Source organism: Zalophus californianus, chromosome 9, assembly GCF_009762305.2.
Source record: "Zalophus californianus isolate mZalCal1 chromosome 9, mZalCal1.pri.v2, whole genome shotgun sequence".
In the NCBI taxonomy this organism is placed as follows: Eukaryota; Metazoa; Chordata; class Mammalia; order Carnivora; family Otariidae; genus Zalophus; species Zalophus californianus.
Genome location: NC_045603.1, coordinates 132,310,004 through 132,454,182, shown reverse-complemented (window position 1 = coordinate 132,454,182; position 144,179 = coordinate 132,310,004). Strand labels below are relative to the sequence as shown.

Below are 144,179 nucleotides of genomic sequence, written 5' to 3'. Positions count from 1 at the left end.
AAACCACAAAAAAGTTTGGTGATCATTTCTCAATTCTTTTCTATGTTAAGAGCTATGCCTGGCTGAACGTTCATAATTTTGGATTCTACAGCTTAGACTGTTACTGGAGAAGAATCTGGCTTGTCCCTGACTGCATTCCTTCCCAAGCGTCCTTTCTCTTTTAAGTTCTACTCTACTAGATTTAAAACACTTCACAGAAGGCAACGCAAAGCAACAAAACTGATTACAATATTACTTTGCTTCCAAGCTGCTGTACCAGCTCATCACTGATGCTGAAATTCCTGCTGTGCTGTCTTCATGATTTTGTTTGTATTGAGGCATGGCTTTTGTGTTTTTTTGTTCTGTTCTGTTTTTGTTTTGTTTTTTTTTACCCTAACCTGAACACAGGATCGGGTAATATTGGCAGTTGGCATAATAGCTAATTACACCCCTATTTGGCCGAGGATGTGGGTTGAGGAATAAATCGAGGTGTTGATGGTTCAGTTCATGCCACTCCTGGTTATTAGATGTGTGTCGCTGAGCAAAGTTGTGATCAAAGCTGGTGGCAAGGCAGCGAGGGGTCACGGAACGTGCCCATGTCTAATTGCTGGGCTGCGTACTAAAGGAAGTTTGTAATAAAAGGCTATTAACGACCAGCCTTTCCGATCAGTGAAGCAAAAATACAGAGAAATTATATTTATCAGCTGACAATTCGAAGGAAAAGCCTCATTGTAAATGTTTTTCCCCCCTTTTTCCATTCCTTGCCTCAAGAAGAAAAAGAAAACCACAGGATATACAATCAGTCTAAGAGTAGATAGTAGAGAATCCTCAAAATGTACTTTTTAGACAGTAAAGGGAAAGGGTATTGTTTTCTCTGAATCATTATAGTTTTCTTCCCTGAAGTAGCATATACAATTCATCGAATTCTTTAAGACTATGAATTTGTTAAGGAAAGATTGTTGCTGTAGAAAATGCACTTATTATTGCAGATTTTTCTATAAATCAACTCTCACCCAGAGTTTTGTAACATGTAAAATAACCCCACAAAAGCTATTTCCTCCTCTTTCTCATCAACAGTCTTTCCTCCACCGATACCCTTTCCATTCTGGGATGCCCCTCAAGCTGTTGGGAGAAAAAGCAGATTTTTCCTTTTTCAGAAAACCCTAGGTCTATTTTCACAGTTATGAAATGTGAGGTCATTTGATATCGTAGCTATGAACTCAACGCCTCATGTAGGCAGCTGAGCTGTGGATGCCGAGCTGCAGGTGGAAACTTGCCACTCTTGTAGCAGCCCGATTAAATGTTGGCTGTCATTTGGCCCTTTGACATAAGTGAATAATGATCCAAGTTATAACTGACTCGTTGGTTAACCTTATTAAATAAATGAGCCAAATTATAGTTGTTATATTCCTCTCAGTGTTTATGAGTAAATTATAATAAGGTTTGTGCAATGGATTAAAATTATAGGTCCTCTTCCTAAAAACAAAAAAAATCAAAACCGAATACATACCATGTTTTGTTTTCAATTTTTGGGCTTCATGGTCTGACCTCCTAAAGCTCTCCTGTGAATGTCTAAGGGTCCATGAACCACAGGTAAACAACCACTCAATTAAAGTCCAGGGGAACTTGGACTCGGGACCCTGGGACAAGTACCTGCAGATAGATTTTCCTATCCATATAGCTCCATTTTTATAACTTAGTTTTTGACAGTTATTCTCACTTAAACATAAGTAATCAATTTATATTGATTTTTATCTACCTTAACACGTAGTCTCTTTCTCCAGAGCATAATAGGGTTTTGACATGGGTACAATTACCATCATCTAACAAACTGGAAAATTTTGCTTTTAACTGCAATCCTACTTTGATTTCACAGAGATGATTTATTACGGCACATTTAACCAAAGGCACCTGTTTCCTAAAAGTTAAAAGCACTGTTAAATAGTGAAAGCAGTTTGACACAGGTACACAACAATCTTCCGTGCAACCCAAAACACTTCTCTATCCCTTTCTGCATTAATTTTCTTGTTAGTTTTGAGCATTTATATGGCAATACATCGTGGTAGATGCACTGAGAGATTATTTTCTAATTGGGAAGTAAGCTTGCATTCTCACCATGTGAGACTCTGTAGAAGGTAAGGAACTTTCTATATAATGGATACATTGGAATATCACTAGGCATACGTATCAAATGTAATGGGGGTGCGTGGGTGGCTCAGTCGGTTAAGCGTCTGCCTCTTGCTCAGGTCATGGTCTCAGAGTTCTGAGATCGAGCCTCACATCTTCTCCCTTTCCCACTCCCCATGCTTGTGCTCTCTCTCTCTGTCAAATAAATAAATAAAATCTTAATAAGTAAATAAATAAAAATAAAATGTAATGTGTATAATTGCTTCAAAATACGTTCTTAAGAAGAGAGCAATCAAGCTAAACTTGCTGGTACCTCCTCTCCTGCCTTGCTTTCAAATTCCCCGACCTGTCTTTCCCCCAATCTCAGATTAGAAAGAAATAAAAAAAGCACAAAAAAAGAAATTAGAAAATGATCTCATCTTTGGTCTTTCTTAAGTATTTTACTCAACTCTTCTAAGAATGCTAGGTACATTTCAACATTGGTATAAATGAATGAATCTCTTGGGGCACCTGGGTGGCTCAGTCGTTAAGCGTCTGCCTTCGGCTCAGGTCATGATCCCAGGGTCCTGGGATCGAGGCCCGCATCGGGCTCCCTGCTCAGCAGGAAGCCTGCTTCTCCCTCTCCCTCTCCCCCTGCTTGTGTTCCCTCTCTCGCTGTGTCTCTCTCTGTCAAATAAATAAAATCTTAAAAAAAAAATAAATGAATGAATTTCTCACTTTGATCCAGGAAGAATTTCTGGTGACAGTGCACAGATGTTTGATTTTTCAAAAGAATTAGAATATGGATTTTTGTGTAAGGTGTTCTTTCTTGAGAAATATTGGCAGCAAATTCAAAATTTTATATGACATTAGGTTAGCCAATTAAAACACACGGATAACTTGAATTTGGCTGGAGTGTCACTGTTTAGTGTTGTTCTTTAAACTGTAGGATAGGCGATGGTGTTCCTCACCAAAGAAGACAGCAGGGAAAGAAATAACTATGTGTCTTCATTTTCTTTCTTACTGTTACCAGGTACTGTGATAATCATTTCCATTCTACCACCAAAGCATGAGCTTGAACAACTTTTTCATAGGGCATCCACCCAATAATTATGTATTGGTTCTGCCAGGAATAGAGAACCTAGATCAAAATTTCCCCATATTATGTCCTTATAGTTTATGTCTTCATGATTCTTAAGACAAAATGTAATACGTGGATGTGTATTTGAGTGTGTTGGAGAGTGGGGAGATCTGGAGCAAGTCTTTAAACTTTATTGAGCAGGAGCTACATTTAGCAATAATCTATACCTACCCTGCAAGTTTTGGAAGATCACCAAGCTGGTGGCCATGGCAGGAAGTTAGTGTCTGACCCACTCTTTGGGTATTTGTGGAAATATGTTCATTGTCCTTTCTTGGAAAGAACATACTTTTATTCTCATTTTCTTTAGGGGTGTGTCTCATCTCTTGTAGCCAAAGGAATTTAATAATCAAAATTAAAAACTTCCCTTACGGTTTGGGTGAGGGTGTTGAGTATTCTTTTGAGAGACGTGGAACTTGTGATGTCAAATAGGTTCCAACAGAGTCAGAGGTTAGGTATCTGTATCTAATTGACATAAAGACTCTATCAACCAATGATTGAAAATTAAGTTTAAATTCTAAGTAGTGAGGCAAGTTTTGATTATTTTAAAAGATAACAAAAATGGCCCCTTTGTGCATTTTATACTTTTCAAATATAGAGCTTTGACATGCCTAAAGGAATAAATTTATCAATTCAAGTTAGGTATTTTATTAACCAAACAGGGGGTGAACTCACAAAACAGATTACATTTTTCCCCATTTTGTTAGGAAATAATATGGTCTTTGGAGTAGGGAACTGTAAGAAATTATAATGGTGGCAACCAAACATACAAGCCAGAAACTTCAGTTTTCCCTTTTTCTAGCTTGCTCACTTGCAGATAATCGTTGTTGATCTGTGATGACCAGGAATGCTTTGCCTGAAGGGAACTGGACACAACATGGAACATGTAAAGAGCTTTGGAGCTATGCTGAGCAGGATTCAGACCAATGCTCGGCCCTTTACTAGTGGTATGATTTTGAGCAAGACATTTAAATTTAGTGGGTCTTGGCTCCTTTGTCTAGAAAAGGGAGATAAATCCTATCACCTCACAGAGTCGTGGTGAACACTAGAAATAGTTTGCATGGCTTAAAACATTAGTCATGATCTATTAATGGAGTCATCCCTATTATGGTTATGTTTAGGATTTAAGAAATGTTCCTTGAGAGGCCCATTAAACACCTTTTTGGAAATTAATATATTGGATCTGACCAGTGCCCCTGTTTCAGTGGCTTTCAAATTCTAAAACTCTTCAAGAATAACTTTTAAAAAAATAAAAGATAAGGTTTTGGGGTGTTTTTGTTTCTTGATTGTGTTGATGTTTTTGTTTTGCTGTTTAATTTAATTTGTGTTTTACTATTATGTCTTAGGTTTTTACAGTGTTTTTTAAAGTAAATACCTGCACAAGTAGTGAGATTGAGAAAACGAGTCCCCGTTTTGAGGACATGTGAGTATGATTGTAAACACGCTCGGGAGTGGACACAGAGATTACAATCTCCCTTTTACTGTTTCACAGGTGACTTACAAGAAGCTCACACTATTGAGGAAGCCAACAAGGTGAAAAATAGCCTCCCGATGCTCTCGCAAAAGTGAAAAGGTTGGTTTGCATCCTATTGGAAAATATTTAAATTGTAATCTCTCCAAATCCATACTATTTTTATTTTCTACACATTTGTGGGTGTTTCAAGGGCTTTCCATGTAGCGTGATTTCGGTCAAATCAGGTCAAGTATTTATGTTTATATTCGATTGGTCAAAGGAGGGATATTTGTTCATGTGAGAAGCTAATTGCTAGTTTAAAAAGATACAGATATAGATATTTTTACTTAAATGGTAAGCAGAGCAATAAAGTTCAAATGTGCAAAATTGCAAAGTCAATTACAGTTTCAGAGCAATCCGCTTTAAATAAGGGGAATTAGAGATAATTTTCTATTACTACAAACTGATATACCTGTATTTCATTTCCCACATACCTATTTGACATTTCTACATATGCTGCTGATGTTGTATCTCCACGCTTGACAATGTGTAATAAGTTACATTTTGGTTGTTGTTATTTGGATGCAACACCGGGGTCAAAGGTTGACCTCAGTTTCTCACAGATGAACCCCCAGAGAATTTTACTATCTGCGGGCAGCATCATTTTGGCTTTGGAGCAACATCAAAGTATGTGTGTTTTATTATAGCATGAAAAGTGTGACTTTATGTTCCAAGAATACATATTCTGACAGTCTCAGTGGTAAAGATGAATTGCTTATCTTCATTCTTCAGAGATTACAGCATTTCAGAAAAAAAGAAATGAGCGATAGCAAATTTCTTAATTTTGACTATCATTACAATCAGTTCAGTTGATTATGTGGCAGCTTGCATTGACTTATCAAGAAGGCAACCTAAAGAAGGAAAATTCTCTATTTATGTTAAGTGGAATTGATAGATACAGCTTTGAATTATCCTAGAATTACTTTTTTTTATTGCTACCCAAATGAGTACAGTTAATGCCTGCGATCGTTTTTTACGAATTCACAGGTACTAAGTGGATGATTAGAAAGACCAATTCAATTCTTCTGGTAAACTTTAAAACATCTTTCTACTATGAATTTTCAGTAATAGAAATGAAGAAGGGAAAATGAAAGAAAGGAGGGAAAGAAGAAGGGAAGGAAGGCAGGAAAGACTAGCTTTATTTTAATCATTTGGTCATACGTTATCATTAGAGGGCATTTCATTTGAAGTAAAAAATTGACTTACTGGGATTAAGCATGCAGAAGTTTGAAAGGAAGGAAACAGGACAATTTGGGCAGGTTCCTGCTGCTATTCTGAGTCATTTTCCAGGTTTACAGTTTCCAATGGTCTATTATTATTATTCTCAAATAAATAACTCAAGAAAGGCATTTTCCCGGAAATGAATATTTATTCTTGAAGCATTATAGTATATTAAAGAATTCTCATAGTCTATGTCAGAAAAAGCTCTAAAGTAACACAAATAAATAAATTCGGGTGTACCATGAATTTCACTTTATAGTTAACAGCTGTAGCTCTTGTCTCCTGGATATTCAATAGATAGGTGTGAGTATGTGGGTGTGGGGGTGTGCGTGTGTACATTCTGTGTTTTAAATGTCAGTTGGTTGTGGGCATAGCATGGTTTGTCGGAAGGTATCGTAGGTAGAATAAGACACATTTAATTCGGGTTTAAGATAGGTTTAATTCAGCACCTGGGGCAGAAATGTGAGGCACTAAAAAAGAAATGAAAATGAATAAGCAAAGGGTTTGAGTGTTTTTTTTTTTTTTTTTAGATTTTATTTATTTACTTGAGAGACAGAGACAGTGAGTGAGAGAGGAGAGTGGGGCGGGGGAGGGGCAGAGGGAGAGGGAGAAGCAGGCTCCCCGCTGAGCAGGGAGCCCAATGTGCGCAGCTCCGTCCCTGGACTCCAGGATCACGACCTGAGCAGAAAGCAGACACTTCACCGACTGAGCCACCCAGGTGCCCCAGAAAAGGGTTTTAAAAAACAGAATTAACTAAATCCAGGAGCAGACAGAGTACTAGTAACTGCTAGTGAACAGAAGAACTAACAAACATTTCTGAGGAGATCTCCAGGGAGCATGATTCCTCAGGTGTCAGGGGACTGGAAAATGTGAGACTCTTCCATTCTTCACTTGAGGAAAGTCCTAAGGAAACTAGGCAGGAAAAATCTTTCTTCTTCATTGCCCAAGAGAGTTGGAGAGGGGGCCTCTGGGCTTGATTTAGAGGGGAACTTAAGAAGCCAGTCAACAAAAGGAGATGGAGGTTGAAAAGAGTTAAACTTGGGGGGCGGGGATGACATATTGCCTCAAGTACACATCTAATTTTATTTCAGAAATGACTGATATGGATTCTGTTTCCTATGATATCCTCATATATCCCTATAACTTGCCTGCCAGTGACTCCAAATGGCTCCCATTGAAGCTGGATTTTGTACCTGCCATTTGCAATGTCTTACTGTGGAGAAGTAGAGCATAAGAGTTGAGGGGGGATATCTTATCCCAAAGTCAGAGTTTTAAGAGACGCTTCTGCCTGGCAACCTGGCAGTAGCAGAAATGAAAAGTGGCAAGAACTCTCCTTCCCCACCGCCACCCGCCCTCCTGGGAGCATCTGTGATTTTTTTTTTAGAGCAATAGCTATTTAGCAAAACTAAAAGATCTGTGTGGTTCAATTAATGATTTAGTTTACATTCTATGACTAATGCTCTCTGTGGCCAATTTTATGGTGGTTATTTTTTAGTAGGGCTTAGAAACAATAGGGACGTCTGCGATTTAAAGTATCAATTAGGTTTGTTAAAGTGGGGCGCTGGGGTGGCTCAGTCAGTTAAGCATCTGACTCTTGATTTCAGCTCAGGCCATGCCCTCAGGGTCCTGAGATTGAGCCCCTTGTCCGGCTCTGAGCTCAGTGCAGAGTCTTGCTTGAGATTCTCTCTCACCCCCCTCCCTCTTTCCCTTCCCCAGCTTTCAAGCTCTCTCTCTCTCTATTAAAAAAAAAAAAAAAGTTTGTTAAAGTAATATTGGAATGTAATCTGACTTTTTACTAGTGAATAACTTTTGTCATTCACTTTGTGTAGCATCTCTGGGCTTTAGTTTCTCATCTGTAAAATGGGAGTAATATTTACTTTTTTAATGTTGTAAGGAATTGTGAGATAAAGCAAAGTATCTTAATTTCTGGTATAGGGTAGGTAGATGATAAATGGTACTCGTTGTTACTGTCAACATTGAGTAAATAGTGATTTTTTTTTTCCATTCACCCCTTGTACTCAGAAATTAAATTCTTTAATTGGGGATAATGGATATTCTATCCGGATCTATTCTAGAAGTTTCTCTGTAACTGAACATGTTCTTATTCTGATTTTCACAATTTTTAGAAAATGAAGGACAAACAGAGGGAAATAGATATGGTCTGTTGATGACGTCCACAGTTGGCTGTTTATTCAGAAATTATGTGGGACTAAAAAAGGGCTTTGTCATATTGTTCAACGTGAAGTATATGGAAAACAACAGGACAGATTTTAGTAAGTGGAAGATGGAGTTTGGAAACCATTTTGAAAAAAAAAAAGAAACAGAAAGAAAAAAAAAACGATTGTCCAGGAGCACAAAGACTTGATCCTTATTTCAACAGGGAATGAAATTCAGTTCAAATTTTCTTCGTGCCCAAAGAAAAAAAACATACTGATGGACTCTTCCAAAAAGTAACTAAATGTGATGATTATTTTGTGAAGTAGTCAGAGAACTCCTTGAAATATTTTACCATTGGATTTAGCTCCAGCCACAAATTCATTCTGATCTTCCTTCTGTAATACTGTCAAACAGCATTCAGCCGGTTGGGTTACCTGTGCATGCAGTATAAAGTGCATTGCTGGCTTGGACTATTTCCCCGTTACTGAGATACCCGACTCTCAGAAGGAGAACACAGCACAGCCCTCTTCCTGCATTAGCTTCAAACCCTGAGCTGAGAACTTGAGAATGGCCGCCCAGTTTCACTTCTCTAGGTGATGCCTGCTCACAATCACTTGGTACAGGGTCTTAGGGCTACAGATGGCCCAGCATATGTGTTGAACTGAATTGAGGTTGTGAGAAAAGTACCTGAGGAAGTAATTCGGGGCTACTTAAAAATATTCATGTTGATGCAGCCTCAGGACTTGCAGGTTCTCAGTGATAGAATTTTCCCTTTGAAAGCTCAGGCCCTGGAATAATTGAAGCAAGTGCAAATTTTACAAGCTATGTGTGACCTTGGGCAAGTTCCTTAAACTTGCTAAATCCAGTTTCCTCATCTATATAAAACCTAAAATACAATATTACCTATTTCATGGAGTTACTGTTGGGATTAAATGTGATAATTTATGTGAAATGTTTAACATAGTACTTAGCACCTAGTAAGCAAACAGTAAGTATTATTTCTATTATAACTGGGTGTTTGATAAGCAAATGATCAAGACTGTCACTGAAGTTATCTTTACTAGATTGGACTGACCATATACAAATTTAGACCAAATAAATACTACAAAAATGCAAAATGTTATAATTAAGTAAATCATCATAAACAGGCTTTTTTAAAAAAAGGTTTATTTATTTATTTGAGAGAGATAGTGAGAGAGAGTATGAGCAGTGGGGAGAGGGTGAGGGAGGCTAGTAGGGAGCCTGATGTGGGGCTCGATCCCAGGACCCTGGGATCCTAACCTGAGCCGAAGGCAGATGCTCAACCGACTGAGCCACCTAGGTACATAAGAACAGACTCTTTTTATTAAAATCCTATAGAAAAAACCATCCTATATTCTCAATCATGAAAAGAGGGTTTTGGATTCAATAATCATGAAGAAGCTAACATTTAAATTCTGCAGAGTATTAATTCTTTAACTACAAAATATGTATTTATAATGGCATTCAAATTAGATACCTGATTCCTTGCTTAAATTTCTTACTGAGATTGATCCAAAAATTTAAGGCAGAGGCATCTTCACCTAATCTGAAACCAACTTATTGAATAGAGCATAGATCAGGTATTGGGGAAATTCTAAATTACGTTCTAGTTAACATTGCGAACCCTTTCTGAAGTTTGTTTCCATTGAGTATGTCTTAACAGCACTGTTGTGATTTTTCATTTTATGGGACAACAAGGACGCAAAGGGAGTAAGATGCTGTGAGAAAGACTCCACAGGGAGATACTGGAACTCTCGATGGAGAATTGACTGTGGTAGATTTGCGAACTGATTTCTAGACTTGGATTGTTCAGATGAAGTCAGATAAACTTAAGAGAAACATCTGCACTTTATCTGAAAGACCAACAATTTTGGCAGCTTGCCCATCTCTCTGTCTGATTTTCTCCAGAGCAAGTATATGAGAATTATATTCTTTACTACCACTCCAACCACTTCCCGTTTTCAACTGCACGACACTTCCAGAAAACATAGACCATGTGATGCTGTTCAAGTTAAATTAAATGACATTTACACTTATTTGTTTGTTTGTTTATTGTCCATAACACCCAATCTAGACAATATGCTCTCCTCCTTCGGTCCTCCCTCAATGACCCAACCAATACCCAGATCCTATAGTAGGTTCTTCCTAGCACCCTCTTACTCAGGCACCCTGTTTTTCCTCATAGTCTGTTTGCTACAACAAACTGTAGTATTGTTCTCAGGAGTCTGTGGCTACAAGGTACTGACAATATCTTTGGGTTCTGATTAGAGGATTTGGTGATTTTCCTTACGTGACGCTGCTGACGAGGAGCTGGCACACACAGTGGCTGATACAATGGGAAAAATTGAAATCGCTAAGGATAAGGTGCCCATTACTATGAGTGTTTCAGAAGGAAACACTGGAAATATACACATTTAAGACAAACTTGGTGGAAGCTAGGCCAATGAAAGTAAGGAGAAAGCAGTGTCACGAACCCCCAAAAATGAGTGTCAAAGGTTGCAGAAAGCGTTAGTTAAATAAGGAATGAAAAAAAGTCTACTGGATTGAACAATGGGGTGATCATCAGGAAATTCTGGGAGAGAAGTAGGGATAGAAGCCAATGTTTGTAGAGGTTAAGGAGCACGCAGGGCTGAGGTTGAGGACAAAGATTCCTTTTAATAGAAGGAAGAGAGAGAGACCACTGGAAACAACAGGGGCCAAAGTCAAGATTTTTACTTCCATTTTTCTAATAGAGGAGAAACTTGAGAATGCATACCAATGGGAGAGGAAGAGACAGAAGAGAGGGAGACTGAAGAGGGAGGGGACAGATAAAAGAGTGGAGGTCTGAAGAGAGAGGAGGAAGAGGAGCCCAGGGGACTTGTGTGGAAGGACATTCCTTATTTAACTAGACCTTTCTGCAACCTTTGAATGAGTCAGTTGAATCCATTAAAAGGCTCTACTGATGGTGCAAACTCAGAGTGAAGTACAGTTGACTCTTGGACAATGCGGGGGGTGGGGGTAGGGCCATCAACCCCTGCACAGTTGAAAATCCACATATAACTTTTGACTCCCCCAGAACTTAATTACTGAAAGCCTATTGTTGACCGGAAGCCTTACCAATCACATAAACTGTTGGGTGACACATATTCTGTATGTTATATGTATATATACTTTATACAGTATGTAAAAGAAAAGGTGTTATGAAGATCACAAGGAAGAGAAAATACATTTACAGAACTGTACTGTAAAAAACTGTAAAAAATACATTTACAGAACTGTACTGTGCATAAGTGGACCTGTGCAGTTCAAACCCAAGTTGTTCAAGGGTCAACTGAAATTTAGATGACTAGCATGTGGCAGCTCTCAGGATTCCAGGTGGGGTTCTCAGGGCCTCTGAGAGCAGCTGGTGCTGTGACTGGGTCTGAAGCAGGCTTGCAGTGGAGAGCGTGTCACACAGGGAAAACAATGCATTGTGTCTCCTCAAGACGGGCAGGAGTGAAAAATACAAAGAAGGTGTTACACAATTAGACTCGCACAGTGATTAACAAAGCACTGCTGAATCATTCATTTCCACTTATTTAATCTGGATTTAGTCCTGATGTTATGGGGATTATGCAACTTTTCTGCAATTTGCAAGCACCACCCCTTTGTTTAGAAATAGTTATTGAAAATGATAAAATTGGGTCAGAAGCCATGTCCACACATGGTCACACACTCAGTACTTTCACTACAAACCTACGGGAATGTGTTGGTCTCCTGTTCTTTTTGGTAACGAGATGATGTGAAAAAGTGTCATAGGAACAAAGTTTCTCTTTGTATTTCAGTTCAAGCCATCAAGAGTAGCCAAAAATATTTCTGCTGAAATGCGGATGAAATTCAAGACACTCAGCTAAATGTGAGTTTTAGATAAACCAAGTGGAAGTATGGCCCAAATATTGCATGAGACATACTTACACTAAAAATATGTTTGTTCTTGGGGGCACCTGGGTGGCTCAGTCGTTAAGTGTCTGGCTTCGGCTCAGGTCATGATCCCAGGGTCCTGGGATCGAGCCCTGCATCGGGCTCCCTGCTCCGCGGGAAGCCTGCTTCTCCCTCTCCCACTCCCTCTGCTTGTGTTCCCTCTCTCGCTGTCTCTCCGTCTCTGTCAAATAAATAAATAAACTCTTTAAGAAAAATGTTTGTACTTTATCTTAAATTCAAGTTAGAGTGGGCATCCTGGGTCTTTCTTTGTTGAATGTGATATGGTTACCCTAAAGTCATCGTTTCATGATGATAGAACCGCTGTGGAGAAGCGTTTGGCCAGAGCACCAGCACTAATTCCTACGCGAATATTCCCCTGAAAGACAAGTGCAGCATTTTAATCGACTTACTAAGACGTGAATCCATCCCAGTGGTTTCCCTTCTCAAAAGATTCTATTATAAGTAAAACATCAAACCAGAATCTTTTGGATTCCTATTTTGTTTCTGAGGTTACTCCTAGTATTTCTTTGGACCATCTCCAACCCAAGATACCCAAGGAAATAGATCACATCAAAGGGAGAATTCACAGCATCCACAATTATCTATTCAGGTATTATGTTGTATGTTTATTAAGAGGAAGAGTCGATCCTTCTATCCTCTGCCTTTTCACTCGGTAACAAGTTCACTTTGAAATGAGACTGTTCTAGGAGTTTGTGTTCTGTTTCCCCCTCCTTGTCCCACGCCATCAGCACGCATACACACATTCACGTAGTCACAGAGCTTGTGGGGAATGCTGACTCGTTGGAATACATTTTTTTTGGCTTTAGTTTTTTGGTATGCAGTCTAGACCTGAAAGGAATATGCCTCCAGGAGGTTGCAGATGCAGGGAATCCTGTTTACAAGTAGCGGTCCTCCTGACCAGACCATGGCTACTGTCTGTTGCACCAGGTGGGCAGGCAGGCCTTTCTGTTTCCTGAATGATGATGTGTGAAGTGTGGTTTTCTGCATCTTCTGTTCTCACCATTCACATTGTCATTCTTCCAGCTGATGGAGACCATGTCCCTTCCCCAATGCCTTCATCTTCCTCCCCGTCTCAACACATGTTCTCAGAAAAGGATGTCTTACATCCCCTTCACTCAAAAGTGTGAGTCCTTGATAAAGTTTAAAATAGTAATTTATTTTTATACTTTTCCATAACAAGAAGAACACAAGAAAGAAACTCTAATTCTGAAGAAGGCTTCGGTGAGAGGCGGAGGGTGGGAAGGGAAGGGAACATCTTCCAATGACTCAGTAGACATTTTTTAGATGACTCTACAGTCTTTCTCCACACAACATGTGTGCAAACCAAAGACACGTTTTAGTAAAGACTTATGTTCAGATGCTTTATTTCTGACCTGTTCTATTGCTATGTAATTGGCCATATTATGGTTTAGGGATGACATGCCCAATGACCACGTAGCATTTTCTGACTCTCAAGCTCTACATACATCTGATGTTAATAGAACATGCTAGAGGGGCTTCTTGTGCAGCCATGCATGCAGGACATGCTGAGAGGCACACGATTACTCTTAGGATCACAGAGCTGGAAGACACTCCTCTAATTACAAAGGAGGAAACCAAGATCCAGAAACGGTAAGTGACTTGCCTGAAGTCATATAACTAGCTAGTGCCAGAAATGAAAATAAAATATAGATTTCCTAATTTTCATTTTGAGTTCTTAGTTTAAAGACCTACCTATCTCACAGATACCTAAAAGTTTATTAAAAAGCACGGTCAGATCAAAAGTGATTTTTTAAAATAGTAAAGATGTGTAAAACTAAAAATTTTCCAAGGGAATAAAATGAAATCCTTTCAAATAATATTTTAGGTTGGTCAGAAATGCAACTATTTTAACCATTACATTTAATTACAGATAATTTTACAATTAAAACTTATCTTTGCTCCGAATAAATAATGGCCAAACTTTGCTAATATAGATTAGGGCCCACGCAATTGGACTTGCATTTAAAGAAATGTCCAGATTTGTTTTAATTAAGTAGGAATTATTACAAACACTTTTTTCTTTAATTTAGTAATGATTAAGAATGGCATGTTGCTCAGAGCTAAGCAGTGAAGAGCAGGTATGCTGTCTTATGATTAGAGATACAACTAGGAGCCAGAGCGTGTGAGCCTAATTAGAGAATTTTGTAAGGCACTTTGAAGATGAAAAGAAGTATAAAATCCCAAAGAATATTGATATTTCCAGGCTCACTCCCATTTCTGTTCTCTGTGGTCTTAAGGAAAAAGAAAGCAATCACTAATCACTAGCTTTGAACATGAGAACGCAAGGATATATTGTGCTTCAGTTTGCCTGTTGTATTTTTTTTTTACTTTCCATATGAATTTAACAGGCATACCAAAGAGAGACGAAGAACTTGGGCACCTTAAAAATGTATTATAGTCAACTTTTATTATACATGCATTTATCTGGAAAATCCCAGCTAAATTTCACTTTGCTTCCATTTCATGTGTGTGTGTGTATGTGTGTGTGTGTGTGTGTGTGTGTGTGTGTGTAATTTTATAGGCAGGCCTCCCTTTTTGCTATGTCTCTTGACCTGACACTTAAAGTTTGGTGTTTCATAGGAATTATCTGATTATTTTTTAAAAATACAGATTCCAGAGCTCCTAACTCAAAGATTGTGATTCAGTAGCTTTGGAAAATAGCCCAGTAATCCACTGAAAAAGAAAGATCTTGGGGGATTCTAATATAGGTGTCCCAAATACCCCAGTCTGAGAAATAATGCCCTAAACACACATCTGAACATCAACTACCAAAGCAACTGTGTAGCTTCCATTGCCAATGTGCTTGTTGTCTTCATTTGGTTGAGGTATTAATGTTTGAAGAAAGACTATGTGATGATTACAACTGTTTTTCAGTCAAATGGTAAAGAGATTTTTAAGAAGGGAATTGTTCCAGAAAAAGGCCTTTTTTTAATCCCTTAAAATTTCCAAGCAATTAAAAATAATTTAAATTACTTTAAACCTGCAGAGACAGATGTTTTAACCATGTGAAGACATTTTCATATTTTCTTATATTTCTTATTCACCCTTGACATATTTCTGAAAGACCCTAAGTTGGCCGGTTTGATGTCCACATGCGACAGAAAAAAAACTCTTCAGACTCTGGCCAAATCCCTCTCAGATGACTTCCATTTTTCTCAAAGATCATATCCTAAATAGTCAAAATGTTTCAAATATCATATCCTACTGTTGGAGTTGATAGCCTCCATGTATAAAGATCATAATGCCTCAGCAAGTTGCGGAAGACGTGCAAGACATTTACTCTCCAGGATTGAAAACTTGCTTTGAAACTCTAAGTGAATATTCACATTTCAGAGACAAGTGCGCTCCTTAGATTATAGCACACCGATCGTGAGAATGGAGAAGTGTGGCATTCACAACCTGCATGGAAAGCAATTTTGCTTTCATACCTGGTGGTACTGTACACCCTCACTAGAGCCATGCAAATATACAAGTTGTAATCCTTCCAAGAGCAGTAGGTTGATGTCAAAGGCTTTTCAGTGAAGCAGGGAATTGTGGCAGTACTTCAAGGAGTGGGATAGCAATCAACTCTTGCATACAGATTGAAGGACTGGCCTGCCAGGTTATTGACGACTTTGCTTATGATTCAGAGGTAACTGAATCTGAAGCATAGAACATGCAGAGGTGATAACCTGCCAGGCTGCAGAAAGTGTGGGCAGAGAGAAGAATTATGGAGCTGATGATAACATGTACACATTATAATGGTTTTGGAAATATTTTATACAACCTGATAAAACAAGGACTTTGTTTTCCAATTCTGTTGACAGAAATAACAAAAACTAAAAGGCCTCTTGGTGTTTGTGTGTGTGTGGGTGGAGTGTGTGTGTGTCTGTGTGTGTGTGAATGTGTGTCTGTGTGTGTGGAGTGTGTATGTATGTGGAGTGTATGTGTGGGAAGAGAGAGAGAGAGGGAGAAAGAGAGAGAGGAATGTTCTGGCTACAAGGTGGCTCTCTTATGGGTGGGTAGCAAGATGTCAATAAATACTACCCGTACACAATTCTGTCAGTGGCTTTCCTTAGTCCAAAGTGGTAATAATGGCAGAAGGTTAGAGGACCATGGAGCAATAAGATATGTGAGAAATTAAACTAGGGAAAATATTGTGTAATAGGAAATGCATTCCCTCATCTCTCAATTTCTTGGGGATGGGTAACAACAACAAATAATATTATTCTTCCATGAAGAGATTCCAGTTTGATAAAGAGTGCTTTCCCAAACTCCTAACAGGGAATGAAGCTATTCAGAAAACAAACTAGATTGCATATAATCAGCCCAAACTACACTCTTACTTGGTAATAGATTGGAAAAGCAACTGAGGAGATGAAAACAACTGTGTCTTGTTTTCTCTCTCACCACCTGGAGAGTTTTCCATCCATGACAACAACATCCAGTTCACTGCAGTTGCCTCCTGTTTCCCTATCTTCTGATGTCTGGCCAGAAGGGGAAGGTAATTAAGGGGTGAAAGCTTTGAGAGTGCTCTATCCTTGTGTCAGAAATGTAATGCCAGCCAATGGTTTTTGATCATTTTCTATGCCCGGGCTTCTGTTTCTGGTCTTAGGTGGGAATCCTACGTAAGGATAGTCTGCATATGAGTATCTCTTCGTGGATCTGCACAGGTAATTGAGAGCAAGTCACTGTGTGTCGTCATTCCACTAACAGGAAATGAAACCAAAAATCAATCCAATCTAAAAGGAAATAAAGAAATATAACTGAAATTCATCTTGCATCCTGAATGGTGTGGACGGATAGTGAGCATGGTTTTCTAGCCAACAATTAGGTGGCATGGACAGTCAGAATAGGTCATATAACTTTGGGACATCATATTTTATGTTTTGAAAGTCTTTTCAATTTGGAATTTATGATCATTGAATGTGTAAAAAAGGAGAGCTTGCCTTAGTATCCCATTTAGATTTTTTTCTGTTTCAAACTTATGGGATAATTTTATAGAACCTTTACTGCCAAAGCTGGCAAAACTGCCTTTGGTTTTTTTTCCTCTGTCTGCTGTTTGATTTTTGCAGTTCCAGCAACTGGCATCTGAAGCACCTGTTTTCCCACGGAACCCACTCTACCTCCTGTCTCAAATTCATCATGAGACTGATATTCCATATTCTAGGGTGGGCATTCTGACCCTAGCTGTGTCTGTTAAGATTAGGTTTGGCTCCATAGTAACAGAGACTCAAGGATAATGGATGAAAACACATTAAAGTTTATTTCTTATTCAAGAGCAGTCCAGAAAAGGTAATGGTGTAAATTCTTGCAAAGAAGTAACCATTCTATAGATAGCAATTTAAAACTCTTAAAAAAAATAGAAGAAAAATAACCACTTGAAGGTACTGGAAAGAGACCAAAAGCAGGCAGAAATTGGAGGAGATTCAACTCTTGACAGAGTAAAGCCATGGGATAGAACATACTTATACAGCTTTTTTCTTGAAGGTGTTCTTCAGTCCTTAAGCTGCAGCACCTAGAACTCAATCAGCAAGTGCTGTCTTATTGATTTGAGATGTCTAGAGGGTAGAGTGTAAGCCATCTATAAATGTCTAAAGGGAGGAAATCTAAATAGAAGAGAAACACAGAGGAGAGGAGCTCCAAAATATGCATTAAAACCCTCAGCAAAACTTTGGCAGACACTGTGTATTCATGAAGAAATGCAAGGACACCAGTGAAGGACAGCGATGGGAAAGACTGAAAGAACTGAACAGAGATTTCAGGTGCCCATCACAGGGGAGACCAAGCTTGAAATTTGAGTCCTGCCAAGTTAGAATGGCTTGGTAAATACCTCAGGAAGCATTGAAATTCTAAAAGAACGATGTCTTAAAAATTAAGACTGTCTCAGGACTAAGAAATTCACATTGGAAGATGAGCAGAGCCAGACAGAGTCATAAGAGCAAAGGGGAAGCCATTCTTCCAGATCAGTCAGAGATTTTATTGCCTGCTAGATCAACAGTCAATACTTTTCTGAGGAATCTACAGAATCCCTACAGTTCAGAGTTCCTAAAAAGTATCATCCACAATTTCCAGCATAAAATTAAAGTTATGAGACACACAGAGAAACAGGAAAATACAATCCATATTCAAGAGAAAATCAGTCAGAAATAGACTTGAGAAGACCAAGATAGTAGGTTTAGCATATAGGACTTTTAAGGAATTAAAGAAAAAAAATAATCACAATGAATGAGCAGATGAGGACTCTCATAGAAACATAAAAACTATTAAAAATTAAATAAAAATTCTAAAAGTGAAAAGTAGAAAATTTAGAAAGATAAATTCATTGGCTGGGTTTAACAGTCCTGGGGAACTCATACAAGCCCCTGACCTATTGCTTCCAGAGTCAAAATTCTAGGACCAAATAATGGTCTTTGCCCTAAAATTTCATGATCTTTCTATCATTGTAATGCTTTAGTTTTTTCTAGTTATCCTGACTTTTTATTCATTGGGTCTAAATTGTTTTACTCAACTTTCCTTACCTGACATGTTTCTGAATGATCGCATGCAATATAAAATTATACATTCAATTATAAAGAAACCTTTATTGACTTTCCATAATGTTTAAGAAAGGAAGTTGGATAGGAGACAACTAACACAACAGCTGTGGTTATAAGAATGTGACTACTATAATGTGACTACTCAGTGTGCACTTAAATTTTGTTAATTTTTCTAATCATTACTCACAAGTAAATTTAAAGATATTCTCCTATTTTGTAGTTCAGTGTATTCAAAAGCAGAGTGTAAAATCAACTAATATGCTAGTATTACGTATTGACAAGACAAAACTTAAGCACAAGCTGAATCTAAGAATATGGGAATTTGCTCAGTTGAGTCAAAGATTTAAAGTCAGGCAGGACAGACATGGTAGAAAGGGGAAAACACTTTGCAAGCATTTTTATATGAATATAAAGAAAATTTCTGGGTGTATTTTTTTAAAGATTTTATTTATTCATTTGACAGAAAGAGAGAGAGAGAGAGAGAGAGAGAGAGAGAGCAAGCAGGGGGAGCAGCAGGGGAAGACGGAGAAGCAGGCTCCCCACTGAGCAGGGAGCCCTGATCCTGAGATCATGACCTGAGCCGAAGGCAGATTAGCTGACTGAGTCACCCAGGCACCCCTCTGGATGTGTTTTATTTCATGTTTATATGCTGAAGGGGCACCACCTTAGATTCTTTCCTTGGGGATATGCAGACTGAAGCATACTCCTCAGTTTTGTAATGTTATAAATGTAACTCTTTGCTTATAGATACTGGCACTAGAGAAGGAAAAGACATGAAAGAAGAGTCTGAGGCCCTAAGCATAACACTCATATCAACTAGGTACTGGAATGAAAAACCAGGACAATCATCTCATCATTTGAAGCAAGAAGGACACATAGCATTCCAAAGAATGATTGAAGGGGATGTAAAAATCACATGATTGGATGCCTTCTCTGAAAACAAAAGAATGAATAGCAAATGGCCAGATAGAGAATTTGAACTTCATTCCGGTACTATTAATAACTAACTGCACTAGTCTAGGCAACAACCTTTACCTTTTTGCCCCTTTGTCTCCTCATCTATAAAATGAAGTAAATAGGTTTGTTAGATCATCTCAAAGTCCTTTCAATGTTCTTTGATTCCACGAATTTTCATAAAAATAGTAATTTTCCCAGAGTGGTTTCTGGATAAGGGTTAGTGCTCTTCTTCCTTCCTTCCTTCCTTCCTTCCTTCCTTCCTTCCTTCCTTCCTTCCTTCCTTTCTTTCTTTCTTTCTTTCTTTCTTTCTTTCTTTCTTTCTTTCTTTCTTTCTTTCTTTCTTTCTTTCTCTCTCTCTCTCTTTTTCTCTCTCTCTCTCTTTCTTTCTTTCTTCCTTTCTTTCTTCTTTCTTTCTTCCTTTTTCTTTCTTTCTTTTTCTTTTTAAGATTTTATTTATTTATTTGACACAGAGAGACACAGCAAGAGAGGGAATACAAGCAGGGGGAGTGGGAGAGGGAGAAGCAGGCTTCCCGTTGAGAAGGGAGCCTTATGCGGGGCTCGATCCCAGGACCCTGGGACCATGACCTGAGCCGAAGGCACATGCTTAACGACTGAGACACCCAGGCGCCCCGCTGGTGCTCTCTTTCTGTTTGATCCATGTAAAAATACATGGAAAGGGGTTTCAGTCAACATTCAAAGCAATGAAGGTGGATTGAATTCATTCTCTACTCATGTCATTTTCTGCCTATAAATTCACAAAGCCTGTAGTGGTTTGTTTCAGCAAAAATATAAAGTAGATATTTAAGGTGAACACTTTAAGTCTTCAGGCTGTACAGAATTCAGGGTAAGCTTAATGCAAAGAGCTCTGATAGTCATGCCTCACTTTTAGGCTTAAACTTTCTCTGTATCTTTGTGGGAAAATCTTAATTCATCAGCACAGGTGAAATTGACACTAGGTTTAGACGATGTGATTTTTTTTTTTTTAAGATTTTATTTATTTGACAGAGAGAGAGACAAAGCGAGAGAGGGAACACAAGCAGGGAGAGTGGGAGAGGGAGAAGCAGGCTTCCTGCAGAGCAGGGAGCCCGATGCAGGGCTCGATCCCAGGACCTTGGGATCGTGACCTGAGCCAAAGGCAGACACTTAACGACTGAGCCACCCAGGCGCCCCTAGACAATGTGATTTTGAATATGGGATGACATGATGTGGTTTATGGAATAGTGAGCTCTTAAAAAATCTTAGGTTCTAATTCTGACCCTTACTAACTTTGAAACCAGGACTTTTATTTACTTCTTGGCAAAATGAGGAACCTGAATCCACTCACTTTTGTCTCTTCAGCTCCAATACTATGTTCCATTTCAATTTAATTGTAAGTTTGGCAATATTTTCTCTGTTGTCATTTGAAATAAAAATTCTGATCCAAATAACTAGTATTTTGTGAGCACCAAATAAAAGCACTCAACCACAAATATGACAAAAGTGGGGCACATTTGGAAGGGTTTAGGATGGTTTCCCCAAGATATAAATTTTGCAAGCAAAGTGAGCTCTATGTCACCTTGACACACCAGTCCATGTCAGCTGAGCTAAAATTGTTCATGTCTCATGGGAAGTGTTTGAGTCCTACTTCTGTGCAATTATTTCACTGTATCCATGAAATTTATTGATTTTTATTGTATCCATGAAATTCGAGGTCTGTACATCATAACAAAAGGACCTAATTAGTCTGGGGAACTCCATTTTCCACTGAGGCACAGTATATTTAGGCTTAAGTTACAGTACTACTGACAATAAAATTATTTAAATGGCATTTTACACATTATTACTTGTTGTGGGTTTACATTTTCATGAAACATTATACAAAACACAGAGCTTACTAAGAGTTAATAGGTTGTATTTGGATAACTTTGCAGTATCTTCTTTGATAAGCATTGGTTGTAAAGTGCCATCTCAAATACTCTGTCAACTTTCCTAGGTATAGATACATAGAAAAGAACTTCATTTACGTTAAGGACATTGGGGCAGAATCTTTAGGGTAAATAGATTCTTGTAATTAAACTTGTTTTGAGCTGTTGTTGGTCATGGTGTTTTAACTTCAAACCCTCTGCCTGCATTACGCAGGAATGACTCACTTGGATCCAATGCAGGAGTCAATTGTGCCATTGCAAAATTAGGTTGTGGTAGTTCGTTCACAGGAAATCATTAAGCAAGTCGAGAAAATGTAATTTGCAGGTGAACAATTGTTTCTCATTGGGTGGATATGAGTGTGTCCAGAGGTTACCCTGGGATTTTCCATTTTACCACCTTGGCTTTTTCCAACATGTTCTTTTTATTCACCTTTAAAAAAGTAACTTGCCCTTGTCAAGCCTCATTGTTCTATATTGAGTTAAGAAAGAAAAAAAATGTTTTCTAAATACCCTGATGACCTAAGTGGTAGAAACACTGGACTAAAGGGGCGCCTGGGTGGCTCAGTCGGTGAAGCGGCTGCCTTTGGCTCAGGTCATGATCCCAGGGTCCTGGGATCGAGCCCCGCATCGGGCTCCCTGCTCGGCGGGAAGCCTGCTTCTCCCTCTCCCTGCTGCTCCCCCTGCTTGTGCTTTCTCTCTCTGTGTCAAATAAATAAATAAAATCTTAAAAAAAAGAAAAGAAACACTGGACTAGAAATTCCTCTTGCAGAATCTAAGAGATAACCTTACTCTGACACTTGAAATGGTATAACCTCACTCTCTCTCTCTCTATAAAAATATATATAAATATTTGTATTTATATTTTGTATTATATATATTATATTAATTTATATTTATATTTTATATTTACATATAAATATTTAAATATATATACATATGTTTATTGCCAGTTCCCAGGGTGAAACATTCTTGGAGTCCTAACTTGCTTGCTTTCTTGCTGAAAACAGCTAAATATGGTGAAGAAAAATTAAAAGAATTTTCTGAAGTGTCTCAGTCGTTTGACAAGGAAGTACAGAACGCTCCAGTCAAAAGATAAACAAAGAAGATGGCTTATACCTTAAGGGCACAGGTAAACAAGTTTTAGTTTTTTTGGTTGTTTGTTGGCTTGAGGGACATCAGACGAAACTCAGGGCCCTTACAATGGGGAAAAGTTAAAAAGAATCCTCCTAAAGTTGGCAAAGTGTATACTCTCAGTTTAATAAGCTAGAAATAAACCTAACAGTCTTTCCACCAACAGTTCTGAAATGAAGAGCACTGTATCAAAATTTGGGCTAGGAGGAAAAAAAAAATCTTCCTTAAGAATTTATTACTACAAGGCATCACCCACACCACAGGTTTGCAACACAAATCTGTATAAGTTTGTTGGTCCAAAAACCCCCCCAAGAAACAAAAAACCTCAGGGTCTTGGATTTACACTGTCCCAGGTTCCTTAGAGAAGTAAGTACAATCCTCTCTATAAAAACACACAATTTCCTCTCAAGCCTCAAAGAATTTATAAATTCTAAGAAACATGAGCTTTCAGGCAAAAACCATGACCTCCCTCTACCCACCCCCACCAATGCACCATAAGTGAGAGGCAACAATAAAACAAAGAGAAAAATTGTATAAAGATGTCAGAATATGAGAATTCCATAATATAAACTAAACACATATAATGTAATTAAAAAATCAAAAGGGGATTGGCTGTATTAGTGCCAACTAACATTAGTAAAAACAGGAATATGAACAATGACCAAGCAGATCTTACAAAGAACCAAGTGGGACTTCAAGAAATGAAAAAATATAATAATTGATATGAAAAACCTCAATGAAAATATTTGACAGAAAATTATTTTAGTAAAGAGAAAAACAGTGACCAGGAAGTCAGAATGAAGGGAGATTATCCTGAATGCAGCACTTAGAAAAGAGGAAAATAACAACATTTTATTGACATTCTAGAAGGGGAAGAGAGAAAAAGATAAATGAGACAGAGGTAGTATTTGAAGTCATAATGATTGAGAATTTTCTAGAATTAAGGCATGACACCACCTATAGTGGAACTCCAATTATATCAGAAACACCTTATGCATTTCCCTGGATACTCTCAGCCTTATCTATCTCATTGTGCCCAGCCTCTGTTCTGCCTTGGCCACTGCCACAGCAGATGGACACTGGGGGTACCCAGGTATCCACCTGCATCACTGGTTGCTTGCTTGAAATTATTAGCCCCTCACTTTTGATTGACACTGCATAACCAGAATGATTTTTTTTTTAGAGAGAAAGAGAAACAGACAGACAGAGAGGTGGTGGGGAGTGGCAGAGGGAGAGGGAGAGAATCTCAAGCAGGCTCTATGATGCAGGGCTTGATCTCACAACCCTGAGATCATGACCTGAACTGAAATCAAGAGGCAGAGGCTTAATCGACTGAGTCCCCCCAGATGCCCTAGGAGAACTGGCTTTTTAAGCTATTATCAAAGGAGCTGGATGATTTCACCTGCAAACTCAGACTAATCGGATATGAGAAACAGGAGCAATTTTTACAATTATGCTTCGTCTCCTCTTCCCTCCATGGACTTCTCCGAGGCACTGTTTGGGGAAAAAAAAAAATTGCTGTTCTGGAGATGTCCTGAGTAGTTCAGCAGACATACCTCCTGAAAGACTGGCCGTCTCACATTGCGATGTCATATGAATTCATCCCCGGAATAGTGATGCATCCCCTTGCATTGTTTCCCATCATTCCCGGCCTCACCTGGTTTTTCCCTTACTTTTTCTATTCTGGGGTACTGTCTCCCAACTAAAGCATGACTACTTAATATAGGTGTGTTCCAGGCTCAGACTCTTTTACTAGAGCACTGGGGCAAATATACCATTGAATCCAAGGCCAGATTCAAGAATAAAAACACAGCCAGATGCATCAAAGTAAAATTCCAGACACCCAAGACATAGAAAAAAAGTCTTAAAATCAGCCAGGGACAAATGATAGACTAGTTTAGAGAAGTGACAATTGCAACAACAAGTGGTTTGTCAAAAGAAATAGAGAAAGACAGAAGAAAGCAAATTTGATACTCAATGTTCTGAGAGTAAATAACTGAAAATTGGTAATATATTCCAGGAAAAAGGACCAACGAAAACTTTTAAAACAAATAAAAAGTGAGAGCGATTGCCACAAACAAACCTCACTAGAGACAATTCCCGTGTATCTCTAGCAGAAGGAATATGATCCCAAATGGAAGCTCTGTAGTGCAAGAAGGAATAAAAAGCAAATAAAATAAGAAATGTCCAGGTAAGTCTAGATAAATACTGACTTCATAAAACAACAATACTAATGGCATGAGGAGTAAAAATAATACAGATGACAGTATTAAAATACACAATACGTCTATCATATTCATAAGGAATGCTAGACATTGGAGAAAGTGCAGGTATTTAAAATTTTGGAAGGAGGGTAAAGAGGCTGATTGAGGGTAAAGATGTCTACTTGGCCATGTTACACTCAGAAGAACCCAGGTAAAATGACTGCAGCTTTCTTACCTGAAATCCATGAGCAAGAAAGCACTAGAACAACTTCTTTAAAATGCTGAAACCAATTGAAAGAAATTGTCCACCAAGAATTATTGATCAAAAATGAGTTTCTAAATAAAGATGCAACAAAACCATTTTCCAAAAAAAAACTAAGGTTGAGAGAATTGGATACTAGTGTTCCTGCACTGTAAGAAATGTTCCAGCAAGTTCTTCAGGCAGAAGAAAAAAGATACTAGGTGGTAACATGGATCTAAACAAAGAGATAAATAGCATGGTAAATGGTACACATATGGATACATATAAAATACACTTCTCATTTTCAAAATTTGTTTAAAAGGTGTTTGACTATTTAAAGCAAAACCATAATATTTATTATGGGATTTATAACATTTACAAGTAAAATGTAACACAACAAAAGCACAAGGACCAGCAGGAAGAAGGGAAGTGTATACTGTTTTGATGTTCTTATGTTTGATGTGAAGTAACGACATACTTTTGGAAGATACATATTGTAAATTTGACAACAACCACTTAAACTCTAAAATGAGGAGTCATTTATAGTCAATAATCCAATGAATAGAAACCATTTACTATTTTTGCTGCTCTAATACATTATGTTGTTCAGCTTACCATAGTCCACACTTCCTTTGCTCCTCCAAATTCAATCCATCCCACAAGCAAAATACAACCACCTAATCCAAAAATTGCCTAAAATTCTCAACTTATTGCAGTATTAACTCAAGCCTCAAACTCATCTGGGTCTCATCAGCTCAAAAGCCCCAAACCTCATCATCTAAATCATCTAGATTAGTGATGGTTAAGACTTTGGGTGTAATCCATTTGGGGTGTGGGGGGCGCAAAGCTTCTGTCCACCTGTGACACTAGAAAATAAGTTGGCTGCCCCCAAAATATAGTGCTAGGCTAGGCACAGGATAACAGTTATAGACATTCTCATTCAAAAGGGGAGCAAACTAAAGGAAAAAGGGAGTCACTGGTCTCAAACAGTTTTGAAATCCAATGGGAAAACCCGATTAGATTTCAAGGCCTGGGAATTATCTTCTGTAGTCTGAGGATCTGCCTTCTGGGCCCACAGCTCCACCCTCGGAGTCATCCCTCACTTTCGAACGAAAGGTGGAGCGTGCTTGAAGCTTAGTAGTTTTATTAGCTTGGTTCCTACCTGTAGAATTTAGGGAGTCTGATTTTTCTGTCATTTTGTCTTCTTTCTTCTCTTTCAAAGTATGCTGGAGGGTGTCCACTGACATACGTTCGCCAAACCTTGTGGGTCTCCCGTGTGGGTCTCCTGTGTGGGTGTCATGGGAATTCACTCTTATTCGATAGGAAGATCCCCCACGGATTTTTCCTGGGTAATCCCATCTCTAGTTTTTGCTTCTGCTCAGATGGCTGAAGGGATCCATCAGATATGTCTAATCTCTTAAATCTCATGCCTTTGTGTGACTGAATATTCTGACCTTTCAATCATTTCAAGGCACAAGCAAAGGTTATTCAGAAACACTCTTGGTGTTCTTTTTAAAATAGTAGATCTCCTAATTTAGAATCTTTTATACACTGGAAGGCTGAGAATTTCCCAAATCATCAAGTCCTGGCTTCTTTTTGCTCAAAGGTTCTTCCCTCAATTTTTTTTTTTCCTTTCTTCTCACATTTTTGCCTTAGGCAGCAAGAAGAACCAGTCTAAACCCTCAGCATTATGCTTGGAAATATCTTCAGTTAAATATCAACATTCATTGCTTACTAATTGTTAGCTTTCCACGGAATTACAGGACACAATTCAGCTAAGTTTTCTGACACTATCTAACAAGGACTGCCTTTACTCCAGTTTCCCTTACCATGTTTCTCATTTCCTTCTAAGCCCTCACTAGTGATGCTTTAACACAAAAATCGGCAGTCTACAATGATTTAGGTGTTCTCTAAGATGATAGAGGTTTTCTCCATTGTGCTCCTCATTTCCTTCTGAGACTTCACCACCAGAGTCTTGAGCATCCATTTTTTTTTTTTAAGATTTTATTTATTTATTTGAGAGAGAGAGCATGCAAGAGCGAGTGAGCACAAGCAGGGGGAGTGGCAGGCAGAGGGAGAGGAAGAAGCAGGCTCCCCACGGAGCGAGGAGTCTGACGTGGGGCTTGATTCCAGAACCCTGGAATCATGACCAGAGCCAAAGGCAGACACTTAACCTACTGAGCCCCCCAGGCACCCCGAACATCCGTATTTCTACCAATAGTCCGTTCAAGTCAATCTAGGCTTCTTCTTCTATATCATGTGCCTCCAAATTCCTTCCACCTTTGCCCATTATCCAATTCCAAAGACACTTCCAAATGTTTAGGTATGTGTTACGGCACTGTCCCACTTCCGGGTACCCAAATCTCTCTTCGTTTCTTTTCGCTTCTGTAACACGTGACTACAGACAAGTAATTTAAACCAACACAAATGTATTCTCTTTTTGTTCTGGGGTCTGAAGCACAAAATGAGTATTGCTGAGGTAAAGTCAAGATTCTGGCAGGACTGGTTCATCTGAAAGGCTCCGAGGGGAAAATCTGTCTCCTTGCCTTTTCAGCTTCTGGTGACTGACTGCTCTCCTTGGCTTAGGTGCCTTCCTCTCATCCCTCCAACATCTTGATTCTAGCGTCACATCTACTACTACTGGTATCCCTCTCATAAGAAACATTGGGACTATATTGGACCCACTGGGAGAATCCAGGAATATCTCCCCATCTTGATTCCTTTAACTTGCTCACATCTGTAAAGTCCTTTTTCCAATGTCTTGTAGCCTATCAATGGGTCCTGGGAATTAGGATGTGGCCGTCTTTGGAGTGCCTTTGTTCACTACGCCACGGAGATAAAATTAAATACTAAGAAGTACTCAATATGAAAGGCAGAGAAGGAGGGAAGAATAGATGAGACAAATAGAAAAACAGAGCCTCAAAGCCAAACATTTCCATAATCACGTTAGCAGAAGGTGGTCTAGACTCTCCAAATGTAGGGCAGAGAATATCAGATTGGATAAAAAAGCAAGACTCAATCATATCCTGGGTGCAAGAAACAAAATTTAAATAAAAATAAAAATAGGGCGCCTGGGGGGCACAGTTAGTCAAGCCTCTGCCTCTTGGTTTCCACTCAGGTCTGCTCTCAGGGTGGTGAGATGGAGTCCTGTGGTGGGTTTGTGCTCAGTGCAGAGTCAGCTTGAGTTTCTCTCTCCCTCTCCCTCCGCCCCTCCCTGCCATGCTCACTCTCTCTAGAGTAAATTTTAAAAATCTTTAAAATAAAATAAAATAAAATATATTAAGAGCAAAAGGGTGGGAAAAAAGATACCACATGCTAAAACAAATCATACAAAATCTGGAATCACTATATTAGTAGGAGACAATGTAGTCCTCATTATGAAATATCTCTGTTTATGCCCAGTGACATACCTTTTCCTGAGTCAAGATACAATAATCCTAAGTATGTATATTATTGATAACTGAGCTTCAAAACCAAACAAAAAGAGAAAAATCTTCAAAGCATAAAGAAGAAGACGTAGGACCTTCCGAGAGGACTACTTCTACTGACATTTCAACTTAAATGCCTGAAGCCAGAAGAAAATGGAATAAACACTTAAAGTGATGAAATTAATAACTGCTAATATAGAATTCCATACACAGTGTACATATTCTTCAGAAATGGACAAGAGAATCAAAGAAATCATTTCCAGTAAGCCTGCACTATGTCTTTCCCTGTATCTGAGTCTATAGCTCTATCTTCCTTCAGAAAAGGAAAAAGATTCCTGATGGAAACATGAAAATCCAGGAGGATAAGAACAAATATACGAATCAAAAAAAAAAAAAAAAGAACCAAATCAAGAATGGCTAATGAATATAGAGGGGGGAAAACCTCATTCTAGTTACTAATCAAAGCAATGACAGTGAAAACCAAATCAGTCCATTTAAATTTAAAAAAAATTAAAAGTCAGACAATATCAAATTCTGGTGAAGGCATGGATCACTAGAAAGCTTGATTTGTTGGTGGGCATATAAACTGACACATTTATTTTGAAAAATCTTTTGACATTATTGATAAACTTGAATATAACCCAATTTTTTCTTAAGTGGACCGAAAGACACAAACAGAAGTTTATAGCAGAACTTTTTGACAGTAGAAAACTAGAAAAAAACCTCAAATATCCAAAGCAGTAGAATAGAAAAATAAACTGAAGTATATTCATACAATGGGTTACTACGTATCAATGAAATTTGAAAAGCTAGATCAATTTAGCCACATGGGTAAATCTCAGAAACATAAAAAAAAAATGCTTTGGTGAGCGCTGTGAATTGTGTAAGACTGTTGAAACACAGACCTGTACCTCTGAAACAAATAATACATTATATGTTTAAAAAAAAAAAAAGAAGGAGATAGCAGGAGGGAAAGAATGAAGGGGGGGAAATTGGAGGGGGTAATGAACCATGAGAGACTATGGACTCTGAGAAAGAAACGGAGGGTTCTAGAGGGGAGGGGGGTGGGGGGATGGGTTAGCCTGGTGATGGGTATTAAAGAGGGCACATTCTGCATAGAGCACTGGGTGTTATACGCAAACAATGAATCATGGAACACTACATCAAAAACTAATGATGTAATGTATGGTGATTAACATAACATAATAAAAAATGTCAGAGTGTCAAAAGCCTGTTGAAAGAAATATTTTCAATTCAACTAAAGTTAGTAAACATGCAAAACCTAATATCATGGCTTAGGGAGATGTCTCAAATGGTCTCCAAAATGATTGATAATACTAGAGCCATCTGGACCAAGGGCATTTTGTTTCTATACTTTCACCTCAATTTCCTAATTTTTTAATTTATTCTGCCTCACCTAGTCCCATCTATAACCAATAATAATCATAGCAGAAATCTTTTATAAATTTAATGCAAAGCTCAGATGTGGAAGAACATAGAATTATGTGAAGGACTCTAAGAAGTGACTTAAGTACTGAAATTCACAATTCTGTGCTCTTAGAGTTTCTCAATCTTAGCACTATTGATATTTGTATTAGGATAATTCTTTGTTTGGGAGGATTATTCTGTACAAGTAGGATACTTATGGGCAGTATTTCTGGCCTCTACCCATTAGATCCTCATCTTCAGACATTGTTAAATGTCCCTGGGCAAGTGGAGGATGGCAAAAAAAAAATTGCCCAAGGTTGAGAACCACTCCTTTAGTTACCACTGGTGAAAGATTATATTTTAAAAATGAGCATTCTTTGGAGTTTCTCTAAGCATGCCAGAGACAGGGGTATGGGAAAGGCTTGTGTTAGCAACATTTGCACTATAGAAAGCTTTGGAGGGCTTCCAAGAGGTTGGACAGTCTTTGAAGTCCTGTACAGACTTTTCCTTTAGTAAAGCCTGGTCACCTGGGGAGGAAAAGCTTACTTGGTGTACATTTAAGATATTCAGGGGGAAGAGCGGTGGGGGGAGTGGGGGTTACGCCTGGGTGGCTCAGCCCATTAAGCCTCCAACTCTTGATTTCAGCTCAGGTCATGTTCTCGGGGTCCTGAGATCAAGCCCCGCGTGGGGGTCCATGCTGAGTGTGGCACCTGCTTGTCCCTCTCCCTTCCCCTCCGTTCCTCCCCAACAGTCCCTTCCTCCTTCCCCACCCCCTACTTCTGCATGCACACACTCTCTCTCTCTCAAAAAAAAAACAAATTTTTTTTCAGAGCTTATCTGTATTCCTTTTTTTTTATTTTTTATTTTTTTTAAAGATTTTATTTATTTATTAGAGAGAGAGAATGAGAGATAGAGAGCATGAGAGGGAAGAGGGTCAGAGGGAGAAGCAGACTCCCCGCTGAGCAGGGAGCCCGATGTGGGACTCGATCCCGGGACTCCAGGATCATGACCTGAGCCGAAGGCAGTCGCTTAACCAACTGAGCCACCCAGGCGCCCGCTTATCTGTATTCCTAAAGTGTCAGGCAGGTCATCAGAACTGCATGGGACAGGATCCAGTACTGTGAGCATTTTATTTCATTTTCTGACCAATATCTGTCATCTCGTGAAGACTTCAGGACTAATGAAGGTGAGAAATTCAAATTTCTCATTTACATTAACACTGTCATGGTCTAGGACAGTGTTTTTTATTTTTGTTTGTTTGTTTTAGCTTTCCTCCCTCCCACTCTTCCCCCCTTGTTTCCCTGTCCCTGCCCCACTGCCACCATTGTCTCCTTCCCCTTCTTTTCCTCCCACCCTTCCCCCCTTCTCTCTTTCTCTTTTTCTTGCTTTCTTTTCACAAATCCTTCTTTAAACTGGTATAGTATGTATGCATCTCAATATGTAGAAGAAAAGTTGGAATGTTCAGTCTCCCCTGGTCAGCCCCCCACAACTGACCTTCCACGGTGGTCCCTGAAGTAATTTTGAAAAATATTTTTTTGTGTGAGTAGATACACTGGAATTGAAGAGAGCTCTATGACACCCACTTTGAAATCACTGACACAGGAGAAGTGAAACCTCAGGAGAAATGAATATATACATAAGATACATAGAAATATTGAGAAATCTCAAGAATGTGAGAAATGAATAGAAGATAGGGTTCTGCTCAGTCTAGAAGATGGAGAATAGATGGAGGTAAGTTTAGTTATGTACAAAAAAGCATATCATCAATCAGTGAAAACAGAATTTTCAATATTCTAGTATTTGATTTACATGACCTTATATTCTTAGAATTAATCAGGGTGGGCCATTTATTACAGAAAGCCAGTGTTGTGTTTTGCAAAGAGCTTAGTACCCAAATATCTGGTTTGGCTTGAGTTAACCTCTGTTCTATGGCCCTAAGAGAATCAACCACCTGTCTCAGTTTTTTGTTCCAAATTGGAGGTAAGAGCCTTGCCCACCTCTGAGAACAGTTGGGAAAATTACGTGAGGTTACATATTTGAGAGTCTCTTATACAGTACTGTTCCACAGAATATAGAGTAGAAAAGATTTTGTCGAATTCTCCTTTTATCCACCCTAGAAACTCAAGGAAGAGCGTGGTTGAGTCTCTTTCTTATGTATCAAAAATGAAAGTTTAAAGTTGTAATATCTTTAAAATTTATGAACTCCTCTTTCCACACAGAGCATCCAACTAAAGGCAAAAGTAGAGACATAAGTGTATTTTGCCATCACACTAGCCCAGATCTGAATTGAGCCCCTTTGTGTTTTTGCTATGGCGCTGCTCCGCAGCATTGTGACATGCCCAGAGTTCCTCTTTAGCCGGTGGAAACTGGCAGGGTTCTCTGAAAATGATTTATAAACAAATTGCAGCTGCTCTGAAATTAGGGCAGCTGGTATCTTGGGCTTCATCTGTTTAGTACTTTAGACTTGGTCCTGAAGTTACTGTTCATGTATTAAAGATTGGCTGTGGGCCTACCGAATGTCAATGTATGTGGATGGATGGCCTTAGGTCCTTAACCATAAATGTTAATGCTAAAAATTATGATTTTTTTTGTGACTAGATACACTGAAATTGAAAACAGCAGGAAAGTATAAACAAGATGTGTTTACTTTTTTTTTTTTCCTTTGAGACTGAGCAGGTTTGAAATGCAAATGGAATGATAAAGCGTACCTTACAGGTTGCAATGATGTAAACTTGACTTTCCCAAGTCTTGGAATAGTCCCTGTTGGGTAAGATGAATTTGGTATTTTCTTAAAATAAGGCTCAAGGGAATTTAGAACTATATAAATATACTTTCAAGAAAATCGTTTCTCAGCAGCCTCAATTTTCAAATGGTTTCAGATGAAGTTGTTGAGAGATCATATTCTCTTTTTTCTATGTGAAATTCAATGAATATTTCATTAAGGACTAGTAAATAGAATGTTGAATTCTTTTCTTTTGAATCCTAATATTGTTTGTATTGTCATTCTAAATGGGTGAGAATGTTGCCAAGAGATTTATAAACCTCCAGATGCAAGAGATGCTATTACATGGAAGACTTTTTTTTTCATTTTTTATATACCAGATATATCAAGTAATACCTGCTTTTGTGTTACCTGAGCTCTGACAAAATGTTGATGACTAAGAATTACATTACCATGACCATCCTTATAAAAGCAAATGAAAAAAAATGTATGTACATTTTCACTTGATTTTTTTCTCTAATTTTAAATAATTCTTTAACATAAGAGGTTAAGGAATTCTCTTATGATAGGAAGTTCAACGGACAATGCTCATCTGACTTTAGGAAAAACCCCATTTGTGATATTTTTAAAACTGTGGCTCTGTCTTAATCAATTAATTCTGTCACACTTTAAATGGACAAAAATAGCATATAAAAAAATAATAAAAACTGAAAAGAGTATCTGCTTTTTCCAATGTAACATTTCAAAGTATTGCAATTGCCCCTCAATATAGTACCTGATTTTTATTTTATTAGTCCGAGCTAATGAAAAAAATAAATAAATAAAGTGGGAACGGCGCCATACACATGTAAGATTTAAGTTCTTTCTAGTTTGTTTTAACCATTTAGGTGTGAGGTCATCTAGGGGCCAAAGTCAGGAAATTCCTAGCTAATGCCTGCATGACGTGCCTTCAATTTGATGTGATTTTGAAGCTGTTTTGTCAACATTCACTGAAGATAAATTATATCACTTTTAAAGCAAGTATAACCTATCAATCACCTCCACCATTTGCTATAAAATTAACATGAAGGATTTTATTTTGCTTTCTTCCATGATATAACTGACTCCTTCAAATTTCCATTCATAATAAAATGTTCATTGAAAGACAATTTTTCTGAAATGAGACTCAATGCATTACAAACTGTGGTAGAAAACTTGTTTATCCCTGCTTTAGAGGCTGAAATCAATCATTGTTATTATTTTCCCATCACTGACATTTCCAACATTCTGCTTGGAACTAAGCTTACTGTAGGTTTGTTTTCCTTTAAAGTTAGATATATTTGTTGATATTTGCAAATGCTTTCTATTTCTCAAATTAATGAACAGATTCATCACCACAGAAAGTCCAACTTTTTAGCAACTGTAGGTTAGCAATGATTTCCATCTTTCGTATAGTTTCTTTCATTTAATTGGATACAGAGTTCTTTGCTTTCCTAATATTGGGAATGAATTTTTAAAGTGCTCTAAGTCCATGTGTTCAGTCTATATAGAAGCTCTTTGTCACATAATCATGTAGGATAATATTCTACTCTGGAAATTAGCTTGAGGCCCTAAAAATCTTGGAGTGTTAGGGCTGGGGAGGTCCAGAGATGTCATTCTGGTACAGGGATCACAAAGCCAATGCTGGCTCAGCTGGGAACTGCACATGCGTAGGTGACTGGGTGAGAAAATAGGAAGAGCTCAGTAGGAGTTCAAGCCCAGTGACGCTCTTCAAGTTCAACCATGGAGAGCATCTTTGTTGTTTGCTTCAGTCCACCAGTCACCAATGTGACACTTGGGATTCCCATCCAGCTGGATTATTCATAATGTGGGGAAATTTGGACCCAGAGAACAATGACATGCCCAAGGTCATACATAGAGCAAGACTCAGATGAGTCTTCTGCTCACAATCAATGTTTATAAAGCAGAGTCAGGAATCATAAGTCCAGTGCCATATACACACGTTACAGATGCATTTTTGTGGTATTGTGTGGGCACTGGGGGAGATGGGCCACCTACTTATCTTACACAGAAAAGTGAATGAGTAGCATGTGTTGAGTTAGTAAATGAAGTAGTCCTTAAGGTCTGGTGGGATTTCTCTTTTGAGAGATGGAGACATATCGTTGGTTTTCCCATTTTTCTCATTTTCACAAATATAGACCGGTTATCCATTTAAATGAAAGCAATACATGGTTATATAACACAAAATATTTCCAAAATGGTTTTAGAGAGAAAGAGCTTATCCTGTCATATAAATCTGAAATGATTTGTTGTAATAGGTAACATTTAGGAAATCTGAATTAATATATTGTTTCCAGCGTAAAAATTTCATGCACTTGTAGAAATTCACAAAAGTATGTAAATATGTATTGCAATATCTATCAATTTTCATTTATTTCAGTGAAGTGAACATCTTGTCCTACTGGAGTCATTAGCTCTTACATAGACCATACCTCAAGGATGTAGCTAAAATCTAAAGTGTTAATAAAATAATGCTTGCATATACTTTTATGTTATGAAATGCATCCTCAATGTTTTTGCTTTAGGCACTGCTTTTGCTTAAAAAAAAAACATCTCCCAAATTCTCAATTTAGGAAAATAAAATCTCTAAAGGAAATGTCGTAACTGTTAAATTTCTACAGAGGTTAAAAGAGGAAAAAAAAAAAAAAGCTGTGATCACCTGGCAAGAAACTACACAAAACACTCACTTTGATGAAACTTTATGAACCTGAAAGACTGGCTTCCTTACCTCAGTTTGCTCATAAGCAAATCTCCGGGAATAAGAAGAGAGATGAGATTTTGTTGTAATTGATCCAAGGATCTGATAAGTCATGAAACATACTCTGTATTCTGCACACATTCAAATTTTCATACATAGCGTAAAAGAAAGACAACCATATGGTAGGTTGGCACTACCCATTCACATATTTGCAGAGGCCATAATGTGAATTATTTATAATTTTACAATTAAATAAAAGTTAATAATTTCTAGAATGCATATTGCAACACTTACGTGGAGAACACGGTATATAAATGTCAAACCGAACTTGTTCTAGATGCTTCTATATCCCTTTTGTTGTCACATAATTGTTTTTTTAAGATTGGCTCAAAAAAAAACCAAAAAACAAACAACCAATTTCAATAAAGGAAGCACTTTAGCATAAGGTTGGTTTATAGGAGATCAGAAATCAAAATCAACCATGTAAATGGAAAAGTCCAGAATTGAAGAAGGACCTCTAAGAGGCTGGCTATCAGCACATCCATACAGTTAGGGTAAAAATATTACCAAGTAACTGCTCCTTTTACTTGGTGTTTTACTTTTCCAGATGTTCCAAGCTCAATCTGTCAGATGGATTTTTTTCAGTGATGTGAACAAGCTTAGAAAAGCCTTGTGGCTATTTCTCCTTCCTTCTAAAACTCTGGAACCAAACAATATGTGTGTGAAAGGCAGTGGCTTTCCCTTTGAACTAGGAAATATGTTTGGAGCACCTAGAGTAGTGCCTAGCTTATACAATGGTTCACTACTGAACAGTTAATAATATTGGTGTTATTTCAGTATTGTCTTATTTCTAACAGTGTGGATGGTAGAAAAGAGAGGCACAGAGAAAGCTTACAGTTAAAGTCAAACTTCCAGAAATGCTGTTGTTCTTATATAGTTTCACTTTCAAAGAGTTTTTATTAAAGAGTATTTAATCTTATTTTATTAGATTGTCTTCTACTTACAATGCAACAGCTGATGATGTTTATAGTCCTAAAACTTCTTTTTTTTATTATGTTCAGTTAGCCAAACTTCTTAAACTAAGTTTACAAATTAGCACAGTCTCACAATTGCAGAATTGAAATAAGGTTTCATGAGTTGAAATGAAATTATGGTGTGGACGAGTACAAAATTATACTCAATTTTCCAAACTGGCTGTACTTTGCTAGTAAATTCTCAAACCACTAATAGAGCAGGACTGATAAACATGATGTAAAAGAGTAAACATTTGCAACTGTGCATTTTTTTAATCTCTCAGTAAACTCCATCACTTTATAATAGATATATCAAAAACCCAACAACATAAAACCTATAATCCAGTTATTTCAGATATAAATATGGATATGTATTAAAAAATAATTTAGGAAGTTGTAATTTTTTGTGGCATGCTGTTTTGGCATTATACTACCTTTTTAAATTAAACTACATTTTCAATGGTGTTGCTTCTAATAGACACAAATTCATTAGAAGTGTTTTTTAGTTGGAAAAAACCCATGTATTTTAAGAAAAAAATTTTTTATTAGATCTTGACCAAAATACATGTTCAGAGCTAAGTACAAGAGTAGTAAAAGTAATCTCTTGTTTATTAGAAATAGGAAACTAGACCTTGGGAAAAAAAAATGTATCACATAAAAAGGAATACAATTTGGTTTAACCTTACAACTGCAAGATGTATATAGTAGTTAACCATATTATACCAAATGTACTAAGTGAATAAACATATATTTTTGACCCCAAATACCTGACAGAATGTGTCTGTAAATAAACGTGTTTTTAAGTCAGAGTATTTACAAAGTTGTCCTTTCCTTATCTGTCAGGAATCAAATTTAATGTGCTTCTTGCTCCACTGGATAGCATCCAAAGCAACAAAACCATTGAAAGGAATTTAACTTCCTCTGCTGGTGAGGTGATAGTGACCTCATCAACTCCAGAACAGGAAACTGGATAGCTCTAAGATCAGCTGTTTCCAGAAGGAGGAAAAAAAAAAAAATCTTTTTTTTTTTTTGTTCACTACATGGTAATTTCTTTTTTACTATCTCTCCTTTTTGCTTTATGAAAATGATAGCTCTGAGAAGGGTTATGGGATTTGTAGTCAGTAGCATGTTTATTTCACAAGACAGTATAAATCACAGGAAAACATAATGATTAATATTTAGGAGTAAGAATTGTGTTCACCTTTTCCAGTTTTTAAGTTGCAACAGAAAAGGTACATACCATGGAAAATAGGTCTTCTTTAGTGATGAAATTCTTTGTGCCAATTTTAACATATTCAGAATTTCTTATAATATGAGTAAAGAAAAAAAAGACTCTATCTGTACAAAGGAGAATTTGTGATTTTTGCCTGTATCCACTATGTAATGTTATGTTGGATGAACAGCTCGGGAACAGAAGCCCACAATGTGCAAACAGATGAGACAGAAAGTGTGTCCACAATGAAAAGCACCACGCTCTTTCCCAAACATAAAAATGCACCTCCCACCCCACCTTCCGTGATAATCACGTAGTGAAAATTCTTTCCAAAATAATAATTTAATCTCAGACATTGAAGAAATAGCATTACTTATTTGCTTATGGGATTTATTTATTTTTTAAAAAGTTAAAATAAGAATTAAATGCTGTCGGGGCGCCTGGGTGACTCAGTCGTTAAGCTTCTGCCTTTGGCTCAGGTCATGATCCTAGAGTCCTGGGATGGAGCCCCACATTGGGCTCCCTGCTCAGCGGGAAGCCTGCTTCTCCCTCTCCCACTCCCCCTGCTTGTGTTCCCTCTCTCTCTGTCAAATAAGTAAATTAAAAAAAAAACCTAAAAAAATAGAATTAAATGCTGTCTTTCTGGAATCTTCGTTAATGAAGTCAATGATAGATTTCTAACACTTTCACAATCTTGATCCCAACTACTGAAGCTGTTATGAACAAAGCTTGATTTTTACATAGACTTGGTCTTAGCCCATTGGGAGAGCCACCCAATAAAAGTGATAATACCAGATTTCACTTCTCTACAAACGGTAAGTGTGGAGCTGATTCCCACATCTTGAAAGTGCAAACATGTTTCAAAACCTTCAGCTGTCCTCAAAATGTCGGTTTATCTGAACAATGGAAGCAGGCTCCTTCCCACGCATTTGGGCTTGGGAAGTATCCAGACTCGTTTGTGCTTCGGCAGTCACCACAAAGCAGGATTCCTGCTCTCCGCCTGACTCCTGATAGAGAGATTGCTCATAACGCCTTCTTTGCTCAAGTGAACTTTTATTTTCAAGAGGAAGTGCTTTTTTTTTTTTTGGATTTATATTTTTATTTGACAGAGAGACAGAGAGTTGGGGGGGTGGGGGGTGGCAGAGGGAAAGAATCTAAAGAATCTCAAGCAGACTCCCCGCTGAGTGCAGAGCCCCATGCCTGCTGGATCCCACAACCCTGAGATCATGACCTGAGCCAAAATCAGGAGTCAGATGTTTAACTGACTGAGCCACCCAGGCGCCCCAAGAGAAAGTGCTTTATGCAACAAGCAACAACAGCTTAGTGATAGCGGAAGGCATTCTCATGATTTAGGAGAGATTGGGAAGAGCCATATGACAATTACCTGCAATTGACCTTGCGGTTGCCAAGGTGGAGAATGGCAGCTTCTGAATGATCCTGGATCCCTGCCTGCAAAAAAATCTTATTAATATGACTTTCAGATGGTCTCAGATTCAGCGAAAGCACTGTGTTCCTTCCACTGGGCGAAAGGAGTTAACACGTCCGCGTTCTCGGGGCAGCTTGGAGAAGTTTGCAGCTGAGGGAAAGTCACTCCTGTTTATTTTTGTGCGTAGGCGTCGTTTTGTGTATGTGGGTTAGGAATAACAACACTGTTTGAATATCACTTCAAAAACTCGTATATAAGTGTGAAGTAGAATCGCATTACTATGATGTAGCTTTTGGCAAATGTACTGTAAACTATCGTAAATAAGTGATCCTGTGCAGGTACACAAATAAATCTGCTTCCACAGGAAACTCTTCTGCACATTTATTAAAATGCAATTCCCTATTATATTAAATTTCATGTTAGGAAGCTTTTCTTTCAAGTCTGGAACTTTGTTAACTATGCGGCCCTTTGCTTCTGAGAAGGCCACTGTTATTTATTTGCATGTCTTGCCTGTGAAACACAAAACAGATATAAAAATTAATTCCGTGTAATGTATATGATGCAATAATTTAATTTAGATCTCCAAGACCAAGGAAACTAAGAAGGTGCTAATGTTGCAAAACGACAATCTTTTTCCCCTATAAAGAAATTGTTTATGTTGATTAGATTTATTCTATCATGTTTGCTAGAGAATTTTCATAATTAAACAGAAAGTAATAAATACATTTTTGTATAGCTGTGTATGTTTACAGAATTCCTCACATTTAAATGGTGAAAAAATAAGCTTTTTTGTATTAACTGTATTATGAATTCATGGTTTATATACATTTTCATTAAATAGTGACTGAAATATCATAGGTATGGAAATGTTTTAAAAAAATAACTGAGTGTAGAATTAAATTCTTTAAATGATTTCTGTCGAGGAGCTCAACTGTAACACTGGAGAATTATTTCTATTTCTATTTTTATTTATTTTGTCTTTCTTAGATTGAATTGTAATATTCTTACTACTTCTTAGAGAAATTGAAGAAGATGTTCATATTCCTTGATTAATAGTTGTGGTCTTAACATTTCATGAATAATGTGAATTCAGATATTTATATCTTCAGGGATTTGACTGTTGTTGTTTTTTCTACAATGAGGTAATTTCTTCAATGGTAAAACATGTGTGAAGCTAACCCTAGGTAAGATTTCTAATTTTTCTCTAAGTCAATATTTCTCAGTGGGCTCTAATGCTTGGTCAATTCCTTGCTGTAAAAACACAGCTTTTTCTTTCTATTTTTAATGAATTTTTCCAAGCAAAATTCTACCCTCCAATGCTAATAAAAATTAAGACATTATTGGGTGCTTACTGAGTATTTATTGGGTACTGTGCTAAGTACCTGACACAGGGTATCTTAGTGAATTCTTACATAAAATTTACTGGTCGTTTGTTGCATTAATTTTAATGTTAAGTAAACAAAGGCATTGAGAGTTTAAAAAATTATACAGCTAATGTGTAGAAAAACAGATTTTAAACTGTTTGACTCGACAGTGTAAAGTTAAATCAATATAACCATGTATAGAATGACATTAGAGATGTGCTGGGCTGTAGTCCTATTAGAGATTATTCTAACTATCTTATGTAATCACAGAAACACTTTTGCAATGTTCGTAGAACATCTGAAGGTAGGACAATGGGTATTCCTTAGCAAGGAAGAAAAATTTGTGAATTCATCTTGTCAAAATGAGTATTTTAATGAGAATGCAGTATTTTTCTTCCAGTTATTAGTTTCTAGAGATAAATGATGATTTTTTATGATGATTTTTAAAATTTCCCAGAATGCATCTGAAATGAATTTATTTAGCAATTCATGGCAGAGACATGAGGATAGTCCTCAGGTCTTTGGGGTAAATTGCATACACAGTCAATCCCCACCAACTACTCAAGCCAGCAAAGGACTTAAGCTAGCACATAGCTAAAGTTAGATTCTGGTTCATGAATTTTCTTGTCTTGTAGGATTATATAGCACTAAGAATAAATGGTTAAAAGTTACCAAATTCTTCTTTTTTTTTTAAAGATTTTATTTATTTATTTGACAGAGAGAGACACAGCGAGAGAGGGAACACGAGCAGGGGGAGCGGGAGAGGGAGAAGCAGGCTTCCCGCGGAGCAGGGAGCCTGACGTGGGGCTCAAACCCAGGACACTGGGATCATGACCTGAGCCGAAGTCAGACACCTAACGACTGAGCCACGCAGGTGCCCCCCCCTTTTTAAATATTTTATTTATTTATTTGACAGAGAGAGACACAGCGAGAGAAAAAGTTACCAAATTCTTCTGAGTGTCTCATTTTATCTATTCTCCTAGCCTGTTTAGCTTCTTTCAGTTTGTCCTCCATACTGTTTTCAGCCAAAATTTCTACTAAATTCTTGTGCTTTTGTTTTAAATCCTTAATGTTCCTAACTGATATGAGCATAAAGTTTAGACTTACAAGGAGTCCTTAATATTCTGGTGTCAGCACACCATTCTAACCAAATTTCTCACTGTATTTGTATAAACTGTCCAGTCCAACTCCTCTAGTTTGTAGTTTTGAATGTCCTGGTCTCTGTGCCTTCCCTTTGTCTGGGATAAACTTATTTCCCATTGTGATTCCTTTAAGATCTATTTGAAGAATCATCTCCTTTAAGGAAGTTCTTTGGCTGAGTTAAGTGTCCTCTTCTGAGCATTTCCTCTGAAATTTCTTAACATTTTGGGCATATTTGTAATATAAATGTATCATGCAACATTATGCTTCTTGTTTTATATCTCTGTCTCTTCTAGAATATTCTGACATTTTTGAGGGCTGGGACTTAGTTCTGGTATTAATTGAATTATGAGAAATGTGCTCAACTCCATAATTTCTCAAATGCTTAATATATAGCACAAATGTCCAGTAGCCACAAGAATAGACCACTGAATTTAATGCATCCATTAAAACAAGTCTGATCATTTTATTTTTTCCCACCTTATACAATTTTGTCTTTTTTCAAGTGTTACCAACTATAGTCACCATGTTATGCATTAGATACGTGAAAGTTTGTACTCTTTTACCAATTCTCTTCCTGTTTTCCTCCTAATTTCAATATGCAACAATTTCTCAATAAATATTGATGATTGTGTAATAAATATTTTCATGGGAATCAACAGAAAATGTAAAAACCAAATTAATCCTCTGAGGGGTAAAATGTAAATCTCTAGATGATCTCTCATTTGTTCCCTGTAACAAATACGAAATAATTCGAATGGTATCTCAGTATGGAAGTCTACATGATTCCATACTATATTAACAAATACCAAATACACGTAACAGGAATAATTTTTTCCAACCTGAGTTTGACTTATAGTCACTTGTTCTCTTTTCCTTTTACAGGTAATAAATCAAGTTTAATATAAAGGCATAGTTCACACATTTACTAGACTTCTCCTTCATGTGAAACATTGCTTCAGAAACTGTGCAAATGGCCTTGGTAGAAAATGAGGTGTTCCATATTTTAATCCGAAATAGAGGGACGCTCTGCTCTTCTAGTAAATGTTATATTGGGGAGGGTTCTCTCAAAAATTTTAGTAGTTAATGTCTAATCTATTAATTCCCTCAGCATGACAACAGCAAACAAGTTTTTAAGGACTTCCTGAGTATAAAATCTGGACCCAAATCTCTAGCTATATAATTTCATCAGCAGGAAGTGCCTTTTTGCAGACCTTACTGCTAGTCTGATAAAACCACTGATTCTGCTGCTGTTGATAAACTCCCTACATTAAAGTCTTCAACCTTCAACAATTTTCAATTCCAAGCAAAACCTAACAATTTTATTTTCTGTGTGCTTCTCATTTACCCAGAGTAATATGCTGTCCTTTCCCACAGCATATCAGGTTGGCTCAGCTCACGATGGTGAGACAAGTTTCCTAAGGTTCATTTTCCAGAACACTAACTGCTTAACATTGGATTGAAACTCTTCTTCCCCCAAACTAATAATGAAGGTGCCTTTACATTTTCATCCACGGTGGAACGAGAAAACTCAGACCGATGGCTAACTTATAGTCGAACTTTCTCTCTCGCCTGTGGATTTTCAGAAAAAGCTACTCTGTAAAGCCCTCCTAGGACTTTAAGCACAAGAAGCTAAAAAATAACAGAGAGAAACACCCTAACTAAGGGAAGCATGCTTAACTAAGCCATCCATGACCACGGGTCAGTTGTAGAAGGTGGATGCCAATATCTAGTGGGATTAGAACTGAGAGGGAGAGAACAATTTTTTTTCCCAAATCAGTATAGCTTTTATTGCATCTTTAAAATATCACGAATAAGTCTGAAAAATCATCTGGCATCCTGCTGTTTCTGTAGATGGACAACTCAGATCTTATTCATCAGCCTGCTGAACTGTTCCTTTTTCAGAAACACAGATACCATCCAAGAATTTTCTGATATCCTTGTTTTTAACAGTTGTGGCTTGCTGAATCAAAGCAGCTGAGTTTCATACAAGTTCAATGTCATTTCCTTCAAGAATTAACTCATCTTTTTGGGCTTGAGATACAGAATAAGCAACACCCGACCTCATCCAAACCCTGCGGATATATTTTTCATCCAAGAAATTTCGGATTTCAACAAGAGAACCATTCTCCTGAGTAACAACGTTGATGGGGAAGTGAGCATATACCTCATCTTGTAACGGAAGCCCAGTGCAACGCCCTTGATCATGTTCTGTGCGTGACTACAGACAGTGTGAACAGTAGCCAGCTCTTTTCTATTTCCCCACCATTTGTCAACTTGGATCCTCTTCTTTTTCTCTCCAAGAAGACTGAGTTCTACACTGATGTGATTGAAGTCCCTTCGCAGTGTTCCTCTGGGACTTTTCACAATAACTGTGCGTCCCTTCAGAGTGATGTCGACATTTTCTGGAATGTCGACAGTCTGATTGCTGAGAATGGTCTTCCCTTCTCTCAGGAGATGCAGCAAAGACTAGGGGGAGACAATTTTGAGCTTAATTTCAGAAATCAGATTCAGCTGCGAGAAGACCTGGTGGCAAGCATCAAATGCAACACTAAACCAAGGCCAGGGTACCATACTTCAGATACACCAGAAATCCAGTGCAATTTTAACAGGGACAGGGGAAGAGATCTGTGTACCTCTAGTCCTACTCACTAACATTTCTGTGGAGTAAGGTGGTACAAAAATTCTTCTAGACAGCTTAGGACAGCTTAGGACCCACTTCTGTGTGTCAGAGGAACTTGTGAAGGAAAAATTGGGCATGGATGTGCATTTTGGGGGTAGTGGTGGTGGTGGTGGTAATGTTCAGGAGTCTCGGTGTCAGAAGCTCATAAGAAGCCTGTCCTACACTATAAAGTGGGTATGGGCGGGGCCCATGTGCAAGCAGACAGCACAGCTAAAGACTTATTTTGGAGCAGGCAATGTGTGAGGGGGCATTTGGAGCCGTGTGCTAGTTTTGTCCCTTAAGTTTCAAGATGCATGCTTTAAATACCAGAGACATGTTGGATCCCAGTATTACTTCAAACCCGGAAGGACTAATCAGCCTGGATATTTGCTTAGAAGCCCGTGACCGAAGCATATTGGAGGAGACGTTCTGACAGTATTTATGTCAAAGTTCCTTTTCTAGTCAGTTTGGTTCTTCTAGTGAAGACTGGGGTGGGTGCCATGAAGTCAGCAATTCGTTTGGTGAAGGTATCAGCAATCGCTTTTTATTCCTCAGCCCGGTGATTCACACAGACCTCTCCATGACCTCTCACAAACAGAAGTCATTTCAACTAGAGTCCAAGCAACTTCCTAGAGTTTTCTCACTGCTGCAGGCCATTGCTGTTTCAGTTTTTTTTCACGATTCCTTTCAACTCTGACCCTTGTCCAGGCAACATGAAGAAGGAACATGCATGTATTTTCATAACTTAATACACTGAAAAGGGACAATGTAATGACCAGGGCTGAAGAACCAAATCTGTACTACAGTGCAGCTAGTTAAAAACAGACATGAGTGTTCTAATTTTAGGGATCAATGTTTTTATTCCAAAAAGGAAAACCTTTATATGTGAAGCCCTAGAGAAAAAAGGCAAATCAGCTGTCAAATGGTGTGGGTCCAGAGGCATCGGACAACTTGTCCCAAGCAACCCTGCTGAAGTGTGCTAAAGTTGAAAAGAGAAGTCAAATATTGTGATTACACATCTCTGTTTGTGTTTGCTTTTTCTAAACAATTCTGTTTGAGATATGGGTACATGATTTTGCTTGTAACTGGGATATATATATATATATCTTTTAAAATTAAAATTAAAGTAGTCATATGGATGAATAAAAACTCGGATGACTTTCATATAAGAAGAAATGAGTATAAAGATGGCGGCAAGGATTCAAGTTTGATGCAGGAAGACGATTTGAGAGGTTGGACCAGTGTTCAGAGAAGCAGCTAAATTCCTCAAAGAAAAGATGACTTAAAGACATTTTTCCGAGGTAGTATAAATGACTGTGTTTCAAAGATGGTGAATGCAGAAGATGACTTCCCAAGGTCTCTTCTGGGCAGATATGTTGAATCGTGAATATTCATAGCAAATGGTTTCATTAAAACACCGATGAAGACACATCTATTTTTCCACCCAAGGACTGTGGGGTCAGTAAAACCAGTATGAAACAGTGTCTCAGAAATACTTAAAATGAAAGGATGAGCTCTTAACATTCAGGACAGCACAGCATGCCCATGGAAATGATGCGCTTTTCTTGTTTAAGGCTGGGGTACAAACAACTCATTCAGAGCAATTATTTCAAACTATGAGAAATAGAAGTGCCGGAATGGATGAGCACCATCACAGGGTTTTGCAATTCATCGAATAAGAATCATAATTTGACTTTTAGACAGTCAGTTGCCCTTGAATTTTTTCAAGTTCAGTTATTGTTGAGCTTACTCGAGTTATCTCTTTTTGCTGAGTACAGACAGCAAAATTGAAAGCCACAGCACATAGAAAAATAGATTTGAAGCTTAGCCAGGGCCACTTTGGATATTTCCAGAAAAATAAATACAAACTTTATTTTAGTTGGTGGGGTAGGGGGGAGGCATGCATAAAAGATAAGTGAATGCATTTTCATGACAACTATAATAGGCTGGCAGAGAAAGAGTCTCTGGGATTTCAGAAGTTAGAAAGAGATGTAACTATGCCCCTTTCCTTTTACCTACCATCTTTTCTTTAAAAAGGAAGGGAAAAATGGGGTGCCTGGGGTGGCTCAGTCGTTAAGCGTCTGCCTTCTGCTCAGGTCATGACCCTGGAGTCCTGCGATCAAGCCCCACATTGGGCTCCCTGCTCCACGGGAAGCCTGCTTCTCCCTCTCCCACTCCCCCTGCTTGTGTTCCCTTTCTGCCTGTGTCTCTCTCTGTCAAATAAATAAAGACAATCTTAATAAAAAATAATAAATAAAAAGGAAGGGAAAAATGAAAGAAGAATACATTTCCCTGGAGTCCAAAGGGATGAACATCTGGAAAAATTAATGTAACTGGTGTTTTCCTTAGGAATCACTTTGAGGTTAGGGCTGCAGTTTTGATAAAATTGACTGAAATTAAAGTCTTTTTGGTCTAGTTAGGCTTTTCTTAACACTTGACACAATTATCTACAGTACCTTGATTTTCCCATAAGGTTTTTGAGAAAGAACAGAAGAACAGACGAACAGACTCAGAACACCTTCCCAATTTGGGGATAAAATTTCACTTAACTCAATCATGGTGCCAGTAGTATGGACAGGATGGTCCGGTTCAAAATCATGTTTATATAACATGGCTGCATGGCTTCAAGATCTTTTAAATTCTTTCCTGAGAGCTTCAGTCACTCAACGTTCACTCATCCAAAACCCTTTATATTCTCAAATATCTCAGTCCATTTCACTGTAAAAGCCAAGCATTGAGTAGAAGGAGAAAATAAATGTAGATATTTCCAAGGTTTTATTTTCTCTTTGACTCTTAAAAACTAAAGTGGAGAGATATTTCACACAATGGTTCTGATATTCCAAAATACATAGCTTTCAATCTTAGACTATCACCTCAAACTGTAGATTTTGGTGCCTTGGAAATCACAGTGTCTGTTTTTCTTTTCTTTCTTTCTTTCTTTCTTTCTTTCTTTCTTTCTTTCTTTCTTTCTTTCTTTCTTTCTTTCTTTCTTGGCACTAGGAAAGACTTTGACTTCATCTGTATTTTGTCATTGAAGAAATTAAGACTCATAGCCCTCAGGTTATTTATTTTATCCACAATCAGGTAGAACAAGAATCCAGTCATTGTTATTTCAAGTTCAATGCTTTCTGTGCTACATGATGCTACCATTCTGTTTAACTAGAAGCTCAGATCTGGCCCAGAGTCATAAATAAGAACATTTCTTGTCACTGAGATGTTCAACAAGCAATGTAAAATGAGTTATATTCTTCTGAGGTATTGAATGCGTTCTGAAAATCATCCAATTGATAACAATTAGCAGTTTTAGATGAGTGGATGAGTATCATGGACTGAGGATTGAAGCTAATTAATGAGGAATTCTGGGTAGTCGTGTTCTTCCTTTCCCGTTGGATGGTTAGACATTAAACCTTGGAGTTGTCAAATGAGTAACACCTTTGCATCAGTATTAAATTCACACACAAAGAAAATTAATTACAGGAAAGCTGTTTCAAACCCACTTTGTCAACTCTCTCGACAGGAAATTCTCACTTAGGCAGGAAAAGTCAAGTACCGCTGTCTTAAAATATCCTGTTTTCATAAGCTTTTTTTACTTCTGAAAGACATGATGGTGTAGAAGTTCTTTTTTTTTTTTTTTTTTTGAATACAGAGAGACAAACACATCTGCCTGAAAGATTAAGGTTTAGTGAAACAACAAACCAGATCTTGAGCTAATTCCCATTAGACTGTCATCAAGTAGTGTCCCCACTAATGCAAATTGTACGAACTTGAAATGTTCTGCTTAGCACTGAATTCGTACTCATATGATCGCAGGGCTCTAGAAAGAGTCATGTGTTTCTTATTTTAGAAAATGGCTAGCAAGGCAGCACCCATGTCCCAACTAAGAGTGGGGAAACATAATAATTAGCTAAAGTCACCCTGGCTCATCTAATTTCCATTTAGAAGCTCCTGTTATAACATAATTCTGCTTAACTTGTCCTTTCCAAACAAATACATTGAAAGTTTTATTTTTAAATTCTAATTACTTGAAAAAAGATCCCTAGTTTGTGTAAATATAGATTGTGAGTGTTGAATTAAGATATACTGATGCAAGAGTTTTGATAACCTTGGAAAGGGTATCTCTGACAGTAATTCCCAAGGACCTTGCTTCAGATCCTCATCATTTTCTGGGACTAATGCCCTCAGGAACCTCTGTAATGGCTCCATAATGTCTTCTGTATTACACAGCCTATCCAAGTTTCCAAGGTGGACATTCTGTTATTCCTCACTTACTCCTGGGAATTGAAGGCATTGATCATGGTTCTTTTAGGTTTCTGAGCGAAAAGAAGTATGTCATTATACATTACTCTCACCTTTTAAAAACCTACCACCACTCAAAATTTTGTCTGAGATGTAGGTATCTTATTGGAAAATCTTCACGCATACTTAGGTCTTAGTAAAATAATACTGGCATAATAGTAAAATAGTAAAATAATACTGAATAGTAAAATAATACTTAGTAAAATAATACTGAGCATAAGTTACATTTCTATTAATATTTGAAGGCTATTTCAGATAGAAAATTTTGGTTTTAACCTGAGATTAATAGTGTTAAGTCAGCGGATCACACCAAATTTTCTACCATTTGTCACCAAAAAAACTCATTTAGATTTTGGAAGCAGCTCTTGCTTAAACCCACAACACTTTCCAATAACGATGTTGATAAAGAGAAGACTGGTAAGATTATAATAAATTAAAGAACCTAGATATATATTTATGATTTTTACAGGTTAAATTTTAAGGTCATATGCAACTTCATGTTAACACACATAAAACAATAGAATATGTTGTATAATTCATAAATTGAGATACTTGTCATTTTGCAAATGAAATAATATATATAAAGTTAAAAATTAAAAACTAGTCAAGGAAGTTATTTTTCACATATTAATCTTTTGCTGGTAGTGTTATCCATTTAAAAAAAAGAAATTACATATTTTCTTTTATGATTCAGCAATAATTTCCTTCATTAAATATTTCTTGAGTGTGGAATCTATGTAAGCATGATGAATGGGATATAAAAATCAGCATTGAGGAGGATCAGGCAGAATAAGGAAGGAATTGGATTCTGTTTTCCAGAATACATCCCCCCAATGTGTAGAGAAATACCTTCTAACATAACACATATAACACAAAACACATATAAAAATGAAAGATAAAATATGTGAAAAATCTTTTTTCATAGCATGAGTGAGGAAGAAGGAAGTAAGACAGATACTAATAAATAAAAAGAGAAAGTACAGTTCTCCAAAGTTAAAGTAGTATTGAGTTGGGTTTAGCTTGAAAGATGTGCCAATTTCTGGTGGGCTTTGGGCTGAGTTTTAGGGGAGAACAGGAGAGAAAGCTTGAGTCCCAGACAAGGTGAGAATTGAAATCAGAGGCCCCTCCATTAAGTAAGGACCCGTTAAGTATGGCAAGCTCACAGGGCAAGCAAGAAAAATGCACCCATTAAGGAAGAGCTATGTGGATTAACCACTGCCCAGACAAGAGTAGAAAATAATCCTCCCCTGAAATTTGCCAATTATAAGCCCATACTCATAGCTGTGGGTGAAATTCACACTATTTGCATGACCCACAAAATAGCAAGCTGAAAATTCAATTAGTCATGTCAGGTTGGAAGCATCCCAAAGGACCTGGAAGAAGTAAACACAAGTCTCTCCAGTGAAATATATTTTAAACTAGACCTCAAGTTACTTCTGATAAAATTCCAAGGAAATTAGTTCCTATTGAAAAAATTATTAAGTACACATGAAAATAAGATTTTGTGTCAGTAGGAACAACAATTTTAACTATCAGATCTGCAATAATTTCAGACATTCAAATGATAACATATAGAATATAAAATGTCTTTTTAGCTTAATAAGGAAATAAAAGAAAGGTTTGAAAATAAAACATAATAAACAAGAGACCTAACCTTTTTCCAAACAGATCTGAAAAGATATCAAATTGAATATGTGGATATGAAAAGTATATTAAATGAAATTTTAAAAATTGATGAATGGATTTCTGTTTCCTAAAATATGGCAGACTAAATTATTTTGACCAATCTTCCCACTGAAAATAAGTTCAAATGGTAATTAAAATATTTTTTAAATCTTAAAATCTATGTAGCAAGAAATTACTGAATCAAAATCCCGGGGAACCAGAGATGTAAACTGAGCACTCAAGTTGCCTCACCCCTTAAATCATTTGATAATTTCAGAAAAGATGGACTTCATTTCAGATGGACCTTATGCATATGGAATAAATAAGTTAAAGCCCAGAACTAATAGGAGATTCTTGTCATAATCCTGGAAACCCCCATATAGCTACAAATTTAGAGAAAGGATGAGTCAGAAATAAATCTTCTAATCTCCGGGTCACAAAGAAAGTCATTTTTGCATTGAACATAATGGAAAGAAAAAAAATAATGCCTCCTAATCCTCGTGTGCATTTTCAAACCAAATTTGCATTACCTGAGCAGTCCAAAAAAATTCAACTATAAATTTAGTTTAAATTGTTCCCTGATTAGTTGGGGTGCCTGGTGGCTCTGTCAGTTAAGTGACTGACTCTTGATTTCAGCTCAGGTCATGATCTCAGGGTCATGAGATTTAGCCCTGTACTGGGCTCTGTGCTGAGCTTGGAGCCTGCTTAAGAGTCTCTCTATCTCCCTCTCCCTCTGCCCACCCCTAACCCCATTTGTGCTCTATCTAAATATACATATATAATATATTAATTAATTGATTATTGAATTAATTAATACTAATAAAGTTAATATTAATTAACGAATAAATATATAATATATATATAATAAAATAAATTTTTCTTTGATTGGTAAAGTTCCTAGGTGACTGACCAAAGAAAATGCAAGCCATCTATGGAGGAAGGCATTTACTGTCATTGTAGGCTTCATATGACTTCACAAATAATTTTTCAAGGACAATGAGAGCACACAATCAATAAATAAGTATGCAAGGACATTTGAACCCATGGCAATGAATCATCAGGTTAAGAAAACAAAACAAGACAGAGAGCCTAAATGGACCTGTAAAGATGTCAAGTTGTTGGAAATATCAAACAAAGATTGCAAAACAACTATTCTTATGTCTAGAAAAACTCTGACAGCACTGAAAATATCTGTAGGTAATAATTAACTATAAAATGACAGCATATTTGAAAAACAACCAAATCGATTTTCTAGAAATAAAAATTTAATAACTGAAATTAAAAACAATGGATGGGATTAATGCTCTATTAAATATAGCCAAAGATATGTTAAGAAGATGTTATTAAATGTAGCATGGAGAGACAAAAAGAAAAAAAGTAGTGAGAGATTATGAGACATGAAGGGTAAGGAGAAAAGTTCTACAATATATTTAATTGGAGTCCTAGAAGGAAAGCAGAGAGACACTAAGGAAGATGATTTTTTTTTCTTAGATAATGGTAAGAATCTTCCATAAATGATGAGAGGAATGAGTCACAGTTTAAAGAAGTCAAGCAAATCCCAATACATACATGCATGCATATATAAATTCACATATAAATAGTTACATAAATAAATTCATACATGGTAAACACATAAAATGAAATAAATACAAGAAATTCTCACCTAGACATAGCATAGTGAAATTGCATCCAGGACTGAGGCTAGGAAAGAGATTATTATATTAAGGACTGGTAGTTAGAGGAACAGCTGACTTCTCATAGTAACAATGAAGCCAAAAGATAGTGAAATAGTATCCTCAAAGTCTTGAAAGAAAATAAATTTAAGCTTAGATTTCTATACCCAGCTAAACTATCTTTCAAGACTAAGAATGAAATGAAGTCAAGATGGAAAGTGGAAGCTGCCAGGCCTCTTAAAACCTAGACCTGGGACAGGCACAGTATTATTTCCATTGCATGCTACTGATCAAAATAAGTCACAAGGCCAGCATAGATTCTAGGAGAGGGAAAACAAACTCCACCTCTTGATGCATGCAACAGCATTTGAAATAGGTAAGGATAGCACTGGTGGTAGTCCTCTTCAGAGGCTGTCTTCCACAATGTAAAGAATTCCTCAGGATCATTATGACAATGACAAATTACAAGAAAAAATGAGCAAAAAACATGAATATAAAAAACTAGACCTAAGCCAATATCAATGAAGAGTACAGTGGTTCAATACTATTTACGAGTGAAATATCAAAGAGCAGTGAAAAGAAATAACCTAAAGCTATATTCAACAACATGAATAAATTTAAAATACAATGTTGAGCAAAAGAAGCCATGTATAAAATAATGCAAACTCTTATCTACCTTTATATGCAGTTCAAAAACAACCTAATAAAACAATGTATTGTTTGTTTGTAAATATATATGGTGAAATTATAAAAAATGTAAGAGACTGATTAAGTCAAATGGCAGAATAGTGCAGCAGGGTGGGAAAGAGAGAAATGTGAAGTTCAGTTGCTTAACTGGTGTGTGGGCATATAAATGTTGATTTCATGTTGTTGTTATTATTATTATTATTTAAAATTGCATATATGTGACAGCAACATGCAGAAGAATGAAACTGGATCACTTTCTTACACCATACATAAAAATAAATTCAAAATGGATGAAAGACCTAAATGTGAGACAGGAAACCATCAAAATCTTAGAGGAGAACACAGACAGAAACCTCTTTGACCACAGCCACAGCAACTCTTACTACACATGTCACCAGAAGCAAGGGAAACAAAAGCAAACATGAACATTGGGACTTAATCTAGTAAAAAGCTTCTGCACAGCGAAGGAAACAATCAACAAAATTTAAAAGGCAGGCTATGGAACAGGAGAAGATATTTGTAAATGACATATCTGATAAAGGGCTAGTATCCAAAATCTATAAAGGACTTATCAAGCTCAACACCCAAAAAACAAATGGACAGAAGACATGTATAGATATTTTTCCAAAGAAGACATACAGATGGCTAATAGGCACATAAAAAGATGCTCAACATCACTCATCATCAGGGAAATACAAATCAAAACCATGATGAGATACCACCTCACACCTGTCAGAATGGCTAAAATTAACAACACAGGAAACAACAGATGTTGATGAGGATGTGGAGAAAAGGGAACCCTTTTACACTGCTGGTGGGAATGCAAACTGGTGCAGACACTCTGGAGAACAGTACGGAGGTTCCTCAAAAAGTTAAAAATAGAACTACCCTACAACAACCCAGAAATTGCCTTACTAGATATTTACCCAAAGGATACAAAAATACAAATTTGAAGGGAACACACATCCCAATGTTATAGCAGCATTATCAACAATAACCAAATTATGAAAAGAGTCCAAAGGTCCATCAACTGATGAATTGTTAAAGTGTATGTATGTATACATACACACACACAATGGACTATTACTCCACCATCAAAAAAGAATGAAATCTTGCCATTTGCAACAATGTGGATGGAGTTAGAGGGTCTCATGCCAAGTGAAATAAGTCAGAGAAAGACAAATATCATATGTGGAATTTAAGAAACAAAACAGATGAACATAAGGGAAGGAAAAAAAAGGAGAGAGGGAAGCAAACAATAAAAGACTCCTAATGATAGAGAACAGACTGAGGGTCGTTGAAGGGAGGTGGGTGGGGGATGAGCTAAATGGGTGATGGGGATTTTTTTTTTTTAAGATTTTATTTATTTGACAGAGACAGCATAAGCAGAGGGGGAGAGAGGGAGAAGCAGGCTTCCTGCTGAGCAGGGAGCCTGATGCGGGGCTCGATCCATCCCAGGACCCTGGGATCTTGACCTGAGCTGAAGGCAGACACTTAACCGACTGAGCCACCCAGGCGTCCCTGGGTGATGGGCATTAAGGAGGGCACTTGTGATGAACACTGGGTGTTACATGTAAGTGATGAATCCCTCAATTCTACTCCTGAAAACAATATTACACTATATGTTAACTGAGCAGAATTTAAATAAAAATTTGAAAAGTGAAAAAAAAAATTCCATGTATGTTTTTATGAATCCTGTTGTACATAGCATATATTTCAGTAAAGGGAAAAGATAAAGTTAAGGTATAAAACCACCAAGTTTTGGGTAGACATGGGGAGCAGAGACACTCAGACAGTTCTGGTGAAAGTGGAAGATGGTGTCATCCCATTTCAGAACAATTTATTAATATTTAGTGTAGTTAACCCTGCAAATTGACTCTGATGCTGAAATTTAGCAGAAAATCTCTCACTCTAGTGTAAAGGAGACATAACCAATGGTGTTTATCGCAGCATTGTTTATAATACTAAAATCCCAAGTAGAAGGGAAGTGGATTTTAAAAATTGGCATCATGATACAATTGTGTATCAGTTAAAATTATGAAACTAGAGTTCATACCTCAATATAGATAAACTGGGGGAAACAAAATTTAGGCAGTAAAAAATTCTAGAATGATTTGGAGAGTATGATATCAATTAAGTAATTTTTAAAATATATAAAACAGTTCCATATAATGCTGATAGATAAGAATGAATTAAACATATAAAAGAATATACAGCTTTATAATAACGGTTAGCTCTTTGAGAACCCCTGTCTCAGAGACCTCAAATTACAGTTTCCAGTTTACAGGGAGTTTTTATTTCGATGTCAGTGATCTTTAAAATAGAATAGCTGTGCAGTCAGGGCTGAAGTATGAGGATACAGGTAACCATGGAGTTGGGGGGAAGTGTTTATAAGATGTGAGGGATGGTCAAGAAAGGGTAGCAAAGATGCGTATCTTTCAGGGCTGTCTCTGCCTTTCTGTATGCAGCAAGATGGAAAGTAAGGAGTTAAGAGGAAACCCGTTTGACAACTTTGTCTATAGTCTTTAACAAGGTTACTAAACTACTCCAAGGTTTACTATATTTTTGTATAATGTTTTATTCTTTCCAAAGCACTTTAACATATATTATTAACTACATGTAGAAATGGCCAGGCAGGAAGCATTCTTCTAGTGTTACCCTTAGGAACCTGAGGACCCCCAAAGTTCAATGACTTATCCAAGGTAATACAACTAGCAAGTGATACAGGTCAGGGTAGAATTCCTTTCTCTCTTAGAACTGCAGTTTTTAAGGGGGCGGAGCAAGATGGCGGCGGAGTAGGAGACCTGGATTTCGTCTGGTCCCAGGAATTCAGCTGAATAGGGATCAAACCATTCTGAACACCTACGAACTCAACAGGAGATCGAAGAGGAGAATAGCGACAACTCTCTGAACAGAGAAGCGATCACTTTCTGGAAGGTAGGATGTGCGGAGAAGTGAATCCGAGGCGATACTCGGGAGGATAGACGGCGGGGGTGGGGGCCTCCGTCGGCCGCTTCTGGCAAGTGCTAGAGCCGCGGAGCACAAAATCGGACCTTTTAGAAGCCGGCTCCGCAGAGGGACGTCGCTGCAGTGGCTAAGCGGGGGGTGGAACCCTCGCTGGGACAGTGGGGTCTCAGGACCCTCGGGGTCACAGAAAGACCAGGGGTGCCTGAGTGCGCCAGAGCTCCCAGGGATCGGAGCGGGGAAGCCGGCTGCAGAGACGGAGCCGAGGCGCGGGCTCTCAGCTCGGGGTAGCCATAAACCGTGATCCGCGGCCCAGTCGGGCCACTGCTCCTCCAGCAGGGACCCAACAAGCGGCAGAGCCGGGGAGACTCCCCTTCCTCCCCCGGGAGGAGCAGCGCGGGAGAGCACCGCAGGGATCTGCTGGGTTTGGAGACTCCACACGGGGTTGGGTGCCAGAGATAGAAACGCTCGGTCACAGGCCGGGTGAGCACGGAGTGCGGCCGGAGACCGGGGAGACGGGAGTGACTGCTTTTCTCTGGGGGCGCACTGAGGAGCGGGGCCCCGAGTTCTCAGCTCCTCCGGGCGGAGATTGGGAGGCCACCATTTTCACCCTGGTCCTCCAAAGCAGTACCGAGAGCTTGCAGGGAACAAAAGCTCCTGAGAGCAAACCGGAGCAGCTTGCTTAGCCCAGACAGACAAGGGCGGGGCAATCCCGCCTCCGGCAAAGACTTTTGGGAACCACGGCAACAGGCCCCTCCCCCAGAAGATCAGCACGAACAGCCAGCAAGCCAAGACCAAGTTTACCGATCAAGGAGAACAGGAGAACTCCAGCGCTAGGGGAATACTGCACATAGAATTCATGGCTTTTTTTACCATAATTCATTAGTTTTTCGAAGTTAATTTTTTTAACTTTTTCTTTTTTAATTTTTTTTAATTTTTCTTTTTTTTAATTTTTTCTTTTTTTTATTTAATTTTTTTTAATTTTTCTTTTTCCCCTTTTCAAATAACATTTTATCAATCCCTTTTTTTAAAAAAAACATTTTTTATTTTTCATTTTTAGAGTCATATTTTTATCCCTTCGTAGTAGTTACCCTTATTTTTGGCATATATATATATAAGTTGTTCTCTCTTTAAAATGTTGAGATACAGTTTCTTCTAACATATCAAAATATACCCTAAATCACTAGTGTATGGCTTTGTTCTATTCTTCTGCCTGATCACATTCTCTCCCTTTTTTCTTTTTTTTTCTTTTTAAATCTTCTTTCTTTTTAGAAACAACTTCTTATCAATTCCTTTTATAGAATCTTTTATAATTTTCATCCTTCAGTCATCTGCCATCCCTTCATTGTATCAACTCTTATTTTGTACATATATGTCTTTCTTCCTTTAAAATTTTAGCAGGCACTTTCTTCTAACAGACCAAAATATGCCCAAAAGCTAGTGTGTGGCACTGATCTATGCACTAGCCTGATCATATTTGATCACATTCTGTTTTTTTTTTTTGTTTTGTTCTGTTTTTCTTTGTTTTTATCTTTTTCTTTTTCCTTTTTTTTTTTTTTTTCTCTTCTTTCCCTTTCTTGTCCCCTGGTTTCAGGTCTTTTCTGATTTGTATAGAGTATATTGGCTGGAGATGTTATTAACCTGTTAGCATTCTGTTCTCTCATTCATCTGTTCTCCTCTGGACCAAATGACAAGATGAAAAAAATCACCTCAGCAAAAAGAACAAGAGGTAGTACCGTCTGCCAGGGACCTACTCAATACGGACATTAGTACGATGTCGGACCTAGAGTTCAGAATCATGACTTTAAAGATACTAGCTGGGCTTGAAAAAAGTGTGGAAGTTATTAGAGAAACCCTTTCTGGAGAAATAAAAGAACTAAAATCTAACCAAGTCGAAATCAAAAAGGCTATTAATGAGGTGCAATAAAAAATGGGGGCACTAACTGCTAGGATAAATGAGGCAGAAGAAAGAATCAGCAATATAGAAGACCAAATGATGGAAAATAAAGAGGCTGAGAAAAAGAGATAAACAACTACAGGATCACGAGGGCAGAATTCGAGAGATAAGTGATACGATAGGACAAAACAACATTAGAATAATTGGGATCCCAGAAGAAGAAGAAAGACAGAGAGGGGCAGAAGGTATATTGGAGCAAATAATAGCAGAGAACTTCCCTAATGTGGGGAAGGAAACAGGCATCAAAATCCAGGAGGCACAGAGAACCGCTCTCAAAATTAATAAAAATAGGTCAACACCCCGACATCTAATAGTAAAACTTACGAGGCTCAGAGACAAAGAGAAAATCCTGAAAGAAGCTCGGGAGAAGAGATATGTAACCTACAATGGCAGAAACATTAGACTGGCAACAGACCTATCCACAGAGACCTGGCAGGCCAGAAAGGACTGGCATGATATCTTTAGAGCACTAAACGAGAAAAATATGCAGCCAAGAATACTATATCCAGCTAGGCTCTCATTGAAAATAGAAGGAGAGATAAAAAGCTTCCAGGACAAACAAAAACTAAAGGAATTTGCAAACACGAAACCAGCCCTACAAGAAATATTGAAGGAGGTCCTCTAAGCAAAAAGAGAGCCTAAAAGCAGCATAGATCAGAAAGGAGCACAGACAATATACAGTCACAGTCACCTTACAGGCAATACAATGGCACTAAATTCATACCTTTCAATAGTTACCCTGAATGTAAATGGGCTCAATGCCCCAATCAAAAGACACCGGCTATCAAATTGGATTAAAAAACAAGACACATCGATATGCTGTCTGCAAGAGACTCATTTTAGACCCAAAGACACCCCCAGATTGAAAGTGAGGGGGTGGAAAACCATTTACCATGCTAATGGACACCAAACGAAAGCTGGGGTGGCAATCCTTATATCAGACAAATTAGATTTTAAAACAAAGACTGTAATAAGAGATGAAGAAGGACACTATATCCTACTTAAAGGGTCTATCCAACAAGAAGATCTAACAATTGTAAATATCTATGCCCCTAACATGGGAGCGGCCAATTATATAAGGCAATTAATAACAAAAGCGAAGAAACACATTGACAACAATACAATAAGAGTGGGGGACTTTAACACCCCCCTGACTGAAATGGACAGACCAGCTAAGCAAAAGATCAACAAGGAAATAAAGACTTTAAATGAAACACTGGATCAAATGGACTTTACAGACATATTCAGAACATTCCATCCCAAAGCAACAGAATACACATTCTTCTCTAGTGCCCATGGAACATTCTCCAGAATTGATCACAACCTAGGTCACAAATCAGGTCTCAACCGGTACCAAAAGATTGGGATTATTCCCTGCATATTTTCAGACCACAATGCTTTGAAACTAGAACTCAATCACAAGAGGACAGTCGGAAAGAACTCAAATACATGGAGGCTAAAGAGCACCCTACTAAAGAATGAATGCGTCAACCAGGAAATTAAAGAAGAATTAAAAAAATTCATGGAAACCAATGAAAATGAAAACACAACTGTTCAAAATCTTTGGAATACAGCAAAGGCAGTCCTGAGAGGAAAGTATATAGCAATACAAGCCTTTCTCAAGAAACAAGAAAGGTCTCAAATACACAACCTAACTCTACACCTAAAGGAGCTGGAGAAAGAACAGCAAATAAAGCCTAAACCCAGCAGGAGAAGAGAAATAATAAAGATCAGAGCAGAAATCAATGAAATAGAAACCAAAAGAACAGTAGAACAGATCAACGAAACTAGGAGCTGGTTCTTTGAAAGAATTCACAAGATTGATAAACCCCTGGCCAGACTGATCAAAAAGAAAAGAGAAATGACCCGAATCAACAAAATCATGAATGAAAGAGGAGAGATCACAACCAACACCAAAGAAATACAAACAATTATAAGAACATATCTATGCCAGCAAATTAGATAACCTGGAAGAAATGGGTGCATTCCTAGAGATGTATCAACAACCAAAATTGAACCAGGAAGAAATAGAAAACCTGAACAGACCTATAACCACTAAAGAAATTGAAGCAGTCATCAAAAATCTCCCAACGAACAAAAGCCCAGGGCCAGATGGCCTCCCAGGGGAATTCTATCAGACATTTAAAGAGGAATTAATACCTATTCTCTTGAAACTGTTCCAAAAAATAGAAATGGAAGGAAAACTTCCAAACTCATTTTATGAGGCCACCATTACCTTGATCCCAAAACCAGAAAAAGACCCCATCCAAAAGGAGAATTACAGACCAATATCCTTGATGAACATGGATGCAAAAATTCTCACCAAAATCCTAGCCAATAGGATCCAACAGTACATTAAAAGGATTATTCACCATGACCAAGTGGGATTTATCCCTGGGCTGCAAGGCTGGTTCAACATCCGCAAATCAATCAACGTGATACAATACATTAACAAAGGAAAGAACAAGAATCATATGATCCTCTCAATAGATGCAGAAAAAGCATTTGACAAAGTACAGCATCCTTTCTTGATCAAAACTCTTCAGAGTATAGGGATAGAGGGTACATACCTCAATATCATAAAAGCCATCTATGAAAAACCTACAGCGAATATCATTCTCAATGGGGAAAAGCTGAGAGCTTTTCCCCTAAGGTCAGGAACGCAGCAGGGATGTCCACTCTCACCACTGCTATTCAACATAGTATTAGAGGTCCTAGCCACAGCAATCAGACAACAAAAAGAAATCAAAGGCATCCAAATCGGCAAAGAGGAAGTCAAACTCTCACTCTCTGCAGATGATATGATACTGTATGTGGAAAACCCAAAAGACTCCACCCCAAAACTGCTAGAACTCATACAGGAATTCAGTAAAGTAGCAGGACATAAAATCAATGCACAGAAATCTGGCATTCCTATACACCAACAACAAGACAGAAGAGAGACAAATCAAGGAGTCGATCCCATTTACAATTGCACCCAAAACCATAAGATACCTAGGAATAAATTTAACCAAAGAGGCAAGGGATCTGTACTCAGAAAACTATAAAATACTCAGGAAGGAAATTGAAGAAGACACAAAGAAATGGAAAAACGTTCCATACTCATGGATTAGAAGAACAAACGTTGTGAAGATGTCAGTGCTACCTAGAGCAATCTACACATTCAATGCAATCCCCATCAAAATACCATCCACCTTTTTCAAAGAAATAGAACAAATAATCCTAAAATTTGTATGGAACCAGAAGAGACCCCGAATAGCAGAGGAATATTGAAAAAGAAAAGCAAAGCTGGCGGCCTCACAATTCCGGACTTCCAGCTCTATTACAAAGCTGTCATCATCCAGACAGTATGGTACTGGCAGGAAAACAGACACATAGATCAATGGAACAGAATCGAGAGCCCAGAAATGGACCCTCAACTCTATGGTCAACTCATCTTTGACAAAGCAGGAAAGAATGTCCAATGGAAAAAAGACAGTCTCTTGAACAAATGGTGTTGGGAAAATTGGACAGCCACATGCAGAAGAATGAAACTGGACCATTTCCTTACACCACACACAAAAATAGACTCCAAATGGTTAAAAGACCTAAACGTGAGGCAGGAGTCCATCAAAATCCTAAAGGAGAACACAGGCAGCAACCTCTTCGACCTCAGGCACAGCAACTTCTTCCTAGAAACATCGCCATAGGCAAGGGAAGGCAGGGCAAAAATGAACTATTGGGATTTCATCAAGATAAAAAGCTTTTGCACAGCAAAAGAAACAGTCCACAAAACCAAAAGACAACCGACAGAATGGGAGAAAATATTTGCAAATGACATATCAGATAAAGGGCTAGTATCCAAAATCTATAAAGAAGTTATCAAACTCAACACCCAAAGAACAAATAATCCAATCAAGAAATGGGCAGAAGACATGAACAGAGATTTTTCCAAAGAAGACATCCAAATGGCCAACAGACACATGAAAAACTGCTCAACATCGCTCGGCATCAGGGAAATCCAAATCAAAACCTCCATGAGATACCACCTCACACCCGTCAGAATGGCTAAAATTAACAAGTCAGGAAACGACAGATGTTGGCAGGGATGCGGAGAAAGGGGAACCCTCCTACACTGTTGGTGGGAATGCAAGCTGGTGCAGCCCCTCTGGAAAACAATCTGGAGGTTCCTCAAAAAGTTGAAAATAGAGCTACCATACGATCCAGCAATTGCACTACTGGGTATTTACCACAAAGATACACATGTAGGGATCTGAAGGGGTACATGCGCCCCAATGTTTATAGCAGCAGTGTCCACAATAGCCAAACTGTGGAAAGAGCCAAGATGTCCATCGACAGATGAATGGATAAAGAAGAGGTGGTATATATACACAATGGAATATTATGCAGCCATCAAAAGGAATGAGATCTTGCCATTTGCAATGACGTGGATGGAACGGGAGGGTGTTATGCTGAGTGAAATAAGTCAATCAGAGAAAGACATGTATCATATGACCTCACTGATATGAGGAATTCTTAATCTCAGGAAACAAACTGAGTGTTGCTGGAGTGGTGGGGGGTGGGAGGGATGGGGTGGCTGGGTGATAGACATTGGGGAGGGTATGTGCTATGGTGAGCGCTGTGAATTGTGCAAGACAGTTGAATCACAGATCTGTACCTCTGAAACAAATAATGCAAGATATGTCAAGAAAAAAGAAGAAGAAGAAGATAGCAGGAGGGGAAGAATGAAGAGGAGTAAGTCGGAGGGGGAGAGGAACCATGAGAGATGATGGACTCTGAAAAACAAACTGAGGGTTCTAGAGGGGAGGGGGGTGGGGGGATGGGTTAGACTGGTGATGGGTATTAAGGAGGGCATGTTCCGCGTGGAGCACTGGGTGTTATGCACAAACAATGAATCATGGAACACTATATCAAGAACTAATGATGTAATGTATGGTGATTAACATAACAATAAAAAAATTTAAAAAAAAAGAACTGCAGTTTTTCATGTGGTGATCCTCTCTCCCCATCTCTGGTAACCTACCTTTCAATTCAAAGAGAATATTATATACATTTTTATCTCACACAGTTTATTTCTATGTTCAAGAGAAGTTTGAATGGAAAGAAAATAGGGTCATGCATTCTACTGATATCAGAATGGAGCAAAGGAAGTTCATAAATCAAGTTGGCAGTAAATCTTCAGCAGTATATAGGCCTGGGAATGAGCAAAATACTGCTTCCTTTACTGGGATGATGATACCTTTAAAGAATGCCACAGAGCAGTGAGGACTATGGTATGACACACCTGTAAAGGGCCAGGTAAAAAAAGCAGGAGCTGTTTGATCTTTGTTATCCCAGGGAAAAGCCCACCCTACACACCCTTGCTTGAAGCCTAGGTGTCCTAAGAAAATAAGCCTCTCTTAAAATGCAATCCTGTCCGTATCTCTTTCAGAGATCAAGCATTTGGCTTCATGTGGTTGAAGTTTTATATTATAATTATATTCATTGTGATTTCATAAATATTATATGGGTACATAAGGTCATGGAGAGACAAGTTCTTTGACTGCCATACTGAGCTTAAAGCTAGTCTGCGAAGTATACAGGCTATATGGTTTTTTAACTGTGAGATATATTTCCTTATTCAGTTATATAGTTAACGATACCAAAGAGACTGTTTTTATAGAAGGTTTTGTAGCACAGATTCCAGTATAAAAGTAATCAGAGATGAAGAGGATGAGCACTCTAATCTCAGCAATCTTAGAAAAATTCTGTAGATGGCCTTTATTATTAAACATATTTAGAGCTTGAATTTTTCTGAGTTACAGCTGCTTTATATAACTCAAGGAAGCTTCTCTTAGGGATTTTAGGGATTCCTCTCTACTTCTTACCTCTGGAGTCTAGTTGTACTCACTTTTATCATGACCTCCTATCAAGAATTCTTCCAAGGATGAAGGAAAGGGATGAGCAAATGGATGGTCGAGATGAGAAAATAGTGCAGGGAGGTTTGGGGATTCTCAGTTTGTCTAAGAGTAGCAACATAACTTTCCATCTCAGAGTTTAATTCTAAAATTCAATACACTGGATTCAGATCTCAGCTCTTCTCTCTGTGTCATATGGGGCATTTCACAACTTGGTCTGCTTAGGACTCTACTAATTCATCTGTAAAATGGGAATAGAAAGACCTTAAGGAGATGTTGTAAACAATGAAGAGCACAACACAGGGAGGAAATGACAAAGTGTCTGGTACATAGGAAGCATCAACTAGTCATTGGCTATCCATTCTTTTTTTTTTAAGATTTTATTTATTTATTTGGCAGAGAGAGAGAAAGAGAGAGCACAAGCAGGGGGAGCAGGAGAGGGAGAAGCAGGCTGCCTGTGGAGCAGGGAGCACAATGCGGGGCTCGATCTCAGGACGTTGGGATCATCACCGGAGCCCGAAGGCAAACACTGATTTTGATCACTGACTGATCCACCCAGGCGCCCCTCTCCATTCCTTTCTAATGCAAATTGTGTTACTGTGAACCTATCTTTATGGGGGCACCCACTCTTCATCTCCAAATGACTCCTCTCTCTCCTTCTCCATTCCTAGGACACTGATTCAACATTAACCTATAAGGAGACACTACCTGGTTATTGGGAACGAACTGCATTAAGGGCAAGAGTAACTTCAATCTTGACCAAGACTGTAAAACATTAGTTAAGGTTGAAAACGGTATTTAGGAAGCACATAATCATTGTTCTAGTTCTTTCTGTCATCTAGGGACTGTTTTATGATCAGGTGGAGAGAGGGGTGTGAACCAGTGGCATCCCTATAACTTTGAAGGTCAATACTTTGGAGACTCAGACTTATTCCCACAATGACTGACCACACCCTTCAGTACCACACCTTCAGTTCTCAAAGGGAAAATTTCCATTATGAAATGTGTGCATTGCTTAAACTTCAGGGCATTCTTCTCGGGGAAACACATGTTTAATTGCAGCTTTTCCACCACCAGTTTTGAGGAGGCAACCTAGATGGTTTCCCCTCTTACTTTAGTTTCTCCTTATCTTATATTTATCCCCTAAACAGTTCATCGTGGGTATGGAAGCTTGATAGGAGCATTTAAAGAGCGAAGAGTGTTGCAGTTTGAAGAAAAGAAATGATGAATATGTAAGTAGGTAGTTACCACTGTTGACTACTCTGACCATGATCAGAAGCGTTCTCTGAGAGACCCTCTGAGCAGGAATTTTGAGGGAGTTGCTCTGCTTGTGCTTCAAATATGCTTGTTTGTTTTTTAAATTGGGGTTTAACTATTCTTTCAGTAAAGGCTGCCAATTTGCTCAAGAGTGACTAACTGACTAGGTGGAAGGTTAGAGATGGTCACAAATTCTTTCTCCCCTGGAATCTGAGGTACCTGTAGGGATTCTCTTGTAATCAATAGAGTATGTAGAAGTGATGCTGTGTGACTTCAGAGGCTAGGTTAGAACTTGTCTGATGGCTTCTGCTTGGGCCCCTTGAGATACTCCCCCTCAGAACCTGGCTGCTATGCTTTGAGAAGCGCAAGCCATATGGAGATGCTCAGGGTCACAGCTCCAAGTGAACAACTGGCATCCATTACCAGCTGGGTTAGGATTCCATCTTGGTCATTTGGTTCCACTGGGTCTTCAGAGCTGCAGCCCCAGCAGACATCTGCGTACAACTGCCTGAGAGACGGACCCCAAGGAATTACCACTCACTATGTGATGAGTAAATAAAATGTTTTTTCTTAAAACCCCCCTAAAATAGCTTTATTGGGGTATAATTTCTATGCCATATTCATCCATTTAATGTATACAATTCAACACAATTGAGAGTTGTGATGCCATTGCCACAATCCTATTTTAGCCCATTTCCATCACCTCATAAATATTGCTCATGCAATTTTCAGCCAAAGGCAGCCAATAATCTATTTTCTGTCTTTACAGATTTACATTTTCTGTACATTTCATATTAATGAAATCATACAACATATAGTCTTTTGCTTATGGGTTGTTTTACTTCAAAGAATGTTTTTAGGTCCATCCATGCTGTAGCAGGGAATATTGGAGCAACACTCATGTAATCCTGAGGAGCCAAAACTGAGGTGGCCCAAAGAATGAATTCTTCCTCAAACTCTAACAGAAATCTTGCCTGAGTTTCCAGCCTGCTGACCTGCCCTACAGATTTTCACTTGCCAAGTATATCAGCCAATTGCTTAAAATAAATCTGAATCTGTGTGTGTGTGTGTGTGTGTGTGTATCCTGTTGGTTCTGTTTCTCTAGAAAACTCTAATACACTATTAAGTATGATGTTAGCTGTAGGTTTCTCATACATTCCTTTTTTTAAGAGATTGAAGAAGTTTCTTTATATCGCTAGATTTTTAGATTTGGGTGTTGTTGTTGAGGTTGTGGTTGTGGTTGTTTTTCCAGGAACTGGTGTTGGAATCTGTCAAAGAATTTTTCTTTGTCTGTTGAGATGATTGTGTGATATCTGTTCTTTATCAATGAGTTGTAACTTACACTAATTTAATTTTTGCATGTTAAATCAGCCTTGAATTCCTGGGATAAATTCCACCTGCCCATAGATTATAGTGCTTTATATATATTGCTTTCTATATGTTCCATTAGCTAAAATTTTGTAGATGAGTTTTTACATCTGTATTCACGATGGATTATTCTTTAATCTTCACTTTTTGTGTGTCTCTATCTGGTTTTAGTATCAGGGGTAACACTTGCCACATAGAATGAGTTGGGATGTGATCTAACATATTCCACTTTTCTGAAAGGGTTTCTGAAATATCAATATTGTTCTTTAAATTGGTAGAATTCACCAATGAAGTCATCCAGGCCTGGGCTTTTCTTGTGGGTAGGTTTTCCATTCTAATTTATTTTTTTTTTACCCCTTGTCAGTTTATTCAGATTATCTATTTCCTCTTGAGTCAGTTTTATTAATTTTTATCTTTCCAGGAAGTTATTCATTTCACCTAAATAATACATTTGTTGACACACAGTTTTTCATAGTATTATATTATAAAGCTTTTAATTTCTGTAATGTTAGTCCAGATTTCTTCTCTTTCATTCCTGATTTTGTTCATTTGAGTCTTCTTCCTTTGTGCCTGGCCTGTCAAGCTGAATGTTTGTTAATTTTGCTCATCTTTAGAAAAAAAATAACTTTTGGTTTCATTGATTATCTCAATTGTTCTCCTTCCCATATATTTCTTTTCACTTTAGTCTTCATTATTTCCTTCTCTCTACTTGATTCATGTGGATGTCTAGGATCCTCTCCCATCTCTCCTTAGTGTGTACGCATGCTTATGCATGTGTGCAGGCTTCCAGACCACCAGGAATATGTGGAAGCTTATCAAGGCCTTTTGCTGTTTTATTATCCAGCTTTCACTGTTAAATTCTTAGGTAATCCTGTCAATCTGACAGTTTCCCCAGCCAGGTCTCAACCTTACCCCTGCCATGACACAAACATTCCTCATTCATCTGCCATCAAGATCATTACTCTGACAATGCCCAGGGGCACTGGATCTATCCACATTCTGCTCCAAATCCAGTTGGCCTCCTTTAGCAGCAAAGCTCCTGGTTTCCAGGGCTTGTCTCACCCCAGTAGATCTAACATGTTGACCCAACCGAGGGAAAAGACAAAATTGGTCTTAGAGATACTCACTAGTTTTACCTGAGATTTAGTCGTTTTTCTTGAATAAATACTTCTCAATTTGTTGTATATCTCTGGTTAATTTCCTAAGGACTGGTATAGTTGTTTTTGGTAATTTTGTCCAGTTTAGCATTGCTTTTTGTGCAGAGGATTGTATGAGCCCTCATTCTGTAAGTCAAGATTGTTGTTTTAAGCCACTAGATTTGGGAGTAATTCTTTTTTTATTTTCACTTTTATCTTTTGGTTATTATTTTTTTTTTAATTTGAGTATAGTTGACACACAATGTTACGTTAGTTTCAAGTGTACAACATAGTGATTTGACTAGTTTATACATTATGCTGTGCTCACCACAAGGGGAGCTACCATCTATCCCCATATATCACTATTACAGTATCATTGAGTATATTCCTTATGCTGTGACTTTTATTCCTAGGACTTATCCATTCCATCACTGGAAGCCCATATCTTCCACTCCTTTTCACCCATTGGGGGTAATTTGTTAGACAGCAACAGATAAAATGAAACAGTGGGTTCTTACCAGGTACTAAGTCTACTAAGGTGAACATTTCAAATTCCTGTTTTGAAGGACAAGGCACACAAAGGGAAAGTAATAAAGCTAATGCTGTTAACAAGATGACCTGTTTCCCATATAAGAAAATCATATTACCAAAGGCAATGCCACTTCTGTATTTGAGTTCTATTACAGCACACCTGCATGAGTTTTGCATATGATTCTACATAAAGATCCAAGAACTCTGTATGTCCTCTATGGTGGTGTAATTCTCTAGCATTTATATGTTGAAATATATTTTATTAAACATTATTTTTCTTTATGTAACTTTAATGTTATAGTCAGCTTATTATATAGATCTTTGGAATTGTCATGTGGGTACATTATATCATATATAAATTCTATTTAGTAAAGAAAGAATTGTGAGACATCTATTATAAAAAGGGGTATCGAAGTCATAGTGTTGAGGATCACTAGAGTAAATCATCTCTATGCTAAGACAATATTAAATTTGCTAACATCTGCTAGACTAATTTCTCCTAGGTGCTCAATGAATCTAGGAAACTTTAAGGAACTTGTTTTAGGTTCTAGCTCATGACTATAACCTCTTTCCCGTTTTAAGTATTGATTAGTTTACATGTTGATCCCCGGCACAATTTGGAGATAAAAGCAGTGATAGTGATTGTTTAACCAGCTTCAGGAGGCTTAATAAAACTATCATTTATAATACATCTCATGTCTAAACACAAAGAATCATGAATAATGTATACTCTGTGTGTGTGTGTGTGTGTGTGTGTGTGTGTGTGTGTGTGTGTGTATTTCAGATGCCCCCAGAGTTTTGACCTTTGTTATTTGGCACTTTAATTTTTGTTACTTGGTTTAATTTATTTAATAACAACAGTAAAATAATTCATTCTCATTTAATTCAGCATAAGGTTTTTTTCTATTGTTTGGAAGCACATGTATTATATGCTAGGTATTGTTCTAGAAACTGTGTTCCAATGAATAAGACATGTGTATGAGACAGGTCTGCATCAGGAAATAGAACCCCACTTGGATCGTTCAACCACAGAGACTTAAAGGACTATTTATATTGGTGAGCAGATTTAAGAGAGGATGTTGAGGGCACTGTGACTGGTAACAAGGAAAAGCATTACCACCCAAGGTTTAGAGGAGCAAGGGGAGGTAACAGGTACCAGAGCTCCTTGAAAATAGCTCTGTGGAGAACAGGCTGCCCTGTAGGAACTGTAGTTACCAGAACCAAGGCCCAAAGTACAGTGACAATAAAGCAAAACTACACTGGCTACAACTTCTCTCTCTCTTACTTCCTGTTTGTGCTTCCCATGGGCTAAGCCCAAGCCCAAGGAACCAGTATTCAGTCTGTGAAGGTGAGCTTCTTGGGCTTAGAGTGGGGCCAAAAGAAATGGAAGGTGGTCATGAGGGCACCCCATGGAAAATAAAGGGCATACCATCAATCAGTCTTTGAAGAACTTATACTTCTAATGGTGGAGACAGAGAGGTAAATGGGCCATGGTAACAGAATATTGTACGTACAAAATGGAGGATATCCCAGAGTTCTGTGGAGGCTCAGTGAGTGAGATTTACTCCAAACTGGGGGTGCAAAAGGCTTCACTAAAGAAATGGTTCTTAGTACAACATTTGAATTCTGACTAATATTCAGATAGGCCGAGAGAGGTGGGGAGCAGAGTATTCTAGGCAGTGAGAAGTTCAGGGTCTATTATAGTAATTATATAAATATCCACCCAAATCATTTATTTAAAAATCTATTAGATATCAAATCCTGTGGCAGGCAGTAGGGATTTAAGACATGATTGTTATTTCCAAAGGATTTGTATTTTTTTTTTTAAAGAGAGAGAGCAGGAGTAGGAGGGTCAGAGGGAGAGGGAGAGAGAGACTCCCAAGCAGGTTCCATGCCCAGCACAGAGCCCCACGTGGGGCTCAATCCCACAACCCTGAGATCATGACCTGAGCCAAAACCAAGAGTCAGATGCTTAACCAACTAAGCCACCCAGGCGCCCCTGGATTTGTATCATTTTTATATTCAGGATTGTTAGATGACTGACTCAAAGAAATATAAAATAGGATTAAATTAGGTCTATTTTTGTTACAATTTAATACTCATTTGACTCACCATGTTTTACACCAGAGTTTCCAAAGGGTATTCTGAAGAATACCGCTTCTTATATAAGTGTTTCTCAAGAATTAGGTTTTGTAATTGGACTTATTGGAAAGAGGCTGGGTTAAAAAAAGTTAAACAGGCTCTTTTAGAGCATGATGTCTTGGTCTTTATTATGCAATTGTGCCCATAATACCTGAGGCAACTATATAGACTTCGTCTTCCAAACTCATTTGAATACAGAAACCATTGACTGAGAAGCACGTGTTGAGTCTAGTGTTCCAAGGAATATAATTCCAACATGTGGCAGCTATCTTTCCCAAATTAAGAAAAAAAAATATCCAATTAGAAGATGATTTAAATTAGTAGACAACTTCCAATATTTAAAGGATGCCAATATTTTCGGTTTATGGGCGTAAAAGTCATTCATTTTTATTTCTACACATCTTGATTTTCTTTTTTTCAGTTTTAGTTTTCAAGTCTTTATGTTGTAACTTTCAAGGACTGAAAGACAGACCTGAAACAGAAGGCAAAGCTGCCTGCATAGACAGGGAGTGTGATGGGGGTTTTCACCTTTTATGTCATTTTCAACATCAGCTGCCACCCCAGTAGAAAAGGTGCCAATGAAAGTTAGAGGAGTTTGTTGTTGTTGTCTTCAATTGCTATGTATCTATTTTCAAGTTTGGGGTTAACTAGGAGTGACTACCATTATTTTCTACTCTTCAAAAATAATAAAAACTCACTGTGTGTTGATCTCAAATCCAACATCATGTAAAAAAGACAAAGAAGGTGAAAACATTGAGCAGAAATATCAGCATTAGAAGGTCTGGATTGCTTGTTCTTTTTTTTTTTTTTAAAGATTTATTTATTTATTTATGAGAGAGATGGGGAGTGGGGTAGAGGGAAAGGGAGAGAAGAGACTCCCCACTGAGCACAGAGGTGAGATGGGGCTGGATCGCATAACACTGAGATCATGACCTGAGCTGAAATCAAGAGCCAGATGCTTAACCCTTAACTGACTGAGCCACCCAGGCACCCCTTGTTCTATTTAATAAACTTTCAAAATGTATCTTCTTCTATTTGTACTGTGTAGATTTTCCATTTGATAAAGTATGATATTTAAAGTAGAGCCCTTTAAGTGTGTAATGCATTTCTCTATTTGATACACCAAGCTTTTTCCTGCTCCCGATCTCCTTGGTATGGGGAAATGGCAAAAAAGTTGAAAAGATAAATGTCTTGTCTTTTGGTAACATTCAGCATGCACAGCTTGATGGACAAAGATGTACTAAGTTATGTATGAAATTTTGTGTCTGCCCCCACAATAATTGGAGTGAAAGTGTTATGGGTTGATGCGAACAGACTTACTATGCCAAACAAATCATAAGGAGAGAGGGCTAGATAAAGATGCAGTCATACATATTACCACACGGTGCTGTATTATGTTGTCTTTTTAAGTATACCATAAGACAAAAACCCCCTCAACTCAAATAGCTCGATAAAACTGGCCCCTTGTCCTAGACAGCCCTATGAGCAACTTGCTATTCAAGTTTTGTCTAGGTCATTTGGATTTAGTCTTTTCTACAAAAAAAAAAAAAGAAAAAGTGGGGGTAGGGGGATGAAGGAGGTGGTGGTGGAGGAAGACTAATTTTCCTTCCATAGAAGCTCAGAGCAAAAGCGCTTGCTGATTGTAAAACGCTTTCAAATGGCAAGTGCTTCTCCATAAATGTGCATCTTTATTCATTTTTATGTAAAACAGATCACATCAAAAGAGACAATTATTCCTTGAAACTAGATGTTGCTTTCTTGATCACCTTTAAATTGAAATGCTCATGTGAGTGGAAGGTAGACAGTGGAGGGAAGATGAAGGAATCAGACTTCTATGGGGCGCTAATTCAATCAGAAGGAGAATCATCACTGAGTCTGCTACTTCAAAACCATTCGTGGGGGGCGGATCAAAAAGCCACCCAGCAGACCCGTCGGAACAATGACTCTGCATTTTGGTGGCCGTGCAATTTTCTCAGCTACTGATTGGTATGAATAACGCTGACGGAGTCCAGGGTGATAACATCACTGGAAACAAGGGATGCGGTCTGCGAAGATCACAGGAATGGGAAATCCCTCCGTGGTGGTGCGTCTCATCACCGTACAGATCTCATCAACATCGAAGAGTGACCTTTAGTGAAGGAAGCGTAGGGTGGAATTCTAGTCTCTTTGATTCTTTTTTTCTGGCTTGAGTTATGAGGGCGCAACAGCCAGCAGCAGCATGTAGAAGTTGGGTCGGCGAAGTTTCTTCCAAACGATCTTGGTCCATCTCGAGATGACAGTCTGCACAATTATTCCGTGTCCCAAGCCCACTGACAAAGCGCCGTAGGAACTGACACGACTAAATCAGAACTTTAATCTGTTTTGAAAAAAATGCGTGGAACCTCAGATGTAATCAATCTTTACCGGCAGTTTTAAACCGGTGACGTAAAAGGTAGACATGCTATTTTTTTAAGAATTCATGGAGTTTTAGTTCCTGCATTGCCAATGAGCTGATAACTTGGGGAAACATTCATTCTTTTACTTGATATGTTTTGCTTGCATTTGGATCTTTTTTGAGGTTTTGCTTTTACTACCTGTTATTGAAGTGTGACATACATACAGAAAAGTGGACAAATCATAAGGGCACAGCGCCATGAATTTTCATATATGAACAAGTTGTGTGACCTGCACCCAGATGAAGAAATGGAATTTACTAGAATTCCAGAAGAGTCCTGCTTCTTCCCAGTCACTGTTCCCTTCACAGGATAATCTTGATCTGATTTCTGATACTGTATATTTGTGTCTGAGCTTCATATATAAATGAGTTGTATAGTATATATATCTTGTGTCTGGTTTCTTTTGCTTAATATAATTGTGAGTAATCCATATTATTGTGTTAATTCTCACTGCTGGATAATATTCCATTGCATGAACATACCACAATTTATTTATTCATTTTACTAATGAAAGACATTGGATTTTTTTCTTATTTTTGGCTGTTACTAATAGTACCCTTACAAATATTTTTTTACATGTCAACATATATACTCTTGTTTTGGCACATCCTGAGGATCAGAATTTCTGGGACATAGGTTAAATGAATGATGTGCTGCAGGAAATATTGACACTGATTTTCCTCCTTGGAATCCAGAAGAATGAAAGGTACATCTCACATTGACTCAAATGCAGGAATTAAACATGGATATAAAGTGAAGGTCAGGTTTTGCTTTATAGCAGGTTTGTGAGTTTATGCTTTACTCGGGGGCCAAATTGAGGAGCCCGGTGTTCCCACCATCATAGCCTGGTGTTTCTCACACTATTCTAGAAACCAGTTGCTTTCCTGAAATCACTGAGTATCTACAGTGCAATGAAATGTTGCCAGAAGACAGCTTTTGATAGACTTAAATTTGATAGTTGGTAGTTGAAGTCCCATTGCAATTATGTATATATTTTCACTGTTGAAAGTCAGCCAGGACAGATCAAGGAGTCTCTAACTGGAAAAACCTTCCCGGCTTTGGGGACAGAAAAGGAGGTAGGGTGGTCCTCAGATGGAATATTCCAGAAGAATATTGAATTTCTTTGAAATATTCCAGGAGAATCATGATATGGTTATAGTCAAATTAAATCTAAAAACAACCCCTAATGTCATATGCGAAAGAGAATTTCAATTTACATGAAAAACAAACAAACGAACAAACAAAAACCGAAGAGCTAAGGGTAAACCTCTGCTATCAAATGGATAAGTAAATGGTGGACCTGGGGCCTAATCAGAAAATGGTGCAAAGCAAAATAACTTTTATATACTGGCCTTTTCCAAAGGGAAGATTAAATGCTGCTGGAGGACAGTTTTTGGCATAACAAAATTGCAGCGATTTGGATACAAAGTAAATTTCTAGATTGTGTAAAGGTTTGTAATCACCTGGAAGGATGTCAAAACATGCAAGTGAATGAAACCACCTCTTCTGTATGAGGAATGTAGCACATGCAGGGTCTCTCTACAGACCCCATGTCTATAAGGTGCACCTTGCATAATTTATTACAGACGACTTACGGACTGCAAAGCTCCGGTGCACAACTTGAGGAAATGAATAATTTATCAATATTTGAAAGATATTCTGGAGCATTTCTAAAGGCAGACGGGAGAATCTGCAGTGTACTACACATAATTTTTCAACAATAGTAGCGTAAAATTAAATGACCATTGACAAAAATGTAGGCATGGGATTGTGAAAGTGTACATGGCGATAGAAGGGTTCCCTTTTCTATTTGATAAAATGGATTTTTATTGGCTATAAAAATATCCATGCACTTAGAGAGTTCCTTAGCAGATGAGTATAACAGTTATATTTGTAGTACCCTTTTAATAATATTGAATTTAATTGACTTATATTTATTTGATTTATATTCCTACCTAACTCTTCCTAGGACATATGCTGCAAATTGACTTATATTGATTTTTTAATTTATTGCCTTGTTTAAATTGTCTGGAAAAAAGAAAAGATCATTTTTTACATTTCGAAATTTTTGAGAAGAAAATGCTTTTTTAAAAGGGGTAGATTTATCACTTGATGTGCTTATGGTTATGAATGAATGAATGATCATATTTAACTGGAACACATGAGAGAAAACATTTCTTATAGGTTGTACAATCTTAAAAATATTAACCTATTTAATTTATGGTTAGGTTTTTAAAGATGTTTTTTAAAGATTTAATTTATTTATGAGAGAGAGAGGGAGCACAAGTGGGGTGGGGCAGAGGGAGAGGGAGAAACAGGCTTCCCACTGAGCAGGGAACCCAACATGGGGCTCGATCCTAGGACCCTGAGATCATGACCTGAGCCGAAGGCAGACACTCAACTGACTGAGCCACCCAGGCACCCCCCTGATTGGGTATTTTATTATTTACTGTTAATTGCTAGTAGGTATAAGCCCAACTATAGTATAGTCTTTAAACACAACACATATATTTTGTTTCAATAAATAAGATACCATATTTATTACAAGCAGGTCAAATCATCCAAATTTGGCAAATGGAGCCTGTTAAAAAATTCAGATATATTGTTTAAACCTTAAAACTTATCATTAATTAAATTAGATTTAAATAAATTAGAATTAAATAAGAATGCCAAGCCACTATTCTTTGTGTTTTAGCAAAAAAATAACAAAAAGTAGAACTAGTATTATTAGCATTTCAAAATGGTTAATATCTCATTATTCCTAGGAATAAAAATGTAGTAAATATTCAGTTAATAGTAGCACTTAGCTTTTTCATTAACTCATAAAATTTGCACTGATAATATTTATATTTACTGTCATAATGCTAATAATTCCCTAAGTTCATCTAGAGAAATGATTGTAATTTATTGAGTATCTACTAAATTACAAATGCTGTGAGAATATGTGTGTGTGTGTACATACACACACAGATACATCAATAAAAATACTGTTGATTTTCAGTTACAGTTGGTAAAATTTATTTTAAATCTTAGGTATGGGTTTCAAAATAAGAATTTGAGAGTTATATTAGGTCTTATTCTTATATATAAGGAAGAACTAAAAAAGAGCATGTTCAAGGATGTTATTTTGCTTTTATCTTTAGTTTCGTACGTAATAAAAGTTACCATTTATTGAATACCTATTATGTTAAGCCTCATACTTGGCATCCTATATACCTTATTAACGATACCTTCTCTAACAGTATTTCAAATAGGATGCCTACTATGTGCCAAGAGCTTTGTAACTTTGGTTATAGCCGTGAATAGTTCTGGTACAGACCCTACTCTCTGGGAGATGGTATTTTGATCAGAGAGACTAGAAATCAACACAAACCAAGTAAATAAATACATAATAAAGATAGTAGTTAAGTGCCACAACTGACAATAAATAATAAAATAAAATAAGTAACTCAACAAGTCAAGGAAAAAGAGAAGGATGGACACAGCAGTTATTCCAGGGAGTGATATGAGAAGATTTGTCCGAGGGGACACCAGAGCAGAGACCCCAAAAAATAGAGGTAATGAGTTGTGTGAAAAACTGGGATAAACCTTCTGTGAAAAGCCTGGGAGCTGCAGGGGGCTCAGCATTTTCACACCAACACCGGAAGGCTAAGATAGAGAGTGACAGAGACAAAGGAAGAGAGAAAGGCATGGGCCCAGCCTTGTCAGGTCGCTGGAGTCGTTTGAAATTTGCTCCAAAAGGGATGGTGATCCCTTAGGGAGTTTTAATCAGAAAAAATGGCATGATCTCATCAGCATTTGAAACACGCCTCTCTGTGACTCTGTGGGTAACTGAGTGGAGAAGGAAAGAAACAGGGAGATGATAGGGGCGCCTGGGTGGTTCAGTCAGTTAAGCCTCCAGCTCTTGGTTTCCACTAAGGTCATGAACTCAAGGTCATAAGATTGAGCCCCACGATGGGCTTCCCGCTCAGCACGGAGTCTGCTTGAGATTCTCTCTCTCTGCCCCTCTCCTCCCCTCTCAATAAATAAATAAATCTTTAAAAACAAGAAGCAGGGAGAGGGGAGAGTGGCCATGGCTGAAGTGAGGGAAGACAGTGGCCTGGATGAGAGAGCTAGTCTTGGAGACGGTGGTAAGTGATTGAATTCTGGATATATGCTTACATCAGTTAGTCTCAATAAGGAACAGATGGTACACCCAAATCTGGATAATTCAAGCAGAATCTATTAACAAGGGGATCATTTACAGAGTTGTAGGGATAGGGACATTCTACTGCCCCTTATTTTGTACCTTCACTTTGCTCACACTTTGGTAAATTACTACGTATATTAAATTCTCTCCCGATAACCCAATTTGAATTTACTTTCAACTTCCTGCCAGATCCTGATGGATACATTACTGAACCCCCAGATTTTGCCTAATACACGATAGGTTCTCAGTAACTATTTGAAGAATGAATGAATGAATGAATGAATGAATGGATCTGTAGGAAAGCTTGTGGTAGGATAAAACAAATATAATTTACCAAAGTACTTGGCACATAGTAGTCTCTAAAAGTGTTGCATTTTTTAATTGTCAAAATTATTACTCCAACATTTGCATTCATCCAGTCAAAAAATTTATCAGTCAGAAGGCACAATATGAGTTCCTAGGAAAGATAAGGATAAATACACAAATCCTATCCTCAAAAAGCTTATACTACTCAAGGGTTCTGTTGTGAGACATGATTACTGTGTTTACTATTATGGGATTATGTGCCGAAGACTATGGGCGTAGGAAGATAATTTTCCATAACATTGGGGTGCCCTGGGACATTCCTGGGGAGGATTCAAAGAGGTGAGATCCATGCTGGGTTCTGAAAGATAAGTAGGAGTTAACTACTCCGTCAATGGACTCAATGGCCAAGGTCAAGTGTGGTATGTGGGGAGCTAGACGGGGAATTTTTTGTAGGGAAATGGCATGTACATAACTAAGGAGCTATTCCTGGGACTCTAGTTAGTTGGGTTTTGGCTGGAGCATTTGGCTAGTGGTGAGAGATGAGTTGAGAAATGTAGTCAGTCACCTGATATTAAGGGTCTTAAAATCTTCATTAAAGATCTGCACTTTATCCATTTGTATTAGGCAGTCATTAAAAAATTTTAAGTGAAGAAACATCATATTATAATACACTGCTAGGACAAAACAGGATTGGGGTGCAGTAAGGCTTTAGCAAATTGTTGTAGTAATCGAGATGAGAAATGATGAATGTCTGAACTAGAGCATCTGGGACGGGAATGGAGCCATAAAAGAAAAAAAAAGAAAAAAAAAAGAATTCACAAAGGGATCAACAGAGCTTCATTACTGAATAGAGGAGGGAAACGGGGATATCTCTGAAATCTAATTAAAATAATTCATAGTAAGCCCTGCGTCATTCTCCAGTCTTTAACACTATCAAGAAATACCTCATCTATAAAATTCACATCACACTAGCTAATTAACATGATTTTCCAATTGGTGGATTGTAGGAAATTATATGACTAGCTTGTTAAGAATTTGTTAGAATGGTTGGTGGTAAAATTTGATTGCTCTTAAGTCACACCAAGTACTCTCAACTTTTCCTAAGATGAGCCCTGGGGAAGGTCTTGGCTAGGTTAAAATAGTGACTATTGGTATACAATTAAATTTGTTTTATGTCTGAGAAGGCTTAGGCTTCATTTTCACTTGGTGGTTTTAAAAAAATAATTTGCATAGAGTTATTGAAATGAATGATATTTTTTTTTGCCATTTGCATCGATCAACCTTTATGTGGAAACAATGGGACACACAGCACTTATTAGACAAATAGGTTCTCATAGTGAGAATTCAGTGGTTACTGATCATTTATCTGTTGGATTATATGTTCCCTCAGGTATTCTTATTTGAAAACTGCATTTTTCTCACCAATTTATTCTTTTAGGTTGAAGTATGCAAAACACCAAGTTTTCCATTTTCCAGGGTGGTGGTGGGGAAACTGGACAGTATTATTTCCTCAAAATCCCCCACAAAATTCCTGAGCTGTAAAAATACCTTTCCAGTTCACAGAATTTGATTGATCAAATCTACCATTCTAGGTATGTTTCTCAGATGATTTTACCGGGTGTCTTTTTATTCCTCCAGAGGTTGAGTGAGTTGGAGACTCCACTAAGCATGAGGTCCTACATTTGGTCCAGGCTTTGTTGTTGCTATTATTGCATTCTTAGGCAGGAATAGGCAGCTAGGTAGTATGCACCCAGATCATCATTTTGTGGTTTAGTTACTATATGCGTGTTAAGTAGAGATAAAAATATTAGACCAAATTTTAAGGATGCCTGTGAACAATAGCTACCCACTTCCTTGTGGTTTTTTTAATTACTACTTTTTTCAAGATACACGGTTTTTATAACACCATTTGACATATTACTGAAAGTATCTTGTATGCAGTGAATTTTAAACAAAGGTATGAATAACTATAAACATGTACTTAGGACCTGTGAATGCACATTTATATTTTAGTTCTTGAGACTTGATGAGATGTACCAGTTAGCTGGAAGACTGCAGTGATCTTCTGAAAAATAATTATAACTATCACTGCTCATGTTATAATGTTTAGCGTTGAGTCATTATACTTCTGATTCTATTGTTCAGGATAAAATAAATGTGATTTTCAGAGTTTGTACTGGAGTTTTGTCCATTCTTCAACTCTGTTTTTCTTCTCATCCCCCATTCCACTCTCATAAGCCATTTCCCATAAAGACCTCCCTCAAATTTTGGCCGAAATTCTCAATTTTTCTGAAAAGAAAGACTACATAATTATAGTTGAGGTGGAAAATGCAAACATCCTTAAAAGTTAATGTACTGAATTAAATGCACACTACAAACATCCATATCCTGTGAGAGGTTGCAAGTGAGAAGTTTCTGATAGTTTTGATTTGCACTCAAAGGAGGGATGGAAAGAAAGGGTACAGAATTGAATGCACAATATGGTGGCCTACTACATTGCAAGACATAATTTTTTTGGCCTGTAATTTGTATTTTAAGTACAAATTATGGGCCAAAGCCCTGTTCTTTTCTGCTGACACCCCTTAAGCCATTGGCATTACTTGCCTGACCTTTGTAGATTTTTTAGTATGTGGTCCTTGAATTTATGAATACTGGGTGCCTACAACTACCACTTGGTTCTATAATCAGATAACAGGGCTTGAATTTACCTTATGCATTACATAAGCAGAAAACCAGACAGAATATGTGAACGATGAGTTTCATTTATTGGAAAACAAGCAGCACAGAATGCTGATTCCCAGAAGAAGGAAAATGAACCAGATGAGCCCTATAAGTGCTTCAACTCACAGCAGGGTGAGAGTTTCCAGCATGCAGATCAGGGAGGGAAAACCCAAAGAGCATCTGGTGGTCTCACTAAGTTGAGGTGATAGAGTTCAGAGTTAAGGGGAGGAATTTGCAGGACATAGTACTAGAGAGAAGGTGATGCTTGAATTAAGGAGAGTGAGCTTTAGAAATCTGCAGAGAGTGTCTCTTGAGTCTTTGGCCCTGGGCTCATCTATACACATGTGTAAGGAGATAGAATAGGGAAAGAATCACTGGAAATAAATCGTTGAGATAATCACTGGAGACAGAGCTTGTAGTATTTTGTATTCCTGCCAGACAGGATAAGAAGGTCTCCTAATACATGGGAAGATTGCATAGTGTCCTCAGAAAAGTCCTGCCTTAGGAGTGGTGCCAAATGAGCCCCCAGACTAAAGGTTGTACTGGACCAATCTTAGCACAGTTTAAAGGCGATCTTGGAAAGAATCAAACTAATTCCAAGTAACATAACTCCACACAGCAAGAAGGCAAAAAATAATTGAAAAAAAAAAAAATCCAGCATCCAACAATGTAAGACTCGTAATTTCTAGTATCCAATCAAAAATTAACAAGCCTGCATAAAAGTAGAAAACATAAACCATAACCAAGAGAAAAAAGCCAATTAATAGAAACAGAGCCAAAAATAAGAGACAAATAAAAGACAGTAGACCACGATGTTAAAACAGCAATTATAAATGTACCTCACATGTTCAGGAAGGTAGAGGAAGGAAAGAATATAATGAAGAGACAAGAAGATATAAAAAGATGCATATTTAATACCTAAGATGAAAAATAAAATATCTGAAATGAAAATAAAACTAGATGGGATTTCTAGCAGGATAGACACCACAGAAGAAATCAGTCACCTCGATGACATAGTAATATATACCATTCAGTTTTAAGTTTTATTCTAAATGCACTACAGGAAGAAAAAATGGACTGAAAAATAACACATCAGTGAGTTTTGGGGTAGCATCAAGTAGCCAAAATATATGTATAGTTAGAGTCTCAAAAGAAGAAAGAAATAAAGGGATAGAAAAAATATTGGAAGAAATGATGGAAAAAAAATTCAAATCTGATTAAAAAAACTATACATGCAGAGATAAAAGAAGCTCAGTGAACTATAAGCAGAAAAAAAAATGAAGAAACTGTGCCAAGAGATATTATCATCCAATTGTTGAAAACCAGTGATAAACAGGTCTATCTTAAATGAGGAGGGGAAGGGACACTTCTGTGTTAGGTTTCTAACGCTGTGTAACAAATCACCACAAACTCAGTATCTTAAAACAAACCCACTATGATCTCACGGTTATGTAGGTCAGAAATCCAGTCAGGTTCAGAGGGAATCTCTGCTTAGGGTTCTCACAAGGATAAATTCAAGATGGCAGCCTGCTCACTCACCTGAAAGCTCTGGGGAAGGGTCCTCTTTCAAGCTCATTCAGGTTGTTGGTTGGATTTAATTCCTTGTGGTTGTAGGACCAAGGTCCGTTTTCTTGCTGGCTACCAGCAGGCCTGTTTTCTGCTCCTAGGGCTCAGTTTCATTTCTTCTCATCCTTAAAATCTGTGATTTCTATCAGCAGCTTAATAAACTTCCCACTTTTTCTTTCTTTTTTATTTTTTTTGTAAGATTTGTTTATTTATTTGAGAGAGAGAGTGCAGACGTGTGATCTTGAGTGGGGGGAGGGGCAAAGAGAGAGGGAGAGGAGGAGAGAATCCCAAGCAGACTCTCCCCGCTGAGCTCAGAGCCTGACACAAGACTCATCCCAAGACCGTGAGATCATGACTTGAGCCAAAATCAAGAGTCTGACGCTTAACCCATTGAGCCACACAGGCGCCCCTTTTTGCTTTTCATTTTTTTTTGAAGATTTATTTACTTACTGGGGCACCTGGGTGGCTCAGTCAGATGAGCATCTGACTCTTGATTTCGGCTCAAGTCAAGATCTCATGGTTATGGGATGGAGCCCTGTGTCAGGCTCTGAGCTCAGTGGGGAGTCTTCTTGAGATTCTCTCTCTCCTCTTCTTCTGCCCCTCCCCCTGCTCGCACTCTTTCTCATCTCTCTCTAAAATAAATAACAAAAATTTTTAAAAATCTATTTATTTATTTATTTTGGGGGTGGGAACGTTCCACTTTTAAATGGTTCCAATGATTACGTTAGACTCATCCAGATAATTTCCCTTTTGCTCACCTCAAAGTCAGCTGATTGGTAGCCTCAAAGGCTCTGCAAATTCCTTTGCCATATCATGTAATGTGATCGTGGGAGTGATATATCTCCTTATATTCACAGTCCTGGAGGACTAAGGCAGAAAAATCTTGGAGAACCATCTTAGAATTACAAAAAATAAAACATATGTTGAGATTGTTAGGTGAAAAAAGTGTACTGAGTGCCTGAAGGATGGATGCTATGGAGTGCCATCACGTGCACCACACAAGGAGAGAACAAAGGACACCACTGTAAGCCACACACACACCACTCGGGTTCACATGGGCCCTGGGTAGGACAAGGTAGGGTGGAGTGGGATGTGGTTGGCAGGTGACAGGGAACTTCAGGTAGTGGCCAGAACTATAACCTGAAGAAATGACCAGCCAGCAGAAGTTCAATATCAGGGTTTCCAGGACCTTGAGAGGAAATAGTCCATGAGGACAGTCCATTCCTTTGCATAGAAGGCATGTCATAAATAGTTTTGGAATAAAAAAAAATGAGTGGAGGTGAACTGACAGTAAGACAACACACACAAATGGAGGGTGGTTAAGAGGTTATTGCTACACCCAGGAAGGCAGGCAGTGAAGTTCAATGTCTGGGTCAGGATGGCTTCCTTGGAGGGCAGTCTCAAGGGAGGTGGTAGGGAAGTAGCCACAGCCATATCTAGTTGGGCACTATGCTAGGTAGTTTTTAGACTCATATATTCGTCTGATTCTCCCATCAACTGTGTGATGTAAACATTCTTTTACTCCCCCTTTGTAGTTGCGGGAAAAAGTAAGTTTTGACCAGCATCAATAAGTACACTGTCCAAGAGCTCATATTTATCCTTCAGAAGACCTAGATTCAGGCTGCCTGAACTCCAAACTGCATATTCTCCTATTCCCCCTTGACGTCTTCCAGTAAAGCAAAGCCCCCAGTCCTCGGCAGGCATCAGCTAATCAACATTATCATACTGCCGATTTGGTCAAAACAATTTTCCTGCACGTTTGTGTCAGGCACTCTTCTGGGAGCTGTTAGTTAACATTTTTCCATCAAGTGCAACTCAGATGGTGTTAAGATAACACGCGTCTTTTCCCCTTACTACATTGAGGCTGCATACTGTTATTGAGAGATTTTCCCTTCACATTTATTGCATTCTTCAGGATACCCTGCGCTGGGCACACTGGATCCTGCAGCCTGAAATGTGTCTTCTCATTGTATTAGGTGCAGTAGCCTGTTCTGCAGACTTGCTCCTCTCCAAAAGTACCCCAAGACACTATGGCTAGAGGGGAAAGTACCAGCAGGACGTGGTGGTGGGGAGGGGTGGGGGGCTCTGGGGCACACAGGGACACTTATGCTGCCTCTTGAGTTCAGTGCGGGCAAGGTAGATAGCCTTTTTCCCCACAGACAGAGAACCAGCTTTACCACATCAAGCCCAGGCATTCACCGTGCATTTCGCATTTGCTGGAACAACTATGATGTGAAGAGGGAGGGCAAGGCTGAGGGCTTTTAAAAAAAATATTTTATTTATTTATTTGAGAGAGAGAGAGAGATGGAGAGAGAGAGAGAGAGCACATGCGGGGGGAGTGGCAGAGGGAGAGGGAGAAGCAGACTGCCCACTGAGCAGGGAGCCCTATGCGGGGCTCGATCCCAGGACCATGGGATCATGATCTGAGCCGAAGGCAGACACTGAATGACTGAGCCAGCCAGGCGCCCCAAGGTTGAGGCTTTAAATCATAACAGAGGATTTGAGTGTGCAAGGGAAAGGTTCACAACTATTGGTCTTATGGATTTCTAAAAATGTCTGGGTTTTGGTAGTTGTAGGAGGACAAGTTTCACCAACAGGAAGTTTATCATGTTTAAGAGACTTGAAATGGAAGATCGTTGTGTTGGAAGTTGTGGCAACGTAGGGAGGGTCATAAGGGAGTGAGAGAAAAGATAGTTTAGTTGTGACATAAGGAACATTGTGGTAGGATGTCCTGAGAGCTGAGAAACAGGCTTCAAAATGTAGTCCTCCTACTTGTCTTTTCTTTTTCTTTCTTTTTTTTTTTTAAGATTTTATTTATTTAATTGACAGAGAGAGAGACACACACACAGCGAGAGCAGGAATCACAAGCAGTGGGAGCGGAGAGAGGGGGAAGCAGGCCTCAGCCGAGCAGGGAGCCCGATGTGGGACTCGATCCCAGGACCCCGGGATCATGACCTGAGCCGAAGGCAATCAATCGCTTAACCAACTGAGCCCACCAGGCGCCCCCTACTTGTCCTTTCTGATACAACGTTTTCCTTGTGGTAAAAAATTCTTCCCAAAATGAATTGGAATCATGCTACGTGTTGCTACATTATGGATTACTATTACTGCCAACGTGAATTTATGTCCCACAACATATCCACACACATTTTTGGAAAACAGAATAAACACCCAACAGATCATAAAGCGTTGTGAATAAATCAGTTTACCTACTAAGTGTTTTTATTGAGGTAGGCACTAACGTTAGCCCTTCACGTCTGCTCACACCCAGTCAAAGATTAGAGTGTGGGATTTGCAGGGATGTTGCTACATTTCTGCTCCAGCTAGACCCGCTCTAATGTCAGAGAGTAACAAAAGCACATGAGTATCAACTACTACAAAATAAACCAGACAGATATGAAACCACTGTAGGTCAAAATTGACTAATGGTCTAGAATATTCCTTTCCCTATTTTTACTGTTGACTCATGATGGATGGTACCAGACTGATAGGACTCTGGACGGGACAAGTAGCTGCCTGTAAAATTGAGACTGCATCCATCATACACATACTAATTGATTCATTAATATGAGTTACATAGTTTTTTTTTTTTTTTCCTTCTCCTTGCTGTGTTTAGACCTGTTGTCACTAACAGAAATAGAATGCCTTGTTTTTAAAAGCTGGGTAGAAATGGCCTTAAGCACAAGCGAACAGTCTGGAAAATTATAGCAAATATTGTTCCCACACTTCTATTTTTTACGTAAACAACTCCAATATTTCTTCCCTCTTTTTACATATGTAAAAATGTTTTCATGTCAATACATATGTAAGATATAACATCAGGCCCATTATGGATTTACACGGTTTTCCGCAGCACTGTTTCTAAGTAAAAACAGGGGTGTTGTGAATAACCCTGCTATTGTCCTTGTTGAATCCTCCCCAGGGGCATGAAATACTCTGTTTCTCAGACATATATTACATGTTTAGCATGTGTTAGACCACCTGAGGGACATAGATGAAACAAAATCAAGGATCTCACCTGCAAATTCTTACGATATAGTTGGAGGGACCAGGAAAACACATGAAATGATCACAGAGACTAAAGACTAAGACATAAAAAAGATAGAATGATAAATTCTGTGTTGTGCTAAGGGATGGAGTGGGGTGATTTCACTGGGGCCTGGTGAAGAGGAGACTGTGCTCTATGCATAGATTCACCAGGAGCGAAGACACGGAAAGGAACGTGAGACCAACACACTGTGGGAACAATGATGAGAGCCCAGAAGCCAGTCTAAATATTGGAATAAGGGAGGTGCAGACAAGTTAAAGGCAAGGCAAAAACCCTATACTTTGTGAAAAACATAGCTATTTAGCATCTTTAAGAAATGATTTTATTTATTTGAGAGAGAGAGCATAAGCAGAAGGAAGAGACAGAGGCAGAGGGAGAAGCAGGCTCACCACTGAGCAGGGAGCCCGATGCGGGGCTCAATCCCAGGACCTCAAGATCATGACCTGAGCTGAAGACAGATGCTTAGCCGACTGAGCCACCCAGGCAGCCCTGCTCTTTAACATTTTATGGATTGGTAGAATAAAAGAGGAAAAAAACACAGGAAATAGCATTCTTAGTGAAAACTAAAACCCCTTCACGTATCAAGGTAGTTTTACCCTGGCATTACTAATCAAATGCCAAATTGAAGCCTAGCCACTTTAGAAATTTTCAGTTTTATCTAAATTGTGTGCCTTTCATACATAGGTTTTAAAATTTTATTACAGATATAAGAGGTTGCAAAAGAGCCTTAAACTCCAGACTGTCTAGAATCACCAAAACTTGTAGACATTTTGCTTTGCTTGATTAAGACTGCGATTCTGATTTGTCTTGCATGTACGCATGTATGGCCATTCTTGAAGAGTGTAAAGTCATCAACGATGTAAAATAACAATCGTACAACTTTCTCTATATTTTGTCAGTTCATCTATCCCTATACTCCCTCTTTTCACCATAATTTATTCACATGCTGCCATTTTGCTGGGCACTGAGGGTATATTCAGATGTACTGAATTCTGATAAACTGGTTAAATGAGTTGGTTATGTTGGATCTAGGACAGCGAAGCCTGGTTGAGGCTGGGTTGTTATTCTTCTACCTTATGAAAAGTTCCCTTCAAAGGAACTTAGGTATTTATCTCTATTATATCTATATATCTCTATCATATGCAGCACATAATGATGTGTAAATGATTTGTAAAATTTACTCTGAATGATTTACATATGGACCAAATGTCTATGAATCTTTTCAATATTTACTTATGCAAAAAAAAATTAGGACAGTTATTGAACTTCATGGGAACCAAGAGCTGTTGCCAAATCTAAAACATCGAGAAGATTTTAGTAAGATGTTCAGGCTCAACATCATGCTTAGGGTTAATACTGGTCTCTGGGCCTGAAGAATTAAATCAATCCAAAGGCATGACAGTAAAAGGTTTATCATGAGTGTGAGTGCTTTTCTTTTCAGAAGCCATTATTCATCCTGGTTGGTGTACATTATTATGGAAAGATACATCAGCCACTGGGAGGGGGACTCTCTATGTTGGGGAAATCTTAGTCATCACAATTCATAGTGAAATGCACTCTAATTTCTATTTCCTTGGCAACACTGAATAGACAATTTTATGTCACTTGTTGGCCATATGTCTATCATTCTCATCTTAAAAATAAGAAAAAACATATGTCAAAATCCAATTTTAAATTACCCTCTATAGATAGAAAGTTTTCTCCAAAGGAAAGCATCACAAAAATATTGAGCAGATACATTATAAACGTAAGTATGGTCCTTGTCTTGAGGGATTTAGTGTATATTGAAGGAAAGAAAATCTCTTTCACACTGTCTAGATATCCATCCATCTATCTATCTATATGAATGTTTACCAATTCACCTATCACTTATCAGAAATGCGGCAATAGTCCCCAAAAAGTACACAGATTGTACTTTAGGAGTTAGGAGAAAAGGAGAGGCTGCTGGAGGTTGGAAGACTAACTCTTACTCTCAGAGGTGTCAGAGCAGAGGTTATTTGGGTCTGAGAGCTCTAACGAGAATTGACATGGACAAGAAAGGTGGAATTCTTGGATTCTTCATTCTTCATTCTTGTCTAGTTCTGTCATTCAGTCGTGTGACCTTACACAAGTCATGTAACTTTTCTCAATTTGAACTTCCTCATCCATAAAACGTGAACAATTACAAATTTCCATTTCCTACACACCAACGGCCATAGCAACTCTCCAAGGTGAATCGTATTTATTACAGTTTTAAATATTAGGATATGAAGGTTTACAGAGGCTAGTAATTTTCCCCCAATTTACAAAGATTATAATGGACTCAAACCCAGACCTTATGCATTTTACCTCAACCTTGTTTCTTTTTTTCCAGTCCACCTTGCCTGTTTTGCCCCCAGGACAATTCTGAGATTAAATAAAATAAACTATAAAATGCTACAGACACATGACGTGTGCCTATGTTGCTGTAAGGAGGACTATGATGATGATAATTCTGCGGCGGAGTTGGGCGAAGGGCATTCTATCCAGCACAAATCAAATTGCAGAGACCTCATTTAACTCATCACGTGGTCATGGTGATCGTAGTGTTCTACCAGGGAAAGCAATGAAATCACAAAATACTTGTAATGTCTATCTTTTTGGTTATAGCTATGACTATTTAGCAACTTACTGTCAACCAGCACAATGGTGTTGTGTTTCAAATGTCTAGAAACGTGCCTCTCGTTTATCAACAGTGTTGAGGCATCTCCTTGAAGGACCTATTTCATAGACCCTGGCTCTCACCATCAAATCCTTTTGAGTGAGTTTTTTTCTTCAACTTCATGAGGTTCTCGGGTAACTTTTAAAGACACTAGTACCCCTCTAGCTGTAGTTGCACAAACAGTGGTGTGTGTCTAAATGCAGACTATGTCTGCTAATAGCACAGTGTTTACCGTCTGTTGAATCTCAAATCAATCACTGAAGAGTCCAAAAGGAAGGTCAGTTGTAAACATTTCTGAAAGGTACTGGGTTGCTACCATTTATTTTGGATAAAGATATTCACCATTTTAATTTAGCTTCTGCTGGGGTTTGGGAGAGAATACTGATTTATTATCGTGGGGTATTGTGCATAATATTTTTAAATATGAATTTCTTCTCCTTGAGCTGGAAGATTTCAAAAATGCCAGAAATACAATTTTATGTTTCCTAACTTTTCCAGGGTTTGTTTGGATTAATTCTAAATGGCCCATTGAGAATAAGTAAAATGAGAGCTCATGATAGCCATTTGGCCAGTGGCCTAAATATATACCATGCTTTTCTGTGCATGTAGATTGCATTGCTGGCGGGGGGAAGCCTCTTCCCTTAGGGCTGTCTGCTTAAAGATGGAAAAGGCCTTTTGTCGCTTTAAGGGAGTTCCGCTAATGATATAGTTATGGCAGGTTGTGTGAAGGCGGGAACAATGATGTTTATGCACAAGCTCAACTCTGCTGAATGGATCACAGTTAAGGGAAAGAGACAAATCCTGGAACCATCAGATCACAGAACTGAGCGAAAGATTCTCCAATCCTGCATCTCAGACCTGGTCCACAGTTGGCCTTTCCTTGAATTCTGACAAAGGTACACCACCCTCTTAGGAACAAATTTGATTCTTATTTAAACACAATTACCTAAAGGCCTTTTTGTCTAAAGTTTCCCTTTAAAATGGACCCCTGGTAGAAGCACAGAGACCACCTTGGAAGCTGTTTCACTTGGGACCTGACTCGTAATACAGAGTAACGGTGACCCTGTGCACTTCTCAGTAGCATGAATGGCATGTAGCATTTTTACAGAAAATTATATTTTTGTCATCCCCTAATTCAGGAAAAAAATGCTTTCAAATTGATGAAATATTGCTATGTCCTTAAAGCAATTTGAAAAATTGCCCTGAAGTCAGTTCTGTTTGTTTTAACCCTATGGTCTTAGCTGGTAGTTCCAGTAGACAATTTCTCTGTGCAAGGAAGATGGGTCTTAAAAATTGCCTTTTCTGAAAAGATGATCAGTCTTCGTGTGTGTTTCATATGGTCTATGTTATAAATTCGTCCAGAACTTACATGACATAATGATACCTAAAGAGGGTCAGTGTCTTGGATTTCTCTTCTTTGGGCCCTCTCTCTGGCTCTTTCCCTCTCTCCCTTTCTCTGTCTCTCTCTTATTTTAAAGACCACAGGTTATAAATAAAATTAAGTCCAAGCATAAAATAAATCAGGTAATTTGCAGCTTTTTTTTTTCTCCCAGTGTCAAGAATATTAGCAACTCGCTGCATTCTTTGTAAAGGGAAAATGGATAAAATATTTAATGAATAGTAATTTCTTATATTCTCTACTTTTTTCAAAGGTAGTTTTGCTATTCATATAACTTGGTATTTTTTAGTATCTTACTCTGTTGATTTACAGAACGATAATCTTAATGATTTATGGGTATTAGAGGTAACCTAGCCCAGCCCCTTATGTTTCAAGTAGAAAGGCTCTAAATTGCTGTTTTCCCCAAGGTGACCTAGGAGCAGATGTAGAGGCTCATCACTCCCGACATCCTATTTATAATTTCTGGTTGTCTTAGTGTGTTCTACTCTTATACTCAAGGAATGTCTACAGTTTTATTATATTCCTGAAAATTAACACAGCACATCTTCAGAGTACATCTTTATCCCTTTACTCTTCCTTAACCAAACATCGGCTCATCACTTAGCTATTTTGATGCAATTCTTATTCACAGATGCTTGACCCTAGAGAATTATGGCACATAGCAGCTCACTTGAGAGATGGCAGGCTGACTCTCTGCCATATTTTGCATAAACTTCTCTACCCTTTTACTATTTTAATTTGAGTTATTGATTTTGCTGATGAAAAAAATATATATTCGGGTAGAAAAATCTGACTTCAGTCTGGATTTCATAGAAATTTTCCCTCTTCCAACCGCTCTTGAAACACAGAGATATTTTTTATTAAGTTTCTTAATTTTCAGTCAATAAGTTCATCACTGGGCAATTGATAACATTATTACTTCTTCAGGTGACTGAACTTTAGGACACAGACGCACCATTGTTCTGGCCAAGGTAATTGTTTGCAATGCTGGGAAAAACATTTGCAGATGAGTACATTTTGGGAAACTCTGTGTAACATGCAAGTATAAATAAGCTTTTTATGCATGACTCATGGCCATATCTTTGCAGAGAGACCGAGGAGAGGACATAAAAACTGCATTTTGGTAATTCTCTTCTTGCAGAGCAGCTGCAGAAGCAGAAAGGCATTTCAACCTTCGATTTAAATAGGGAATAGGTTAAATCAAATGAATAATTGGAGTGCCATGTTCACATATTAACAGGTATAGACTATTTGATACTTTACCAAATGGTTCCTAACGTCAAAGCTAGTGAAGCTAATGCTACTAATCTGTCAGACAGGTGAGTGCTATTAAGTTGAACTGAATAGACATAAACTGAGGCTTAGGAAGTTTGAGATTTGATTGACAGACACATTTATCATGATGCTGGTCAAAGATAATGAATCAATCAACTCTATTTGATGAAATTACATCATGTCTTGCTTTCTACAAAGGAAGAGGTGCTTTTTTTGGAGTTACCCTCCCATTCTCAAACAGGATGTTTACTCATGTCATTCAACAACCCGTCTGAAGAATTTTTAAAGTTTCACCTTTTCTTTCCTGGATCTCATATTCCTATTGGTATTTTCAAGATACTGGAAGGCTAAAGGAAACAAGTTCTGTTTTCAATCCTTTGGTTGCTAGGTGACTCCGTAAACTATAAACTACAGGTTTAATGCTTTTAACTTTAGCTGCTTTCCTCATAGCTATTCATTCATATAGAGTTCAGATAAAATTTCACCGAAGGATATGAAAAATATTTCAATACTCAAGACCCACTTGTTTAAGGCAATATTTAATTCATGCTACTTACCAAATTGAATAATGTCTACTAATTATAGAATGATCTACATAATTAAATGCAGGGTAATTTTTTGAAAAAGAGCAAACATAAGAGGCATACATTTCCTCCTGCTACATCCCTGCAATATGTTGGAGTTCATATACAGAAAGGGGCAAGATTTCTGCATCTCTCGAACATTATTGTGGGAAAACGTTCTTTCCTTTCTATTTAAATTGGAAGACACAATTTAAAGGATGACAATCCAGAAGATCACACTCCCTCTTTGAAAAAAAAAAAAAAGGCTGATGGGGCTCTTGCTTGCTCCCACAATTCAAAGAACTGAATGTGTAGAAAAAGGAATAAGTAACAAGGTGGCATAGTAGGAAGACAGCAGCTGCGTTCTAGGTAAATAGAGTTTAGGTTTTATAGAATCTAAGTATTTTTTCAAATATTTTCCTCACAGAATTGTTTCACTCAGTCATTGCAAAATGTCTTGAAATTATTACTCTGGGATTCTGCTCCCAGATTGACTCGGTTGAAACTTGCAGGTGTATAGCTCAGCAAAGATCATACTCTCTCCTCTTTTTTCCTCCATTCTTGTCATTTGAGTCACCAATTTGAAATGCACCATTACCACCAAATAACTATTTTGCAGTATACAATCATACAATTGTGTGAAGAGACAAACATAATGAGGGACGCTAGGGAAATAGGATCCTTTATTCAGGGCACCTATCCCGCACTGAAATGATTGAGAGTTCTGTAGCTTTTGTAACAGAGTATCCTCTCAACAATTACCTTCAACAAATGGTATGCTAAACTGAACAGGAAATCAAGTCTTGGAATGAATAGATCCATTGGCCCAAGCGACAGAGAGTCCAGCACTGTTTTCAGATTGTTTCAAAAGAGCCAATGTTCTCATTATATAATTATAGCTCAACAAAATTAAAGGATTGATACCTTCTCTGATTTTATATTATTGCTTTTTAAATTCAGCATTAATGATGTATCTTATTGCTTACATTGGCGAAGCTGGATATCTAGCATTTATTTTCTTATTCTGACATCCTTCTGTTTTGTGGCTCACATTGTGTTTGTGAGCTAAAAGTCACATACAAAACTCAGGGTGGCTCTTCACGAAACATTGCCTTTGTTGTATAAAAATTATTTTTCAAATCTGAAATCATTTTCTGTGCAGGCTTCTAGAAGCAATAATTTCGGTGAATCTTACAAAGGGAGTCAAGAAAATGGTAACGTTAAGTAATGAAGGTCAAGGGCACAAGGAATTCATATCTAAGACATTATTTTTCAGTTAATCAGTTTTTAACCACATTTAGCCTTCAGAAAGATGTTTTTAATTTTATGTTCATGCGAGATAATTTCCCCTCTCTTCAGATCAGTAGTTGGAATCTTCTGCTACCCTGCCTCCAGAGCATATGTTGCCTTGTGAAATGAAATGGGAAATTTGGACTGCATGACCAGAGACCCTTACAGCATTTCCTAATAAATTTACAATGGTCAAATTTGACAAGTCATGAAAAATAATCATTCCTCGAAAACTCCCCTGAACTGAAATACAATTCATAATACAACTAAAAAGCAATTCTTTCAGAAATTAAAATTCAGGAAGCCTCTTCAATTCTAGGTTGAAAGATTTTGAGAAAAAAATCATAAATTATTTTGAGGCATGATGTTTTTATTATTTTCCTTGATCTCTCATGAAGATATGTGCTTATAAAGAAGACTAGAAATGGCATAAAATTGTAAGGAAAGCAATTGAGGATCAAGCTGGAGGCAATGAGTTGGCTACATAGATTTTATTGGAAGAATTTAATAATATTAAATATAATTTCCTAAAACCTTTTAAAATCCCACATATCCATCAACAAAATGATTTATGACATTTTCTAGATCCATTCTATGGAATGTCATGCAGCTATTGAAAAGAAGTGCATTAGATCGATGTGCCCCAAAGAATATTCATAACATCTTAAGAAAAACAGGTTGTAGTACATTACATAAATTAAGATCCATTTTTTAAAAATTAGCACTACAGGGGCGCCTGGGTGGCACAGTTGGTTGGGCGTCTTGTGTTTGGCTCAGGTCATGATTTCAGGGTCATGGGATTGAGCCCCATGTCTGACTCTGGGCTTTACACTCAGCACGGAGTCTGCCTCAAATTCTCTCTCCCTCTCTCTCTGCCCCACCCATTTGTGCTCTCTCTCTCAAATTAATAAATCAATCTTTAAAAAAATAAAAATTAAAAAACCAAAAAAATTAGCATACATATGTATGTTTGTAAATGTTAACTCAAGCCTAGGAAATGTTCAGGAGTCTAGAAACAGACTTTTGATCTTGGTATTTCACCGGCTGTGCCAAGTTAGAGTTTCAGAATTGCAAAAAGTAATTTTTTTTTAAAAAGATTTTTTAAACTGTCAAATCAAACATTTTTTTCAAAACATTTATGTGAAAATGTTTTTGTGAGTGAGTGCATCTTCTCTTTAACGGGTTTAATTAAGTCTGATTGGCAGGTTTCTTAATTTCTGTGGGATTGTTTCTCTACTCAAAGGAATAACAGCCTCTACCTCAGATGGTTGGTGCAGCAATGACTAATACTTAGGATTGCCAGGCAACATGCTATGTCCATAATTTGATGCACTTATTTATACTCCAAATACCTAGTGATTATAGCTAAAGTATTTTTTAAAAGAATGAAATGATAAATGTCATAACCAGATGACTAAAAAGTTAACTATTTCCCAGACCATAAGTGAACTAAAATGCAAAATGATGAGTGCGGCTGAGGCCAAGGCTTACCAAATTGGTTTTTAATGTTCTGGTGTACTGTGCTACTTTAAGCACCACTCCCATGGGATGATAAAAACTAAGAGATCTCTACGATAAAAACTAAGAGATCTCTGTAGAAGAAAGAGGACAGAAGCCAGTTTCTTGGTTTAAAGCGAGGTGCTGAGGTAGCTTTCCTTGCTTCACGAAAGTTGAAAAAACACTGCTGCCCCCCATATGCAGAGTATGTGAGGTTGTTGGTCCTAGAGAGACAGAGGAACACATATATTCTTACGGCAAGACACTGAATCTACCTGATCATAATGAAATAAATGTGAAATTAACAACAAAAAGAGAAGATAACTTTAGATATTTTGGAGCCAAATAATGCATTCCTGCATAACCCATGAGTTCAAAGGAAAATTTTAATGGAATTTATAAAAATAGTTTTTATTAAAATGACTAAGGAAGCACTACTTAACAGAACTTAGTGCATGCAGTTAAAGTTACCTGTCCTTTTAAAGGTAGTTATGTAACTTTAAATAGATCTAAAAGATTGAAAATGAGTATGTTCAATCAGAGAAATTCACCTAATTGAATATAAAGAATGTAGAATATACAGAATTAAAAAAATAAGACTAGAAATGCACAAAGTAGACAACAAAATAATATTAGAATATTTCAAGCAAATCAAACTTTTTTTGCATTAAATATATACTGGAAATAAATAAATACATACCATGTTCACTAATGAGAAAACTCCAAATCACAAAGAAGGATATTCCAACCAAATTAATCCATATGTCAAGTAAAACCACCAACCAGAGGGTTCCATGACATTTAATGAGTGACTGAATGCATATGGTAAAATGGCTAGGACACCCTTCAAGGAGAAGAATAAAAATTAAGGATGACTTTCTCTCCTAAATACCAAGACTTTCTATAATACTAAAATGAACAAAATGAGATAATGTAATAAGAATAGACAAACAAGTATAAACACCTAGAAATAAGCCTCAGGATATGTGGAAAATCCATATGCAACAGATGTAGAATTAGCAGTGGATTACTGATCTCTCTTTATACTCTTGTTTGTTCTGAGGATGCCTTAATGAGGTAGGAAAAACTCATGGACGACTACCCACTCTACCTTCCATGTTTTAAAAAGTTCTGATTGACCTAAGGCTCCAAAGAAGAATGACAATGATGGAAACTTCCCTTTGGACAAAGAGGAAACCTAGAAGGATGTAAACTTGACTTCTTATCTCTGGTCAGTCTTGGTCCTTATTTGTAAATAGCCTAATGTAGAAGAAAGACAAGTGAACCCGATTGTATAACCACCCTCTTCATTGAAATCAGTGGTCCTACATCTTCCTCAGGATGAACTGACTGTCAAGTGAGAAAAATTGGATATAAAGACCAGTATCAATGAGCGAGTAACTTTCTCCCTATGTGTGTTCTTCCTTTTGGAGGTTCTGAGTCTCATCTCAGTGATGAGATTGAGAAAAGCAAGAGCATGGCTAATATTTCTAACTCCTTGTTGACACGCTCATACTCGAGCTCACATGATTGATAAACTGACTGCAAGTTCCTCATGGCTAAAAGTTATTCTTGAATTGCTTTAGAAATCAAACAGTAAGAAACTTCTTTCTGAAACCAACGTTTAATTAATGATTAATTAAGTTATCCCTCAGTCTATGGGACAAATCTCCAGCAAATTGTATATATCCTTGCACTCACAGCCTTCTTTGCTTATACCAGAGCTAACGTTTTTCAAGTTACTCTTACGATGCTCCTAAAAATGTAGTGTAGTGACTACATTATTTCTTAGTGCCCCTGTGAAAAGAAGGGAGATCCTTCAGTACTAAGTGAGTCTCAAGACTGTTAAACCCTGGGAACTGATGGATTAGATCATTAGGTAAAATGCCTCTATAAGTAAGATTTGCCAAGTTTCTAATGTTACTAATCTTTAACGTACCGTAAAAATTGCTGTGGATTTACATGAGCAATTATTTTGAGTACAAGGAAGAAAACCTCATTACTCAGAGTTATTACTAATAATCACCATCATTAACATTACTGGCAAGAGGGCAGTTATATGGCAAGTTAGACTAGGTTAGTACCAGAGACAGAAAACAGAAAAACCCTCCCCTGAGGGCCTATAGTAAGTTTACAATTTGTGTAGACAGTCTGTAGTAATGAGCTGCCTGTTATGAAGGTCTGGAGCTCTGTTATAGTTTCTTCAAAGAGGTGAATCTCCCATGAATTACACAGTTGCTGTCTTTAAAGCACCTCAGAAGTTTTAGCTCTGTAAATTTGCCTGCCTTGACTGGTGTTTTTAAGCTAAGTGAAATTCTCATCAATATGGGAAAACTTTGCTAGTTCTCAAGGGAAATGCGTTGTGAAGAGAGCAAATATAAGACGAGAGTTAGCCTCACTCACAAATAAATGAACTAGACCATTTTCCAGAAGGCTGTACTCTAAGTAAATTTCATTGCTCATAGACATGTTAATCCAAAATCCTTCTTGAGAGAGCCCAATAACCGAGAAATGTCGTACTTGGATGGCATTTAAAAATGAAGTATGAATTGTACTTTAAATTTACAAGACAATCTGTAATAAAATTCCTGTCTCTTTCCTGCCTCTCAGTAGACAACACATTCAATTTCAACTATAATTTTTAGGAAGTGTATTTTGCTGTGGACCCGACTATAAGTTTCACTCATTGAGATTTGATATGCTATTTTATCATTTTAAAATTTTCTTGTGAAAACTGAATGCTAAACCTTGAAGGATTTGACACACTGGCTAGAACCTAAGACTGATGTGTCAGAAGACTTCAGTTTTGACATCTTAGCATGTACATGATCAGATGAAAGAGAAGAAATGTACTAAACACAAAGATGTTACACTGAGATTAAAACCACCAAAGGCTAGAGCACACTCTGTGCATGATAACTATCTTTGTAAGAATCCGAAGAAAAGAAATGCCTACGTCAGAAAGATGGGTTTGATAAAATATAAAATAAGAGGTACAGCCAATCTGTGGGTTAATTTCAAAGAAATGTACTGTGAACCAAAAATTATCTAAAATCTCTTGCATATTTGTAATGCATTTAGAAACACTGATGACATAGAGTTTCTTACTAAAATCATATGTAACCCAGGCCTTTAAAATGTATTTTATACTTATTTTATTTCAAAGTTATGCTAAGGAGTCAGGATGCTTATGTTCTCTTCTGTTTGGGTTGACATTCCTAGAAAATACTACTTGGATAACTGTACCAATTGAAAATGTAAGGACCCTTTTCCAGAAAGACATTTAAATAACTATTCTAGTATTAGAGAATGTGAGGTGAGAAATACTTATTACAATTCCTCCTCTGATAAAATACTCATGGATTTTCACTGGCCTCTTTTTTTTTTTTTTAAATCCACGAACTTTCATTAGTCCTAATATATTTCCCAGGGTCTAAAGATTGGTTATCAAATTATTTACCTTGCACTATTTATATTATTTTTAAATGTTTGTTTAGATTTCTGTCTCAAAAGAGATGTAGCAAAGCACAGTGTTTTAGAAGCTAATGTGAGACCTGTGGTAGAATTCTAGTTTTGTCATTTTGCTAGCCAAAAAATTGGTTTAATAATACAACTCATCTCACAAGTTTGGTTAAAGGATGGGTTGAAGTCATGCACATAAGGCAGGTACTAAACACAATTATTCCAGCAATCGTTAGTATCAATAAGAGAATGATTTTCTTTACTAAGATGGTCTAAGGGGTGAGAGTTTTTCCAGCTATGTGCCATGACTCACCTGTTTGCAGGTATGCCCTGGTGTTGATCCATTTACCCTCCTCCATACATGGACGGAAGCATCAGGGGCCCTGGATGACCATATCTTGCCACAAGCTGTCTTATGATTTGCCTTAAATATTAGGATTTTTCAATTTTTGTCTTCATATGAAAGTGATGGGAAATTATTGGCTAAGGACTCACAGAAGGTAAATTTCTAGGTTAAAAAAAGTTTATTTAAAAGAAAATAGGTAGAGAAATAATCACTCCTTAAGAATTATTAATCTGTAGAAATAAAAGTTCATTCTAAACTCCTAGGTGGCTTGATTTCCCTTGCTATATTAGTTTTCTGCCTAAATAAACTTTGTAAACTTAATCGAGATAAGGACTTCAATGAAAACCCTTTTTTGGGAGGATCTTTGTTGACTGTTTTACTCATTTTGTCTTTTATTTTGTGTGATTAACTTCAGAATATTAAAAAAGAATTCCAACCTAAGATTTTTAGTATTTGGGATGGTAAAAAGCCTTATTTAATCTAATTTCTGTTTCGATCTATGTATTTTTTCATCAATAATCTTAGAAATACTGTGAAATACTTTCTTCTTAGTATCTCAAAAATTTTACTAAGGCATTTAGACTTGAAAGATAAAAGGCTATGGAAAGAGCTGAATTTGGTGATTTTACTGCCTGTTCTACGTCTCACCCAAAGCGTGTTTACTAACCCTGGTGCTTTGGGGAGAGATTGAAATATTGACACAATTAATTTAAAATAACTAAATGTATAACTTGCATTAAGAAAGAGTCACTTATACTAGAGTCTGGTGTATATGTACTGCCAAAGGTTGAAGATAAACTTGTGAGAAAAAAATAATCTGAAAATTGGAAAATCATATCATGATCTTTTTCTTTTTTCTTTCTTTCTTTTTCTTTCTTTCTTTCTTTCTTTCTTTCTTTCTTTCTTTCTTTCTTTCTTTCTTTCTTTCTTTCTTTCTTTTTCTTTTTCTTTCTTCCTTCCTTCCTTCCTTCCTTCCTTCCTTCCTTCCTTCCTTCTTCCTTCCTCCTTCCTTCTTCTTTCTTTCTTCTTTCTTATCTTTCTTTCTTTTCTTTCTTTCTTTTCTTTCTTTCTTTTCTTTCTTTCTTCTTCCTTTCTTCCTTTCTTTCCTTTCTTCCTTTCTTCTTTCTTTCTTTCTTTTTTTTTTAAATAATAATTAGAGGGTGCTGTCACTCTGGGCAGACTGTCTCAATCCAACAGGTTAAACACAGACGTTCCTTTGAAGCAGAGCCAGAAAATATCTGAACTAGAAAATGTATTAAATGGCATGGTCAGAAAACCAGTTTGCCATCATTATCTTTTTTGGTGGGTGAAAATAATGTTAGAGAGTTTGAAAAATGAATCACTTATATAATTTCTTTAATGGTCATTATTTCAGGGGGTAGGTTTATCCATAGTCTCAATATATCCTTTCTTCAGCCCCTCTGTAGTGTTTTGGTTTGATTTTTGAGTGTTTTTGTTTGTCTTGGTGAAACATATACACAAAGGTAGGTAACTGAATTTTTCTGTGGGAACAGTTTCAAGGCACAGCCTTCAGTACTTTGGCAGTTCTAAAACCACATTTCTGAAATTCAGATGAATTTCTATTTTCCTGAGGATATTCTACCCATCTTAGGTCACTGTATCAGGCATGAAACATATATAGCTAAAGACAAACTACATAAGAAATTATAAGTCATAATCACAACAGTGTGGGGAATTTCAATCATGTGGAAATATAATTCTAGAAATCTCAAATTCTAGAAAATAAAGGGAATTGCCCTGTTTTGCCCACTGTCACCAGAAGGAAACCTCACCAAGAAAATTGGTTATACCACTGATTTCCCTTTAGTTCTATTTAGATTTATATACTAATTGAGGATTTCAGGGCTCAAGAGCTTTTTCTCTTGGTGTGGTCACTGCTAACGCTCAGGCTACTGCATGACATTCTTTACATAGGTCTAATGAAAATTATCTTAAAGCAATCAAGGCATTTTTAAAAGTGCAAATGAAAACTTGCCAGCCTCCTCCTGACAATACACATGAATTGATTTGGAGACTTTCTCAGCAACCATTTGCTTTCATTTCATTTGCCCAAACAGCTCTACCTATGATCCTCTTCTCCTGGTCCCTGTTTCTATACTCTCATTTGTCACTGGAGGGACCTGTTAGGTTTCCTCAAATGTCACTACATCTAGAAAGTGCTTCCGCATGAAAAAGGGCTGAGTCCATGACTTTGAGCAGCTCTCATAATTACTGTTAATTCTATATTTTGTTTGATTATTTTAAAAAAATATCTAATTTACAGATCCACATAAGAATACATCCTTCTGGGCGCCTGGGTGGCTCAGTCGGTTGGGCGACTGCCTTCGGCTCAGGTCATGATCCTGGAGTCCCGGGATCGAGTCCCGCATCGGGCTCCCTGCTCAGCAGGGAGTCTGCTTCTCCCTCTGACCCTCTTCCCTCTCATGCTCTCTATCTCTCATTCTCTCTCTCTCTCAAATAAATAAAATCTTTAAAAAAAAAAAAGAATACATCCTTCTGCCTTGCCTTCATATTCCTTAGGTTCCTTCATAGTCCTTATATCACCTTGGATTCTTTTCTAGTTCTTGATGTTTTTGCTGCCCATATTATCAATTGTTTAAATATCCATCAGCATTTCTGAAAGCTCAAAGGAAGAACAAGAGGCCGGGGGTAAAACTGGGTATTTCTCCCCTCATCATCAGTTCCTCTTATTAAGAATGACTAAAATTAAGTTTAAGTTGGTCATTGCTATGCTTGAAATAAACAATCATTACTTCAAATCCTTGTACCATAGTTAAAATAGACATGTGCTCATTAGGAGATTATTCAAGATTATTTATCTTGTACCTCAAGTTGTTAAAATAATGTCACGCCATGATTAAACTGTACAATAGCACAAGGATTAAGGGTCTAATAGCTTTTTAAAGTAATGATGGATGCTTCATTATTGTTTACTTGCTAGTTTTTAATGTTCTTGCTGGACTGCTCATGTTCTTGAACTGTGCGTTATGTAATGAACTTCTAAACAATCCCTGTTTGTCAATTAATATCCAGGTTGGGGCGCCTGGGTGGCTCAGTCGGTTAAGCGTCTGCCTTCGGCTCAGGTCATGATCCCAGGGTCCTGGGATCGAGCCCCGCATCGGGCTCCCTGCTCCGCGGGAAGCCTGCTTCTCCCTCTCCCTCTGCCTGCCTGCCTGCCTACTTGTGCTCTCTCTCTCTCTCTGTCAAATAAATAAATAAAATCTTAAAAAAAAAAAAATCCAGGTTAATAGCTTCCATAACATCCTGTCTATTTCATCAATGGAAAGTTATTTAACCTCCTGGACGCCAAGTATCCACATCTACAGAAATGAAGATGATGAGACAGACCTTATAGTCATTGTGAAGTTTAAATTAAGTAGGGGGAATTTGTAAAATTCTCAGCAGATAAAAGTTAGTCATAGGAAACAGAGTAGTTTACTGTAAAAGTTTGCTCGCGTGTTGCTAAAGGTGAAGGAAAACGTAAAGGAGAAAAGGAGCAAAATGATGCAAGTAGTTAGCTGGGTTTGGCGCCTTTGCTTTGGTTTTCCTTCATCAGGTTTTCTTTTTTGGAGGGGCGCCCCTATTTCCGATCTCAGTTCTTTTCTCCTACCAGTGTTCTAACCTCATTATCAGCCTTTGGATGGAAAGAAGCAATGGTTAGGTTAGTGGAGGACATATATGTGAGGCCAAATCAGAGTGAGCATGGTTTCAAAAGATGTGACAAGTGAAGCAGAACTGAACACATGAACAGGGCGGGACTACGGAGAAAGGCATGATGAGTAAGATGTGGAGAAATACAACCTAGGAGTTTGGTCATTAATAGTCCTTTCCAGTTTCTTTTTTTTTTTCCCCACACTGTGGATCATGAAATCAAATTAGTTGGTTATAACCAGAACTTGTTCTTTCCAATAAAGGAAAGAGAACAGAAAATATCATGGGATTGATTCTTCATTCTAGTTATGTGTGTGTTTATTATTTCAGTTACCACAGAGTGTTGTAAAATAAATAAATAAAAATATTGAGAACATTCTTAGTTTCATTACTCTTCATAATGCCAGGCCTTAAAGACACAGGGATATGAAACAACATTTTGGCTGAAGTATGATTCTCTATGTGTTTAAATATTGAATTTGTATAAACCACAGTCAGTCACTCAATAATATTTGTTCAGAGGTTTCTTATGGGGTCTTATTAATGTTCCCAGTGACTGCTTCTGAAAGTAGGAATGCTATACTCTTTTTTTAACATATTTTATTTATTTATTTATTTATTTATTTATTTATTTATTTATTTATTTGGAGAGAGAGAGAGAGAGAGAGAGAGAGAGAGCACTAGAGCAGGGGCCGGGGGAGGAGCAGAGATAAAGGGACAAGCAGATTCTGCACTAACCATGGAGCCACATGCAGGGCTCCATTCACTACCTGCGCTGAAATCAAGAGTAGGGCGCTTAACCGACTGAACCACCCAGGCGCCCCAGGATGATATATTCTTTATGAAAGTTAGATCTTCGGTAATTTAACCAAATGTGAAATAATATATCATGATTCTACCAAAAATAAAAATAAAAATCCATTTGCTTCAGTAGAATAGGTAGCACCAGGAAAGTTCCTAGGTAGGCTTGGTCAGCTGACAGCTGTGGTCTGAGATGAGCACCTTGGATAGCTCCAAAATACACAGTGGCTTTGGCCAAAGTGAAACAGGCTATTTCATCTGAAGTTTGTTTAGATTCACAAGATCTACACTACTCTCAACGTAGTAGACCCTGTTAATCTTAAAGTGGCAGAACCCACTCATTCATGGCTTTGTCTTCATCCTTGGAAGTCACCTTAGATTTATTTTCTATGGGTGGTAATCTGTAGTTTCTGTGGGTAGTAATCCAAATATCTAAGGAGATACAGACCCACAGTTGGATAAATAGAGATGTTGGTGTCATCCATTGAGTTCCTTGAGTTGACCATCGAAAGGTCTCTCTCTCTCTCTCTCTCTTATGGAGCAATATGAGGAATCAAATTCTATACCCAGTTACCTCCCTGCCTCCAGAATAGGAACAACCTACTTCTAGTAATGAACTCTCGCCAGTGAGATGTAGTATGAAAAAACAGATTTAAAGTATGGAAATGGCGTATGGTCTCAGCTCTATTTCTAGCTGTGCAACCTTGAGATAATTAACTTAAACTGCTGGTCTTAGCATTCCCAACTATGCACTAGAGCTTTTAATACTGTCTTATTTAATTTGTAAACCATTGATGTAAATGAGAAGATGCATGTATAAGCATTTAATAAGAGCTAAAGATACTCAGAAACATAAAATAGTATCATCTCATACACACGTATTTAGAAGGTTTTTTTAAATATCTAATTATGGAATTTCAGGCTAAATTAGATTTAGGATTAGCAGGTAAAGTGGGGTAATATTTTGAAATATTACCTCTAATTCTTCTTTCTTATTTTCCATGGCATCTCCTTCCTAGAAACTTCAGGGTATTTCCAAGTAAGAAAGAGGCTATGGCATGATCTCATTTTTAACTCTAGGAAAATTATCTCTGTAAGATTCTGGGATAAATGGTGAGTGGAGACTGGGTCTAGGCATTGTTAGCTAGTCATACATCTGATTCTAGAATCCTGTCTTATCTGTTCTTGGGTTCATCCTTTAGACTCTTCACATGGTTTTTATATTCTTCTCTCCCTAAGCTCACACTTGGTCTTTCCTTAACTCCCTTCCCATTTCCAAAGGACATTATGGCTGGGGTCCAGGTCTGACTTTCTTTATGCCCTTCCCATCATTTTCTATTGCCTTTGAAGAACTTCTAACTACCCTATGGGATACTCATGGTGTCTACTGTCTAACATCACAGTTTAAGTCCTATATGGCTCACGGGATAAAAGCTCAAGCTTAGTTCTTCTATATTCATAGTCTCTGCATTAAATAGCTAGAGCTCTGAGCCCTGGACCAAGTATTCAGCACTGGACCAGATATTCTTTCCATCCTTTTCCCCAGGTATTTCTCCTTTCGATTACTAGGGAATTTCTCCAATTTGGTTGTCTTTTTCTACCTTCTAGCTGATATTCTTAATAGTATTGGTTCTCATCTTCTTTTTTCCTCCTTTTCAGTCTTTTTGGCTTAAATCCTCTTAATCAAACAGGCAATCTCATAAACCATGTCCACCCAGAGATGATCAGTTTGTTTGTTCTTAGACATTAAGATGCCTATATGAGTCCTGTGCATTCCTGGTCTTTGAAAAGACGATTTTATTAAGCTTATTTTAATACTGGGCCCTATCCCTGGTCTGATGGGACACGTTTAGAGGTCATTGTTTATAAATCTGTATCCGTTCCATAAATAGATCCTGGCATTTTCTGATCCTTTTTTTATAATAAGTGACTTCAAAAATACTCTTTTACTTCCTTTATACATAAGAAAGAAGATACTGAATAATGTTGCAGAAATTCTAAGTCTCCCATTTATAAAGGGAATGTGGGTCCTCTGCTCATATTGTCCATGACAAAGCGCCAGAGAAAATAGTAAGTAGATAATTTTCTGTCCTTGTAAATGCTAATTTATGGTGGCTGAGAGAGAATGTAGGAGACCCAGTAGCAGGAGTAAGGAGATCCATTGTTGCAAATAAAATTGTATACAGGGAAAACATAATAGAAAATAGTAAGAATTTTGATAAGAAGGAAAGAGGTAAATTCAGATTTTTTTTTTTAATGAGTAAACATAGTTTTAGGCCACAGATGTTTTCTATTACAGAACCTCATTTCCCCTCAGAAACAGAAACATACAATCTTCTTGGTAGTAATTCAGTCATCTTGTATTTAAATATTTATCTTATGAGTAACTAATCACATGAGGATGCATCCCTCCCCCCGTTAAGTTCCCTAATTTCTGACTCTTCTTGGTTACCTCTGTGAGGGAAGATAGGATGGTATTTTCCGGGCCTCAGGAGTTGGTGATGGTTCTGTTTGATGTCCAGGCTTTGGATTGAATGTCACATCCTCTCTGACTGCACCCACTTCTGATGTCTCCAGTTGCAATGTGTTCTCCACACTGTGTGCTTCATACTGTGTACACTAGTTAGATTCCTTTGTTATAATCTTGAAGCCTCTTTCAGTTGGATGGTGCTCTTGGCCAACTCTTGGGCACACATGTGAAACTTTCAGATGCTCATTCACAGCAGAGGAGAGATGTCCTCTACTAGCCCTTGACTCTCTTTTCTCCGATCTGAGATTTCTCTAGTTTCCTTCCCACAGGCCAGATAATGTTACATCCTCTCTGGGTGGGAGAGTTCCTCTTTTTCCCTTGTGCATTCTCCTCACATTTTGGTTTATGATATAAACTTTATAATCTGAGGCTTTCAATATTTAACATTTCAAATGAAAAGCAAACTTTTGGAATTTAAAAATGTCCTTTTGTCTCCCTCAAGCCACTGACTGCTTGATTTAATACTCACCCACTGGATAAAGTTGGACTAGTTACTAAGAATTACAACCTTCTGGATGCAGGGAGAGCAAGAGAACCTAACCTACTGAATTATTTTCCACATTAAACAAAGGTGATACCATAAAGCTCTAAGTAGAGTTCTTGACTATAGTAAATTTTCAATAAAGATTAATAATTCAATTTGATATATTTAGCCTTCCCGAGGAGCACCCACAAGCAATAGTATGATTAAACTAGTTTGGAAAACAGTTTTGAGCTTAAAATTTACACCTGAGAAAAATGCAGTAAACCCTTGGCATTTGAAATTATACATTTTTATTTTGATTTGTAATTTTGCTTGGTGTGAGTTGGAATGTACCAGTTACCTGACAGAGCAAGAGTGAATCACTCAGATAAGTTATTGAACTTGCATTGGGCATGAAGTAGATATGTAGATAGCTTTAATGAGTCCCCAAAATACCAAATGCAATAATGCATAAAAAGACAGAAAGCTATATGGAGGTGCTGATACTGGGTATTTCCCAATGCAAGTTCAAAAACTGTTTTCCAAACTACTGTATGTAGTTACATAAGCTGTTCCGATTTTAACCACTGTTCTGTGAAATATATGACAATTTTCTCCTCTTTGACTCAGTTTAGCAGGTTCACAACAGAAATAAAAGGAAATGCTTTATTATGAGCTAATTGGTAATAGAAAAATACATTAAGATCCTTGGATATAATGTTTTAAAATAACTGAAATTAAATTATTATCATATTAATATATTTCTATAACAATGTGCTTTGATTATTCTTAATTTAATTACTATTCTTGATGGTGTCTTAAATATGCATTTAGAAGACATGATTATATTTTCCCAAAGTTTGTTTCTGTTATCTTCTTATCCACGGCATTTTTGCTAATTAAACTTTTGATTGCCTGTTCTTTACCCAGACATGAAAATAATTTCAGATTGTTATACCAAACCTTCAATTATAATGTAAGGATTCTTGAATTATGATATTTAAATATCTTTGCAGCTGCCTTTCCAAACCTTAATTACTTAATCCTGTCTATAGCTATAGGCTGATTCCAACACATAAGCCATAAATAGTAATTACTTTATTCTCCAAATTTAAGTTTTCCACCATATTCCATGCAGTTAAATCAAAAGGATTTTAGTTACCAAATTGGAACTTTCCATACTGCATATTAGTGTACCATCAATACAGCTGGTTACTAAAAAATAAATTGGTCAATATTTTAACAACACTAAGGTGGCATGAATCAAGAGGTAAGAATTTGAGTATGCAAAGTAACGTAATTTTGTGTGACCTGCGATTCTTGGAAACTGTCTAATCATTTGGGATTGTAGAGATTTTCCCAGTTTGCTTTGCTGAGGGGATCTGGCCTTTTGACCATCTTACTTGAATCACTTTTTAAAAAATTAAGAGATGTAGGATAATATATAAAAGCATATAACCTTTATGTGTGGAGTTTTAAAAAATTATAAAGCAAAGCTATGTGTATACTGTCCAGATTGAGAATTAAAACATTGCCAGCACCTTAGGAATCTCTCCGCTTCTCCACAGTACGTGCTGCTTCCAATGTCAAGAGTACCACTGGCTGCATGGTGTGCTTATTATTCCCCGGCTTTTTTTTTTTTAATTTAATTTAATTTTATTATGTTATGTGAGTCACCATACCATACATCATTAGTTTTTGATGTAGTGTTCCATGATTCATTGTTTTCGTATAACACCCAGTGCTCCATGCAGTATGTGCCCTCCTTAATACCCATCACCCGGCTAATCCATCCCCCCACCCTCCTCGCCTCTAAAACCCTCAGTTTGTTTCTTGGAGTCCATAGTCTCTCATGGTTCGTCTCCCCCTCTGGTTCCCCCCCCCCTTCATTTTTCCCTTCCTTCTCCTAATGTCCTCCATGGAACTTATGTTCCACAAATAAGTGAAACCATATGATAATGACTTTCTCTGCTTGACTTATTCCACTTAGCATAATCTCCTCCAGTCCCATCCATGTGGATGTAAAAGTTGGGTATTCATCCTTTCTGATGGCTGAGTAATATTCCATTGTATATATGGACCACATCTTCTTTATCCATTCATTTCTTGAAGGGCATCTCAGCTCTTTCCACAGTTTGGCTATTGTGGACATGGCTGCTATGAACATTGGGGTGCATATGGCCCTTCTTTCCATTACATCTGTGTCTTTGGGGTAAATACCCAGAAGTGAAATTGCTGGGTCATAGAGTTACTCTATTTTTAATTTTTTGAGGAACCTCCACACTGTTTTCCAAAGTGGCTGTACCAATTTGCATTCCCACCAACAGTGTAAGAGGGTTCCCATTTCTCCACAACCTCTCCAACATTTGTTGTTTCTTGCCTTGTCAATTTTTGCTATTCTAACTGGTGTACAGTGGTATCTCAATGTGGTTTTGTTTTGAATTTCCCTGATGGCCAATGATGATGAACATTTTTTCATGTGTCTGTTAGTCATTTGTATCTCTTCTTTAGAGAAGTGTCTGTTCATGTCTTCTGCCCATTTTTTGACTTGATTATTTGTTTTTTGGGTGTTGAGTTTAAGAAGTTCTTCAGAGATCTTGGAAATCAGTGCTTTGTAGTGTCCTTTGCAAATATCTTCTCCCATTCTGTGGGTTGCCTCTTTGTTTCGTTGATGGTTTCCTTTGCTGTGCAGAAGCTTTTTATCTTGATGAAGTCCCCAAAGTTCATTTTTGCTTTAGTTTCACTCACCTTTGGAGATGTATCTTGAAAGAAGTTGCTGTGGCAGATGTCAAAGAGGTTACGGCCTATGTTCTCCTCTAGGATTTTGATGGATTCCTGTCTCACATTGAGGTCTTTCATCCATTTTGAGTTTATCTTTGTGTAGGGTGTTAGAGAATGGTTGGATTTCATTCTTCTGTATTTAGCTGTCCAATTTTCCCAGCATCATTTATTGAAGAGACTGTCTTTTCCATTGCATATTTTTTTCCTGCTTTGTCAAAGATTATTTGACCATAGAGTTGAGGGTCCATATCGGGGCTCTCTATTCTGTTCCATTGGTCTGTATGTCTGTTTTTGTGCCAGTACCATGCTGTCTTGGTGATCTCTGCTTTGTAATATAGCTTGAAATGGGGCAACATGATGCCCCAGCTTTGTTTTTCTTTTTCAACATTTCCTTGGCCATTCGGGGTCTTTTCTGATTCCAGACAAATTTTAGAATTGTTTGTTCCAGCACTTTGAAAAATGTCATTGGAATTTTGATCATGATGGCGTTGAAGGTATAGATTGCTCTGGGTAGCCTAGACATTTTAACAATGTTTATTCTTCTGATCCATGAGCATGGAATGTTTTTCCATCTTTTGTGTCTGCTTCAATTTCTTTCATGAGTGTTCTGTAGTTCCTAGAGTATAGATCCTTTACCTCTTTGGTTAGGTTTATTCTGAGGTATCTTATGGTTTTTGGTGCTATTGTAAATGGAATCATTTCTCTAATTTCTCTTTCTTCAGTTGCATTGTAGTGTATAAAAAAGCAACTGATTTCTGTGCATTGATTTTGTATCCTGCCACATCACTGAATTGCTATATGAGTTCTAGTAATTTGGGGGTGGAGTCTTTTCAATTTTCCACGTAAAGTATCATGTCATCTGCGAAGAGAGAGAGTTTGACTTCTTCTTTGCCAATTTGAATACTTTTATTTCTTTTTGTTGTCTGATTGCTGTTGCTAGGACTTCTAGTACTATGTTGAACAATAGTGGTGAAAGTAGGCATCCTTGACATGTTCCTGATCTTAAGGGAAAGGCTCTCATCTTTTCCCCCTTGAGGATAATATTTGCTGTGGGTTTTTCATAGATGGATTTTATGAACTTGAGGAATGGTCCCTCTATGCCAATACTCTGAAGAATTTTAATCAGAAAAGGATGCTGTATTTTGTCAAATGCTTTTTCTGCATCAATTGAGAGGACCATATGGTTCTTCTCTCTCTTCTTATTAATGTGTTCTATCACATTGATTTGCGAATGTTGAACCACCCTTGCATCCCGGGGATAAATCCCACTTGGTCGTGGTGCATGATCCTTTTAATGGATAATCCTTTTAATGTGCTGTTGGATCTTATTAGGTAGGATCTTGTTGAGAATTATGGCATCCATATTCATCAGGGATATCGGTCTGAAATTCTCCTTTTTGAGGGGGTCTTTGCCTGGGTTGGGGATCAAGGTAATGCTGGCCTCATAGAATGAGTCTGGAAGTTTTCCTTCTGTTTCTATTTTTTGAAACAGATTCAGAAGAATAGGTATTATTTCTTCTTGGAATGTTTGGTAGAATTCCCCAGGGAATCTATCAGGCCCTGGACTCTTGTTTTTTGGGAGGTTTTTGATCACTGCTTCAATCTTCTTACTGGTTATTGGCCTATTCAGATTGTCAGTTTCTTCCTGTTTCAGTCTTGGTAGTTTATGGGTTTCCTGGAAGGCATCCATTTCTTCCAGGCTACTTAATCTATTGGCATATAGATGTTGATAATAATTTCTAATAGTTGTTTCTATTTCCTTGATGTTAGTCGTGATCGCTCCCCTTTCATTCATAATTTTATTAATTTGGGTCCTTTCTCTTTTATTTTGGATAAGTCTGGTCAGTGGTTTATTGATCTTATTAATTCTTTCAACGAAACAACTTCTAGTTTCATTGATATGATCTACTGTGTTTCTGGTTTCTAATTCATTGATCTCTGATCTAATCTTAATTATTTCTCTTCTAATGCATGGCTTAGTCATCATTTGTTGCTTTTTCTCTAGTTCTTTAAGGTGTAAAGTTAGTTGGTGGATTCGGGATTTTTCTATTTTTTTGAATGAGGCTTGGATAGCTATATATTTCCCCCTTAGGACTGCTTTTGCACTATCCCGTAGGTTTTGGACCCATGTGTTTTCATTCTCATTGGTTTCCATGAATTTTTTAAGTTCTTTGATTTCTTGGTTGACCCAAACATTATTGAGCAGAGTGGTCTTTAGCTTCCAAGGGTTTAAATTTCTTCCAAATTTTTTCTTGTGATTGGTTCTAGTTTCAAAGCAGTATGGTCTGAGAATATGCAGGGAATAATCTCAAATCTTTTGGTATCGGTTGAGACCTGATTTGTGACCCAGTATGTGGTCTATTCTGGAGAAAGTTCCATGTGCATACGAGAAGAATGAGTATTCTGTTGTTTTAGGGTGGAGTGTTCTGTATATATCTATGAGGTCTATCTGGTCCAGTGTGTCATTAAGGCTCTTGTTTCTTTGTTGATTTTCGCTTAGATGAGCTGTCTATTGCTGAGAGTGGAGTATTGAGGTCTCCTACAATTAACATATTATTATCAATATGAATCTTTATTTTGGTTAACAGTTGGCTTATGTAGATGGCTGCTCCCATGTTGGGGGCATAGATATTTACAATTGTTAGATCTTCTTATTGGATAGACCCTTTAAGAATGATATAGTGTCCTTCTGTGTCTGTAACCACAGTCTTTAGTTAAGAATTGCTACCCCAGCTTTCTTTTGAGGTCCGTTGGCAAGGAAGATGGATCTCCATCCCTTCACTTTCAGTCTGGATGTATCTTTAGGTTCTCTCGTAGAGTCTCTTGTAGAGAGCATATGGATGGGTCCTGTCTTTTTATCCAATCTGCAACCCTGTGCCGTTTTATGGGAGCATTTAGGCCATTCACGTTGATAGTGATTATTGAAAGATATGAATTTATTTTCATCATGTTGCCTGTGAAATCCTTGTTTCTATAGATTGTCTCTGTAAATTTCTGTTCTGTATCACTCTTGGGGTCTTTCTCCTTTTATAGAACCCCCCCTTAATATTTCTTGCAGGGCCGGCTTAGTGGTCACATATTCTTTCAGTTTTTGCTGGTCTTGGAAGCTCTGCATCTCTCCATCCATTCTAAATGACAGCCTTCCCGGATAAAGTATTCTTGGCTGCATGTTCTTCTCGTTTTGTACCCTGAATATTTCTTGCCAGCCCTTTCTGGCTTGCCAGGTCTGTGTGGATAGGTCTGACGTAATTCTGATGTTCCTTACTCTGTATGTAAGGAATCTCTTCCCCCTAACTGCCCTTAAGATGGTTTCCTTGGTTCTAAGATTTGCAAGTTTTACTGTTACATGCTGGGGCGTTGGCCTGTTTTCCTTGATCTTGGGAGGGCTCCTCTCTGCCTCTAGGACATGAATGTTTGTTTCATTCCCCAGATTAAGGAAGTTCTCAGCTATGATTTGCTTAAATATATCTTCTAGTTTTCTCTCTCTCCACTTCCTCAGGGATCCCAATAATTCTGACATTGGAACATTTCATGGTGTCACTTCTTTCTTATTCTGTTTTCATGGATTTTGAGTTGTTTCTCCCTGGCCTCATCTTTTTCCTTCTTTTCTATCAATTGGTCTTCTAGATCACTAATTCGTTCTTCTTTTTTTAAAATTTTTTTATTGTTATGTTCATCACCATATATTGCATCATTAACTAATTCGTTCTTCTGAATTCCCCTGCTCTTCTTTAAAATTTTACCATCTATTTATAATATAGCAAAACAATGTATGTTAAATTGGGGGAAAAAAGAGAGAGAAACATGAGAAACCTAGCCATATAAAGAAAAGATAATATTAACTTTGTCAGATGAAGACTTCCAGAAGAAAACTTAATAAAATTTGGTTTTAGCTGCTCTGAAGCTGTAAGAGCTCCTTTGTAGTGGGCAAAGTTCTGTGTGAATCTTGGGGAGGAGAGCTTATCAGGTTTGTGCCTCATTCTTAAAATGACTTAAATTTGTGAACTTAATTAATACAATACATATGGTCTCCAGATGTTTAATTTCAATATCTAGCATTGCAGAACTAGAGGTGATTTTTCACTCCATCTATTCTAGTCTATCCCTGATGATGGGCATCCTGTCCAGAGGAGCCTAGCAGTTCTGATGCTCAATGATTCTAGTGTGAAATAAAACTATAAATGAGAACCTATTAAACTTTTGAACAGTGGTGATTGCTAGAAAGTTCCTCCTATTCATAACCTAGAGTAGGTTATTCATTTGTTTTAGTATTATCTTCTGAAGCCACACTAATTCCTTATAAATATAACTTTTCAGATTTTTGGAAACATCTATCACATATTTTCTGAGTTTTATTTTATTTCAATTAATCCCATTCTTACTTAGTAGTTCTATAAGAAAATGTCCTATAATACTGCATATTCATGAAAATTGTTATTGAAGATACTGGCTTCCCCCCTCCTTTTTTTTTTTTTTTTTTAGTTTTTTACTCAATATTTTATACAGCCCTAACAAACAAAACACCAAAGCACAGTTTATATACTTCCACTGAGAAAAATAAGAAAAACGATGAAAAATCAGAGATACCTGCAAAGGTCTGTAGAATACTATAGATCTTACTGTTGAACCATCTTGAGTACAGTTAGTCAACAATCAGTAAATTATCTTAATTTTCCTAATGGATTTTTTTTCTAATTAATCTTTTTTTTAAACATTTTATTTATTTGACAGAGAGAGAGAGAAAGAGCACACAAGCAGGGGGAGCAGCAGAGGAGAGGGAGAAGCAGGTTCCCTGCTGAGCAGGGAGCCCGACCCTGGGCTCAATCCCAAGACCCTGGGATCATGACCCGAGCCAAAGGCAGATGCTTAACTGACTGAGCCACCCAGGTGCTCCTTTAATTAATCTTTTTAATGGATTTCAAATTTCATTTTATTTCTTTTGTTTGCTTTTTTTAGTTTTTGAAGAACCTCTCTAAGTGAACTCTAACACAGAACCCCATTAATGAAGACTGAATGTGGAACTGCTCTAAAAGCAAGGGAGGACCACCGTCCATTCCCTGGGCTCTCCTCTATCTCCTGAAGTGCTCAAGGAAATTATGAAACTCAAAAAACTCTGGATAAAGCTATTTTAACACCACTGATCTAGCCTATTTCTCTCCCACTCACTGAAAAACAGGAGATCTATAGATGAAGGGGATTTTAGAACTTCTAATTTCACATATGAGAAAAGTGACAGATAGTGAATGAGTCAGGGTTCTCTAGAGAAAGAGCACTAATAGGACATAGATAGATAGATAAGAGGAAATTTATTATGGGAGTTGTCTCATCATGATTATGGAGCCAAGAAGCCCCACTTATGCCCTCTGCAAGCTGGAAATCCAGAATAGTCTGAAGTCCTGAGAACCAGGAGCTTTGATACCCCAGGACAGGAGAAGATGGATGCTCAGCTCAAAGAGAAAGGAAATTTCCCCTCCTCCATTTTTTTTTTTTTTTCCTATTAGGGCTCTCAATGGATGGGATGATGCCCACCCATGTTGGTGAGGGCAGATCTTCTTTCCTTAGTCTATTGATTCAAATGCTAATCTTTTCCAGAAACACCACACAAACACTGCTACAAATAATGTTTTACCAGTTATTTGGGCATCCCTTACCTTAACCAGCTAGGTAGATGCAATAAAATTAACCATCAGAGAGATGGGTGAATTTATTAGATCTTTGAGATATTTTCATAGTAAAGTACAAAGAATAATTATCAACAGGAAACAAACAAAATGACACAGCTTAAGTATTTCTAAAAAAGAAGGAAAATAAAATGAAGAAAAAAAATATCAATTCAACAAATGGGAAGCTGGAGTAAAAAATAGCCAGACTGGTTGAAAATACAAATTACGGTAGAATTAATAATATATGTTAGTAATAGACATGCACATAAACATAAGACTAAATTCTCCAGTGGAGAGACAAAGATTATCATACTGGATTAAAAAGCAAAGTTTGGTTGAATGATCTGTATAAATACTATCCTAATAAAGGGACATTGAACAGGTGAAGGTAAAGAGATTAATAAAGATATAACCCAAAGAAAAGTGATGCACTTGTAACAATGAATGAAGTATTTTTTTGTTAAAAGCATAATTTGAGTAAAATGAAGTAATTATTAACTAGCAAAGGAATACCATTTTAATAACAAAATAATCCAACATTTTCATGAATCTAGTAACAAAGTATCAATATACATGAAATAAAAATGGGAAGAATTAAAAGGAGAAATATAAAAAAACAGTCACAGTAAGATATTTTTATAGATTTTTCTCAGAGACTGATAGCTTAAGTAAACCAAAAATGCCAGAAACTTCCTGTGATATTGTGATTTATAACAAATACATACTTGTCTTTGTCATTGTTCCTGGCAGGGAGCTCCTAAAACCCTAGGAATTTCCCAAATGAAGAGAGAAAGAAATGTGTTTATTCTTATGTTAATGAGGTGATTTTTGGGCCCTGCCTAAGGCTGGGGCTGATTGTCAGGAGAACCAAACCCTGTGACTTGAAAGTTGGAACTTCCAGTCCCTACTCCCCTCCCCATTCCCACCTTTGTTCAGAGGAGAGGGGCTGGTAGATTGAGTTCAATCACCAATGGCCAATGATTTAATCAATAATGCCTATATAAGAATGTCCCCATAACAACCCAAAAGGAAAGTTTGGAGAGCTTCAGGATTGTTGAACACCTGGGGATTTGGAGACAGTAGTGGGCCTGGAGAGGAAATGGAACCTCTGTGCCCTTTCTCCATACCTGGCCCTATGCATTTCTTCCATCTGGCTGTTCCTGAGTTATATCTTTTCATAATAAACCAGTAATCTAGTATGTGAAATGTTTCTCTGAGTTCTTGAGATGCTCTAGCAAATTAAGTGAACCCAAGGAAGGAGGTTGTGGGAAACTGACTTATAGTAGGTAGGAAGTTCAGGTAACCCAAGCTTGTGGCTGGTTGGCTTCTGAAGCTGGGGAGGGGAAGTCTTGTGGGACTGAGCCCTTTAATCTGTGGGATCTGATGCTCTCTTCAGGTAGATAGTATCAAGATTAAGTTGAACTGTAGGGCACCCAATAGGTGTTCAAAGCATTGCTTGTTGGTTGGGGAATCCCTCTCCCTCCACACACATCGAACTTGGGTCCAGGAACCCAAAACCTCCCATATGTTTTCTAATGGCTTTTTGTGAGCTCAACTTCCATGGTAACTATTTTCCACTGGACACAATTTGTATAGACTTGCTTTGGGAGTAGTTTCATAGTTATCTCTGTTGAAGACCTGCAAAATTCACAGGCCTCAAACTAGGTTTTAATGTTATATTTCAACATAGAGTCATGATACTATAAGACGAAGAATTTGATGAATTGAGTAGAATGGATCTCAGTCCTTCACACTATAATGACACATATGCTTGGCTTTGAAGTGGTTTGGGCACGATTTCTACTCATGGTCAATGGCAGGTTCTTTGCATTGGCTGTGATCTAGGAACACTGCTTGGGATATTCTGAATTTCAGTTTGTAAACAATAACAGTGAGTGACTGGATCCTAGACTCGTGTTGTTCAGTACCATGTCTCATTTTGAATCTATGGCTATAGTTTCAAAAACTTCCACCCCATTGTCTCAGCCACCCTGCAAAACTTGAGCCCCTATTTACTGATATATTTCCTTTCCTGCTTCCAAACCAAATTATTTGTTTTAAATATGAGTGCATATAATTTTATATTTATTCATATTAGTATGAATTCATAAAATTACATGCATTTTCATGTGAGTGGAATAGAGGGAAATGTTCCCACATGTGTTTATCACTCTATCTAAGAGCTGGTGACCTAACTTTTTGCATCTACATATCTCAGCTGAGAAAGTACTCAAACTAGAATCCTGTTCACTTATTTCCACTTTTACTATGTCCAATTGCCTCATAACTTTGAAAGACATTGACTAAAATTTTGCCAAACCTGAAGTTTGAGAAGGTAATGCCATTTCCCTGATGAACTCTTCTAGTACTGTCACCTAAAAATGAAATTTTTTATAATTTGTTTTCAGTGAATTTATGCAAGTTCCTGATGGTCACAGTTTGGAGCTGGCTTTAGGTATTTAATTCTCCCTCGAGAACTTTTAGATGAACTTGGATCATGTCTACATTGACAAAGTAGAGCCATCTAATAAATTCAGTACAAAATGTGATTGTAGAATTGTCTAAATTGACTTTCTAGGCTGTCCAGATGATTGCCCAAGCCTCTGAATTATTGACAGTTTAGATGTGAGTTTATGATAATAGCATATTTTATTGCCTATTTCTGAGAGATTAAAGTACTGACTTTCCTGAAGAGATATGCATCAGATATTATCTCTTTTGATGACCTTAGGGGCTAATTCTGACCAACTTGAATTGATCACAAGTTTCAAAGAATAAAGGAAAAGATTAGGAAGAGGGAATATTTTCTATTATCTCCCGAAATAGTGCAGAAATATTTATAAACACAATTTTCTCACTTATGTTTTTTCAAGGGATTCATAAATTACATATCAACCTCTTATATGTAAACCATTAGGAAATGTATAATATTTATACTGTACTTAAAATAAAAATATACTTTCTCATTGGGGATACATCATTCCCATTCAACAGCCATTGTTCCTAGCTCCAGTGTCTCTTTCATTGTGCCAGACTTTAAAAGTTGGGATAAACAAGGCACTCAAAGAAAGTGGAGATGACTGGTATATTTTATTCATATTTCTAATATTCAGATATGCATAACAGCCTTTAGACTTGTGTAGACACAGTCAAAGTAGCTTTAACAAGGGCAGAAATGTACAAGCTCTTTTTTCTCTCTTCTGCCTTCATGTAAATCTCCCCCTACACTCTAGGTTCCTGGGTAACCAATTAGTATTATCACCCATGCCAGTCTCTTCCCACCAAAATTTAATACTGCAAGTTCCTGCAAAAGAATGTCCAGTCCGTCTCCCCTGATATGCTGCTAAAGGATAATTTTTAAATGCTCTGAGGTTTTGATTTTTAAAAGACATTGGCCAAAACAAAATCTGTTTTGATCTTCAATCAAGCAATGGAGGAGCCAGCCTCCACCTACGGTTCCCTCACATCCAGGTGGATGCCAGCCCTTTCCAGAACTCCCCGTGAAGGCTCCTGGGGAAAACCTGCCTCAGCCTGCTCATTCACCGTGGGTACCTACCAGCCTGCAGGATGCCAGGAAAGAAGACAGTAGTCGTCCTTCCAGCCCTCCTCCAAAACAAATAGCAACAACGCATTTCTGGCTACTTAGCTTGATTTCTGGCTCCACGATTTTCCCAAGTTGCCTCGCTTTGCAAGACCTCATAACGCGTATTTGAACAGAAGAATTCTTTAGGCAGTTCCTTCTTTGAGTGCTTTCTAGTATGTAAGTGTAGTTGAACTCAGGTAAGGTGAAGGAAAGGATGCAAATGAACTTGCATTTCTTTCATTTCCAAACATCTCAAGAAATTGATTCTGCCCATTTCAGCTATGTTAGTGGTTGTGCTTGTTTTCTAAGAAGCTGATGTAAGTATTCTTCCCAGAAGAATTTCCTCTACTTACTTTATTCCAGGAAACATATATTTCTGTTTTGGCTGATTACTTATGGTGCATCCAAAAATCGTATGGTATAATTTCTTGCAGAGTTCAAAAGGATTTCCGTCTTTGCACTGTAGAGCTCCAACAGATGCTAATTTTTTTCCTAACTTAAGTCTTGTGGTATTTGGTAGAATCAGGGCACCTGATATTTGTCCCCAATTTTTTATCATGTTTACCACTTTGTTGGCCTGTTTTTTATCCACTATTCTCTTCTCTGGAGAGGCCAGCACCAAACTGGATTGGTTTGGGAATATTATCATTTGTTAATAATGTGTTTAAGTTTTTCTCACATGATTTAAGAAGGTAATTATAACATATCATCTCAGGGTAATAAAAATGTACAATACACATTAAGTAAAGTTTTATTCAAGCCTTTAGCAGCCTTGAATTCCTTCCAGGTTTTTTAGGGGAAATTTTCACCCCCAGGGGCTGGGGAACTTGGCATAGAACATCCATTAAGTATAACGAGAGTCTGGTTCCCAGTAAACAGCAATGAGAACTTGCCTTCAAAAACTCCCTTTGATTTCACTTCAACAGATAGAAAAAAAAAAAAAATCTATGCTTTTTGTTTTTTGTCCTCAGTTTATGATTGGACAAGAAATAGAATCCATGTTTTATAAAGTAGCTGGTTTGCTGTTTTCTCTGCACTTTGTGTTCCAATATAGTAAAACTCATTGGTTTTCATAGATATATCATGAATTGAACAAAAATGTGATAAACATTCCCTTTTTGCAGCTTATGAGTGATTTTCCTGGGCCCTTGGTGCCTCCTGACGCCTGACTAGATGGTGTGAGTTTCCCACACAGAGGTTAAAGGGGTGTAGTGATGGGGGTGGAGGAGAAAGGCGAGGGGGCTCCTGGTTTCCCACCGAAGCACATGAGAAGTTCACTTTAGAAGGAACGTTGTTCTGTCAGCCTCATTCTTAGCATTTTTGCAACAAACCTAAATGCCTGTGAAATTATACTTCTAACATACTTTCATCTAATTTTATAAAAAGTCATGGTAAAATGACTGTTAAAATGGTAATGAAATCTGGGAGACTTCATCCAAAGGAAGAAGTGCAGGTGTGGACCCTCCGTGGTACTCTAATGCTGAGCCCAGAAATACCCTACATCTCTACCTGAGATTATGTTCTTACAGTTTTAATTTTTTGCAGCTTGAGTTGTTAAACCAACCTAAGTGATCCTAGGATTGGGAGCGATGGGAGGATTCAGAGTATGATATGACTGAGGTAATGGAACTTTGAATATGAGCAATATTTTTTTTAAATTACAAAGCATAACAGTCTTCCTGTGGCATGATTTGGGAGTTTGCCAAAATTATTTCTACATATGTCTGGAAATGTAAAAACTAGAAAGTAAAAGGAGCCAAACAGAGTCTTTATCTTTTCCTTCTCTTGGTATCCTTTCCAACAGATTTTTTTTTTTTTTTTTTTTTTAAAGAATACCTAAATAGTCAATTGAGGGCTCAGGAAAAGGAAAGCAAACACTAACATTTAAAATTAAAATAATAATAATAATAATAATAAATAAGATTTCAAAAGAAGCAAAGGACACAAGACATGTTTTGCAGGTGATGGATATATCTACTTTGTGTGTGCTAATGGCCTCACAGAATCACAGATGCATGCAGATGTCCAAACTCATAAAAATGTATATGTTAAACATTCGCAACTTTTCATATATTAAATACATACCTTAATAAAGTTGAAAGAAAAACTTATACCTACATGGGGAAATTTAAAAGGTGTTGAAAAGATTTCATATTGAAAATATTCCCCCATGGGGCACCTGGGTGGCTCAGGCAGTTAAACATCTGTCTTCAGCTCAGGTCATGACCCTAGGGTCCTGGGATCCAGCTCCCAGTTGGGATCCTTACTCAGTAGGGACTCTGCTTCTACCTCTGCCTCTGCCCCTCCCTACTGCTTGTGCTCTCTCTCACTCTATCAAATAAATAAATAAAATCTTTAAAAAAAACAGAAAAGATTGATGTCTGAAATTATACCTTAAAATATACTTTTTTTGTCTCAAATAACTTTAAGTTAAAATATAAATACACCTACTACAGAAAAGAAAATCTTATATGCAATGGCAATTTTACCATAAGGTAATTTATCCATCCCTCCTTTATCTTGATAACATGCTAAAATTCCCTAAAACATGAGATCTAAAATTGTTTGTACAGAAATGAGAGAATGGAAAACTGGAGGCCCAGAGTTATGGTTCTGCCCTAGCAACACAGATCTGGGTGGGGCTTCCGGTCAGCCAGAGACACTGGAATCTATTACCTAAGAAAGAGATAAGGAAGGGGCATAACTAGAGAAAGGTGCATGAGAGATTAGAATTCTGATGACAAAATTGGATTCATCCGCAATTTGCCTAGAGTTGGTCTTAGGCATTGTTTCAGATTCAGATATAAGAATGTGCGTTGTGCTACACTACATTATGTATTATCTACTTCGATTTTCAAAAAAAAACCCAGTGGTATTGACATAATTATCCTCATTTTAGGGTTCAGAGACCAATTGGGGGTCGCCTCCTGTTGGACACCCTGATGTTGTTAACCGGCTTTTTTGAGTCTCCACTTGATTGTCAATTGTTGGAGGTCCCTTACTTTTTGATCTATCTTGGGGCCTACTGTTTCAGAAGATACCTAAAAGAATGGCTAACTAATCAAATACAAATACATTGAGTTAAGATTTATGTCCTTGAATTTTGCTTAGTTCAATGCCTCTGAAAAATAAAATTTGAGTTTTCAAAGTTGTTCTCTTCAATATTTTATTCTGGATTCCATGAAAAATATAATAGCCAACTGGAAGTGAATTAAGGCCGAGAAGGGGCTATACCAATATAGCAGAGTTGGCCAGTTCTCTGCAGAACTAAACATTTTTCCTTGGTGGTGAATCCTCATTTTTGGCTTGGCAAAAGACTATGTTTCTCGGTTTCCTTTGCAACAAGATGACTCCATGCCGCTTATGGTATATAAGCAGAAGTGTGCAAGATACCCAGGGAGAGCTCCGTCAAGGGGACAGGAGTGGGGGCATGTATTTGAAGAACACCCCTTCTTTTACCCTAGTGCTGGGAACAAAGGGATTAGGAAATTCAGACCTTTGAGCAATTTTTCTTTTGGGTTTTCCATGTTGTGTCAGTGAACCTAATTCTAACTGGAGAGCAAAACTGAAGCTCTCAGGTCTTGTCACCCACGTAGTCCCCTGAAGAACAAACTGGCTGGAGTGGTTGGATGTGCACATGGGTCCGGTGACCAGGCAGCCCTTATCAGTCCAGGGTTTGGCCTCTGACCCCGAAGTTACCTTCTTTAATCTGGCTCTCAGCCTCTGAGGTGCCTGGCATGAGAGCTCTGATGGGAAGGCAGTACTTCCAGATGTAACAGCAATTAGGTTTTTGAAGCAGGCAGAGAGAGAAGGTATAATGAAGAACGGAGCCATCCAGCCGGACTGCTAAAATGATGGTTATATCCTGACAAGTGTTCCAGACCTTCTTGAGGCCTGGTTCTGCAAGCTGCTCTGTATGTTTCATGTACTTTCCTGCATGCTCCAAGGACTTTTGGGCCACCTGATCTGAAGGACAGTCTCCAACCCATGGTGATCTACATATGTGTGTATCTGTTGTAAATATATAGAACCCATCGAAAACAAGGGTGTTCCTGGAGTCCTTCAAAATATTTCTTGACGGTATCTATCTAATCTATTTATAATGCTGGCTGTGGTAGAGTATAAAAAACAGTTCTGTCTTATATAGTAGACCACAGAAAGAACATCAACATTTGCACATCTACTCTTGTCTTTTTTTCTTTTTTTAAAGATTTTATTTATTTGACAGAGACAGACACAGCGAGAGAGGGAACACAAGCAGGGGGAGTGGGAGAGGGAGAAGCAGGCTTCCCGCCGAGCAGGGGGCCTGATGTGGGGCTCGATCCCAGGACCCTGGGATCATGACCTGAGCTGAAGGCAGATACTTAATGACTGAGCCACTTAGGCGCCCTACTCTTGTCTTTGATGTGAGAAAAAAAGTAAGTCTATTTCGGCGTAAGTGACTTTAAATATATAGACATGTATATATATATAGTATAAATATATAATATACTTTTCATCTCTTTATATATAGATAGTAAATTACCTAAAGATAAATAATAAATAAATATAAATAATAAATAAATTCTGTCTCCCTCTAGTTTCAGAGAACTAGACTCAACATATGAATTCCCCACAGACTAATGAGCCCATGGCAAAGCTGTGTGGCAGAGTGTGGAAGTACTGAGCAACACTGGGATCTCCTGCAGGTCTGTAAATGAACTAAATCACATTTATTGGCCCCATTACATAAAACCAGTTAGCTAACTGCAAAACATTCATAAAGTGGAAAATGTATCTATGCACTCAACAGGGTCATTGTAAGGGACACAGGGGATGGTTATGAAAGTGCTTCGTAAAAGGTAAATTTGAACACAAACAGATCAGGGAATGACCAAGTACTCATCCCAAGAGTTCAGAGAATCACTAAGTCTAGTTCAGTTCACTGACATTATAGACATAGACTTGGTGGCACCAAGAGATGAGTGTCCTGCCCAGAGACACAGCTATGTAGAGAGAGAGAGAGAGAGATGCTCTGTTACATATTTCAGCCATGTCATATTCCATGTTCATAGCATGGTGAGCTATGTTACCCAAAGTCCCACAACCAGAAAAGGCAAACTAGCATTCAACTCAGGATGATTTGAATCCAACTGAGAAGAATTTGCTGCCTACTGTTTTAAGGTACCTGTTATTGAGGGTATTGTCAATCCCGAGGAGCTCTCAGGAGGGTAAGAGGTTGGAAGAGCATCTAGGCAGAGGAAATGACTTCACCGAAAGCATGGAGCATGGTACATGCACATGTTCAATTGTTTCGTATAATGTGCAAGAAGGGATTGTCATAGATTAGATCAGAGAGAGCAGTGTCAAATTTTATGCTTAAGGTCTTGGGAGCCTTGGAAAGATTTAAAGCTGGGAGCTGCACAATACATTAGGTCTCCTCCTTGGGGACACTAAGGAGGGTGGTTTTGAGGGTGACCAGAATGAAGGCTGAGGGTTATCAGTGAGGAGTTTGTCATTGTCAGCCAGATCAGGAAACTGCTTAGACAGTAAACATTGACATATATGTGGCTAATTTGGTGTTGCTGGCAAGGCAAAAGGATGCCAAGATTTTTACATTTCTGGGTGGGAAGGGGGTTTACAAAGGTGTGATAAAATGGAATTTAGGAGGCAGAAGAGACTTAGGAAGAAAGGTATGGATTTTGGAAATGTGGGCTGTGAGATTCTTGGGATACCTAAGTGAGGTTGGATATTCACTTGGATTCCCAAGTGCACTTGCCCAGCAGATGAGTGTAAGACCAAGCAAGAAGTCTAGGATGGAAAGAAAAGTTGGGAAATCATCAACATATCCATGGGCATTTGAGACCAGGAGAGTGGACGAGACTGCCCTTTGAGAGTATTGAAGGATGTACCTGTTAGTCTTGTCCTTCTTCAGAGAAGTGCGGGGCAGCTTGTCAGGAGGGCTTAAGGGGATGCTCTGGCATAGTCTTCCCATTCTCTGTTTCACTTACCAAAGAGGCGGGATACTCCTTGCATACTTATTTAAAAGGTCAGTTTACGGACTTACCTTCAGGTTTAATAAATTGGAGTCTCTGAGAGACTGGTCCAGGTCTCTAATCTTTAAACCAACACTCCAGGTGAGAACCAGTGGTCTGCCAGTTGTATCCTAAGGTTTCCTTCTTTAAAGAAACACTTTGGCTGGCTCTCGGTACAGAACTTCTAACTGTGGGTATGAGAGGACATTCCCAAAGGTTCTAGACACTGAGGGATCTTTTCTAGGATTTAGGAACCTCCATGGACTCAGCACAAAGCCCTGGAGTCACAGCTGCTCTTTGTTTTCCACCAACTACGAAGAGCGACCACCTTCATTCTGAGCTCATTCTAAGCTAGAGGTTTTCCCTCCGGTGCACAGGAGACGGAAGTGTTCATTTATGACAAAGCGTGGTGTTAGAGTGTGGAGTGTAGCCATGTCAGCAAAAAGGAAAAAGAGGCAGGAGGACGCCATGTTAGCCCGTGGGGTCAAATTGCCTCACTCTGAGCCTTACTTCGCCCGTCTGTGAATGGGGAAAAAAGTTATGTCTCATTGTTTTGTTGTGAGGACTAAATGCGATCCCATGCCTAAGGTGTATAGTCTGTGGGAAGCTCTTAATAATGATGAGATTAGCTATTATTAATACTTGTACTAAGAAACTTAGTGGGGCCAGAGGCTCATAGACTCCCAGTTGGGTAGTTGACTGAGGTAGTGCTAGAGGCTCTGAAATCTTGTCGGGTCCCCAGCCTCCCAGTGGAGGGTATGATCTGGGCAACCATGATTACATTATTTTTCTTCCTTACATTTATTTTCCTAGAAGATATTTCTCAAGGAAGATGAGAGCCTTTGTAATTTTCAACCTTTAAAAATCAATTATTCCTGAGTTATTTTCGCATTTATGAAAAGCACCAAATTAATTTCTACTGCATTTTCTTTTCTATGATCAACGAGGTCAGCTGGTAGAGAATATGATATTCTAACAACATTGCGTGTTGCCCCTCAGAGTTCTAATTGCCTTAATTCTCTATAATTCTATTCTGAAAACTAGCATCTTTTCATACAGTCTTAAAAATCTCAGCTTCTTAATATATGCATGAATGACAATATGCTAATATGCAATTCGTGTCGCAGGGTTTACATGTTATAATTCTGCACAGAGAAAAGCCTTAAAATCCAGAAGCCTGGTCCCGAATGTTCTGCATTCCCACAACACAGAAAGAGACAAAACGTCAGAACGGAGGTGGGATCATGATATGCCTCTCTCATTCATTATACATAATATCTGTGCTCCAGCCTTTAGAGTTCCCTGAACACCTTAGGAAAACATGGGGAGATAGATTTGAACCAGCATCTAGAGGTAAATGATGCCACATTCCATTACCTGAGTAACTATCTCCCAACAGCCTTTTTTTTTTTTCTTTCTCTCTCTCTCTCTCTCTCTCTCTTTTTTTCCAAAAGAGTACATCTTTGGAAATTGAGAATATTCAGTGAACAGAACTCATAAATCAAATCATTATCATTAATAATCAAAGTGAGACGTTGTAAGAAATAGCAAATTAATCACAACTGGCAGGTGAAGCTACTTCCTGCATGTGCTTCCTGCATACTAAAGCCAACAGAATTTTCCCTGGTGGGCTTTTATTTTTTGTATTATTTTCTTAGTGAACATGGAACTTTTCTGTTGACTGAGAACTATATCCGAAACCAAGTCTTCAAACGAATCATGTGAGTGATTCTGTGTAATGACACTTCATTTTCAGAGCCCCTTTTGACTCATAATAAGATACAATATGATTCAGTGCACTTCATTAATACCGACGTTGTCTATTTAAAATCGAAGGCATTTTTCTAGAGGAGAAAAATAACCGATGATATCACAAATTTGGATTGAGACTTACTTACTTTCCACATTTCAGGTCTTAAATATTTGACAGTCTGTAATCTCAGTTTAAATGCCTTTTTGGTGGCAATAGAAGAAAAATCTAAGTATAATATTTTCTACTATCATAACAGTTTCATGAGCATGGATAATAAGGATGCCTTGAATTTTGACAACACCTTATTTCTCCGAGGAATAGACAAATCTCATCTATCATCATGTTTGCCTTTCTAGCTTTCCTGTGAAGTGAGAACTACTTTCTTTAGTAGGGAGAAAGTGAGTCAAGAACATTTAAAGATCTGCCCATGCCACATCACAATTCTGGGTTTGAATTTAAAGTAGAACTCATATTGTTGACCTAGCCCTAGACAGTCTTCAGAATTTCCAGTTTTGATTGACATTTGGAAATCCATGGAAATTTTTAAAAAAATAGTAGAAAATACATGCTAATTTCTGGCTTATATTTTGACTTGTATGTTTAATTAAAACTCCCTGAGTGAGAAAAATGCATTAGAGATTTCAGAAGGTACAGACACAGGTTCTACTCCATACCGAGAGAGAAACACAAACAAAATATGTAGGGATTACAAGGAACTGGAAGGAGAAAGCCGAGTGTGCTTGAGAATTGAGAAACATAATATTTCAGTAAAGCCCATGTGGTTACAAGAGTCTGTGCTTTCACTAGGCATAACTTAGCTAAGAAATGAAGGGGAAACACTGAAACTCATTTTCTTTACCCAGAATCATTTTTCCCTTCCATGACTGTTACCAATTACCTTAGCTCAATTCAATAATCTTCATCAGTACTCTACGAGTTTAACTGGAAAGCAACATTAAGGGTCTAAATGTTGAGGTTTTGTCAAAGTAGAATTCTCAAAATCTTTTCAGCAGATTCCTGAATTATTCAAGAGTGTCAGTGTCTATTTCTTTCATAGTACTTATATATGGGTATTTCCTTCCGTATGAAAGCATCTCTATTTGGTACAAAAGCAAACTTAAAGTGATTCTCTGCTGTATATTATATTGGAGACAGACTAGGAAACTGGTTTAAAAATAGACAGACGCATTTTCTTTCTTAAACATTACACGTGTTGGTTACTCTTTCCCGGCAATTTCTGGATTTTTTTTTTTTTTTCATTTTCTGTTTGTGGCATGATTTGTCATTCTCCTTGTAGTTCTTTCTCTTCTGACCTTCAGGGAGAGGTTGATGGGATGAGGTTAATTTCTGGACCTGATGAGCTCTTCACTGGGGACCCCATCCCGCCTGTGAGCATCCTGATGCCCTTAAGGTCCCACAGGTAGTCTGAAGGGATGAAATCCCAACTCAGTGATGTAGAGAATAGGTTTCTCAGGAAATATGATAATTTTCTATTTGAATGGATTATTATGTTAGTTACCCGTGACCAAGAGATTTGCTCCTTTTGGGAGGGAATATGTAACTATATTAATTCAATACTCAACTTCAAGGGAAAAAAAAACTGGGTAGGACTTGTGATATAAATTTGTCTTTGTTGTCTGCTTTGCAATATCTGAGACAACTTGTTAGAAAGTACATGTCTCTCTTACTTATTGGCTGCAGAATATGCTACAAATTAGAGAAAAACACACAGTGTTCCATAACATCTCCCCTTCGGATCTTCCAAAGCGGGTCATTTATACTCGCTTGAACTTGGAGAGCTACTTATGTGGTTTGAAACCCACAGGAAAACCATTTCCTGACAGCCGATAAAGGGGCCAATCATTTATAACTTCCAATGATGACAGGTTTCTTGACTGTTAGTATGTTTATTCTTATCATCCCTGACTTGTGAATAAGGAAACTGGTCATTAAAAAATCACTAAATAAGATAACAAACCACAGACAAGCAAGAGGTAAAACATTCTCTGACACGACTGATGAGTTAATACAAATCTTCCTTCCACCTTCTTTTCCTCTCTTCTCTCTGGCTCTTTTCTTTTCTTCCCCCTCCATGCACATCCTCAAGTTCTGTTTTCCATAGTTCCCACAATGCTTCAGCATAAAGTTAGGCTCTTTGTGGCTTATTACTTGAGATTTAGCTGCATGGATGTAAAAGGTGCCTGAGCAATAATGCACGATAGGTTATTCAATAACACAAGGAATGTAAAGCGATTTCATATCTCCTTGAATCAGAAACATTAATTAATCACAGGATGGAATGCAACGTTCTATTTACCAGTGCAAGAGGCTGCCAAGATCTTTCTGCCTTTAATAATTGCACATGCTATTGTGGGAGGAAAAATTAATTTAGTTATTAAATTGGAGGGTGCTTTTTTTTCTATCATGGAGAAGCTGGAAAGTAGCCAGGCTATAACATTAATGTTATAAGGGTTGGATCTGGGTTACTTTTAACTAAAAGCTTTCTCCACCTTTATTTAAAGAAAACTATAAAAAGAAAAGTGTTGGAATGGTATACGAAGCTCGTTTCTCATGAATGCTGATAACAGAGCAATCAAAGTCTGTATTTTTTTTTCCCCTCAGTCACAAATGGATTGCAATGGAATGGTGCAAGCAAGGATGACGCTCTCTCAAGGTGAGGATGTTGGCTTGAGGAAGCGCCTCCTGCCGTAGATCAGCTGCAGCCTTTTGATGGAACAACACGAGTCTTCCCAGAAGTGTGACCCTGCAGGTGGCACAACTCTTGTGGTAGAGGCAGTATGGCAGAGGGAAAAGGGGTGCCTTGCTATTTGACTTTCTTGCCTCATCTTTATATGTCTTTCCCTCCAGTAGAAATGTTTTTCTCATTCCTTTTCCTTCTCTACCCTCAGTTTTCAAGTGCTCTCTTTCAAGGATTATCTCAAGTGACTCTCCTTCCAAAAGTTTTTAACTGGTTGGCTCAACCAGAAGAGATCTTGCTTTTATTTTCTCCCTTATCCTTCCTTTTTCTCTTCCTTTTCTTCTCCTCCCATTCATTGAACTTACTTTAATTTATGGCCCTAACATGTATAGTCTATACTTATGTGTATATCTCCTTTTGTCTCCTGCTAAACTAATTAAGAGTGGAGATAGATTTGCATAGGTCTTTGCAATCCTAAGCATTAAGTATGGTCATTTTGACACATTGATTTTTAACAATTACTGATTGCCTTCAATTGGAAAGACAACAACATTGGTGCAGAAGTGGGGCTACCAGTCCTAGCAGCTTATTAGCTATATGTATCCTTTGTCAAGTCACTTAGTGATCTTGATCCTCAGTGCGTTCATTGTAGAGTATTATTCCATAAGATCTTTATGTTGTCTGATTTAATATTGCATGCCAGTTTTTATTTGGTCCATTCAAAGTACAGTGTTTTCCCCAAGACCCTGGAAAGTTTTAAGAGAAATGCTTTAAGAGAAATAGAAGACAAGAGCTAGAATTTGGGGTGGAGCAGGAGACTATTTATTTTCGGTATATGATTTGTCACATATACCTTGCATTTGTATTTATGGTTGAATATAATTTTTCTAGGTTTTCTTTGTATTTAATAATTCCTTAACCAACTAAATTTGAGGGTGACTTGTTAAATATGCATGCTAGTGAATCCTTAATTAATAGATATGCAACAAGTTGCATTTGTTAAAAAAAAACTTTATGTATGGAATCTAATTGGCTTTTCTTGAGAAAATATGGTGTTCAGAGCTTCAGTGTGAATGATTTTCCAAAGCTGACACAACTTTAAACATTATTTGAGATTCTAACATTTAGTCTCTTACATGTTAAATGATGTTGCCCCAAATTTCCTTCCTGTTCTTCAACTCCACCTGAATGTCCATCTTTACCTCTTGCTGAACTTTGGAGGAATTAAAAGAACATAAGCATTTACCTGCAGCCCAAATCCCCACACTTGCTTCTCTTGACACAAGTTTCTGGACTTGCTTCTAAGGGCGAGGAAGACAAAAGAGATTCATGGTGCTTTCTGAGGGGAGCCCTGAGTGTCAGCAATATTAGCCACCCAACACATGAACAGATTTTAAGAATCCAGACCCTGGGGCCAGTGATTAAAGGCAGCACTTCAAAACAAGTTTATTGGGATTACCTATGTGAGAACAGAATCATTGCTTTGGCTTGGGGGATACTGTTATATTCATTAAAACCTGACTATCATGAGCCTGATATTTTGACAGACTGGTAGGTCACAGGACAGACTAGACAGCCAAGAATTAGATTCACCCATATAGGGACGATTGACTTCTGACGATGGTGTAAAGTCAATTCAGTGAAGAAAGGATAGTCTTTCAATAAATGGTACTGGAAAAGTTGAATACTCATGTGCACAAAATGCGAACTTTCATCCATACATGTACCATATATAATCTATTGACTATAAATTTATAAATCCTCCAAAAAACCACGAAAGAAACCCATTCTATCAGCCCTTTCCCGACTGACCATTTTAAGACCAGAGTTGGGGAAATGATCAAGCTGACAGTTATAGTACTACCAACTTATAGTAAAATAAGGAGGTTATTGGCTGAAGGGAATTGAGAGTCCAGAGAGTTTGGGAGAGCTGAAGAAAAGTGTGTTAGCAGAGACTGGACAGCCCTGTTGGGGCAGTTTTGTAAAGGCGATCACCACCCAGGCTGGTAAGCTGTTGGCATCACTTGCCATCGGCCAAGACCCATGATGACACACTCAGGAAGGAGTAGGAGTCAACATTAGTCCCTCTTAACTAATATAACCAGCACCAGAAATGCATCATAAAACAAAGACTTCTGTAATACAGTAGAGACAAATATTTTATCAGGCAGGCAGAATTTCCTTAAGACACTGGGAATCAGATGGTTATAGTTCAGCTACCCTAAAAGTTGGTAATTCCTCAACCCCTTATATCTGGCATACAGAGCAGCATGGTAAATTGAGTTAAAAATGGTCAATAAGTAGCCAAATCCAATTCACAAAGTCCAAGAATTGAAGTTCATTTACTACTTAAAAGAAAGCCCTCAGGTTTCAGAACCTATTTCTACACACTTTACACAAAATTCTAACAAATGTGACTGACTAATTGCATCTTAGAGTGAAGACATTAAAGAGAGGGAATATATGTCCAAGGTAGTTACAATGACAGAGGGAAGTGATAGCTGCCATCTTAGTTCAGGGGAAGAGAAATAATTTAAAAATAAATAAATAAATAAATAAATAAATAAATAAATAAATAAAATAATTACTGGGCCTTTTATTGGAATTTATCTAAATTCCACTTAGAATTCCTCTGATAATATCCAACAATGTATAATGCATTTCAAAATATTTTAATTCCACTGACTTTCTTAAATATTGCTGACAAGGGGTAAATTATTATTTGGAAAGCCTTAGATTGAAAGATTATTCTCTAAGAATTCTAGATGGCAATTACTTTATACCATCTACTTTCTCATGCAACCCATTGTTTCCTAGTGCAGATAAACGTTAATCAAAATACTTAGAAATATACAGGTTATTAATTTCAACTACAGGGGAGAATTTTTTGGCTTTTTTGCAAATGACTGTTAAGCAAAATCACTTTTGATTTCTATTTAATTCTTTATAGTCATTTTAGTATTTTTAAAGCGTACTAAATCTAAATATTTTGAGAACTGAATATCTTATTCTAAATTCAGTATCATATGTAACAACTATTTATCAACTTTTCAATCAATAAAACTCATTTTAAGCATCTTTATGTACAAAGTACTATGTCACTCAGTAGGGGTAATTCAAGTTGATTTATTACCCTGTGCTTAGAGAGACTCACATTCTAGTTTGAAAGACAGGACACAGCCATAAAAAGATAACCAAAGAAAAAATGGGTGGTTCATGAATGGAGTACACAATATATGCTGGAGAAATAAAGAAATCACTACATTCAGAGACGCAGAACTCAAAAACCATCAAACTCATCCACATCTATCCACATTGACACCTTTTCTCCTGTATAAATCCCATTTCAAATTTATGCATAGAGTAAGGGGGAAAGTACCCAAATAGAAATCAAGAGACCTTTTTTTTTTTATTCCATATAATTTTGGACATGCTATTTAACCTATCATATTTCAGTTCTGCAAATCAAGAGAGTTAAATCAGATGCCCATTTCATGTTGAAGATATACACTGACTTTCACTAAAATTAATAGTCTATTGATATGAACACTTCTTTATTCATATAAACCAAATCAGAATTGAAAGTTATTTGGTGAGCTTGTAAAAGCCACTTACATGCATGATTCTTTAGTTGTGTTCTCTTTACTATGGATATTAAAGACAGGAGTTCTGCATGGTTTCAAGTTCCCCTTCCAGGTCAAGAGACTGTGGGTCTATGGAAATCATTAATTTTATGATCACGCACAAGATTTTTGTTCAGATGTATGGCATGGAAAAATATATTCTCAAAATGCTGTTTAAAAAGGCTGCTTCTTCCATTGATGGTAATAAGCTTCTGGTTTTTTTGGCTTGAAATGAAACACCAAAATATTGACAAGAAATTTGGCATAGAATACCTTTAGGGACAACATACCAAGTACACCTAAAACCAAAATTCCGTATCTTAAAATTTTTCCCCTCCCCTTCCCTTCCTTACCTTTCCTTTTCTACTCCACTGTACCTACAGCCAATCAGTATCTCTTAAATTACATTAAAAGGATCTAGGTGCCAACAGAGAGAGTGAAACATCAACCCAAATTTGTAACCATAGTCTAAGATTAAAAAAAAAAAGTGACTACTGTCAAAAAAGATGCAATTGTATTCTGCTTTATGCAAAGAGCCACAAAATGAAGCATAAATGTTTTGTAAATCATATTCCATTTCAAATTTACTAGTCTTCTGGAAAGGTACATAAATCTTATTGAAAGGGGGGGAAATCGGAGGGGGAGACGAACCATGAGAGACGATGGACTCTGAAAAACAAACCGAGGGTTCTAGAGGGGAGGGAGGTGGGAGAATGGGTTAGCCTGGTGATGGGTATTAAAGAGGGCACGTTCTGCATGGAGCACTGGGTGTTATACGCAAACAATGAGTCATGGAACACTACATCAAAAACTAATGATGTAATGTATGGTGATTAACATAACATAATAAGATAAAATTTAAAAAAGAAAACACTGTTTTAAAAACTACTTAAAATGAAGTAAAAAGTGTTGTTTTTTTTTTACTCCTTAGGAAATTCTGGATTTCAAAATATTAGATTTGTTTAAGAATTTTTAAAAAGCCAGAACCAGTTATTAAGCACATGCATCAAACCCCAAAATATCTGGAATATGCTGTTTTGGCCAACAGGCCTAAAAGAAAAGGAGCAGAGCTCCCTTTTCTTTCTTTTTTCTTTTTTTTCTTTTTTTAGCAGAGCTAAAAAAAAAAGTCCCAAACCACACAATTTAAATTATCACATGACTCTAGAGTTGCCCCTAAATGCACTTTGTATCTTAATAATAAATTCATATGACAAAGCAACATTTGAATGGTGTGAGAGACAAAGGGAAAGATGATTGGCACAAGGAACATTTTATAATTAATCAGGGTGTTAGTATAAGTCTCTGATTTTAATTAAGGAAATAGATAATGAACTCATAATAAAAGTATTTAAAATATTATGACATCATCCTTAAAATCAAATCCCAAAGACACCATCAGAAAGGAATCTTTGTTTGTTTGTTTGTTTGCTTTTTTAAGTAGGCTCCTGTGGGGCTTGAACTCACAACCCTGAGATCAAGACCTGAGCTGAGATCAAGAGCCACCCACCTGCCCCCAGAAGGGAATCTTATACTGATGCATACTGGCTTAGGAAACAGACCATGATATTGTGGAATTAGACATGTAGCTTTCCTTCCACTGAACTCCAGCTCGGTTCTGCCATTAATATTCCGTAAGACCCTGAGCAAGTCTCAGTGATTCTGGCTATAATTTCCTCAACAGAAAATCCTGGTTGGACTGTTAATTGAAGGGTATTTAAAGAGTTTCTGGTTTGAAAAGTATATAAGAAACATCATAGGAAGGGACTTAACTTAGTCAACAAAACCGAAAAGTATTTGGGGAGCAATGGCTTTTTCAAATTACTTCTATGAATTCTAAACTTCTCTTTTTACATATAAATACAAAGCCGGCCAGTGGGATTTTCCTCTCCTGGCATTTATACCACTTTCAAGAACATAGAGGATAGGTATCCTTTTTGAAATTTCAGTATTATTCAGATCTATTGACATTAATATTAATCATGTTACCACCATAGAATTCATTATGTTAGTACTTTCTTAAACATTGCTATGGTAGATCAACACAGTAGCTGAGCCAAATAAACTGATGTTTTCTACTAGGAAATAGTCACTTAATAAGTATTCATAGCTTTGTTCTCGTGTAGTCACCGGGTATTGTTTTTTTCAGAGCTTTTTATCTATCACGTGCTTTGAAGGTAAGATCATGACATCAATTGTCTTTGACACTGAAGTGTTGGAAATGGTCACCTCTGCGGTAATTTAGGGCCCCTGAGCCGTTACTGGAGGACCCACTGGGATTGGTTTCAGGCTCTCATGTCATTTCAATAAGATCAACACTAAGATTGACAATGAGATTGACATTTCAGTGATACTGACATCTCTATGATGTCAAACAAATATTCTAGCAGAGAGCAACTCTCCTTGTAGTTATGTGTTTTGACTGGTCTCATATCACAAACTTTGTATGGTATTTGTTTTCAATGTTTTAATGTGTCCATATTTTCATAATTTTCTAGTTATTATTTTAATAAGAGTATTGGAAAATTAAAAGTTTCAAAAGCTATTCCCCCCAGCTTTATTGAGGTATAATTGGTCTATTAAAACTGCACATAATTGATGTATAAAATTTGGTGAGTTTGGACGTAGGCTACACTCATGTTACCATTACCACAATCCGGGAATAAACACTATTACAGAGTCTTAAGAAAGAGAAGGAGAATATGGGCCAACCAGAGAGGGACACTCAGGATGAACGCATTCTTTGGGGAAGGTTGCTGGTTGCCATGTTCCTGGCAGCAGAGTTCCTGCCATCATCCTGGCAGATGATAAAATGTGGATTTTATCTTCCTGAGAGGGCATTGCCACAAAGGAGCAAGTTGACTGCGGAGTACTTGATCCCCAGTGTGAGGTCCCCTGAAGATAAACTTGACCACACATTCTTAGAAAACTACAATCATCATTTAGATAGCTTACCATCAACAGTCAGGATTTTTATTCTCTTCCATAGGAGCCAGAATTTCTGATTTCAGTTCCTTACCCTTTATATAGTAGCCCTAGAATCTTAGGAAACTTTCACTTCTGATCCTGAGTTACACAATTTGTAAAATGACTATAATAGCTATAATATAAGGCATATTTGAAAATCAAATGCTATCGTAGACATATGACTACATTGTAAACACTCTAAAGGCAATATTAAAACAGGAAGGTATTATTTTCCTGGGCTGGTTTCTTGCCATAGCTAAATGAAGGCATTAGTGTAAATCATTACTCAGCTAAGATTTGCTCATTTAAAATATTGTGACTATCATCCTTAGGTAGGTAAGTCACAATGTGCACATCATTACTTCTGCAATGATCTGCACCTTGTAGAGTAGATACTGCTTGCCTCCGTTAGAGCAGACAGCAACTTGAATTTAAGAAGCTTAGAAAGGTAGAGAGTTGGTGAAACTGTAGTGCATTTCTCTGACCCACTATCATTGTCACTACAAAGACAATGACCTTGGTAGTCCAAAGCCCTATGGGGGGGTTATTTATAAATTGTAGAGAAATTCAACTTTATAGTCCATGTGTTCCAAATCTTAGCTGTGAGACAGGACATATCTTATAGGGCTGACCGAATTGTTGGACTAGTTCTGCCCAGAAATCCAGTTTGATGGCACGAGGCCCACTGCTTTCCTGAGGCTCTGAGTGGACAAGAACTGTAAATCAGGGAAAGATTCTCTGAAAAAAGGTACAGTGCTGAAGCTCTCTGTCTGCAAGGGAGACTGTACAAAGCAGCCTGTTACATAAGTGCGCTCACAGGATTGGTCTACTGTGATTAACAACATAAACAGACAAAAATGATCCTGACATTTGGAGAATGTAGTCGAGAAGATCCCATTTTAAATGAGATTTTGAAAGATACTTTCTGTAATCTCAACATTATTTAGGAAAACTTTAGGAAGATGGCTTTGGTATTTTTTTTCCCCCAGGTTGTTTGTTTTTCACACGGGAAAACACATCGTCCCTTCTGGTTCGTCCTGAGAACAAATTATTCCAAAATGGCTTAGAGAATATGAGAGATCGCTTATCTTGCTATATTTAATAGAATAATACAAAATTGTAAGCTTTGACTACTTAATAAGGAAAAGATCTTCTGCCATCATGTGGAATGTTGGAGAATCTTCCCTTGTTTGATGTTTTTGTTCCGTTGCTGGCTTCTCCATGAAACACATTCAATTTCCTGACGGAGGGGTCATTACCCCTGCCACCAACAAATGTGTAAAAATCATGAAGGAAACCAAGTGAAGATATTTCCAAAAGTGAAATCTTGAGAATTTAGACTCTACCTTTTCCATGAGACAGAAATTGAAGGAAAAAAAGAAACCTTCCAACTCAGAAAAAAAATCACACAAATTAGAGACGCAAAGTACCTTTAGTCTAGTATCTCTTCCTTCCACTGTGGGAATTTTTTTTAATTGGGAAGCATATTTGCCATATTTGTCTCAAAAGATCGAATGGCTACACTTTATTTTGCTTCCTTCCTGGGTTAGGATTTCTCAGCCATGTATTTGTTGCAGAATCATCTACTGTTACCCGTACTCCTTTTTCTGAGCATTCCTCCTTCCTGCCTAGTTGCTAAACACACCTCTCCCTTTTCCTCACCCAGATCTCTTTTTCATCCCATCAATTATTTTCAGGGGGCAGAGGAGTGACCCACTTCTCTCTAATAAAGGTTAGAGATGTCAGCTAGAGTGGAAAAGTCTCCTGCTGATACAATGATAATACTTGATTGTACCTGCCACACAGGGACCACTTTCAAAGGCAATTTTTGACCAACCTGTCATTCAAGCTTAATTTATATGCTAGAAAGGGCCTTCACCAGATGCCACGTACTTCTCGTTGAAGTGATTCGTCATATTCCGCAAGTAAGGCAGTCACCTCTTGGGGGGGAAATGCAGTAAGGAGAGGAAGAGCATTAAATGAAAAGGAGAAGGGGTCCAAATTATCCCTTATTATTGGAGTAAAAAAATATGATGTCAGCAGCAAGAAAGGCATTGTTAAGATTTGCTGCTGACTTTGCAGGTACCGTTTTTAAATGAAATTTCCAGTTTTTCATGGAGGAATATATATGTAGTAGGACTTATATGGCAGATGCAATTTTCCACTCCTTCATCGAATTTTCTACACAGATTCATCTCTCTTTCCTCCTTTAAATACCTTATGGAAAACTCACTTTCACCCCTGCATTATAGAACGTTAGGAATGAAAGAGTTAAACCTATTTCTTTAAGTGAGGGGAAAGTTGTTTCCTGCAAATATATCTCAGTAGCCTAGGAGAAATGTTCTGCCAGATTAAGTTGATTGAAAAACTCCACTGATAAAGAAGGAAATGAAGAAGAAGTACCTGGAACCGTTTCCCTCATCCTCTCTAGAAGACTGTGGTCTATCCATCATTTTAAACCATTGCTCACAACTCACATTTTCAATGGGGTCTTCTCCAACTAAATTACATATGATCCACATTATAAATACCCAATCTCCTTACCTTTTTCAAATACTGGCAATTTATTTTTTTTAAACACGTCTGTGGACAGGTGTGTGTGTCTATGCGTGCACGCACACGTTTTCACGTAGAAATGACTGTGTCAAATTTATGACAAGTGAAATGATTGGAGGAGGGCATGGTTATTCAAATTTCATTCAGTGTAGCATGTTGTACACCTTCTATGTGTTCAGTACATTGTTAGTCACTGGCCCACGGAAATACTTGCTGTGATATCTAGTCAGCAAGGATTTATCAATCAATTGGAAATTTAGGACTAATTAATGTGAAACAATGGGTTGGTATGCTTGTTGAGGCCTTTTCTTCTTGGCATGTTTACAGCATCAAGTTCAATGCCTATTATATAAGAGTGAAGGAGGATAACAGATTATCAAGTAGAGGGGACTTTCTCCCCAGAGTTCCTACAATTATTTTTCCATCATGGTGCTTTGACCACCAGGCATGCTGGCATGAGGTTGATCAGTGCTAGGAATATATACTGTTGCTTCAGCTCCTATTAGTGATTTTTGTCTGGAATCTTTAATTATGAGCCAACTTTTTAGGAGTCAAGGGTGAAATCCTCTCTATTTTCAGTTATGTATCTGTAGTGTTCAGTAAAGTGTTATGTCCAATGGAGATACTTGGTATGTGTTTATCACAATGACTATGGGAGAAAGGGCTAAAAAAGAAGTGTGTGTGTGTGTGTGTGTGTGTGTGTGTGTGTGTGTGTGTGTGTGTGCACACGTGCTACAGAAATGCCTGGGCAAAGGGGAGAAAGATCGGAGAAGAGAAAAATAAAAAATAAAAAGAAATTACATCAGAAAGGGCAAATTGTTGATATTCGTTGTCACTGTTATCGCAGTGAGACCTATTTAAATAGAAGGTTACAGATAGGAATTCGGTAGCAAGTCAATTTACTCTGTGTTCCAAAGTCATTCTTTGATAATGAAGTATTTGAAGGCACCCTCCACTTTTGATATATGGCTTTCTGACTTGAACTGATAAGGTCCCGGAGGACGGAAATCTTACCAGTCCCTTTCTTCAGTTCACCAATGAACATAATGGCTCTGTCAACTAATGGCACAATGAGGCCAAATTGTCCTGGCTTCTTGGTGGGTTGGTGGGTGTGGTAACTGGAGAGTTCTACGTTTTCTCGGTTCAAACATTGACAAGCTGTCAATGCGCACCCTTTAAAGTAAGAACATAATTTCACATTTCTCCTTCATAAATCAGAACATAAATGTTAGGACATTCAGGATGCACAATTAGACTCTCTGGAAATCATAAGAATTATACATCACTCAGGAGAATAAGGACATGGTCATTTAAAACATCATCAACTTTAGATTGTAGATATCTATGAGTCTTTTCCTGATCTCAACAAAAATAAATCCCTATTGTGATACCAAAAAAATCCCCCCAAAACAACCAAAAAACCCCCAAAATGTAAACATGAGTTATTTGTAGATTTTCATAGACAAAAAAAAAAAAAAAAAGAAGAGAGAGAGAGAGAGAAAGGATAGAAACCAGACGAGTCTCCATAGGACAACTGTCATTCTATGAAAGGAACAAATGGAAATGGCATCATTTTTTAATGGTGAGTTACAATGAGTTCAAATAAATAAAATTGTGACTTATTTTGAACCGCAATGGGACAAAATTTAATTATAAAAGGTAGTGCAATCTTGCGGACGTCCTTTTGAGATACTCAGTGCTTATGACTCTGGATATTTTTCCTGTTAAGAGCTGGTAGGGCAGTTACAGTAATGTAGAGATTTTCACATGTGACATTGATTACAAAGGGAGATCTGACAACTTTTCTTAGCTAAGCTCTGCAAGAAATATACTCTGCTGGATTTTTATTTTTTGAAATACAATGTAAAAAATTCCTATTGATTTCCCTGTGACCATTCACTTCAGAGAATTTGTAAAAGTGTTTCAATTCAGTAAAACCACAGCAATCACACACACACACACACACACACACACACACACGTACACACAAACGCGTATGGGAAGAATTGCATCTGAGTAAAAGAGAAATGGAAATAAAGCGTATAAGATTTCTATTGCTGCTGTTTTTCTTTGCAATGCCATTAGGCTATGCAGTAAAGACAGATTTTCTTCATTATTTGTTCTTAAGAAGAGGCATAGAAAGGCAAATTAACTATAAATATAATTTTCCTCCTAGTTTTCTCTAGACATTAACCTGATAAGTAAGATTGTCTAGGCCCTGTGTCAAAGGTTTTTTAGTTTCAATCAATAAACAAGCCGGAATATTTCAACTGCAGCTGGACTAAGGAGCACAAATATTTCCTGATGGGCAGTCGCAGATCCAGCAAGTGAAGCTGCTGTTTAGTTCCTGTGTTGTGGCTCCACGGCATGTCTTATTTGCCATCTTTCAAATATTAAATAAAAAGTCCAAAAAGAAGCATGTTTATTTGGTGGTACAAAATGCCTCTGGGCTATTCCACTTTCCCAACCTCCTGTCTAAATATTTTTGAAGACTTCAGATGGAGTTGTTGTGGCAAAGTTCAAAGGCAAAATTTACCATTAACAAAGTAAAAATTACATAGAGACCTGGAATCAGTACAGGAATGTTCTAGAATTTATGTTGTAGCAAGTCCTTGGCAATGTGTGGGGTTGTGTGTATATTTGGAGTGAATGCTAACACAGGTGTTTTGAGAACACTGTGTGCTTCGGTTCAGAATTGCTAAGTAACTGTAGCCAAGTAGCATAGATAATTTGAATTCTGAGTGATCTTTTTAAACTGAGATTATGATTGTCCCAAATAGAAACAAACAATTATCTTGGAGGCTGTATACAAAGACAAGTCTTTGCGAAAAGTAAAAGTCAAATTCCCCCGTGAGAGAGACGATATTGTTGTGGTGAGTCACTCACTTAATATAAAAATTTGTATTAGTTAATTAATTAATTTTCAGCAAGAATTTGTTAGGTGCTGGAAGAGTAAGGATGAATAAGATTAAAAAGCTCACAATCAAATGGGGAAGAGAAATACACAAACCAATCACTGCTATTAAAAGAATATCGATAAGGAATATGGAGAGGCAAAGAGGGAGCCACTGATTCTGTCTAGAAACAGTGTTATGGGCTGGTCTGGTCAGGGAAAGCTGTGTCTTGATCAAATTAGTCTATTTATGAGTATTCTATATGTATCAGTTAGGGTTCTACCTGAGAAGTGAAACCAGTAGGCGATACATATTAAGGGATTTATCACATTATGCTAAGTGAAATAAGCCAGACACCAAAGGACAAATACTGCATGATTACACTTATATGTGATACGTAGAATAGCCAAACTTCATAGAGAAGAATGTAGAACAGAGCTTAGCTGGGGGAGGGGGGTTAGTGGGGAGTTAGTGTTTAACAGAGACAAAGTTTCTGTTTGACATGAGGAAAGTTCTGGAGAGGGATGATGGTGATGGTTACACAACATTGTGAATGTGCTTGATGACACTGAATTGTATACTAAAAAGGGTTAAAATGGTATTTTATATTATATACCCTTTACCACAATACAAAAAAGCATGGTTTTTCTTCTTCAAAAAAAAATTATTGCAAGGAATTGGTTTATGCTGTTGCAGGGGTTGGCTAGGTAAGTCCAAAACCCATAGTGCAGGTAGTCAGGAAGGATGAGCTGGAACCCAGGTATGGGCTGAAGCTGAGATCCACAAGTGAAATTTATTTTTGCTCAGGGAAACTTCAGTACAACTCTTATGGCTTTCAACTGATTTAGACAGGCCCACCCAGCTTATTTAAAATAATCTGCCTCACTTAAAATCAATAAACATCAATTGCAGTTATAAAATGTTTTCACAGCAACACCCAGATTAATGTTTGATTTATTAACTAGAATATCATAGCATATAGTCAGCCGACAAATCAAAAGCCCAGCACATCATACTTCTAAAAAAATATGAATATCACCTAAGGCAAAAGAGCTACTACTGTCTGTGTTGCTCTCTCTCTCTTTTTCTGAATGTTACAGCATTCAAATAAAAAGTAAAACAAAAAATCAATTATTTGTATGTTATATCGAAATCATGCTAAGTCTGTTTTACAATGGCCATCTGAGCTAGTTGATAGTGCATCTTTCTGTAAGCTATGCTTGTTTGTGTTTGAGAGTTTGTGTCTACATACATGTATGGCCTTTTTATAAGTTATGATGTATTTGAAACAAGTGATTACTTTTGTTTTCCTTCGTAACCATATACGATGTATTAATATATTCTTCACAAGGTATTTTAAAAGGAGTTTTCCAGATGGCACTAAGTTCAAGGATAATTTTCCTAACTAAATCCAAAAATAGTTAAGGTTTTTGTGTCTTATCTAAGATAACTTTGCTTAACTTAATGTCACAAATATTGTCTCCTAGAGGTTTTTAGTTTTCGGTTTTAAATTTAGATCTATGTTCCATTTTGAGTTAATTTTCCCATATGGCTCAAAGTATGGATTAAAGTGTTTTTGTTTGTTTGTTTTATTTTGCACAAAGGTATTCAATGATTCCAAAATTTTTATTGAGAGACTATTCTTTCCTCACTGAATTGCCTTTACATAGCTGTCAAAAATCAGTTGTCCCTATATGGATGGGTCTATTTCTGGGCTCTGTGCCATACCTCATATTCTGTTCCCTGATCTCACAGTTCGTCTTGACCCCAGTAGCACAATATCTTGATTACTGTAGCTTTGAAATATGTTTTGAAATTAAGTAGTAGTATTCCTCTAACTTCGTTCATTTTCAAAGTTGTCTTGGCTATTCGAAGTTATGAGCATTACCTTATGCATTTTAAAGTTAGCTTGTCAATTTCTATTAAAAAAAGAAACATTTCTGGGGTTTTTTTAATTGTAATTGCATTGAATTTATGGGTCAATTTGTTGAGAAGTGAAATCTAAACAATATTGCATCTCCTGGCATCTGAATATGATGTATCTCTTTTAATATTTTAAGGTTCTTTAATTTTATACAGCAATGTTTTATTGTTTTTAGTATATAATGTTATAAATTGTCAAGTTTATCCCCAAATATTTCATATCTTTTATTATTTTATAAATTTTATTTTTAATCTGTTAATTTCTGACATCTGGTATCAGCTCTGATAATTAGAGAGATCGGGAGTACCCCTCCCATACTTAACACAAGAAAAAGCTGAGCAAACTGAAAATCAAGGATGCTTCTTGGACCCCGCAGAGAACTGAGGTCTCTGGACAAACTGCCTTGCGGAAATCTGGAGTGTCAGATGAATCCAGAGCATCCTAGTGGAGATCTGTATATTGGTAGTAGAAGCACCGGCAGCCATATAATGACAGGAGCAATTAAATGGTAATTTTGACAAATTACTAAGAGGCTGTCTATTAGCTTGAGAGTGAGAAAGCCTGTAGGCTTGTTGCGGGGGGGAAGGACCCTCACTTTTGTGAGTTTCCCCTTTAGAAACCTAGGAACCCCACTAGGTTTTCATGATGACAATCTATGCTCGTGGCTCTAGCAGGAGGAGAAAGGTAATCATTGTGAAATGTACTGTAAATATTCTCCCTGCCTCAAGGAGACAACCAGGATCCTCCTGGGTTTCCTGCTCATCTAGGAGACTAGGAAGGCCCCGAGCTGGAGCAGCTATAATGCTCACTTTGTTTCCAGTCTCTCCTGGATCACTTCCTCCACTGCCTGTGAGCCAGTGTCTTGAAAACTGTCATTTCATATATTCGTTCCATTTGTGTGTGTGTGTGTGTGTGTGTGTGTGTGTGTGTGTGTCTTTGCATACTAAAGTCAAATGTGTTTTTCTTTATTAGGTTATGTTAATCACCATACATTACATCATTAGTTTTTGATGTAGTGTTCCAGGATTCATTGTTTGCGTATAACACCCAGTGCTCCATGCAGAACGTGCCCTCCTTAATACCCATCACGGGGCTAACCCATCCCCCCACCCCCTTCTCTAGAACCCTCAGTTTGTTTTTCAGAGTCCATTGTCTTTCGTGGTTGGTCTCCGCCTCTGATTTCCCCCCCTTCATTAGTCCCCTCCTGCTATCTTCTTATTCGTTCCATTTTTAAGTTGTTCTCAGTTGGCGGTAAGTGGAGTCTTAATTATTTCATCTTAGTCACATGCAGAAGTCCTAACTTCACACTTAAAGTAATTCAGGAATTTCCTCCATTTGCTCTTTCCTACCTCTATGTGACTAGCAATTTAAAACAGACTTTGTACTAACACAAGAGAAAATAATTTGTGAAGTTTGTTGTCTGTTCCGAGTTACAATGTTTCAGTGGTTAGCCTTTGTTTACATTTCATTTATAGATTTTTGCTTGCTGTTTATTCATAGCTCTTCTCAACAATCTTTGTTTCATAAAACCTGGAATTAAGAGAACCCTTGAAAATGTTAAGGAGGTATATTTGATCCAGGTGAACCAACCTAACATTTATAATCACTGTTGCCCCATCTTTGTTACATCCTCTGAACTCTGATATCACTTAGTGTACATAATATAATTAATATTTATAATAATCTATTGGGATTATCTGATTATCTTTCCATTTTCCTAACTAGACTCTAAAGTCATCAAGGGTAGTGATCATATTTTATTAATCTTTAACCCCTGGTGTCTAACCCAATGCCTGGCACTCAATAACCCTTAATGCATATTTACTGAACTAAACTGAATTATTCTCGGTCCTAAGTGAGTACAGTCAGTTAGTGTACTCCTTTCAAATGTTAATGTTTTACTTTTTACATGAGGAATAAAAACCTGTTTCAAAAACTGTCTACTCTGTTATTCAAAAGAAGTGGAATTTTTCCAAATTATAAATCTTTAGTTATATCCTTTGACATTAAAACCCTACTTTGCTGTGGTTTTTCTTTTCTATTTTGGCTTCTAATTGGTATTCACTTGATTTATAAATCCCGTTGGCATTATTCTTCTTAAATAAAGGCATTTTGTCTATCTAAATTAAATCTCATTCATTTGATTTTCTTTTACATCTTAAACTCTCAAGATCCATCTGCAATTTTTCTGTTTTTAACTTTCTAGTCTTGAGTATATAATCTCCTCATTTGCAATCATCTCTTGGGTTTACTCAAGATTTTTTTTTTCTTCCTTCTTCTAGTTAACATATTAGAAGGATATTGACCATAGGATTAGTTACCTTTTGAAATCTCCCTTTAATTTTTGGGTTATTCTTGTTATCATTAGTGTTCACTATTTGCAATATTGAAGCATCATTAATATGCTTCATGGCTGTAACAAAGTAAAAAATCTCCTTGCTTGTTTGTATTTCAGAAAGAAGATGATTAATTCAGCCTAAGTTTGGCTGGATCTAGGATACCACCAGGGATGACCCTGCCATCCAAAGAAGTACTATCTTTAACCTTCAAGAAGCTTTGGACTTACAATGACACCTAAGTTACTAGATTAGAAAAAACAAAAACAAAAACACAGTGTCCTTTAGTATCAATTGTTCATTTTGAGGAAGATAAACTTTCTTGAGGAACTTAAAAGGGTGATTATTATTTCTAGGTCATGGTAATTAC

At 37.5% G+C, this 144,179-nt stretch overlaps 1 pseudogene; it reads right to left on the bottom strand.

The window, feature by feature from the left end:
- Positions 1-43,412: 43,412 nt before the first annotated feature.
- LOC113921683 lies at positions 43,413-117,164 on the bottom strand (annotated as a pseudogene).
- Between the last annotated feature and the right edge of the window lie 27,015 nt (positions 117,165-144,179).